The sequence below is a fragment of the Corvus moneduloides genome, chromosome 5 (assembly GCF_009650955.1).
Source record: "Corvus moneduloides isolate bCorMon1 chromosome 5, bCorMon1.pri, whole genome shotgun sequence".
Classification (NCBI taxonomy): Eukaryota; Metazoa; Chordata; class Aves; order Passeriformes; family Corvidae; genus Corvus; species Corvus moneduloides.
Window position 1 is genome coordinate 25,649,616 of NC_045480.1, and position 121,270 is coordinate 25,770,885.

The following is a 121,270-nucleotide window of genomic DNA, read 5'->3' on the forward strand; positions in this document are numbered from 1 at the left end:
AACCAACCACAAAAAATCTAAACAACTTTTGAGCTTTTTCAGCATACTGAGTGCATAACTGTCATGACACTAATAATGTGGTGCTTAGGAACATGGTTTAGTGGGGGATCTGGCAGCGTGGGGTTACGGTTGGACTCAATGATCTTAGAGGTCTTTATCAAACTTAGCTATTTTATGATTCCATGATTGGACACTTTATTTTCCTTGACAATTTCTGGCAAAGAGTAAGACTTGTAAAAGAAGGAAATGCAAAAGGAGGAATTTAAAGATAGTGAGATACCAAGACACCTGTCAAGAATCTAAAGGTTGCTGTATTTCTCCTGCTACAGAAAAGTGAGGTGGTAAAGTGCTGATAAGGTACTCACCACAGGTCTAAGAAGGCTTGATAGGTTAGATCAACCATAAAAATGAAAGAATGCAATGTGAAATTTCTCATTTAATTTCTCCCTGAGACTGAAGCAAATAATTTTAAAAAATGGTGTGTACCAATCTCTAATGGTTTTAAATACTTGTTCAAATTTTTGCATACATGATCTTCACTGAGTTCCAAAATATTTCTGGAGGAACAAAGTAATTCATAATTTTGCTATTAATTCATTCAGTAATTCAGCACTAATTCTTAATATTTGAAAATTTTAAAGTTAAAAGGAAACAAAGGTGAATATAATTGCAGAGCAGTATCTATTACACACTAATTTAACAGCTCAGGAACTTAAATAACCTAGCAATCAATCTGAACTAGCATTTTCCCAGGGATTACTGAAAACAAGAACTGTAATAGTATCTTTCCCAGACATCTGAGAAGACCTTTATTTTTAAAATGAGATTTTTAATCAAGAATCCTTTAATTTTCCTGGCACAGATTTTCCTTTTCACAAAAGTTGGAATCTGAAAGCTCATACAAGAGTCTTTTAAATGATGTGAAAAGCCTTCAATGATACTTAAAAGGTCAACAAAAGACAAAAAGAACGTAAAGAAAAAAAACCACATTTTTTTAGATACATTAAAATGTAGTTTTATAATTTTTTCCAGGTCCTGGTAATAGAATTAAAGAAAGATAGTGCCACTCCACAGAAAAGAGCATTCATACACTCCTTGAACCTCTGTCTGTCACTAAATAAATGTAAACCTGCTACAGTGGGAAAAACTTACAGCTAACATACGTGTATCTTACGTGAATCATAGACTCATAGAATATCCTGAGTTAGAAGGAACCCAAAAAGATCATCACAATTCAAATCCTGGCCCTTCAAAGGACGATCCCAAGAGTCATACCATGTGCCTGAGAACACTGTCCAAACACTTCTTAAGTCTGGCAGGCTTGGGGCTTTGACCACTTCCCTGAGGAGCCTGCTCCAGTGCTCAACTGAAAAAACTTCACCCTTTGGGTGAAGAACCTTTTTCTTCATATCCAACCTAAATGTCCCCTGACTCAACTTCATGTTGTTCCCTCAGGTTCTGAGGGATCCTGGTCACCAGACAGAAGAAATCAGTGCCTACCCCTTTGCTTCCCCTAATGAGGAAGCTGTAGAGTGTGATGAGGTAAACCTTCAGTGTCCTCTTCTCCAGACTGAAAAATCCAAGTCACCTCAGCCGCTCCTCATACAGCTTCCCCTTCAGACTCTTCACCATCTTTGTTGCTCTCCTATGGATACTCCCTAATAACATTTTGACTATTTCATATTGTGGTGCCCAAAACTGCCCCCAGCACTTGAGGTGAGGCTGCCCCAGTGCAGAGCAGAGCGGGACAATCCCCTCCCTTCCCTGGCCGATGATGCTGTGCCTGATGCCCCCAGGACATGGCTGGCCCTCCTGGCTGCCAGGGCATTGCTGATTCACATTCACTTTGCCATCAACCAGGACCCCCAGGTCCCCTCCTGCAGCACTGCCCTCCAGCCTCTCATTCCCCAGTCTATAGGCACATCCAGGGTTGCCCCATGCCAGGTGCAGAATCCAGCACTTGCCCTTGGTAAACTTCACACACAGGTGAATTCCCAGCCTTCTAATTTGTCAAGATCTCTCTGCAGGGCCTCTCTGCTATCAAGGGAGTTAACAACTCCTCCCTCTTTACCATTGTTGGCAAATTTACTTCATATAGCTTTGGGTCCTGCATCCAATTAATCTGTGAAGAGGTTGAGGAGCACTGGTAATAAAACGGAGGCTTGAAGAACCAAACTAGTGACGAGTTACAAGGCTGATATAACCCCATGAGTTCTTTGTGGAAGACTGTAAGCCCTTGGCACAAGAGCCCTCTGCACTCCCTTGGAGGAGAGAGGCTTGAGGGCAAAAAGACTTTGCCCAGAGATAAGCAACCTTCCTCTGGGTCATGGTGACAAAGTGAACCACCCCCAGCACGCCTTGTTTCTATATGGTAATAGCCTGTACCCAGTTGGCTCATTGGTTTCTACCCCACCCCCTGCCTTTCCCATAAAAGCCCCCTGTTTCTGCCCCTCAGGAGGGAGCCTTTGTCCCAGGCCTCCCCTTCACAGGGACTGCTGGACAATAAAAGCTGCCTCTGTGGAATTGCTATACGAGGCTCCTGTCTCTCTGCCCAGAGTTCACCTTGTGTGATTTCACAAAGAACTGAATCACAGGAGCTGGAATCACTTGTATCAGAGAAGTTGCTACACTTGCTGAAATCCCCTGCTGCCCAGGCAGGCCGGCCACCGCCCCTGGAAGAGTTGTTCTTTGCAGGACGCTCTCTCTAGGAAGGTTGCAGCACACCAGTGCTGACCAGCATCGGACTCCCCACGATAGTTCTTCATTAATTTTTAAGAGCAATGTACATTATCAGACAAAATATTTAGGATGAAAAACTGATGAAAGAATTCTTCAAAAAGGAAACATACGTCTTTAATAAAAAATACATGTTCAAGTTTATCTGCAAGCCATGTTGTATTTATTATATTAGAACTAGGAACTGCCCAAGCACATGTTAAATGTACAGGGAGTTCAGGGGTTCCATCAGCAGAAAAGCTTCCAGCTGATATTTCTGAATTCCCATATACAATGTTGCTTACATAGTGTAAACTCTACTGCATTGAATGTGTACCAGACTGGCAGTCCTTGGACATATTTTTGTGCATCAGGAGCAACTCCTTTATTGTCTGGAACTTCTTTCTCTTTTAACTCCAGACCATGTATGTGTAGCCTTGGATTCTGAAGAAGAAATGACTCAAAAGATGATTAACAACTAAAATCCCAGCCAGGAAGAAGACAAAACTGATGGAGCCTCACCTAGCAGCAGACTCCCTGCAGTGAAAGGCTACCTCCTCATCATGAACATTTGAGTTAGTGGGAGGCACTCTTGCATTACCAAAAGCAGTCTTAAATTTACACAAATAGTAAATTGTAATTTCACAAGTTATATGCTACTCCTGAAATTCACATGCTATTTCTAAATTGGAGTTGGTTGAATGGTAAAACTGCTACATCAAAAGAACACTGCTCTGACCCCCACTGTAAAACCTTATCTTTTTTTCATAAGATTCAAAGAGAGAAAATGGATTTTTGGGGATGCAAAGTCTTACTTGAAAGAGACAATGAAGTGTAAATTATTCAAGCTTGTGAACAAAAATTTCAGTTGCATGTATAGTAGGGAAATATTGATTCCTCCGCAAAAATCTAGGTGAAAGCAAGCTTCTAATGTAGACATAAATTTCCCGTTATTGGTTTCTAGTTCACACAAACACCTTTAGTAGGTTTCTCTAATCCCATTTAATTCTCCACACAACTAGGGTGAAAAATGCAACAGAAGTCCCAATTTATGAGTTAAAAAATAAAATTTGCACTTACTCATTTGACCAGACATTTAGAATTTCAAATTAACACTCGGTTACTTAACAGGGCATTCAAATGGCAATTTCATATAGGTAAGTTGAAAAGTAAGACCATGAGAATTTTGGTATTTCTTCTTCGACTTTCCTTCATGCCTTTGTCTGTTTGTGCTTATCAATGCATTGTAACACAGCTTCAGACAATAAGGACAAGTGCCTCTTCACTAAAGTTAGTGCACTGTGTCCATTTTCCACCTGCTACAAATCTGGCCCGTAGTTCACTGATTTGCTGAAATATTCCAAACAACAAAGTGAGTAAATAAAATTTATGCACTTAGTCTTAAAACTAGGCTTTGCACAATGAGCAGGATCAGAACTCATGATAAGCCATATGCAAATCACAGGAATGCTGTTCAGTCCCTGCACTTTTCCAAAACACAATCTGGACTATCTACCATTTTGTCTCTTAAGATTGTGGTGGTGCTTCCCCCGCACCATGAGGCCTGCTCTGCAATCTCAGGATCTCCTGACAAGCTTTGACTTGAGCTCTCCTGGACTGCAGTGAGCTGCACCAGCAACTCCCTCTGAATTGGACACCTCTCAGAGCTCATGAACCTTCAAGTTTGCCATACTCGAAAGATTGTCACTGACGATGAGGCCTAGTCTGACGGAATACACAGACACACCTGAGGTGCAACCCATACCTGTTGAAAAATGCTGAGAGACCTGATGTCTTTCACTGAACACTAGGAGAATTTTTGGTAGGTACCTTTACACACATAAATGTAGATGTATACTTCTTCTTGCCTGTGTATGCATGTCTATTTATTATGGTATGAAGGTTATCATGAGTCTATAATTAATTCACTGTTATAATTGTAGCAAATTCTACTGACTCACCTCATAAATGTTAAATTAGTCAATGATTAAGTGCTGCTAAACCCTTTAGTACCCTATTTTTTATCCATATCCTTTGTACCCTTACTCTCTTGCATCACCAGTCTCTGTGAAAATTTTTCTAATATGATTTTATTATGTATACTTCTTCTATGTAGTAAGTTATAGAGTGAACCTTGCCACAAAACTGTATTGAAATTCACCTTTAATGGTGATTCTTTAAGTGGCCTAACCACTTAATGGCAACAAACCTTCTCCATAGCTAATATGTAACACACAAAAAAATTAAGTTTTCCCTCAGACACAGCAGTAGTGTATCCAAGTAGATACTAACAGGTGCATGTCATCTTAATGTTAGAACAGCAAGCATAGGCTTAAAAATAATGTCAGCTATTTTACTAGGACACCTGTTCTTGATTTTCTCCATTTTGACAGGTGCCAGTGGGAATGTTTGTCCAAGCATCAGTTAATAGAAGGATGGTGGGGTCTCTCCCCCTGCCATGGAGCCCTGGGAGAGGGGCCCTGGCAGGGAGACACGGGGTTTCCCTGCCCCTGGTCAGCCTCATTCCCGATTGGTTGGTTTGTGTTCCCCTGTGTGGGAAGGACCCCAGGGTCCCGTGACTGGAGGAGTTCCTGAGCTGAGCCCCGGCCATGCGGCTGGAGAAATAAACATCTCTGAAACATCTACCACGAATCTGTCCATATATATTTCCTTTCCACGGGACACCTGGTTTGATATATGCGTGTTACAGTAATCCCCGCTGTAACAGAAGGAGACTTAGATTTGTTAACACTCAGAGAAAATCCTTTTTTTTTATCAGTATTTCTAGTTCTCAAAAGGAAAAGTGAAAGTAAAAAGCATTTGCTTCCCCTTAGCTTCCTCTGTGCTGTAGGTAAAACAACGAATTTTGTTGTCAATTATACCAACAATGTGAGTGTATCACATTTAAACATAAAAAGCTATAAATAAACCCAAACATCTAGTATGAGTGTTAAATGCAGTGAGTTTTTAATGAAGTAGTGAGAAACACACCCACAAGCTCAGTTCTTAGGTGACAAAGGAGAAGATTCTTTTCACTGAATGTTGTAGAAGAGCAAGTTGCCAAGCTGAAAACAAGCTGGTTCTCTCTTTTTAACTTCACTTTTGCTGCCTTCTTGGCTTGGCTTTTGCTGCCTACTTGGACTTTCTGTTTTTACTGATGGTGGTGGATCTCACATTGCCTGTGTTCTGGGTAGTGCCAGAAATGATCCCCAGGAAGATCCATAAAGTGTTCTGCAAGTACTTGAAAGTCAAAACATAACTTTGCTCATCTGAACTTCTGTCTTCCTGGGTGTCAGTTGTCACTTGTACTTGCCATACATTCCTGCCAGGCACAAACTGCTCCTTTGGAAAGATCTCCAAGCACTTTGTAAGTGAAAACAAATGAACTTAAGTTAATTAAATCTAAGGTCTTAATAAAAAACAGGTTCATTTCAGTATTCTGACAGTAATGACTCAGAAGAAGAGCATATACCTGTCTTGCTGAAATTCAATATTGATTCTCAAAACACAGTCCTATTTACAGTTCTAATCAAAAGGAAATAATAGCATTCATGTCTATAAGGGTGGACAAATGCCTGGTAAGTACTGGTAACAGCAGTTATATTCCCCACCTCAATTATTTTATCTAAACTACGTTAGATTGATCACTAGCTCAAGGTTATTCTACCTACTTTAATTAATACTGTGCTAGCATCTAAAACTCCAACCCACAACTGGATTTCTGTCATGTCTGGTTCTGCACATACAAAAAAACCATAAAGACCAGAAAAAGCTCTTGCAGCTCTGCAGTTCTCAGGAAAATATTTAGGTAGTGTGTACCAGGAAACAAGCTATTCCTACATCCATTATGCCAACTTATTTTCCCTTTCTTTTATCTACAGAGTTCTGCACCATAGAAACACAGAAAAGTTGGGTTATTTTGCAAAGTTACCATCTACTGTTGCTGATTAATTTTCTCTTATTCATTTTCATAATGTACTCAGCAGTTTTAAATGGGCCGGAAACAGTATTTCTATTGTTTGTCTAAAGGACTTATATTACCACAAATGGTTCTAAAAGTGAAAGGATTTAATTTCATCATTATCTTTTACAGTGCATCATTATAGAAAACATCAGTACCTACAAATGATAGCTATTCAAAGCTTAGACACTGTAAGACCATTGAGGTAAGACAGCTTTATTATGTGCATGGAGAGCAACAACAGTCTCTGGAACGCAGTAAGAAACAGCAGCTTCTGTGCAGTAAGTAATGCCTTCTGCCTCATCTGCTTGACTTCCAACATTTGGGAATTGCCTGCTCCTGTGCCCGCAGAAGGTGATGTTTAAAAATTGGCCAGCACTGCTAGACCCCAGCACCTACTATACATATAATATCTGTGCATATATGCATTTGTATATATATGAATATATTTACAAATTTGCATTCTTTCCCTTATACGGAACTCTGAGCAAGAAGGAACCAGATCAACAGATGATACAACCTATGATGCCAGATGGATGACGTCCAAGTGAATTTATACTAAAAGGAACCGCAGATATTTAAATTTTCAATAAACATAAACAGTACCTTTATTTCTTTTTTAAGAGACATACTGTTGACTATGCAAATTTGGGCTAAATATTGAGAATAAAAAAATCACCATATTTTTTTTTCCAGCCATAAACTAGTAACATACAGAGAACAACTAGAATAAAAGGATGAAAAATACAGCAGGCTTATGGAAGGATGCTTAGAAGGAGCAGATAAACCCGTTTTCTCAAGAACTAAAAAACCATTAAATTCTATATCCAAAAATGCCATGTTCTGATACATATATACACACATACGTGATATACATTTGTAACTATATATATATATATATATATATATACGCATAGAAATACAAGAGACTAGCACTGGGTATTTTCATCTGCTATAAATATATTACCTTTAAATACACAAACAGACTTGTCAGGCTTGCCTTCATATTCAGAGACATACAAATACCATTTTTTAATTCAAACTTCACTATCCAAATTATTTTTGGTAATGCATAGGCAAGCCCTAAACTTCTCATTATTGGTACAGGACTAAGTTACAGCTCACAGACAAAGCAATATTGATTTTTTCAAAATTATTTCCTTTCTGAATATTACCAAAGGAAGAAATACTGATGGGAAAATCACCCATTTCTATGAAGGTATGCATAGTTTTCAAGTTAGTACCATCTCAAATGTAGTAGAACACCTCAGATCTCCCATTTGCAGAGTAATAATATTTTAAAAAGTATTTTACATCACTAATATAGAAGAGAACAAAAAGAGCATAACAACAAAAAGAATTTAAAAGGACTTTCAAGTGAAAGTAATTCATGTTGCCCTTATGTCTATTTTTTCACCATCCTTTGACACTTTCAAGTTCAAAAAATCATAAAACATCTATTACATAACTTAGAATTGACTAATGTCTTCCAAGATGTATGTCTGAAATCTTCCAGCTCCCTTTCTTCTCAAAGCTGATGAACTATTTGCAAAGGCTTAATCTATAATCAATTTATTACATCTTTAAGTACTTCTTGAAATCAGCTCATTTTACTAAACAACTTATATTAATATTCTTAATTTCCTCTACTTTCTGTAGAGGTATCCCTTTGTTTGCCCTACATATCAAGATGAATTAAAAACAGAGTTAAATTCCACTTTAAGTGGAGCGTGAAACAACAACAAAAACCAAATGAAAGTTGATAATTATGATGGTGAAGATGAAATAGTAATAATAATAGTAATAATAAAAATCCTGCCACGCACCACATTGGAATCAGGGCTGATGTCCTTCTCCACCTTGACTAGGAAATCATCTGTATCAAATTCAATGTCTTCTTTGGGAGCATTTGGGTTGGCAATTACATTATGGATATCATATTTAATCTTTCCTGGTTCCCTGAACTTCTTGACAGTCTTTGTTTGTCCATGAGCAGGTGTGGTGTCGAAAAGCACAATGCAGAACAAAGCAATCAAGCCACAAATGACTATTATTCCGGGCAACAAGGCAAACAGAGAATGTAGGCAATTGCTCATGATTGTAAGTGTCCTGATGTAGTAACAGCAAAGCGAATCCCTTCAGAGAGTGCTGCATATCCATGCCAGCATTCTGGTGACCTCTTCTTAAGCCGAAGGCAGCAGTTTCGGCTTGAGCGTGTACCAAGTTCTACTATGTCATAATTGGTGACATAGGGGCAGCAAAAAATCCTTGCATGTTGACTGTGTCCTCCAGTAGTTCCAGCTCTTACACATCACAGAGCCATAGAACCAGAGAATAATAGACAGTCTTGAGCTGGAAGGTACCTTAAAGATGTTCGAGTTCCAACCACCCTATCATGGCTGAACAGTCCCAGCTCTCTCAGCCTCTCCTCACAGGAGGGATGTTCCAGTCCCTAATGAAATCAGACGTACTCCAAAGTTATGACAAACCTTTCAATTTCCACATTACACAAAGCAAATCAGCCTGCTTAGCCAGCCTGCTGGCATTTAACATAAATTGGAAATACACCAAATACAGCTTTCTTTTGAAGAAACACCTAGTTCATCAAAACCACATTACGCATTATTTTTAGTATATCTAGTAGTCTTGTTTCTAATAGAGTCAGTAGAAAACAATAGAAAAAGTATTTACTAATATTGCCACTATAATTGTAACATTGCACCAAGAATCTATATAAATATTTATGAAGCTTTTATTTGTTATTTGTTGAGTATGTTTTGTTAAGTTTTCAACAAGAAAACCGTATCAGTTTTGTAGATACAACACCATATACCTTTGGTTTTGTGCTTGAAAACAATTCTTTAACATACCTTTTACTGAGTCTACTTGCCAAGACAGCCTCTGTGAAAAAATGAAGTCTAAAACATAAGTTATATATAACAGTTTCCATACTCTGAGTATGAAATGTGTGGTCTTGGTTTAGGCAGTTTTGTTTGCTTGCTTTTAATTGCCAGCTGATCTTTCTGGGTATAGACAAGGCCTCTGGAGGCATCATAGTAAAAGGGACTGGCACTGACTCAAGCATGCTGAGCCCAAGGTTTGTATTTAATTTGGAAAGATGTAGCTTTTTCCAAGAAATCAGAAGACTTTCATTTTGAGAACTCTTTTAGTCAGAATCCCACATCTAAAACTCAACTTTAGGCATTTGCCCGTGGCTTTAAAAGGCACTCTACTTTGCCTAGAGTGATGTAGAAAATTCAAGACACAGACTATTGGGAGCTTTCTAGTAGTAGGAAAAAGGAGAAAGGAGCAAAAATCAGCCTTAGAAACATGTATGTCTTATCTGTAGAAGACCTTTAACAGTTTTACGACATCCTAAGGGTCCAGATGATTAAGCATACTGTCGTGCTTAGAGTAAAGAAATTTGGCAAAAAAGAAACCCTCTTGCTTTCCAGCTAGTCCTCAGAGATCAGAGGGGCTGGGTGCAGCTAGGCTTAATTTCCGATTAGAAAAATTCAGCGCTGTAAATTCTGGTCTCATTCAACAAGATCTCAGATGCACAAATGGTGTGGGTTACACTGTAAGTCTGGTCTCATTCGCGAACAGCACAGTTCACTGTTTCAACACTTAAAGTATGACTTCAATAGGAATTTTCATAAACACAGATTCACAAATAGTGTAGTTTACTGGAGCAACAGACTATAGATTCTCTTTGATTACTAGTGATAAGATCATTAAATCTGCAAAATATAAGGATAGATTTCAAAGCACTTTATTTTATATCTTTGGCAATTACACAATAAATTAACTTTTCATAGAGAAAAACTGAACATTTAATTTTATTGGGTTTTCTTTGCCTTCTCATAAAATTATGAAAGGATTAGCAGATTTTTTTCTGGTAAATTAACACCCACATGTTCCAGTTTTATCATTAACAAGATCTAGTCAGCACACAGTAAAAGCTGAAACAAAATGCATCTATATTAGCATTTTATTGAATTTGAGAACGGCACTTTGGAATTGAACCTTGTGCTTACTAACACCTGCTTCACTTTGATAAGCATTGTGGAGAGGCATGAAAGTGGCTTCAATGTGCTTGCCTTGTATAAAACTAAACTGGAAAATAGAGCCCAGGAGTATATGAGACAAGAGCTATTTTGTATCACACCTCAGATGATTAGAATATGGCTGACAGGTCCTCAGGATCAATTGTTTCTCAGACCACTTCTCTCAACTTAAACTGCTTGTTAATGGAGACATAGCCTTACAAAACCTATCTTTTCCCCTATATGCATTATTTTATCTCCAGGTGAGATCTTTCGACCCCAAAATTTCCTTGAATTGATCAGGCACCTGCTCTGCCTGTTACTAAGAATTGCAGCTGCTATTAAAGCCAAGTATAAATGTTTCTGGTACTATGGTAGCTTGTAAAAATCTGTAGACAAAACTATCACTGCAATGGATGCCTGGCTATCTGAGTTTTGCAACCATTTGTATGTTTTAGTAATTACAAATTTAGGCAAAGATGCATTGAGAATTTTTACAAGCTCAATTCCAATCTTCTGCTGTTAGGTACAAACCTACTCTCTTCCGCTGCAGCGTTTCGTTTCACTTTTTCAACTTAAAGGGATAAATCACGTATATCAACCTTCAGCATGGAAGGTGTTTTCACAGAGCAAAAATAAAATAGAAAAAACATCTTAAAGGGAAATATACTAATGCATTTTGTTTCTACTCATGAGGGAAAATAACTTTATAATTTTCTTTCTTGTATGACTTCTTGATATCAATATGTATATAGACACATTTATTTTAAAAAATCCCATTCTCTGCACATTTAATTTTTAGAGTGTTCTAGACAATACATAATGCATAGTCTAATGAAATTCAAATACTGCATCTATCATGATGAAATTAATTATTGCAATCAGCTTGGGTGATTTAACTTTCTAAGGACAGCCATTTTCTAGCAAAGCAGGTAAGTAATATTATCATTGGTTTCCCCTTCCTAATGAGTAAAAAAAGACAGTACATGTTTTTACCCAGAGTAACTCCTGTCATGATTGCTTGTGAGAAAAATATTGTTTGAGAAAAATCAGCATTTCTAGAGTGGGGTAAGTGGAAACTATTAAGTGACTGCAGTATTTCTTTTTTTCGAAGGGAATATATAGCTTCTACCTCAGAAGTAAAAAGTAAACTACAGCTCTGTGAAGATTAGCTCTAACATGAAGTATCTGAATTAAACATTTTTATCTTAGGTTTCAAATCCCCATTACAGAGGTTCATAAAAGAAATAAATAAAGAAATAAAAGAAATTCAGAATGTCCCTACAGAAAGACAAAAAGAAGTGCAATTCATTATTGTAAAGGTTCCCCTCCTTTATAAGTCTCAAGCAGTTGGAAACAATTCCTCCATGGCCCATTTTTGTGCTGCATAAAAAATGAATCCTGGTTCTGTTTCCCTTTTAAAAATTAACATGCTGCAAACAATTACCACAGTGGTCACAAGTCGAGTAGGTCTAACCACAACTGTAAATTTGATATTCTGGAATACTGATGCCCGTTCCTTGGAAGTTCAAATCTGTTTGTTCCCAACTTCAGATTTCTACAGATTTTCAATGACTGGGTGTCATGGTTCAGTAATGGTATTCTCCAATTTAGTACTCGCAGTAAAACCACTGCTCACTTCCCTTTCCCCCTCCAACTGGAAGCACAAAAGGTAAAGATCATGGGTTCACATAAGAACAATTTATTTGAAACAGAAATGAGATAAAAAATGAACAGTAACAGCAAAAATATTAATAACAAAATGTATCAGACAAAGAAATGATTTATACAAAAACCCCCCAAAATAATAAAATACCTTCAGGTCTCTCCCACCACGTTTTCTCCACGTGAAGGAACACCCTTCTCCCCTGAAGTGAGAGTCCCTTTCCCCCACCCCAGCAATGATGTGAGGTCCAATAACATCAGGAGCCTGGCCACGCCCCCTCACATCTATTGCAAAAAATTAACCCTGGCTGAAACCAGGACGTGTCTTCATGCTTATTCTCTGCTTTTTCCGGTATTTATAAGGTATTAATGAAAAGATGAAGAAGTTGCCCGTAACATTTGTACAAGATGAAGACAGGTGTGATGTTTTGTCAGGGTGGTCATGAAATGTAAAGAAAAGCCAAGTTTCACTCTTTAAATTCTCAGTAAGAAGCATAGGAAATGTTAGAACATCTTCTCCATACCTGCAGCCTCCCAGAAAAGACCATAATCTACTCATTGCAGCATATTTTAGTTATCTTAATGAGATGCCACTTTAATCCTGAAAAGGCCATGAAAAAGGATGTTGAAATGCCATCCCTCATAAGTTCCAGGCAGTGAAACTGAAATGGAGTATGAGCTTTAGGAAAGCCACTTTTGCTGACTATTGTTAGATCTATCTCCATTTAAATGACTTGTGAGTTGGAAAATTGTTATTTCTACACTAAATGTGTCATGTTCTTTCCACAAACCACGTAATATATTTCAATATAATAAAATAGTTTAAATCTACGGAGTTTAATTGTCCCTGCTTGTATTACATAATTGTTGGTGTGTAATCAATGGGATATGCTCACTTAACAAAGGCAAATTATTTCACTTGATGTTCTTGTGGCTTTATCAGGATGAACTACACCTCTAGCTATATAAGGTATATTTAAAGGTGTAATATTTAAGTCTAAAACAATAATAATTTTTTTTAAATAGCTCTTTATTCCTTATAAAATACAGAAAAATAAAATTTTTTCTCAATTTTTCACTTACTGCTACCTTAATGGCATGTATCTGAACTAGCCCACTTTATGTTGTCTACTTTTAGAGTGCACAACAACAAAGAATCTGTTTCACTTGTTCAGGGTCACTCCTGACCTTTTCATAGGTATGACACCAACCATATTTATGCTTATATTGATCATAATTGTAATGTAATTGAATGCAAATTGCCAAAGGCTTTTCTATCATCCAAGTCACAATATTAACAACAATAAAACCTGAAATTCCTAAATTACAGGTACACCTGGGAGAACTAGCAACAAAATGTAAGAAAGCAAAAGATTATGCTGTGCTACTGAAATTTGAAATTTTATTTTCTACATATGAATGATTTTAGGCTGTGGAAGTACTCACAGCTTTTTACCGGCTATGCTCGTAGTTCAATGCCTTAGAAAGCCTTGGGCAGCCTAGAGAGGCAGCACGGGCAATCCAGCATTTCAGTAGCTCTAAAAGCGGCAAATGATAGCTGCAAAGCTGATACAACCAGCAGAAGCAAAGAGGGAGAAATATAGTCTTCAGCTTGCCTAATTCCTACAATTAGAAGCTTTCAAACAGAAACAGAAACACACAGATGTTCCCAGAAAGGGTGCAAGCCAAAGACAGCAGGCCCCCTCTCGGGCCTCTCTTTTATTCGGAGAAGGGGAAAGGGGAGGACTGGGGGCGGACCCAGGGTGGCCGGCCAATCAGACACTGCTAAAGAGTTTGAGTTACATTTGGGTTTGCCCCTGCTTGGAACAAAGGAGTTCAGAGCACATGGCAGAGGCAAGTGTCTTGGGGAGGGGGAAGAGAAGCTCGGAACAGGCAGCAATATTAGGCCTACCTTTTCTCTTTGAATTTGTGGCTTACAGAGAGGCTTAATATAAACTGAGTCAGACACAAATAAATGTCTGTTGCAGACACCTCCTGGGACTTACACAGGTCTTGGCATGCCCCTGACTATGTGTCTGCTAGCAAGTTGACTTCAATCAGGCTAATATTAATACAGGAAACTTTAATTAAGCATTTCATGCAATGGGCAGCGTGTAATGGGCATGAATATACCTTCTACAGAGCAGTCTGATTAGTCATAAGTAAGCATTGCAGTACTGCTGAGGGGAATAGATGAATACTCTGTTTTACTGGTACCAAAGCTTATTGACTCAGATCATGATGAAAACATTGTTTTAATGAACTGGAGCTGCCAAGGCAAAGTAGAGGACAGTTTACATCATAAAGTTATAGCCTCAACTTTTTATATAACTAGTACAGACTAATTTAAGATGATATAAAATACCGTGATTGCAACGGTCCATTTGCAGTTGGACAAACAGAAATCCATATACAGTTGTGTAGGTGTAGTCAGTGTTTGACAGTTTAACTTTTTCCACAATAATTACAATTATGCAGGCAGATACGACTTGCTACAATGAAATTACAGTTATTGTCTAAATGGCTATATGTTTATAATGTCATCTGAGAGAAACTGAATGTCAAATAATTCTCTCACTCCATAGGAATGAGAAGCTCCATATGAAGCTTTTCCTTCATATGAAGAAGTACATAGAATCATAGAATTTGTGTTTAATACAGCAATTTTTTCTTAAATCATTAAAGACACAGATTTCTCTTTGTTTCATAATTATATATACATACATACGGAACAGGTGTTTATGAAGCTTTCTCTATATAATTATTTGTAATTATGTAATTAGAGATGTGAGTGTACCACATATTCCTATACTCTTAAATGCAGAGGGAGTTAACTGCTGAGAGCTTGTGAATCTTGGGATATGAACTTTATATAATAAATGCAGCAGTTACATTCTTTAAAAACTCAGTAGGATTACAACTGAAATCCTCTCACTATGACACAATGGTTGTTCTAACAAAGGCAACAAGAGTGAAAAATGTGGAATTCTAGATTAAAAAATGCTACATATTATAGGTACTATGAAAATTATAATGAAAATGACACCCAAATAATCAACAGGTGTGTATGGGGTCCAACAGCAAGCAAGTCTGGGCATGTCTATCAATTATAGACACTTTAATATGGTTGGCTGTTAGCAAATCATCACTATGAACAATAAATATATTTAAAATCTTTATTACATGTACAACAAGGTGTCAAGAATGGTGCCAGACTGGTTTTAGTGGTGTCCATCAAAAAGACAAGGAGTAATTAAAACACAAGAAGTTCCACTTCAATTTGAGGAAGACCTCCTTTCCATTGAGGGTGGCAGAGCACTGGAACAGGCTGCCCAGGGAGGTCATTGAGTCTCCCTTTCTGGAGACATTCCAAAGCCACCTGGACGAGTTCCTGTGTCACCTGCTCCAGGTGACCCTGCCCTGGCAGGGGGGGCTGCACCAGATTACCTCCAGAGGGCCCTTCCAACCCTAATGATTCTGTCATTCTGTCATTCTGTGAAGTTAGTTGTTTATGGAATGATGACAGTATATTTTGCCATTTTCCTGAAGATGAAAAAGACAAAAATACCCAAGAAGGGAGAGACAAGAACAGAAGAGATTAAAAAAAAAAAAATACAGTGCATTTTTTTTTTTGGTGTACAGACTCATTAACAGCAACTATGCTGGATAATGAGATATAAGATATTTTGTATGTTCTTATGCCTTTCAAAACACTTCACAAGAAACATTATTTTTATTAATCTTTAACTGCAGACAAGAATTTCTTACTGTTTTTAATTCTAGCTTATGACAAAGTAGTTTCTATCATTTGTTTTTCCTGGCTTGCTCATTTTTCTGAACTTCAAATAGATATTTCATCTGATTTTACAAAATTCCATGTTTCTTTTCAGTGACTTTTCAGAAAATAATCCATTTGTAAACATTATTCACAGCAAAATGCGGATTTTTAATCAATCTTAACAGAACTACAAACTAACTGAAATTTGCCTAATTGCAACTTTGTTTCAATCACACTACTTAGCCTGGATCCAAAATTATGTGTGGTCTCTGCAATGGTCTATTCCTTCCCATCCCCAGGGAGACTTCCTTTGCCACTTCCTTTCTATTCCATCACTTCTGGGAATACTCCATCCTCTGTAAGCAGACTAGATTTGATATTGACCTTCATGCCTGAGAAATTGTTTTGTCAATAGATGTGAAATACAGGAAGTATTGTAAAAAATTAGTCTAAGTCTTTTGTTTCTGAGAAAATTCTTTTCAATGCTCATCACTAGAATTTTGTAAGCACACGGGACTTCAGATGCAGCTTATGGTTGCAGTCCAACCAGCAGCAGTTGCATGTATAAACAGATGAGGATTGCTTTCCTCATAAGAATGGGGAGAACTGAGCACTACTCTGGTATCTATGGGGGAAACCTTAGTACTGATGAAGAATCCAAGCAGCAAACAAAACTAGGGCACGAATTCAAAACAAATCCAAACTCATCTGGGTTCAGCTTTAGCCGGCTGTCATTCGTCCATGAGTTGACCTTTTATGTGCTCTGGGCCATTTCGCTAGCAAGTATGGAGTTACTCATGATCTAGGATAAGATGTGCCACCCAGCATGCACGATCTGCCCATCTCAGCTAATGGCTGTGTATAAATCCTGAAAAGGAACAAAGAAAACCAGCACTGACTTCACATCTGGGAGGCTACACACTGGAAGTACAGAACCTAGTCACTGCTCTTCACATAAAGAACTTAAATAATATACCTTTTGGCCCTCCGCCCCAAGACACAGCACTTTCTTCAAGTAATACATCAGTAATTTCATGGTCAATAGTACACTGAAATCAAAGATTAAAATTTAGTTTAAAAAATGCTGTTAGTGGCATCTAAGGAGAGCTTTCAGTTTCACTGTTCTTTCAGTAATATAGCTAGAGCTTTAAAGGCATCCTACCTAGGACTATTTCTGAAGAATGTGGTTTTATTCTGCTGCTAACTCAGCTGCTCAATAACCACTACTTGCGGAACAAGAATAGAATGACAGGCACAAATCTGTGCTACTCTGTTTCTCCTGACCATCTTTCTAAGCATCCAAATTTCAAGATTCTGCAGGAGAATAAGAGCTGATTCAAAGTGTAAGTACCATAGCATTATACTCACTACATACTAAATACATTTTACTCATTCTGAACAGCACTGAAAGGTTTTTCTTTTTTTTTACTAGATTTCTTAGTGCCAAGGTGTTAAAGAATTTAATTTCAACCATGATGAATTATTAGAGCTTTTTACTGAGTCTACCGCTTGCTCTTTGCAAATGTCACGGAGCCAAGAAATTAAGGTACTGAATTTAGAAACTTAAAAAATTTTGTCTCTTTTGCAGACAAAACATTTGCCTTTCTAAAAAGAAAAGGCTCTGTTCTTGTTTTAAAGTAAATTTAGAAGACACATTTTTATACCAAATAGTAGATAGTAAAAAAACCAAATTCTTCTTACTGTTTTATTTCTTTATTCTACAGCTACCCATGAAGCTTACACAATTTTACAGGACTGCTTATTCTTTCTTTCCTTCACATGCCTTGTGACTTTGTTACACATATATGAACTACAGAGGACAAGTTCTAAATAGGTACCAATATAAAAGTACATACAAAGAAGAACTCAAAGCTATAGTGTAAAAGTCCATACTTATCTGATGAAGACATTTCAAATAAAAGTGCTGATAGTCACAGGAAGGAATGACAAATCACATTGTTCACTACAGGATGGAGTCAGCTGGCCAAATCTCCAATCAGTTTTGAACAATCTGGTCCCCCATCATCAGATTCAGTGAAGACATGATATTTACTCTATACTGAATTTAACACCATCAATGGTCAAGGTGGTGAGCATCTTACCAGAGGGCTGAAATACCAATTCTATGGGTGAAAAAATGCTTTCACATATGAAAAAATTTGCACAAAGCTTGAGTTTCTTTGCAGGAAACATTGATCTAGTAAAAAGAAAACAAAACAAAACAAATGCCACCAAACAAAACCACAGTCCCCTCCACCCCCCAGAGCACACAATAATAATTTTCCTTTAATCTGAAATTTAGTACAAGATTTAACACTTTTCTCTACTGCTTTTCCAAATTTTCTAATTAATAGGGTGTTTTACTAGTTTTCCTTGGTGCTTTACGATTAACTATTCCTACCACGAACTGCTCACAATAATTTGCCAGAAAATTTGAAATCAAGGTCCGAGTTTTAACTTTAGTCTCTCCTTTAATGAGAATTAACTATTATCTACGGTTTTATTTTCTAAATAAATATATTTTTTCCTCTTTCAGTCAGGTTTTGGTTTGAGCTAACAATGTCTAAGAAGGTTTGTTTTTTTTTTTTTTTTTTTACTTGTATCACATTGTTAAACATTCTTCTTTTCCATTTTTTTCATGGTACCTAATTGACATGAAAAGAAATTTACTGGTGTAAGACCACTGGAAGTATTAATACCATTGTCATTCCAGCAGTTATCATCTTCTGATTATTATTTTTAGTAATGGAAAACAAGCAATCACACAGAAATATGCATTTAAATAACATACCTTTTTTTTTCTATCAGTTGTCTTTATCTGTATGCTGGTATGTAGACACTTAAAAATGAATATCTGAACCAATTAGTCTTTGCAGCTCAGTTGCACCCAGGATGTTTCTGCGTAATCAGAGAGAGCAGTTTTTCCCTCCTGAACTTGTGACAGGCAAAGGGGATTCACAGCTGAGGGGAGCTAAATACAGCCTTTCTTATCTCAGTCAGAAACACTCTCTTCCAAAAAGTCTGACTGAACTTTGCCATGCCAACAAATTTCAGGTAACTATATTCCAAAATGAAAGATCAGTTATTGCAGCTGCAGTTTCAAGATTTGCTTTGCAGTCCCAAGTCCACAGCAGAGTTGTGGGCACTATGGGAGTGGCAGAGATAACTGAAAAGGAAAAGTTAAAACAGACTAGCTCTCAAACCCAGTATGCTGACCTGGCTCATAGCACCTAAAATGGGCTGAAGAGAACACTTTCATCACTATTTTTCAGAGTCTTTACTCTATTCCTGTTACCTTTAATCTCTAGGACTCTCAAATCAACATAAATTAAACCACCTGAAAACGAAGTACAGTTTTAGGACTCTCCAGTATCATCAAGTCTCCCCTGTCACTCCTTTCCTAAATAGAAGTAGCCAGTATTATCTGATGTCATTTCATTTACAGGTCAGAGGTGAAAACCAGAAGAAGTACTTTTCTGCTGTGCTGAAATACTGTGGTCCTCTGACATCCTGTTTTTTGAAAATATATCTGGGAACAAACCTGTGGAGCTGCACACATATATCATCAGTCTAAGAACAGATTTTGTACTGACAGAAATTAAGTCTTAGGGATTTCAGACAGCTTCACGATTAAGGAGATACAATTTGAGATCACAATTTTGGATTTCATCACTAAATGTCTGCATGAATCCTGCTTTAGGAATTTTAATCCTTTGTAATGTCTGGTCCCTGATCCTGTAAGCCTTGCCAAGAACTGGCAAACTTGTGCCAGTGAAAGATAGTTCTTTTTGCCACCTTTCTAATCAGAAGAGTAAAGCATTTTTGTTAAAGTAATTCAGTCTGCCAGGCAAAGAGTCAGCAGAACGCAAATAAATAAATAAATAAATTATATTTATAAATAAAATAAATGTGTCTGGAAAAGGAAAAGGAGACACAAGAGAGGAAGGAATCCCTATTTCACATTCAAATCTTCCTGTGGGAAGTTCAGCTGTAGAAATAGCTCTCTGACTTATTTTGGTCAGGTCATCTTCAGAATGGTTGACAAAGATCTACTGGTCATGATGATTAGAGATGGGGAGAGTAGTAGCTAGAAAGGTAAAACTCACTGCCTTCAGCTCACCCATCTCTGCAGCATGGTCAGCAGCTGAAGATCTACAAGAGGTAGAAAGCCTGTTACATGTTCCTCAGTTTCTCACATGAGTTTCAATATGTGTATGTGTATGTGTAGTTCTTGCTTATCTGACATAATCCTAAATACAAAGCTCTGAATGAGCAGATTTAGCCCATGCTTAAATTGTTACTGAAGATTAACTTTTGTCTATTGAGCTGAGTTGGATCTTTTTTCCTATGACAACTCACTAAGCTTACACATATTTCTGAGCATCTAAGCACATTTCTACCATTGAGAAACAATAGCTGGTACACAGCTAATACTTTGGAGTCCCTCCAGCTCATGCTAGAGCTTCTTAAGTACCTTTCCAAGGGTAAACACAGGGGCAAATAATTAAAACAAGACCTACTCAGTATAAAGCCAGCTGGAAGATGGCAAGCTTCCATAGAAAGAAAGGAACAAGGCATTGAAGGAAAAAAATGATTTTCACCTTCTATTAGATTGTTGAGACTAATGCAAAGCAGAATATGGAAGTGTGGTTAGAGGTCAGCTGGGAGTTCAGGAGGTAGTATTTTTGGGTTTGACCTGGTTTACGGCTGAAAGAAGGTACACTGAGCTACAAAAAAGAAAAAGGTGCTGGTTCATTTGAGACCATTTTTATAACTGCACTAGCAGGAAGTTCAGGAAATAACCAATTCACACGCATGTAAAAAACTCTCAGGCAGATTTAATCAACTTGAGCACCTCAGGAAGTAGCTCTGGGCTCTAGTAGACTTGATGAGACCACTTATCTTTCTGAAATGGTGTCTTCCAGCCTTTATAGACTAAATTCCATTCACCCTTTCTCCAACAGCTGTGCTAAACCTTAAGGGACTTTTCTTAGCCATGTCTTTCATTTGGAGCTGCTGTTTTAAATTGTGTACTCTACCTACACCGCTTAGAACTTCTGCAGACCATAATGCTGCTTAATGTAATGCAATGCGATGCAAATGTCAGCTTGAATCACTGCTAAAAACAAATGACACTTTTTTGGGGCAATTATGAATTAGAAATGGTAAATAAATATTCTGCTGTCAGCATGTATCTGCATCAGGCTGCTCAACAGTCTGGCCTTTCCCTGCTGGTGTACTCTGAACAGCAGCAATTTTGCATTTACATTTTAATAATACTAGCAAATATTATCAAGGGGCAAAGGACTTCAAAACAGTAAATATTCAGTCTCATGAAAGAAGTTATTCTTGGATAAAACAGGATAAGTATCATGCATCTACACAAAGAAATCAAAGCAATGTGGTCTGAAGAACTATTTCAGTGATATTAATTGTATTCTTCTTGCCAAAGGAAAATTCAGTTAGTTACCAGATTTCATTGCAATATTTTGCTAGCAGTAGATCCGTATTTTTTTTAACATTGGCCATTTTTAACATTGTTCAAGCAGTCAGAATGATCTAATAGTATGAAAACCACATATAAATTGGCCACAGGGTTGCAGCTTACTGACTGTCAGAATTTACCTCTAAATTCTGAGTTACGTTTGTAGAATTTGTAATTCAACACTGATTTAAATAAATGTTTTAAATCACTGAGACTCAATGAAAATGATCTATATTGTGATTTAAAACTACATTTTCAGACTGGAACTGTTATTCATTAAAATAAATGACTGAATTTTAACCTCCTATGATGAGGAATGTATGGTTTCTACAACCATCCTTGGGTCCCAGAGGACTTCAAGAGAGAGAATGGTCTCAGTACAGTCATGACTGTTTGACAATACAAAATAAAATATTTCAAAATACCTTCACAAAGTTTACTTCTCAAAGTAATTTTCAGGCATAGCTAAAATTTGTGAAAGATTGCCCACTGGGAAGAGAAGAGGGTTCAACAGACCCACCACAGGACACAGCTGAGCCCACAAGAGAAGCTGGTGGCATTTCTCTGAAAACGTATTTTTAAAAGGGCAGAAAACACCACACAGGCAGTGGCGGAGGGTAGATAAGAGTGAAACACAGCAGTGGGAATACCAAGATCAGAAGGAAAGGAGAAGGTGCTCCGTGGTGAAGTAGATACTCCTGAAGAACTCCCTTGGAGAGACAAAGCGAGAGCAGAGGAAAAATGGGAGGGGGAAGGAGCAACAGGGAGGAACCATGGTCTCCGGATGTAACCACCCACTCCTGCACCACCTGGTGGGAGAGTAAAGGACTCTGGAGTGATGGAGTGAGTGGGAGCCTGGAAAAGGGGGAAGGAAGGTATTAGTTTAATATTTGTTGTTTCATTTCCTCCTACCCAAATCAATAATTTGATATCTATTTTAATTTGCAATAAGTTAATTTTCCCCAGATCTATTCAGTTTTGTTTGTGATGGCAACTGCAAGGGATCTTGGCCCCAGAGGTTTCTCACCCCTTTCCTTCCTGTTTTTTCTCTTCTCTGCTGGCTGAGGAGGAGAGAGTGAAAAAGCAGCTGGGTAGAAGTTTAGCTGCTGGCCAAGGCTAGCCCACCATGGACATAATCATTTTTTCCAGAAGCACTAGAAACAGAGAGGGTCATTTTACCTGTCATCTGAGAATAACCAGATAGTTTAGCACAACAAAAGAAAAACATTTCAAAGAGGCTTACTAGCATTTCCACTATACAAGTAACAGAAAGAACATGTCAGGAAGGCTGTTCTGCAGATCAATAACAAAGGTTGGCCATGCTGCAATGACAAGAGCCATCATTTTCCAAAACTATATCCTCACAGCTTGATTCACTTGTGTGAATGTCCCAGTGCCTAAATTTCTGTGTTTTGTTTTGTTTCCAGCTTCAGTCTCATAAAAACTCCTAACAGAAATATGGGAACAATCTTCTAAAGTCAGATGTCTCCATAATGAGATTGTAGCAATTCTCTTAAGTTCCTGTTTCTAGATGTACAGCATGTTCTTTCTACGTCAGAAAGAGCAAGATTGTTATTCTAGCACAGCCAAAGAAAAGCTGGTACGCATACCAAATTCCCTCTGGATGGCACTCTGGCTTAGAAACATCTTTTGCTGGCCAGAGGGTAATTCAGTAAAAGTATGACTCAGCCATCCTGTCTACTACATAGAGGCAGTTCCAAGCAGCTGTAACCTACTTGACAAACAGGTAATCTACTAGTGGAATTAAAAATTTAATTCTTAAGACTTTTTTAGTAGAATTTCATATACTATCTTGCCAAAGAGAAACCTCACCTGCAGTTGAGATTCTTTTCATTCAGGTCTCTGTTTAACGAACTTCTTTACATTTCCAAAGGTTGGAACAACCTATAATATGATCAAGACTCAATGTAAACCAGCTTGGTAATCTTCAGCAGGACTGTACAGAAGATTATCCAAACATCATGGTTTCAATTGTAAAGGAACTCTTCCTTAATAATTATATTCTATTTCCATACTTTTATTTGTCTGTTTGTGAACCACAGAATTAAAAAAAAAAAATCATCTAGAATGTAAAAAGACTGAAATTCAATTTAAGTTCAAAGTAAAGTCTGTAAGGTTCAAAACTATTCTTCCTGACTCCATTATTTCTTATCTTCTGTTCAAGCCATAGACTTAACCCAGCTGATGGCTTCATTCGGGTCATACAGAATGGATCGCACTTTCTAATTAGTTCTACAGATGTTCTTGCACCAGGCTTAGGCTAAATGAGTGTCTGGAAGCACAGCTCCAAACCAAAACTGGTAATTTTGGGTAGTTTAGTTCTCCACAGAGGCACAAGGCATTTCATCCAGCTGAGGTCAACCCACTACATTCACCATTAAACCATGTCCTCAAGTGCCACTTTCTACACGTTTTTAAATACTTTCAGGAATGGCAACTCGACCTCTTCACTGAGCAGTCTGTTCCAAAGCTTGACAAACATCTCTATGAAAAGGTTTTTCCTAACATCCAATCTAAACCTCCCCTGGTGCAACCTGAGACCATTTAGTCTCGTCCTCTTACTTGTTATATAGGAGAACTGACTTCCCCCCACCTGTCCACAATCTCCTTTCAGGCAGTTGTAGAGAGTGGTAAGTGCTGGGGTCCCTCCCCCTGCCATGGAGCCCTGAGAGAGGGGCCCTGGAGGGGAGGCACGGGGCTTCCCTGCCCCTGGTCAGCCTCATTCCCAATTGGTTGGTTTGTGTTCCCCGGTGTGGCCAAGGACCCGCGGGTCCCGTGACTGCAGAGTTCCTGAGAGAGCCCCGGCCATGCGGCTGGAGAAATAAACATCTCTGAAACATCTACCACGAATCTGTCCATATATACTTCATTTCCACAGGACTCCTGGTTTGATATATGCTTGTTGCAGTAATCCCCGCTGCAACAGATAAGGTTCCCGTCGAGCCTCCCTTTATCCACGCCAAACACCCCCAGCTCCCTCAGCCATCCTCACAAGACTTGTGTTCCAATACCTTCACCAGCCTTGTTGCCTTTCTTTGGACATACTCCAGCACCTCAATGTCTTTTTTGTACAGACAGACTCAGAATTGGACACAGGATTTGAGGTGTGGCCTCACCAGTGCTGAATACAGAATCACTGCCCTGGTCCTGCTGGCCACACTATTGCTGATACAGGCCAGGATGCCATTGGCCTTCTTGGCCACCTGGGCACACACTGGCTCATGTTCATCCAGCTGTTGACCAGCACCCCCCGGTCCTTTTCCACTGGGCAGCTTTCCAGCCACTCTTCCCACAGCCTGTAGCACTGCTTGAGGTTGTAAACCAAGTGTAGGACCTGGCACCTGGCCTTCTTGAACCGCATACCATTGGCCTTGACCCATCAATCCAGCCTGTCCAGATCCCTCTGTAGAGCCCTGGAGAACACCACTGGTGACCCACTGCCAACTGGATTTAACTTTTTTCACCATCACTCTGGGTGGTAGATCATCTGAGGATGCACTGGAAGGTATAGTCTTCCTCTGACATTTAAAGTTTTGTTTCTCTCCTCTGGTGCTTGGATCTCGATCTTTCTGCTTTCTATTAGTTCCCTTTTCTAGGGAAATGCCCCTGTAGAAGGAAACGGTGAAAAAACTATTCTTGGAAAGGTTTGTCTGGGTAGAAAAAAAGGAGCAAGGAGGGACACCCAGTGATGGTGTCTTCAGGTAAAACATGGCCTTCATACAGCTTTTCCCCAAGGGGATAATGGCTGTTAGAATGCAGTTTTGGATTACCTCACTGGCAACTATGATTTCCCTGCTGGATTATGAATCATGAACTAGTGGTTTATTTACAGGCTAAATTATCAGCTAATTATTATTTCTGAGGCAAGCAATAATCCATTTCATGAGGGAAAGCCTCCAAAGGGAATATTTTTAATTGAGAACACAAAAAGTTTAGAAATACAAAGCAAATAAAGGTTAATCTCAGTTTGGTGCAAGCTTTCTGCCTTCTCTATGCAGTCCAGAGCCTCAAGGGGTGGGAGTGGCCTCAAATAGAGAGATTTTCATTTACTCTTCTGCTGTAATCCATTAAAAATGTACAGTTGTGAACCTGTCTGATTGGTATTTTAAGAGCAGCAGCCTGAAAGTGAAATGGTGGCAGGCAAGATAAAACACTAAGAGAAGAAATAGCAGTGCTGGTAAAACTGAGGCAAACTCATAATTAAAAACACAACTTGCCTGGGAGAAAGGTAAAATACATGATTTCTGTTCTCTGAGAGCACTGGCCAGGAGATATTCTGCCAAATTAACTCTACAAATTTTTCACCAAGCAAGAAGAATATAGATATTCTCTCAGATACTCATTTCTGGTTTTATTTTGAAGTACTGCACCAACTAGCCCTGAAAAAAAGCCAGTATGGACTGTGTGGTTCGTGTGGGGAAAGAAAGATAATACTCACCTTCCTGCCTCTGAGCCATTAGTCACTAAGCAGACGGCACCACTGCCTTTCTCACAGGAGATAGGAGACTGGAGCAATGATGGGAAGTCTGCCTGTTGGGTTTTAAAGCTTCCTCCTTCTCTGCTGCATTAAGAAGAGATGTTGGAAACACTCACACTAAGGAGAGCTGAGGCTGTGTATGCAAGATGGGGCAGATAGGCCTGCAGCATACCACCAGCCTTAGTCTGGGCCTCTGGGACCAGGTTGATAGTCCACCTGGGCCTCCTGCCCACAGAAATCACCAGATAAACAGAAGAGTTTATTTGGGTCCTGTCCCAGTCTCCCTTCCCTGTCTGACCACAGAACTGAGTCAGGATGCAACTACACCCAGCTCTGGGAAAGAAGTATTAGCATATCTTTACCAAGGATCATGACACTCAGGAAAGCACATCTCAACAGACCACGACACAGCACTCTTAATAATGGCAATGAGTCCTGAGGAACTCACATCAGTTCCTCGAACCACTCCAAATTTTACTTTGAACTCATCTATTTTGTCCCTCACTGTCATGCTTTGAGAAGCAAGGATCAAATGAGATTGTGCAGGTGCCTTTTTGTTTGTAACAAAACAAGAATTCTAAGATTTAAATTTGATTTTAGTGGTATGCCATAATTTCTTGGTCCAGTCCTGCCTGTTCATCTATCTTTGAACTTTATTTGTGTGTCTGAAGTGTTAAGCTCTTTATATACCTGGCTGATAGCTCAAAATGCAATGCAAGCATCACTGTATATGTTGATAGAGTTTTTTGAGTATTAGTTCAGCTGCTGCATCTGAGTTTCCCAAAGGGAAAAGTGGTGGTAGGGAGAGGAAGAGGAGACAAGAAAGAACAAAATCATGAAAATCTCTAATGAGAGTGAGATGTGGGAAGCAATGGTATCACCAGATGCTAGACCCTGCTGGAATAATGGACCGAAGGTAAGAAAAATATTTACAATGTCAAAATAGAAACCAATGGAGGAAAAAATCTATGAAAAATAATGTAAACATTACTAAACTTTTATTAAATTTTAACTAAGTGTCATAAATTGAATTGTAGCAGCTGCCCCTAATCCCTTAAATGGTGCATTTTAGCCATGTAGGTCATTCTACAATAGTGGACTGTCAATCACTTGCATCTCTTTTAAAGTCATTAATTATTTTATGACTTCTACTTGTTTAACTAAATAGTTGTTAACATCAGTAGTTGTTTAGAAAAAGGGAACTGTATCAGTGAATAAAGAATTTGTGCTAGTTAAACACAGTGGTACAAATATTCTCTAAACAGTGCTTGTAACAGAATAAACATGTCTCTAGTACACAGTTCATGGGCAAATATGCATTCAGCATTAGCAAACCTATCTTCTAATCTGAAGGCGTTAGCTAAGGATATTTCTGTTGTGTGTTCCCTCCAATACAATTAAATCCTGGAATCACAGAACAGTTAGGATTGGAAAGGACCTTAAAGATCATCTAGTTTCAACCTTCTGACGTAGTCAGGGACTCCTTTAACTAGACCAGGCTGCTCAGGGTCCCATCCAGCCTGGTTTTGAACACTTCCACAGTGGGGTATTCAAAACCTCTCCGAGCAGCCTGTTCTAGTACCTCACTACCCTCTGAGCAAAGAATTTCATCCTAACTTCCAATCTAAATCTGCCCTCTTCCAATTTAAAACCATCAGCCCTTATCCTGTCACTATTTACCCATGCAAGAAATTGTTCTTCCTCTTTTTATTAAGCCCCCTTTAAGTACTGGGATGTTGCAAAAAGTGGATATTACACCGATGTTCTTCATCAAGTTCTGAGAATAATGTCTGGCAAAGTGGCTCCTGCGCTGTTTCCTAAGGCAGCAATAGGACAGTACTGGCTCTGTGCTAAACAGAGATATTAAGAGGTTTGCTCCTGGAGAGGAGCAAACTGAAATGCTTCAGGACATAAAGGTTGCAGGGTTGTCACTAAAGTACATAAAAACAACCTCACAGAGAGAAAAAAGTCAAATGTGCAGTTAAAGCCAATGCCCAAAACTAACAAACACGGAGGGGGTCACCAACAGAGACACTGCAATGTAATTTAACAGGTCAGAGGTTCAGTGTACCTATCAGGAATACTGTTATCACGTGGACAAGAACAACAACCCAAAGCATGCGCAGGTGCGTGCACACACACACAGAGAGGCCAGGATTCCCAGAAGATCTGACTGCCTCACCCAAAGGGCCAAAGGATCACTCAGGGATATTCAGTAGAGAACAGTGACCTGCTCAGGAGAGTCGGGCAGGGGAAGCCTCTGTGGGTGCCCAGGGTCACCTTCTGCTCAAAGGGGTCCTTCTCTAAGGGACACAACAGCACATTGTCTTGAGGTGGGACCCATGACCGTATGTGGCAATGGTCCAGAAACACAACTTCTAATATCTTCACAAGTTCCAAGTTTTAGCCAGTTCCTGACTGCTGCCTTTGTTACAGGGCACTGCTTCTGACAGCAAGGGCACCAGTCATGGCTGCCAGCACGCTTCTGGCCCTGCTGCCCAGTTATTGACCACTAATCTCTGGCAGTGTGTAGGACACGTCAGCTTTGATGTATCACTTCCCTTAATGTGTTTTTTGGAATGCTGTGGCAATAACACACTCACATTTATCTTCATTGCTGCTGCTGGGAAATGTGAAGGTTGTCTCTAACAAGATTTTCCCATTTAGTTAAATAATTATGTTAGAATTTTAAAGCATTCTGGGTTATCAGAAGGCAGCAACAAATTTCTAGCCCAACAAATGCTGCATGGTGAAAATATTTTAGCAAATTATATTTCAAAGCACTTCTGCATGTTGCTGTAGAAATTCCAAATATAGGGAACCGAACTCATTTCTCAGCAGAGATAACTCTGTTGTTAAGCCAGAAATGTATGTACTCAGTGCAACTGACTGAATGGAATAAGTAGCAGCTCCTGATGAGAACAGTGCTGGATGCTCATTGACAGTCTTAATTATGACCATGTGATCTCACTGTGACTTTACTATTTGCTGAGAAGGCTGTAATTCCAAACCCAATACTTTGATGCTGCTGATACACTGCTGATGCTTCTCAGTCACATCAGAACATACAGGTATTAGTTATAAAATAATTTCGGTCCTACAGCTGCAGCTGTAAATCAGTTCTATTGATTTCAGAGGAGCAATGCTGCCTTACACTGAGACTCTGGTCCTGTCAACTTTTAAATAAAATTAGATCAGCAGTCTCACTACAGCAACTAAACTTTGCTATAAACTTTATTTATTGGCTGACAGATTTTTTTTTCACACTCATTCAAACCTCGGGCAGTGATGAGCTGTACTTGTGACTACACCTTAATTTACTGCAACTATGAAGGTCTTAGAGTCTTCCAATACTGCCTGTAGGACAAACTACAAATAAGCCCATTATTAAGATAACATGCTTTGTTATCGGCAACAGACCCAAAACAGGCAACAGATAAGCAGGATAAAATTGCTCTTGTGTATTATCATTCATAACAACAGAAAGATATCAGAGTTCTTAGTTTCACACCTCTTTCCAGAGAGTTTTCAGATTCAGAATTTACTAGCCAGATAGCTCTGCTACTCGTTACTTCCTGAGGGGAACCCTAATTGTTAAATTCTGATGATTTGCCTTCATTAATTACTGATTTATCTACCTTAGGAAAGTTCCAGGCACAGAAATATCACCCATCTGCTTAATCAATACACTTCTGACTAAAGAGATGCATGTATTTCCTTCTCAGAACTGAAGTTCAAAAATATCATTTGTTCTAGTTTTCTGACAAGTCCTTTACAAGAAAAGCTGAGTACTTTGCATTCATTAATTTGGTGTTAATTTTAACAGCTTTATGGGTAGTATTACTGACATCTTATAGATAGAAACTGGGACACACAGAATTATTTATCTCAAAACAGAAAATATTTGAGTCTTGCAGATTCAGTGTCAGTATAGGAAAAGGACAACTTTAAATTCCAAGTCTTAAGGTTTATATCTAACCTTTGATTCATGCTCTGAGCAGAGCCCCCAGTGCTTCTTGTAGGGGTCTCTATGGAAAATAATAGGAGCAGGGAAATAAGATTAGTGCTGATGTGTTGGTGCCCCCTTTCTTTTAGGTACTGCTGGCAGGAAGCTTAGGAAAGTATCTGAACTTCTGCCAGGTTATCTATCCACTCATGTCGTAAGGAATCCCCAGCATTCTGGAACCCAGCCACTTCTGGAGGCTCTGCTGCTGAGAGCCCACTGACCTCAACACCAGGACCATGTAACAAACAATGCAAACAAAAATCATTCTCAAGGATGTTTGGTCTTTTTTGTTTTATGACATCCTTAAGAGAGTGTTAAGAAAGATCTACTGCTTATTTCCCACTTCTTATCAGGTGACTTACACCAGACAAAAGTCTCTGAGGTGCTCTTCACACAGCAGGAGGATGATATACTGCATTGTCTGACTGCTGGTGGTGTGTGAGGAAATGTCTCCTTTCTTATGCCAGCATCACTTTCACAGTGATCATCTCTCACTCTCCACCATTCTCACTGTGAATGTGTGAATTAACCCAGCAATAACAGAAAATGAGAAAACAAAGGTGCAGAAATGGGTAAAATGATGGACAGGACAGTGAAAGTTTAGGAAACATCAGTGATTTATAATGCAAGGAAAAGAACTGAGAACGAGATTTCCTGAGGAAAGTTATGAGAAGATGGTAGCCAATGCTCAAAATAAGAAGGGATGAAGAAACCTGAAGTGTTTCTCATGGCACAGAACACATGAGAAAACAGAAGAGTAGCACCTGACCTGACACAATCCATCAGGGACTGGCCACTTATCATGAAAATGTTCAGTTGCCAGTATGTACCCAATATTAGCTGGTCAGGTCTGAAAACTGTTACCATATGCAGGCTGCTCACTGGCCTGTGTGGAACGACTTCAGTGCCCACAGTCTCCTTCCCAAAAGAGAAGTGAGAGCACCACCAATGTCACCCTTACCAAGAGAAGCTCTGTTGGCAGTCTCAGGGCATGTGGGCTGGGTTACTCCCCCACAAAAATCCACTGTGCAAGACCTTAGGGCATGAGAGGGAATGCAGAGAGCTCTAGTTACTACTTTGAAAAGTAGCAGTCGCTTCTTTTGACTAGCATTTTTAAATATCCACAGATTTCATTTACACACTTTGAGTTCCTAATACACACTTTAGAAGACCTCTTCAATTTCTAGTGCAGATATTATTAGCAAATAATAAAATTGGATATTACCAAGAAATATTTATTTATTATGATATTTGTTTACTTGTTCTTACAAAGTAAAAGGTAAATTTAGATAATAATAAGATGAAGTAGTTGGGAACCCTTAAAAATTTACTTCCTTGTTCTGGCTCTGCACTGATATTCAGTAATTTCAGTCAGCAAGGCTTGTGTCACTTCAAGTCATAGTAGTCTCCATTTGGTAGAAAATAATAAACTTTGGCTTGTCCATGAGAAATTAAGTCATTTTTAGCTCCTTACAGGCATGTATAGCTGAAATTCACCCTATTGACAATAATAATGTAAAATGTTTATCTTAAAAATACAGATGACAGATTTTACTTTGAAGTCTGTACAAAAAGGCTTTGCCCAATTCCTTCAGTCATCAACAGTACTGTGGAAGCTAGAGGTTTGACTCTTTTGACCTAAAAAGCCATTGAAAACCTTTTATACTCAGAGGTTTGGTGTTATGAAATACCACAGTTCTATTTACTGTATGTACCATAGACAGGGCATCAACAATCTGAAAGAAAAAGATATCAATAAGCTAAGTAACAGCTGTCAAGACATAATATCAGAGGTAGTTACCAAGGAAAAAAGAACATACAATGTTAAAGGGAATGTAGGTAGTGCCGGGATCCCTAAATGTTATCTGAAAAGGATTTTTAAGAGGCTGCAGAAATCTGCGGCATTTTCCAGAACTACCAGAAACATCTCTGACCCCTTTCCCAGGGCTTTTACGTTGACTGAATCCCTCTTTCATCACCTTTCCACAGTCAGTTTAGAACACATTAAAAACATTTTCTGCAACCAACTACATGAGGAAGATGACACTTACAGGCAGATCCTCTGGTGGGATGGTAAGGCCAGAGAACAGAATGTATTTGAGGAAAATAATGAGTGTTTTTCCCCGGGATATGTGCTTCAGCATGAGCCCTGCTCCTTGACCTGAAGCACATCTAATAGAGCATTACAACTTTCCTTGAAACGACAGGACAAAGGAGAGGGAGCCACACATCATGGCCATGAGGGATTCTGGAAGGGGAAAGAGAGTGGTATTAGCCAAGCACCAGTGCTGTCGGAAGTTAAAGTGTTGTGGGGGAGAGGAGGACCCCTCCTCTTGACAAGCAGGACATACTTATTAGCTATAAAAGTGGTCCCAAAAAAAAGTCTGGTAAAAGTGGAATTTTAGCTTCAGAGATTTATTCCTATGGCGCGACTGGTGTTGTTTTTACATTATTATCCAAGGAAGGAAAGAGGAGGGAAAAGGAAGGAGGGGAAGGAAAAAATTTAAAGCAAAAAAAGGACTGCTGTATATCAGAGCAGTGTATAAAACTATTTTCACCAGAATGACCATTATCATCATTGTCTTAAAGAGAAAAAAATGTATTGCATACAGAAAATAATTAACATAAGAAAGTAAGTAGCCAGGCACTATTTATTTTTTCACAGTGTAACTAATCAACTTCACAGCAGATACAGTAAAAACAATGCATTACAACTGCTTTACAAAATTCAGTGTTGAAACTCTCTTGATTCTTATCAATTTAAGAGACATCAGAGCACAAACATCTATCTATTCATTTTGCACAGAACACATTATTCAATGGTGGGGTATTCATTTTTTTTTAAGACTATGGCTTTCAGAGTTTTACACTTAGAAGATTACAGATTACATCTCAGTAACATCGGTATGAACCATGCACCAGGGTGCAAGCACATTTCCTTTCAATGCACAAGGACTAGTGCAACATTTATATGAAAATTCAATAGACATTAACATTCATGGTAGTGTTATGAACTGTAAAACCTATCCTTCAAACTTGTTAGTCTTCTGGCAAAAGCTTTCTGAGATTTTTTCTCTAGAGGTCCTTATAATCCAACTCTTTCTCATAACCTTACTTCAAGATTTCTGTTTCCGATGCCTTGTGCCACCAAGCCCCTTTTGATAATAAGGGCCACAAGCATCTCCCTTCTGAGCCTGTTACTAGTATTCTAGTTATCAGTTTCAGTTTCATGTGCATTTCAATAAAATCAGCTTTTAGCAGCTGATGTACTAGTCTTCATGAGCTATGCTGCTCAAAACAAAACAAAACCAAGCAACCATAGGATAAAATCCCTCTCTTTGCTTTCACATCTCCAGATATCAAGAAAATTAAAAAAAAAAAAAAGAAAAAAAATCCCCCCCAAAGGCTACAAAACTCTAGCCTTGAACCATATTTGAACTTTCTGCACCATTCTATAGCAATCTAATTTATTTAAAACACTCAGTGATGCCTAGTTACTAATTTTTGAAGTACTTGAAACTGAATGCTCAAGGGGTAATTTTTAAAAAGGGCTAAACTTCTGAAAAGCAGATTTTTTTTTCTTTCATGTCCAAAACTGCACATCAGAAAATGAGACATCCAAAAACTAAAGGTATACTATAAATTGCAAAACTCTGAGTCAATCTTTTACCATGGTACCAAGAGAGTTCTGAAAATGGAGCAGAATCCATCTACTCTGTGAATGCAGTGAAGAAATTTGCTACCTACAGATATATAGAAAATCTACTTTCCACGTAGAGGGTATTTTCATATTTACCTTTAGCAATATCATTGCCTATCTCTTCTCTCTTTATTTTTCAGTAAAAGGAGTACAATTAAAAACTAATCTGTAAGACCCATCAAACGAAACCATAATTATTTTAAACTTCTGAACCATGCCTACATTCTAAATGTGCAAATCTAAACGGGCTTTTTCAGGACCTTATTTAGAACATAAATTTTATTGGCAGGAGGAAGCTTGTTAAAATGACAATCAGGAACTGATGTGTAAGTTCTCATATCTTGCTTTCCAGGCCATAGACAGATAGATAGACAGATAGATAGATAGATAGATAGACAGACAGATAGATAATGTTGTTGCCATTGTCATTTTATTTTCTATAACACCCATAAAGTTGTAGCTGTAAATGGGATTTAGCCAAGAGCATCATCTGTTTATCATCTCTGAAGTCTTCTGCTTCAGCCATGCTAATTAATAATGTTGTCAAATATAAAAATTATTATATTAGTGTTTCATTATAACCCAGCAGACAGACTTTTTAAAATTGAGAAGCAAGTAAAACTCAATTTAATAACTTAAAATGCTTTAGTTTTGGTATTGCACACAAAGATTATGGCATTTTAAGAGAGGCTGAAGACGTCATGGCTTAATCACATTAAAAGACTGTGAGGATATCTTGACGTTTCCAGGTAATTTAATATAATAATGCATGAGTACATTCCAAGGCTATTGGAAAAGTACCAAATAACTAAGTAGAACTGTAAATATGAGCATAATAATAATAATAATAATAATAATAATAACCCAACTGAGGAGGTTTCTGGAAGGAAAACTGAAATGGAAGAATAAATTTGCTTTGATATCATGTCTTTTTTATATATACCATAGAAACAGCACAGAGAGTTACAACACTTATGTTCCATATTTCTTGCAGTAAGTTATCCATAAGGGCATTAATAAATAACTTTAAAAGGAACACTGATGCATAATATTGCAACATTGTCCATAGCATAAATATTCACATAGTTTAAAATATCAGCATTTTTTTTTAAATAATGAATGAAAAACAAGGATGCACTAGTAAAGCACAAAGTCTGAGCAACTGAAACATCATGTGAACTATAGATGCCAAAACAGAGCTTTGGATTAAGAATTTGAATACTGGACCCTCAATATAATAAATACTGAGACACACCATAAATCAACAAGTGTTATTTTTCAAAGATATTTCTGTAAATTTAGGGTTTAGACCATAAACTGCAATCGTTTATAAAACTTAAATGGAGGGGAATATAAATTATAGCAGTGTTATTTGCTTAACTGAAATGGCAAATAAGAAAATATATTATATATATTTTTAATATAGGAATCACCATGAGATTACCAGATTCTGAAGTATACTCGATAGAAATTTAAACTGTAATTAAAGGTATCATAACACAACCCTTCACGTTCAGACAAAAATACAAGTGTTCACAGTGGATAACTGTGGGGAATACAAAAGATACTGTGAAGATGAAAAAAACATTATTATTTTTTTTTCAGTGACTGAAGTGTGAACACAGATTGTATATAAATATTGGGCCTATGAATATGTAAATTTCCACATTTATCTTTCTTGGAAAATCTGAGCTATAGGGCAAGTGCTTTCATTTCTACTGCTCTTAGGCCATCATTGGGCAGATGGACTAACGTGACTTTACTGTTTAAAATGATCAGCACCTGTTTTCTGAATATTTCACAAGACTCCTCTATACAGTCTTCCTAAGAAGAAAAACAATTCAAGAGGAAATATATATCTGTAGTAAAATGATGACTCATCCTCATTTCCCACCAACAGTAACAGTTTTGGATTTTGTTTTTAAATATCAAATTGGCAAAAGTAATATATCCTCTGTGGAGGCAGTACTGGTCACTGCTTGTAACAGCCTTCAACCTTCTCAGGTCTAAGTGACATAGGAATCCTAATGCCACCCTAGAGAGCCAGTCTGTCTCCTCACCAGGATCAACTGAAAATCACTTTTCCAATGTTTGGCAGGAAGACATCTCCTACCTGCAATGTCTGGACAGGGAAACTTCAAGAGGAAAACTTTCCTTTAGAATTCAGCAAGGCTCAAAACCTGAGGACAAAGACATTGTGTGAAGCCAGCAAACACACAAAAGAATTACTTCCAACCTGAAAAATATTTTGAGTCTCAGGTAGGCCTGCAGTGTTGTATGGAAAAGTAGCTACTACAAAGAATTACAAAAGAGAAGCCTTATTATTGTTGAAACATAGATTTTAAAGAAACAAAGATTTTAGTTATAGGCTAGCTGTGTTGAAATTAGTTAGAATAGGAAGGAATTTGGGCCCAGCTAGAGTTAATTAAAATAGTTAAGAGAGCTGGACCTGAAATGGTTTTCAAGATGTTAGTAATTGATTACTAAACAATTGATGATCTGTCATTTGTATGTTTGCTTAGCTGCGCTTAGAATGAAGAACAGAAACATTGATAAGTTGGTCTAGGGAACGAGGACAATTACCAATTTCCTCCCTCTGTGGGAACCTATTCAAAAGTCACACAAGAGGAAATTTAGAGGTCACTAAAGTAACTAGGATTGTTAAAGTTCAGAAAGGCGAAAAAGGTCAAAATGAGGGAGATGTGCTTACTTCATCTATCTGGGACCACTGACCCAATTCGAGACCACCGACTCAATTCAGAACACACACTACACATGCTTAATGACACTTAAGCTCATTTCCATATGAAGCGGAGAATGAGAGGTGTTAATGTTATGAACATACATTTGGATTTTGGATATTCATAATTTTTGTAAATAAAAAGCTTTGTGTTTTCTTGAATCGGGGCCCTGCGTCTTAGGGAGCTATCCCACGTGGTGCCTGGCGCCAAATAAAACATGCACTTTCTAACTCTAAACTGTTAGAGAGCTTTTGTCCGTCTCAGTTGGATATCGATATTAGATCGATATTCATATCTTGGTAAATCACTCTGAGCAGTCTCATCCCTCTTGATCCTATCAGTGGGACTCAGGCCCTGTTGTCAGTAGCAAAATTGTCGTCATTTACGCATGCCATACAGCTACTCTTCCGAACCTCCTTTCTTGACTAAGAGAAGGAACTGAGAAAGAACAAGGTAGAACAGTTACAGGTCTTCTGTCTTATGTCCCCCATGCCTCTCCTCCCACAGCTTAAGTCAGGTTGATGTACCGTAAGCAAAATCTGCAGGCAAAGCAAGATTTGTCACTGAGAAGGGGAATAAAGAGTTTTACAGATTTTTTTCCCCCTTAAAATACCATGAGGCTTTTACACTTTTTTCAGAATCAATATATTACTAGTGAACAGGACCCATCTATGGTAAAAAGGCTATATCCTTTGGTCTGCTTCAGTTTTAGCCAATCTCCTGTCTCCAAGGACCATCTGAGATTTCCTCTGAAGTCCTCATTAACTCTTCGGCGTTCTCAGTTAACTTTACTAGTAAGTAAAATCAAAATTTTATTATTTACTGACTTTTCACTAGCATCATAACATCCAAAAGACAACTCAGGAACCACAATACTGATCCCTGTGACAAGATTTAAACATCTTACCCAGGACTGCCACCAAAACTCTTCTATACCACACAGGGAATACCTTGGTGCCTCATAGCAGGACAGTCAATTCAGTGAAACTGCTCTTGTGTAAAGATAAACATGCAGGGATGAAAGATAAAAATGCAGGGATGTTTTTCCATCATTGCGGATGTCACAGCACAGATCCCTCTTCTGAAGAGAAGCGTATTTCAAATTACAGTCTCAGGCAGAAATCACCCTTGCTTTTAACCAGAAACCAACCTCCTTGGAGTACCCCAGCTATCCTAGTTCATGTCTGGCATGATCACAATTCATCTTTCTCACTTCCTGATGGAAGTAGGGGATGATAACTGAATACAGTCTGAGTCAGGTTTCTATTCCCAAATGTGTTATCCCTTGAGGGGACTAACAGCAGTGTAGGCACCTGGGTACTAGGCCTTTCCCAGTGTCTATTGCGCTAATTAATACACAGTAATTTTAAAAATGGTTTTATCATTAATAATAAATGGAGATTTTAAAAAAAGAAACTTTTTCTGATTTAACCTGATCTCTGTTTTTCTGTCTGACATTTCACCAGAATTTTCACTCAAGGTAGCTTTCTATCGCTCATTCAGTCTGTAGTTCATGTATAGGAAATACACAATATTTTCCTTTTTATTTAAAGCATCAAAAATATTTAATTATGTTGCAGGGAAATCAAGATCATTATCACAAATACCAGTGAGAAACCTATGAACTAAATATAAGTCACTCAGATCCATGAAACATGATTCTGGGATCACTGCCACCATCAATCTTTCCCTCATACCATTGTTTCCCTTTCCTCCCACCAGTTTTCAGTGCAGATTCTCAACTGAATGAAAAATGCCCATCACAAGAAGCAATCCTTCGGCCTCCAGCTGCAAACTCCCACCACCTATCTTGGAGCAAAACTTGGTCATAGTCTTGTGTGTTCAGTCAGATGATCCCACCCATCCGGTTGAAATATTAACTAAGATTAAAATGAAGATAACTTTTCAGGTTTTGTTTCATCTGGCAACAGAGCATTAGAACTGCTGTTGCTGATAGAAATGAAACAGAAACAAGAGATCACTGAAAAAGGAAGGACAGATATATTCCTTTCCTCCATTTGAACCACTTGTGTAGCAAATCCATGGCAGGAACCAATACAGCCTGGAGACTATTCTGCCTCTCCCTGTGAGTCAGTCTCCCCCTCCCCAGCACATTCATCAGGGCATGTGGACACTCACTGAGCTTTTTCAAGAACAGAAGTACAGTAATTCTTTCTGATTCCTGGCTTTGTATTTTTCAGCTGTGGAATCCTACATTAGTTTCTATCGTCTCTATCTATTGTAATGACTAGAAAATACAATATTATTTCGCAAATATGAAAGATCACATTTAAGGTATAACTGAGAGAAACTACAATGAATTCTAAAAAAATAATTATACTAACAAAAAATATATTTGCACTAGTTCTCAGCTATTTGGAAACAGTAGACAGAAATGTTGACTGATACAACTAAATGAAACATATCTTACTTTAAGCAGATAGATATTTAAATCCAGACTCCTCCTGTTCACTTTCATTTGTAAGGCATTCACAAATTACAAAGCACAGTTCATATATCAATTTTAAACAAATGTTTTACTACCATACCAAATAAACAACAGAAAGTTATAAAAATACTGTTGGAGGTGATTCTCCTTCAAAGTCTTACACAATCCTATATCTCTGAATGCCAGAAAACTGGATAAGGTTAAAGTCTTTGAAGCACATCAACATGTGAATATAAAATACGTTACCCAGAGATCATGCTTTGGTTGCACTGCCACTACATAAAACAGATGCATTCAGACACGGAAGACATGCACTGAAGATAGGTGAGGTACAATCATAGACAGAACCTTACCGAAAAATAACACACTGACCTGTACTCGCCACAAAAACAGACAAGTAGTAAACACCAATACAGAAATATCAAGGAAAAGTCTCTTTTTTGAAAAATACATTTCAAGAGATGACAAAGATAGGTGCAGTATAAAACAGTTTTCCCAGAATTTTTTCACTCTCTGCCTTTATGGCAATTTTTCCTCTTATGTCCCTCTCTTTAGATGAGGAAAATCTCTTATTGAAAAGGCTCTGGCTCACACCCTTAATGTTCAATTATTTGAGCTACTGAACACTCATTATTGAAATTAGTGCAAATTAAGCATATGTTAATGGCATCAATTCATGATAGCATCACTCTTTACGACAGTACATAAGCACTTGCTTTTCTGAATTTTGGTCTAATAACAGTACTAATTAGGAGTAAGTTTAAGTGTGTGCTTATGCAATGATGATCAGAATAATATGACTCCCAAAAAATGTGATCCCAGCTAAGAGGAAACCAACTTTTAGCCTGGTAAGTTTGAAAAATGATTGCAGCTTCTAACCAATTATTTATACTGTCTGTTTCTTGCCGTTTTTTTAAAGTATCACTTAGATTTCTTGAATTCAAGTGTTTACATGCAGATTAGAAAGAAAATACATAGGACTAAAATAACACATTTATTACATGCCATGTTACAGGTCACTGCATTCTCATTCCTATTTGCATTCACAGTACTATGAGAAACTAAAATTATTTCATCAGAAACAAATGAAGTACACAGAAAAGTTTGTCAACAGAGAGAAGCATGTATCCATAAGCCAAACAGCCATAACATTCAATAGGTTTAATACTCCATTACATTGTTCCATAGACATTAGAGATTAAAGACTTCTTATCCATCCCTTGCCAATTCTGAATGTTTTCTGTTCTCCCATTCAGTCACTGGAGGCTGATTGGCAACTGACAACCACATGAATAGAAAAAGCTAACTAGATGAGCCAGAGGAGAGCAGGCTGTGAAATTTGTATTTCCTCTTGTAAAGTACCAAGTTCTTTTAAGGTTTTTTTTCTGTTTAAAGGTGAATTAATGAAACTCAGGGACTCACTAAATCTGGGCCTTGCATTGTACAGCAAGCTGACTGCTTTCCAAGCACATATCCAACATACTGTTTGCTGAAGCCACCTTCATCCCTCCTACAGAGGAATGCGTTCAGCATGCTGTCAAAAAGCACCAACCTACATTATGGAATTTAAACTGACATGTTTCTGTTGGACTGAACATTTTCTGAAAATAAGACTCTAAAAAACCAATAAATTATAGCAGTCAGTGTTGTTAATGATACCACACTTCTACGCTCAGTCTAACCGTCAGAAGAGCTTGGTAGTCAGAAAGGTCATACCACAAATAAGGTCAGTCATCCTCATCATCTGAGCTTTCAGATTCTCTCAACCACTCCTATATTTCATCAGCAAAATATTGAAATAAAGTTTTCATTAAAACTGGATCTTCTTCCTTCTGGTCCAACTGCACATAATCTCACATTCTCTATTAAACTTTGGGACTGAACACTGGAGTAACATTTCCTCTGAAATGTGTATTGCATATCATATCTTACTATGCCTGCTACCAACTAGACTATAAATACAGTAATCCTTTCTGAGAAATTTAGAGAAGGGAGCGTATTCAACAGAAATATTGGGGGGAAGGGCCTTCATGTAACATTTTCTATTCTTAGCTATTAATCATGTCTTTATCTTTAGTACTGAACATCCTTACCTACAGCCAAATGCTAATCCCATTAATCCTCTTTAAAGATCTGTAAGGTCTTCTGTGTAATGCTGACTTTTACTTAATGCATATCTTCATTTTACAGTGATTTTTGCAAGCTCACTTGAGACCAGTTTCTTTTCAAGAAAGGAGGAAAGACTGCACTTTTCCATAATGAAGACAATGGATTTAGAAATAGAAATGAGACACCAAATGCTGCCAGCCAGCCATAGTCAACACCAAGAAGTCAGTCCAGAAAGGCAACTACTGAAGGATTTCTACCAAAGCTCTCACCACAGAAAGGATGGAGAACTGGTCCTATGATTTTGGGGGGATGTATCCCATTTTGGAGAAGGTTCTGCAATGTATAAGGATTATTTTAACTCCCCCTCCATAACATGTCTTTTCCATTAGAAACAGACAAATATCAAGAAGGTAATTACCCAGCAATCCATACCACACATTCAGTCCATTGATACCACTTGGCTCTGGCTCAGTGAGCAACATGTGCAGTAACAAAGCGAATCTACAAAACCATACTGTATGCAAAGTGGACAAGATCACACACTGCACTCTCATGACTGGATATTTAACACAGTGACTGAGTACAATGACTGTTACAGGCACTATTACAGGCCTTCCAAATTCTGTTAATACAAATTCTTCCAAATGTAGGGTTATGACTTTTTCTCCAACACTGAGTATGTGAAGATCATTATTCTTAATGGCCAGAATCTCAGCCAACACCAGTCAGTTTTCCATGAAATTAGCAAGCAACGGCAGCTGGATAAGAATTTCTGAAAGTTGTAGACCTCTTGGACAGCTTCGGAGAACTCACAACAATGAAGTAACAGGAAATGGAGCACAGATATAAAAGTAATCTAAGATTGAATGCCAAAAGTCTGTATCCATGGTCAGGATAAGACAAGCTCAGAATTATCCTTGGGTGTTTCGATATATCCATTCCTTGCTGCTCTAATATCTGCATACTGTATAAATCTGAATTGATTAATTATGACCTAATCACACTTTTTAACATACTGCAGAGAACAAATGGCTAATTGAAAAGAGAAATGTAACATTTCAACTTTTTAAAATTAGGGATTAATAAAATCATCACCTTATGGACGAAATGGATGATGAGAGTAACTAATCCCATTTTATTAAGGCTTTCTTTGTAAAGGTGTAAGAGATGCTACAAAATCCTTCTGCATTATCATTTAGGATTAAAATCAAAAGCTTATGCAGGACGGTCCAGTTGAATAACATAGCCTCTTGACTCTGCATTTTCTTAGAGCTGGAAAAAAGTGTATGTATCTGTGATAAATCTTAAGGATCTTTATTTTAAAATTTTCTCTTCAAAATACCAGTATCAGTTCTACAGTTGATCACAAGAGGGAGACTACCTCATCATATTTCCTCTCATTGTTTCAAATTTTTAAAGCATACAAACAATTTGAGTCATTTTGGACCAGCTCTAACCTTTGCTCAGTTAAAAGTATTAATGACTATTCAACTAGTACTTTTTTTCTGAGTTTGTCAAACCTCTGAATTTACAGATAAAGATAGCCAATCCAGTAAACAAGATTGAACAGTGCAAAGGCAGTTGGAAAGAAGATTCGAGAATAGGAGTCAATTTTTGCTATACGGATGTGTATTCTTCCTTCTCGCCAAGATCCTGTGCGGCAGTCTTCAAAACAACAAAAGAAACTAGCACAGTCTTTTCCTTCTAGGCACTCATATCCATAATCATCATCACGTTCAGGGAGATGATTAATGTTATTAATTGGAATTAGTGTTGATCCAGGTCGAACAGCAATTGCAGGTGGTTTCTTAAGGAAAAAAAAAAGGGAAATAGAGTTTTGTGTGTTTTTATCCTCGCATTAAATAATTCCATAGGCTTTCCCTGGCAATATAATCACCCTCAGTACAATATACAGAAATTCTAATATTAAAGAAAACAGTTTCTGGAGCTTAGCAAATTATGAACTGCTGTGTATAATTAGTGCATGCAGGCAAAGATCATGAATGACTTTCACCTGCCACAGTGAAAACTGGGTTGTACTGGGATTTGGGAATAGTAGATAATTAGTTACACAGACAGGGTTAGCTGATCCCATCTACACAACACAGACAAACATTTTGAAGTCAGTCACTCCTTGACAAATGGGTCACAACCAAGTCCACAAGCACGCTATAATCATCACTAACAAAGGAATGATGGTCCTCCTATCATTTGGAGTCTTTAGAATGAGACTGGATGAGTTTCTGGAAGCTACATTTTCACAAAAATAAAAAAGCTAATGGGATTAGCACAGCATCACTGGTGAGACTCACAAGGGCCAGCTACGCCATCCCCTCAGATGTTAAATCCCTAAGCAATATAGACCCTTTTTAGAATTCAAGACATGAGTCCTTAGGAGAATGCCACTCAAGTCACTGATTAATTCAGCTCTTAATTCTTACTTTCACTTTCTGTGGGCATAACAACCCTCTTGTATCTGATAAAAACTCAGTGTAATATATGTTAAAATTCTCATTGAAAAAATCTAGGTGGCTTATTGCCAGTTACTATGTATAGTGTTTGCTATTCTCTTACTTGTGACTTTTGCCTTTTCATCTTCCTTTTACTTACACTAACACAAACCACCTTTCCCCCCTTTTATTTCTTTGTTTCTCCACAGTTTTATATGCATCACCCTTGTTTCCTGAATGTTTCAAAAGACATTCTCTTTCTTCATCTGTCCTTTTTCTTCTCTTTCTAAATCTCGCGGTCATTTTAAATTACTCCGTAATCCTCTTCCAACTTCCATCACCCCACCCTACCTTTGGCATCTCTTCCAAAGTCTTCAGACCAAAGAGAAGGGTTACATTAACACTACTCTAACATTGTGTTCTCTCTTTCCTACATTCTTCATATTCTGCCACGTAAGGAATTAAAACATCAGGAAAGGAAGCAGTGAGAAAATTTAACTAGATATTTAAGTGTAAAGAATAAGTTCTCTTAACATGTAGGCATGAAAACACATGAAAAAAAAATGAAAACTGGGAAGCCATCATTTAGCTTCTTGTTATGCTTTAGAGTCCTGTTGTCCCACTTCCTGGGAATTACTTTGGCCAGTACACAGATCTCTATACATTGCTAAGGTGACATTCTTTCGCTGCAGGGGCATTTTACCCACTATCCCAAGGGATGGTGTTAATGCACTGCAGTATCCACCATGTTTTCAAATAGCTTTATTTAATAAGTGTCTTTATCAGAGAAAGTTTCACACAAACTGCTGTTTCAAAACTTATTATACGTGATGACCTGGGGAGCTAATTATCATCCTAAAGGACCTCATTATTCTTTTCAGCTATGATAAAATACTGACAATACTAAGAAACAGGAGTTACACACTTCTATCCTAATATGAGGCATGTCAAGGAGGGCTTATTTTTATAAAACATGAAAAGTAAGTTCAATTTTTTTTTAACTTAAAAAAAGTCTTTATTCTGTTGAAGATAACTAGGGAAAGATGCTTATTCCTGATTCACACCTGCTCTGGCTTTACAAAAATTTTCTCACTGTTGGTTTTGCCCATGTAAGATTCAAGGCATGAGTTGTTTCTGCTAGTGGGGTAAAACAGAAACCCCCAACATGGAAACACCATGGGAGGAGGAAAAATTTACAGTACTGCTTTCCACGGCTCACATCACCAGCACAGACTGGAGGTGGCTACTGAATTTTAAGTTTAAAGAGGTGGCTTGCAAGAGGCAGACACAGTCATCCTATAGGCTTAACTACCTACAGGAAATACATAAAATGTTTGTAAGAGGAAGTGTGAGGGACAAGAGGAAAAAAAGACCAACACCTCACAAGAAAACGCCTTTATATAAATTGGCAGAAACTTGAAAAAAACCGAAACCAAATCAACAAAACACCCACAACATGTAGATATAGAAGTACATGCTGATTTTTTATGGACATGCATAGGGACATTGTAGATAAAACTCCATGTATTGTGAGAAGCATTTATAATACACTCTGATAGGATCAAACCCCAATTATTCTGCAGTAACACTAATACAAGCACAAAAGAAAGCCATTGTCTATGGAGATCATGGCACAGGTGATACATTCATTTCAGGTGAAATGATGATCAGAACAAGGGCCTCAACTAATTAAGTTTAATCTTTCCTGCCCAAACTCATTATCCATTCTAATGTGGATTTACATAAGCCAATTCATACTATCTTTCTTGAATGATGCCAGCACATATTTTCTAAGATAAAACTGCTGTAATCATCTGAAAAATCTCACAATTTTTTCTACAAGATCATTTACTGTGCCTTTTTGGCATCAGTTCCTGGAGTAGCAACCATTATTGCATTTTGCAGTAGAAATAGAAGATCTATGTAAGGCAAGTTTCCCAAGGAAAAAATCACTTGTAAATGAGAAGTTTTCAGAAGGAATTAAACTGACTTTTAAAATTAAATTGGTGTTTTGAGTTACATATCTGTAACTACAAGGCAAAAAGAATAGAAGACTTTGACAAAAATAAAGGGGGAAAAAGAAAAGGAAATAAAAAAGAAAAAAGGGTTTCTAATGGTATGACTTCCCATTAACTAATTAGATGCCTTCTTTATTTATTTGGAGCAAGAAAAGTCATGGCTTTCTATAAAGATCACCAGAATAACTCCTATTTATCAAATTAGAATCTTTGCATCTAAGTATATTAAATTTAATTCTCCCTTTTTTTAGTGTAATCTCTTTATCTTGTATGGTCTTAAAGCCATAACATGTTTAAAGAATTCTGTGCAAAAAGATTCCTTTTTTCAACGTCTTAGAAATAAAAAGCATTGTTTAAGAACCCAGTAAAACACAACTGAACAGTGTTTTTAGTATTATATTGCTAATTTTAATCTTAATGCAAATTCCAGCTATTTATTTGGTAAGTTTCATAGTTTCTATCTCATTATTATTCTACATTTTAAATTTTCACATGCACTGAAAATTTCAAAGCACTTGGCAGATTATTGCACACATGGCTGATGCGTGAACAGACTCTGGAAACTGTCATTATTTCATTCAATAGAGCATACTTGCAAAGTACTTCAGTGTCTTTTGATTTGTCAGCAGCTGATCTTTAATATCTCCCTGGTTTGAATAAAGCAGTACTTCCTGCTATCTTCATCCTCTCTGCGTTGTGCATGCCAACAGCAGACCTACTCAGCTCCCTGCTCACTGTCATTGAGACCTCTTTGCAGCAGCAACCTGAAATTGAATCTGCTGTGCTGACACTGGGACACCCCCACATTCTGCAGCCTCTGTTACCTTTCACCCTCGTAACTCAGCTGTGGCCCTTGCCAAACCCTGCATTCTGCCCCTTCTCTTATGCCCACATTTGTTTCTACCACTAGAAGGAAGCAGATTTAAGGTTTCCATTTTCCTGTTTTTCTGGCTGTGCTGGATTCCCTGAGGATCAGAGTGATGTCTGACCAGCACAGTGAAGTATTAACCCTTCACCACTAGCCTTGTCCTAAAAACACAGCTGGTCCACTTGGAACAGCTCACCAAGTGAATCATAAAGGCTCTCATTTCCCTGCCATCAAGCACCAGCAGACTTGCAGTGCCCCTATAAGACACACTCCCAGAGAAGTGCTGCTCAGAATGGGTGCCCCAGCTCTTGCTGACATGAGTTGCAAAACGGTATGGTTCATAACAGGATTTCTGCACTTCCACATCTGCAACTACTTCTGTAATTTCGTATCAATTTCTGTTTCACCCCATACAGAGCTGGTATTCAGCCTTCATCCAGAAAAGGCAACTGGTATTATGGTTCAGGTATGCTCCTGCATCCTTTGATGAAATGATTTGGAAAGGGGCTTTATAACATTGTCCTTCCTCTTATTCTGTCCAGTGTTTTCTTACTTTAAAGACGACCTTTAAATATTTGTACTGACTTCCAACAATAAATTCTTTGGAAATTAGATTATTCTTACTACACAAACAGAAAGCTTCTTAAAATTGAATAATACCAGATCCTGAGATATCTGAAAATTTACCATAAAAGCATCAACTTGTAAAAGCAGAAGGTTCATTTAACCACAAAACAACATGGAAGTCAATTTAGGTAGAATTTCTGTAGTGGAGGGGATTCAGAATACTGGCCAATAATAAGCATTTTTTCCTTTGCAAAGCTTTGTAAGACTCAAACTAGGTTATGCAGATCCAAAGGAATCCTCATACCTACATTATCTTTACTGCTACCGTCTGGGCTGTGGTTCTCTGCCAGGTGCTGTTTTCAGAAACACTGTGCCCAGACAGAACCATCTCCGTGGGCACACAATTCATGGGCAGTTCTAGAAGCACTAAGGGCATGGAATATTACATCAAACCACTCTCCACCTTAGGTTCATGTGTTCCCATTCACATAAGTGAAATCATCTAAACCCTTTACTCATTAGTCATATTTACACAAAATTAGTACAAGCCTCCAACTGTAAAAAAATGACAAAATAAATATTAGTGTTAATTATCTTTGAACATTAGCTTTTCTACTTAAGAAGCAGTCTCTCAAAATGAATGCTACAATAAAAATCCCTCTGTATTGCTTTTTTTTCTTGTTTGACTAAACTTACTGATGGCTTAGATTTTGCCTTCTTTTCTTTTCCTTTGTCCCCTTTTCTGTTGCTGGTAAAGTAATGCAAGGTGCCATATTCCATCAAGGCAGCAAACACAAAAATAAAGCAAACTGAAACAAAAAGGTCCATTGCTGTCACATAGGAAACCTTTGGGAGTGACTTCCTAGCAATTGTACTCAGTGTTGTCATGGTCAGCACCGTGGTGATCCCTGTTTGAGAAAGAAAGAAAAAAAGACAGAAAGAGGGAAATGTATAGGTAATCCAATCACATTGTCACCAAAAAGAGTCATCATATTAGCTCTTAATTCATCGATGAGTCGTGTAAGAACTGAGCCACAGCAGGGTTCACCACTGACTACATCCACACACATTGGTGCTATTGCAAGAAGCCTCATACCTATGGATACAGCAGCATCCATGGGATCACAGAAAAAGCAGCACATTTCATCTTCCCTTTAAATCCCTCCTATTTTCAACGCACTGAATAAACTAAGTTTGATTAATTTTATAAATCTGACATTAAATGTACACATAAATACAGTAGACAAACAGGTACAAATAAGCACACTAATTTTATAAACACAAGGAAATCCTTTAGCTCTTTAAAGAACAAAATACTTAAAAGGATGCATTCAGAAATAAAAGGTGTGCTATTAATCAATGATTTCAAGCTTTTGATAAACATGGGAAAAGTGAATAATGTTTCCAGTTGTCTGCTTCTGACACATAGAAAATCAAATTACATGACATTCATGGCTTTCTGGTCTCATTCTCTAACTTACCAGATATGCTTTCAACACTGTCTTAAATAACAGAAAATGTTTCCCTTGATTCACTTACATACAAGTTAATTAAAAGAACAAACTGGCCTTAATAGCTATGTGTTCAAAATCTCAACTATACAGCTCTTCATTGGTTTAGCATTTATAAGGTATTAACAGTTTCTTCTTACATTGGATGCTTCAGGGAGATGCAAAGCCTTTTACACAGTAGTCCAAAATTAAGGTGTGACCTTTCCTTTGGAGATAATACTTGAACACATAAATAATTTGTTATTTATATGCACAGGACTATTAAAAAAAAAAAAAGGGGTTACACCAGTCTAAAGGTGTCTATGGCTTATAAATCAAAATGTGGAATCAGCGGTTGCTATGGGCTGTTCCTGCAGCAGGAAGGCAGCAGTGATTTTCCAAGAGATTTCCCAATGAAATTACAGGCCTAATAGGGGAAACAGATAACGACAGAGTTCTTCAAAAGTTCTTCACTCCCCCTAGATACTTTTGAAAATCAATTAGGCATTTCTCTGTATAGCCAAATATTTAAATACCTTTAATCACCTCAAATCTTTTGCTCTGGGAAACCACAGTCTGCCAGGATCTCCCAATATATACGAGAGAAAAAGCTTTCCAGTGTACCAGACCCCAGCACAGCCTCTGGGTGGGAAGTGCCACCCACCATTCCCTGTACCAACTTCCATTCAGAGAGGACAAAAAGAGACACGAATTTTTCCAGCCCTCTCTACTGTGTGAAGGGCATATGGGTGCTGTCACAGGGAGCAAACCTCCAACAACAAAACATGCCATGATAGACCTTGCTTAGTTTTGGCTTTCTTGTTTAAACTTCTTTTTCCATAAAATAGTGTCTATTTGACAGGTACTCTCCTTCTCCAGAACATTTGCATGTGAGAAAAGTCATCCTACAATCTGTCAAATGATGAGTTTTGCATGTTCATAAGAAAGGAGTTCAGTTACCTGCAGGGAGCTGTAAATAAGATATTACAAATGTTTGTATTTCATCTCAAGTAGATGAAGGCTACTACTGCTGAAGTGGGAGCTTGAAAACTTCACCTTAACCATGACATCAAAGGTGGATTTCTAGGTTCATTGCATATAAAAAGTACTTTGTAAAAAGATAAAACTGGATACAGAACCAGCAGGATACTAGTAGAACAGTTTTTCCTGTTATAACTATTGTATTATAACTAGTCAGAACCCATAAGGATGTCATCCAATGATCAGTCAGTCAAAGAAATCTGATGAGATTTATGCATCATGGTCTAAAACTATCAAAAGTAATTTTCACTTATTTATTCAAGACTTTAGCCTCCCTTCACTAAACTTTGCAGTACTTTTAAATAACAGAAAGTTAAGATCCAAGACTTGGATTCTCTTCCCTTGCTTTTTCATCAGGCTACTGAGCCATGGCTCATTTTTGCTTACTTTCTCTCTTGACTCATTAATCTGGCAGGCTTGCAGGTGGTCCAGTTTCTGTGGGAAAGGCAGGGAGTTAAGTGTGGACCCATGTTTCTGGTAGTAAATGGCCTTGTAGGGTGGGAATGGTGTGCTCACAACACTATAACTGATGAGGAAAATTAACTCACATCTCTCACTTCCTAAGATACAACCCTTCAGGTCTTGACCTTTCCCCCAGAATAGGTCAGACTACTGTCACTAGTTCTACTATAAGCATCTGTCACTGCTAAGCTCAAAGCTGTCCTGTGCACTCCACCTACGTGTTTATCAGGCTTTATGTGGGGACTACAACTTTTCTCCAAGGCAGCACATGAATCCTAAACAGTCAAACTTAGGAGACTGACACCATGCTAAACAGGTCAGCCAAGATGACACTAACACGGAGTTATATTTGCAGTGGAACTTGCAACACACTTCAGTACTGTCTGTAGTAAAAACAGGAGGTTTTGTGACTTAAAGGCTCAACTGCTTGAAGTGCAGCTTTGGTTGCAAATTTTCTGTCCTATCCTGGATCTAAAAGAATAATTGAATTGTTCTATTAAAAACAAACAAACAACACCGCCCCCCCAACACAAACAAACAAACACAAACCAACCAAAAAAACAATACCAACAATACAAAAACCCCAACAAAAAAAAACGAAACCTGATTTTCACAATTTTTGCTCATTTGTTCCATGATGCTAAGTGTCAGACTAATGATTGCCACATGGCAGTCCCCAGAGATGATAAGAAAAGCATAAAGGAGAAAAAATGTGTTTATGTGAACAACAGCAGACCCACAAGGCCTGGATGAGGATTTCCATGCTCAGCATTGCCTCCTTAAGCTCTGCTGTGCAACTACAGCAGTATTCTCCTACTCCCAATCTTGCAGTTCAAGAGAAAGAATGACCAATGGTCACAATCTGAAGGGGAGTAAGCCGTGCTTTATTCACTCCCTGCTGCACATTTGTATTCTTTGGGAGTACCAGATCCTTCAAGGATGAAAAAAGACATTCTTACCCAGAGAAGTCCTTGCAGGAACTGCATCCTTATTGATCCAAAATGACACCCATGAAAGAACAACTGTGAGTATACAAGGAATGTATGTCTGAATAGTAAAATATCCCATGCGTCTGCTGAGATCAAAGAATATTGTCATAATAATATAATCACCTGAAAATTTGAAAAAAAGAATAAAAAGCATTTACATGACATCTAATATGGTTTTAGGTTGTATCTTCTTCTGTTAGTCTTGCTCTACATAGATATTGCACAAAATAAAACTCAACACTTTGCCTTACCAGACAACGTATGAGAAATCTCAGTTGTATTTCGTAGCCCTACAAATGCAAACTGATACAATCTCCAGTATTTTGGATCTGCCACTTCAACAGAGGTTTTCTTCCATTTGTATTCAATTTCATTTCTGGGATATCCATCTAGAATAAAACAAATCAAACATTCAGCCATAGAATGTACCAAAGCATGTTTTCTGATCTCTGAAGTGACTTACAAACTAAACCAGGCCTATACATAAAGTGGATCTCAGACTGCCTATAGTCCTCCTGATACATTTAAATTTAACTACAAAATATAGGGCCTCAATTTTAAGCCTAGGTAAACGTATGATCAATCAAAAACTGTATTAGTACAAATGTTTAGAAAATATCTACATGATATTCTCAAACTCCAGTAATAAAAACTGGTTCCGAATCATCACAATGAATTAATACATAAATGTAATTACATTATTGTTAAATGACCAGGAAGAGCTTAAAAGGACAGACACTTATTAGTAAGTGGCCTCTTACTCCCAGGCAGCCAGCAACAGGATGAGAGGACACAGACTCAACCTGCATCAGGGGAGGCTCAGGTTGGATATCAGGAAGAATTTCTTCACTGAAAGGCTGTGAAGCATTGGAATGGTTTGCCATCCAATTGCCCAGGGAGGTAGTGGAGTCACCATCCCTGGAGGCTGTCAAGAAGCAACAGGATGCGGCACTTTGTGATATGGTTCAGTCGAGAAGTTGGTGTTCTCAGCCTATGACTGTAGGTTGGACTTGATGATCCTGGCAGTTTTCTCCAACCTTAATGATTCTATGATTACAATAGCACAATTCCCCTAGGATTTTTTTTTTTTAAACATAAGTTTGCTTCAAAAAAAAACAGAGCCTGAAGGTTGTGGTTTCACTCATATAAAATAAGTCCCACTGAAATGAAAAGGACTTCTTATACTGATCCAACATTTACAAGAGCAGGTTGAAGACGACATATCTTATTTTTCCTTTTATGTATACCACATGGAACTAATTCAAAGCTGTCAAGTCTTGCAGGCATAAGAAAACAAAGTTTTTCCAGGGTAGTGCATTTCCATTAACTGGAATAGGCATCGTATTAGACTCCTAAGCAACAAGACTATTTTTAAAGTTGCAAAAAATGCATGTGATTCAACTCATTTTTTAATGCATTAAATAATGCAGTAAATCTACTCAAAACATGAACAGTCAGTTCTTTCTTATGCTGTAAGGCTTTAAGAAGTAAACATTTGCTCTCCTGCTGCCAGATTTTAAGGAAATTTAAAGCCTAAACGTAAAGAAGAAAAAAAGTGTTTTACCACCTACAGCTTGAAAACTCCAGAGGACAGGAGTGTTCATCCATAGGAAAATTATGAAGCTGAAGATAACATTCAGCATTAATTGTCAACCTAATTAGAAAAGGAAGGGGGAAAAAAAAAAAGAAAAAAGGTTATATTCAAGAATGCAGACATTTCAGACTACATAGTAAAGAACATACCCAGAAATAAATTTTTCCCATTCATGGTTATTATGAATAGCCTCCTGTGTATCAGCAAAACTACATCCTGCATCAGCACCAAAGAACAAAACAAGAACTATTACTGCATGCAACTTGAGTCTCTGTTGTTTCAAATGGTATTTCAAGCCATTTCAAAAATTTCAGTTGATTTGGGGGCACCTCTCAGCTCTATAAGAAATGGGATAAAAAGGAGGGTCTGAAGACGGGAAGGAGAGGAGCTTATTATAGCAAATAAAGGCACATATATCAAGTCAAATTGCATTTGGCATTGCTGTACCTGGTAGCTTTAAACAAGAGAAAATGTGTGGGGGACATTGGACTTGCTCTACACTCATGGAAGCAGTTCTGGTGAAGAAAGTATTTGGATAGGAAAAAGCAGAAAATGTTTTTACTCATTTAATGTCTAAGGTATTCAAATAATTCACAACTTATAAACATTTTAGAACTGGCTTAGTACTGAAAATTGTCTGAACTGAATCACATTCTGCTTTTGAAAATGCTATCACAGATTTTCACAGGACTTCCAAGTAATCAGTGCAAAACCCAGTTCTGCTACCTTTCACTAGACAAGAAGGGATGGGAAAAGACTCTGAGACATGCTGCCAGATAGTTTCATAAGTCTCTGAAAAATTTATTCTACACCAACTTCCACTATGACCTGACCAAAGGTTTATAAGGAAAAGTGTATTTCTTAGCATACGCTGTGGGAGACAAGAAGAAAGACCCTTCCCCACACTTTTGAGCCAAATTCTTGCATCACTATGGAGGCGATTTTCAAATTTGTCTACTATGATTTATGTATTTATTGCCTTTACTTTCCATTTTCAATTTTTTGATAGTTAAACACTCAAATAAAAAGAAAATAAGCCAAGCCTTCTGTTAAAAGCAACACAACTAGATCTGGAATCACTGATGGTGCAATGGACAGACCATGGGCTACCCTCAGAGGAGATTCAGTAAGGCTAATTAATTTTCACCATGTCTGCCCCCTCAATTACTGACAAGAAGAGAGTGGTGATACAGGGAAGCCCACAAACCTGGAGCACTGTCAGATCATATTACTGTTCCTTCAATAAGCAAGATATGAACCTCTCAATGTTGTTTTACCTTAGGTCAAATTCAGGCCATATCCTCACCTATACAGATGTTTGCATGTTGCAGTGCTGGGTGAGAGCCTGTTCTGCTGTTTTGTTACCAGATCACTGCACTTTATTGCTCATACTCTGACACAGTAATTCTAATCCATTGCTCTGTGAGGACTCACATGATTTTTCTGCTCATATTTATTTCCTTCTGTTATTTTGAATCTCTTTAGAGGAAATTTTACATTTAAACTGAATGGACAATGGAAGGGTAAAGTCCAAGTATGACTCTACAATTGCTAATTAGAAAAAGAAAAAAAAATTAGCATGTCAACAGAAGGGGCTCTCTAGAGGCTTTTATAAACACCAACTGGCATAATAAACCGTTTAAAAAGTGCTCTTCAGAGATGTTTGTATGCTCTCAAATGATGCATACTAAGAAAAAATTCAGTGAAGAGAATCCCTGTAAAGCATTCTAATTCTTCTTACATTCGATACAGGAGAAATTTATAAATTTTTCATACAACATAGCCTGCATATGAACATAGCATAAATGACTGAGAAGAAAGTAATTAAAAGTGCTATTTTTTGTTTTAAATATATAAGTAAATAAACAAATAAATAAACTCTTAAAAAAAAATCATATTTATGGCATCCTCTGCATGGACTTCTTGACCAGCTCCTGATCTATTGCAAGATTTTTTAGGCGTATTTAAAAAATATGACCAAGATGACCCTAAAATAGTTTCTGTAGACTACAGCCTTTCAAGAACTGTTTGATAAGTGCCTCAAAAATCAGTACATATAGCTTTAAGCTTAAAAGCAGCACAGGAGTCTCCCATTTGCCAAGTACAATTATCACCAACATGTTTGCTTATGCCTAATTTGGATGAACAGATTTGTTGATTTTAATAGCTTGCAAGGGTAAATATGTTAAGAAGTACATGCAGGACTGGGGCCTTAGCTTTAATCAAACTCCTTACAATTTTTATTATCTGAAGCATTTAATATTTTACTTACAAAATGTAATTTGGTGGAAACTAGATACTGAAGTATTTAGACCAGAAATAATTTATCTGCAATATATTAGTGACAGACCACCATGATGATAAATATTACATAACATCCTTTTTTAAATATTGCCTGTACCTAAATGAGATCAAAATTTTCTATCCCCTTCAGCTTTCCTTACCCAAATATCCTTGCATTATATTTCAGTACTATGAATTTCATCTTTTTCATGATAGAATAATCTTTATTTTCTTGTTTAATCAACTCTTTGCAAATTCCTGCAGTCCATAACAAAATAGATGCCAGGAATTTGATTCATATTAATTATTTTCATATTCCTGGTCATACCAGGGTTTTGGGGTTTTTTCTATCCAAATAATGAAAACCCACCTTAGAGTGTATAATACTCTTCCATCACTCCAGATTCGAAGCAAACGATTTGGAGTTGTAATCCAGTGAGCATCAGATTTCCTTGAGTTCCGGAAGAAAGTGTCTGGAATCCAAATTTTTCCAACCATATTGCTATTAAGCATAAGCACCTTCATTGAGCTGTTAAATTTTAGACGACTGTCATACCAAGTCTGGGCAAAAATTATATCTATAGTGTATTCCTAAAAACAGAGAAACAACCATATCTATGTTTACATTTACCAAAGTCTGCAAGCCAACTGGTTTTTGACCCCTATATAAATCTGAAGCCACCTCCTCTATTCTCTTTTGTATTACCATTTGCATAGCAGACAGCAGCCAGTAAACCCAGAATGAGAGACAAAAGATGCACACAGCCTTCTGTCCCTTCCTCTTCTCCCCTGACACACAGTGATTATTTCAGGAAGAAGATACATGATGGGAGCTTACTGTAACTTGGAGGTTCCCACACAGTGCAATCACCTCTGGGGGCCCTGGACAGAAATTTAAGGGCAACCTTAGTACTTCAGGGTTAGACTATGTTTGTTAAGACAGACATTCCACATCTTTTAAGAACCAAACAAAACAAGCTTTCTGTATTTTCCCCCAAACTTTTCAACATGCAATTAAACATCTTTCAAGAAATTTCAGATTATGAAGAATTCATGAATATGTAGAAATTAAACATGACAGTTTGCAGAACCATCTGTTAACATCTGCCTTGTATACCTACCAACATACAAAAGTATACATAATCATAATCAGGAAGGAAATTTCCCTAAAGAAATTCCACTTTACTTATTAAAGCCTCAAGGAAGTGCCTTCTGTAATAGAAAATAAAATTCCTCTGTAGACTTAATGGATTCGGTCAAAAGAAAGGTGGAAAACCAATAAATAAATAAAAGGAAACCCCTTTTTATTAAGAAATTCTTGACACAGTAAAACTTGAGAGAGATAAACAATACAGGTGCATAAAAGAATTCTGCTTTTCAAGGAATCCAGCCAGTTGTTTCTGCACTTCAGAAAAAGGGGCAAAGCAGCAGCTCTCTTTGTGTTGGCACAGCACTAGACCAGGACTCTGACTTTAATGCCAACAGCCTCACTACCTGATGGCAGAAGTGATCTTCTCTGCACAGCTGCCCCATGAGGGCTTCAATGAGCACCTCAGCAGCTCCCCTGCAGGGAAGGAGCTGGAGACCAGACTTAAACACTTGGTGTTGGTTGTTCACCTCTCAGTTACAGGCTGAATGGACAGGCGAAAGCAAGGAAGAGACAGTGTTCACACTCTTACTTTAGCAAAAGGGGTTACTACTAGTTTACTTGGTCAATAAGAATGCATAGTGCAGTCAGTCAATTCTGTTTTTAAATAAAAGCTGAAGGCTTCATTGATTGGAGTGGATTTTTTTTTTGTTCATTTTACTTTTAAACAATCACAGCAGCCAACTGTACAAGTTACAGATTCCTCAAGAATTTCAGCAACTGATACCACCCACCTCTCAGGAAAGTTTGAGAAATTCGGCACTTTATCCTTGAGAAGTGCCAAGGCAGATATTCCAGGACTATCTGAAACTCTCTTAATTTTCCCACCTCACCAGATGGGAGAAGTGGAAGCTTAGAAAACAGATATGCTAGAAGGAGGCTTCCTCTTGCTCTGTGGTGTATGGCAGATGAATTACCACCTGAACTGTGGTAACTCAGTGATTTTCAAAGGTTATGAACGACTAATGCATGAGGCAAACAGCGGAGAGACAGAACAAAAGGACTAATAAAAATGCATTTTGAAGGTGACTTTGATCTAAAACTCTGCATATTTTTTGAGAGTCACTGCCATGAAGGTCAAAACAAGTCCCTGATCATTTTTTTTATTTCTGTAAACAGAATTCCAGACACCTGTGAAAACCCTGGAACTGCTTAACTTTAAAATTCAGCTTTCTGTGCTCATGTGTAGTGGTTACAACTGAAAATGAAACTTGCCCTGCTGTGGTATAAAGGAGAGCCCAAGGCAGTGCACCAGAGAAGTGTTTTAATGGGCTTTAATGGAACAGGATGAACAAAGATTCATGCATTGCCTTTACAGTATAAATAGGAGAAGAAAAAAAAAAAGAAGTCAGTGAGCAAAATGAACAGACACGACCAAATGTACAAAAAGTGAAGACTGAGTTTGAAGGTGCTACTCTAAGCAGCCCCTTCACACTAGCAATACCCGGTTTGAGAAAAAAATTATCAAAGAGACATTATAGTCAAATCCATGAAAGCAAAAAAAACCACAGGTTGTCATAGAATATCAACCACTCTAATAAATTAGAATAAAAAAGGAAGATTATTTTGAACACAAAAAACAAGGGAATGGCCTCAGGTATTCTTTTACCTTTCAGTATTAAATGTGCAAGTTTGTATCCTGTTAAATCCAAACTGCAGCACTGTGCCAGCTACTAAGAGGAAAATTAGTTCTACCCCTGATGAAACCAGCATGCCATGTAATAGAGCAGTTGTTTAAAAAACTTTTGGAAAAGAAAACACAAAAAACCCCAACAACAATTCTTCATGGTACATTTCTAACTGTTCAAAAATAATCTAGTAGGCAATAATTTAACATCAGAATATTAGTAACTCCTTGTTTCCAAGCATCTTGCTGAATGTCAAACAAGATCCAAGTCCTAGCCTCTTGTAACACACCTGAAGAGACTTGGCCTCCATTTATAAGCTCACACTTCTGCACTCAGACATCTCCCTCTCCCTCTCTCTCTGCAATCACCCAACCACAGGCATAATGTTACCATTCATCCCACCTGAAAGACATGGGCTTGCAGCCTCATGGTGGGTGGCAGCAGCAGTTCACCCTGCTCTTCAGCAGGGACCCAGAGACAGTGCTCCGATTTTGCCCAAGAACAATTATTCCACTTCTACCATCTGCCTTGGTGACATTACTATCTACTTTTCAGCTATCTATTTGTCCTATGCCTCCCTGAGACCTCTCTGTCTTTGAGGGTCCATAATACATCCTGAGGCAGCACGTATTCTTCACACAATTCATCTTACACGGGATCACATTTTTAGCCTTTACTGTCTTTCTCTGAAGTGAATCACATATTGAATTCCCTAAATTTGCATCTCCTGAAAAATATTTCCTTTATGAAGAGGGAATCTGGGTGCATAAAATCTGTTAAAAATTAGGTAGAAAAATCACCATACTGTCTTTTCTGGGAGTACTTTCTTTCTAAAACAAGATGAATAGAAGCCCTATCTTTTTTTCAGATATTGTATAAGCAAGCACAACAGCAGCAAGATTTATATAATATTCTTTTAGTGCAGCGAATCTTTCTAGCCAACTATTTTGCTTTCCTTGTTTTCTTACAAAATTTAAAATTAACGCTCTTATCACGACTTCTACTAGACTTTCATGAAACTCACCATTTAATGCCACTGTGCAACCATAAAAATTGGTTTACTACTCTCTCTTTCAAATTAAACTAATGACAAAATAGCCATGCAGAAAAAAGTGGAATCCATCTATGGCTGTGTTAGTAACAGCCACAGCAGAATGCATGCTTATTCATATTTAGCCTCACAGGGTTCAAGAACAATGGCACACATTGGCTCATATTTGGCATTTGATTAAATCACTTTTTTTCACATCTGACATGAAGTGCCCACCTGCCTAATTATTTACAGATAACTTCAATCCTCCTCCCTCTCTTTCCTCTCTAAAAGATAATAACAGATTCCAAAGGCTGGGAACAGTGTGACTAATCAGAGATCACCATTAAAGGGCCAAGCAGGGAACAAACTGTGACTACGGACAAACAGGTTCATAGCCTGAGTGAAAGTCATTTAATAAATAAAAACAATCACTTCAAACAAAGTAGGAACAGCTATTGAAGGGGGATAAATGGAATCCTCAACGTATTTCATTGTCATGCACAGTTCAATTACAGTCAGACTTGAAAACAGGTCAGTGGATTGCTTTTTTTTTTTACTGGAAAGCTGTGAAAGAAAGGGAGGCAGATATCATCTGACACTATTGTTTCTCATTACAAACTGCATCACACAAATTCCAACATAATATCAATAAGGATAGAAAAAAGCCTAACAAAGAAGAAAAAGAAGAGTTCTTGGGTATTTTGCCTGACAGTCCAAAAACTGATTTGATATTCCACAATAAAAAAATTGTGGAGAGGGCAAGTAACAAGTAGCTAAATTGTGGGCTGGATTATGTAAAATGCAACACATTTTGTTTAAGAACAGGAAAAAGTGGCCTAGTTTCATGAGGCCAAACAGTAAATCAAGGAAGAGTTCCAAAACCAAACTCAGAACTAAAAAATTTTGCTACAAATTACAGACTTATAATGCAGCTAATGACCGGTGAATTTCAGAGAAAAATTAATAAAAACATATTCCTGTCACTTCATCTTTGCTCAGAAACCCAGCCCAGCTTTTCTTCCAGATTCAAAATTTTATGTGAAGGGCACCTCAAGGTTTCTGTAATGACACATTCTGAAATCTGTTTCATATGGAGCCCCTCAACGCAGTTCAACAAGTTGACATGACTTCACTTCATCGGTTATTTTATCATTCTATTCAGCATTCTAATTCCTTAAACTGGAATTCAATGTCAGTGAGGCAGGGAATTTAAAAAAAAAAAAAAAATTAAGAAGGGGAAACTAAAAAAAGCATTCTACCAGTCTATATGTTTCCACAACAAGAGACGTGACTTAATACCAAATACTGGTTTAGTATGCCGATAAAGAGATTTTAAAAACAAAAAACTCATAGACAAAAGCCTTCCTAAGAGGTAAGCACCAAATAAAGCATCGAGCATTAGCCAATTTATCTTCATCTTCCCAGGGTGCTGCCAACAAACACTCATAACCTTTACCTTTTCCCTCACTCAAATATCTTTGGACATAAATAAGGGGCCATAAAGTAATTTATTAAAATATTTAACCTATCTGTGATGTATAACCTCTCTTAACAAAATGTTGAAAATGTGGCTTCTCTCCCTGGTAAGTTACTTTAAAAGCCCTTTTAAGAGATTTTTTTGAGCTGCTTCAGGGCCAGCAATGGTTTCAGAACTTAATCCCCATAGCTGAGACCAAACCAAAGGTAAAATTTCTTGGTTTAGTAAACCATTTTAGTTTGCTCACTAAAGCAATCTGAACTTACCGACCTTAGGGTGAGATCTAACAGATCCACCAAACCACAGTGCTTCTGAAACATACCTGTAGTATTACATTAATGATACTGCAGCCATGGAAGGTGTGAGTGCTGCAGGAAATGCAGTGAACAGACGTGCATAGTGTCTACTTCCAGAGTCTTTTAATCACTCAGATTGCTGTAATTGTACAGATAATCACATTGGAGGATGCTATGAGAACATATGCACAGGGTAAGTGGAAATACAGCAAATCATGTCTACTGAAGGTGAGGGAGTACAGCAAGACCCACATAGTCACAATTCAGAAAAAACCTCACTCTTCACATCACAATTCGCCATCTGTGCTTATCTAGTCCTTATTTTGAACATGCAAATTGACAGATGCAAACAACAATATGAATAAAAGGCAAGATTTAGTTCAATGTTTTGTAGATTATAAACTATCATTAAAATCTTGCCAATAGTGAAAAGATAGCTAGAAAAGTAACTAAAGCACTTCAGCAAAATCCATGCTTTTATTTCATCAGCTTAGATTTTGGTCATTTGAAGAGAACAGAAGGAGAGGAAGTAGATAAGTTATATACATAATCTATATACATTCTCATGGTAAAAATTATATAAAAAGTTTTGATTTACTTTTCAACTGAAAATTGAATATTTCAGCCAGTGCCTCTCATAAACAAACTTTAAACTCTAGAAAGTACTAGAGAACTCAGAACAAAACAAAACAAAAACCCTCAACAACTGAAAAACCCCAAAAAGGTGAAACAAAAAAAAAAACCAAACAAACCACCCACCCCCCCCCCCCCAAAATAAAAACAAAACAACCACCAAACATATATAAATAAATATATATGAAAAACCCAGGAATAAATACTGGTATGGATTAAGGGCTTGCTTTAGAGATTGTCAATAGTGATTTATCAGCTCCATTGACTCTACTCTCTAAATTAAGCAGCTACATCTACTTTCCTGTAATTAGAGAGACTCTAGCCAAAATTGGACTCACAGGCAACTTTAACAACAAAGCTGTACATTACTCAAGCAGACATGATTTTGTAGTTTCCCTTCTTAAATAAACTATAAAGTTTCAAATACAATACTTCACCATTCAGTATGGTGCAAACATTTTCAAAGCAAGACTAATTGCACAGCTACTGTTTGTTCTTTAACGTACATGGTCTTCCTGCCATGGTTCAAACTCCCAGCATTGATGGCAAACAGACTTACCTAGGGCTTGGTTTCTACTCTGCAACTCCTGCAAAATACACAATCCTACATGAAATACAGCATACCTATTTGGTTTTCTGATTGATGAGGCTCCAAATATCAATTATCTGCTACACTATACAAGATATATAATACATCAGAGCATGTACAGCCACCAAGAACTTCCTAAAAGGAGCCTCTACATACATACTGGTCTCAAGAACATAATCTGTTGTGGGGACAAACCTCTACAATAGAGACACTACTGTTATTCAAAAAGGCAACATCTCAATCAACACTTACTGTAGGCTGGTGAATGACACACTTCAAGAAAAAGTGTTTTGAACATGAATTCTCCATGGTGGTCTAAATAAGCACCCAGATGTGAAAGACTTGATGAAATTTAAAATCATACAAAACCAAAATAAAATGAAAGCCAAGATCAACAGGCAGTGAAGTTGCATTGACTTATATTAGCAAAAGCATATTGCATTTTTTTAATAGCTACTTTGTCAGTGCAGTCACTCCTACTGCCAAGGAAGTAAGGCAACACTCTTTCCAGGGGTAGGTCTACTTTACTGGCAAACAGCTTGGAGATGCTGCTGCAAGAGAGGCCTTCCGGACTGCTCCCCTTCAGCAGAGTGAACTTCCCATAGCATGCGCCGCGAGGGGAAAAATCCTGCTGTAGGTGCCTGGCTTTTAAGAGTGAATGAGGTTTTGTAGTGTCAGCAGAGATCCTGACAGCAGCTCTTATAGGGGCCAATGAATTACAGCAGCTTTCCCTGGTGCACAGCAGCAGAGGCAGCCATGAAAACCTCTGTGGTAAGAGCCACTGCTGAGGTCCGCCTCTATTGCAACAAGCTGTTTACAAGCTATTGCAACAATCAAAGCACACCCTCTGCCTCTCTTCTCCAAAACCCAGCTCAAATCTAGGCCAGCTGAATTATTCCAACAACTGGAATGCAGCACGACCTGTGTCCATACAGACAGACAGGTAAGGAATTAATAACAAAGAACAGGTGTGTAATGCTCTTCAAAGTATTTATCTTATAGTTGACACAGAGGTAAGAGGTGCAGACAAAAAACTAAATGCAGCTTTTCTTAGCTGCAGACACAAGGGACACAATACAGCTGAAGAAGACAGAAAGTATTTGGAGAGGATATCAGGGCACAGGAAGTAACAATGAACTTTCCAACAGAGCAGACAAGTAGACTGTGCAGCTTTGGGGTGAAAAGGAGGAGTAAAGTGCTGTTTGGGTTAGCTTTAACACTAGTCAATACCTTTACCCTCTTAATGAAGTGCTGTGTAATACTTACATTAACATTACTCTTGATTTAGATCATGTCAGATCACAACTGAACTGTGCAGGCACTCAATACTGGTTATACAGGATACATAACCTCTGCAACGAGCTTGTGGTTTGAATTTAACATAAAAGACAGGATTTGGAAAGCCAATGGGGGCATAATTACAGATAGCAACTTTAGCACAACACGAGCTTAATTCTTTGTGATAATTTTTAACCTTCACAGAGGAAAAAAAAACCCATGACATGAACAAAAGGAAAAGTAAGTTTAAACAGAAACGTAATGAGAAACAATGAAGTGACTTTGCAGACATTTATAGAAAGCTTCTTTCAAGCATAAAGGGCAGCTTGGTAGAAATTGATATAAAAAGTTGAAAGTATGGGAGCAGAAACTAGCAAGATCTGAGACAGGAAATGGCCTCTTGAGAAAAAAAAAAAACAACTAAAAATCGCTGAGGACAGGTTTTGAAGTACCTTGAAAGTGAAAGGAAACAGTTTATGTGTGAGATCCAATGAAAGAGAAGACAAAAGAAGAACTTGAGCAAGAGATAAGTCATTAGAAAAAGTGGAAAATTCTCTCTGTAGGACCCCTCTAGATGATATGAGAGGAGCTAAGCTGCAACTGGAAAGGTTACAGAAATACATTAGCAAAAAAATGGGAATTTGGACAAGAGTTTCCATGTGATGGATTAAAAAATAAAGAAATATAAAATCTCTTTGCATTCAGAATTTGAAAGTCTAAAACTGAGACCCTATTCCTGGTTCTAAGATCCATCACATCAGAAAATTTTTAGATATCAGTCCTCAATGACATACAATAGTGATTATGTACAGCAACTGAGAGTGTGAAAGAGGTGAAAAGTTGTAAGCTTTAAAGATGTGATTCAGTCATACTGAGCTAACAAAACAACCGTGAACACATATGAGTGACACAAGATAGTATTTTAGACTGGACAAAAGGAGACACAGAAGAGCAAGCAACTGGCACAGAAAGGTGGCTGAATTTGTGCATGAAACTTCCAAGAAGGAACTGAGAGCAGGAGAAGAGAAGATGACCATGGAAGACGTACTGTGCAGAAGCACCTAAGGAAGAGCTTTAAGAAATATATTGACATCGATACTTAAATAGACCAAGTGTTAGGAACACAAGAAACTAAGAGACTTTATCACAACACACTGACAGACTGACCACAGATAAAAAGCAAGCTTTTTCAGAATTGTTGTCTAGCCTTAGTCACGTCCACAGCTCAGCACTTCTGCCATTTCTTTAACAAATTACAGAATCAAAGATCAGCCCTATGCAACAACGGAGCACTTACATCTGAAATCTTGGATACTTCAGAGGCAGTTTGGTTATTGCTCTGGCTGTGAATGCTAAGAATCTGAGATGATATAAACTGGATTTCCAATTAGGGGAGTGAAGTAAAAATAAACAGTAGTTGTAGTAGTAGTAGTAGTAGCAGTAGTAGTAGTAGTAGAAGTAGTAGTACTATATTGATAATTATCATTACTGCAACCATGCCAACTGTGGCTTAAGTGATGCAATGGTACAATATGAAACCAGTATTTCCTAAAGCATGAACTAATCTAAGATATAAGAACCAACCACAGCACAAAAAGACTGCAGCCTTACATAATAACATTGCTATTATATGGCACACAGAAATCAGGCCATATTTTACAGCAAGGAGCATAGATTTTCCTAGTGACTTGTGTGGAACCTTCAGTACCTCTCCTGGCTTCATACCTATAAGGGACAACAGGTAAACTGCAGCTAAAAACAGGAAAAATACTGAATACTGTTTAAAGTGCAGACTGAAAAGATGCCTGTTCTCTGCTTTGGCTTCGGAAGGCTACAGCAACATTTGTCAGTTGTACAGTAGCTGCATTTTCCCTCATTCCTCACCATTCCCTTCAAATTGATCACAGAAATTGGGAACAACACAGGAACTGCTATGCTGAGCCAGCATGAGCAGAATACTGCATGTATTTGGCCAATTCTCCCTGAACAAGACAAGCTTAGAGTTATCTTGCAATAGCAGTAGCCAAACTGCAAGAACCAGATTAATCAATTTAAGCTAATCTTTTTTGGGGGGGGAGGAAAAAAGAGAGAACAATCATGAAATTGTACTTGTGAAGTATCATGTAGCTTCTAGAGCTGGTAACATAAGAACCGCCAGCAGAAATATGGGGTTTGACTTCTAAGTATACTCCATAACAGAAAAAAACAATGCTCAAGCCTACTGAAGGAGTATTTACTCAGCTGCTGTAAATGAACAGTGCCCATCAATCTCAAACAGTCATCTGAGCAAGCCAATCAACCATGATCACTTGCCGTGCTGACAAGCACCACAATGATTGGAATCTATCTTCCCTAATTGAAATAACAGAGTGAGTTGGGAAAAAAAATATTATTCTAGCTTATTTCAAAGAAGATACTGTACAGTAAGAAGCAGGTAATATTCATAGGCTCGTTGTTTTATGAACAAATTGATCACAGAACACCTGCCATTTGAAAGAGAATTAAACCAATTTGCATAAAGTGCACACACTTGACTTTCCAAAAATTTTGACTGCTTGCACAATGAATGACCACAACCTAGGAAACCTCATAAATTCTCAAATATGGGCCAAACCGCATCCCTCATGATCTTCCTTTCAGAAAGTCTGTATAAAGCTCATAGAGAGAGTGGTTCTCCTCAAAACAGTCTTCTTCAAACATGAAAGCAATTCTAACCTCCAGGAAAAGCTTCAGGTGCATTTCACTAACCACAACAAGACCTATCAAACAGTGTTAACCCAGTTCTGAATTCTTACTACTATTGCAGCATTTGCATAGCCCTGATTTACTGTGTTTACATTTCTCATGTGGAACTGTGTTCATTTAGACACAGAGCTCTGTAACAGACAGTCAGACAAGGAGGAAGACAGAGAGTTCACATCTTTCCTTATGGACAATTCTTACTTTGGATTTTTTTCTCTAGCGTTTGTTAAATCCTTAAGTCAATGTGACATGTGAAGTCAATGTTCACACATGTAAACTGACTAGTTATCTGCAGGATCAGGGCCTTGCTAAATCCAGTACCATTGAGTAACACAACACTGAATACAATTCAAAACCAGAGTTTAAACTACCTTTACAGAATAATGCACAGAAAGAGTGTGTATCTTTAAGTACTGGATTTCAGGGTACCTTTAGGTAAAGTATCTTCAGGTCATGATTACTTATACTGTAGTATACTTTGTGTAAACTAAATTGCATTGTAAAGTAAGAGTACAAACCTTCAAACCCTCAATACAAATTTAGTGACCAGTAGAATAAGTGCAGTGACATACCAGGCTATAAAGTATCCTCCACATGTGCAATAGTGTTGAGCAATCTCTTTCAGGATGCTGATCCCATTGATACATGAATACTTTGAAAAAAAAAAAAATCTGCAGCTGATTACTGCAACTAGAGAAAGAAGTGGAATTTACAAGTCAAAGGATACTTAAAATTCACCACCATTCTACATAAAGTCATAAATGGTACAATATGACAAGACAAATTGTATCCTACCAACGTCCAGGCCATGCAGTCTGCCTACTAAAGTAGCATATTGTATACTCTGTGAGTATCTGATTTTCTAAGTGATTTAGCTCTCCTGTTAAAAATTAGAGTGGTAGGCTTTAAAGTATGGCTTCAACCTGCAGTCACAGTAGCCTTCAATGGATAATAAGCAAAGATCATGTGACAAAAGCTAAATTATCCACAGAAGAGAAATGTTGGAAAATAACAAGGAAACTGAACTACTCTAGTGAAGTGCAGTCCTAAAAATTTATCCTGGAATTTTCATATTGGACCTTCTAACAGCAAGTTCCAGTAATAAATACAGAAAGGGAATACAGAGCATCATCTCATCTGCAGGAAGGGAAATAAAAAATAGTAGCACTCAAACACACTAAAATGGCTATGATATCAGAATGCTACAAAGTGCTAAGTCATGACTTAGAAACACATTAAAAAGCAAAGGAATTTAAAAGCATCATTTTGTTTCGGTAAACTTACATATTTATATATGTATGCAGTTTTATACAGACAGATATAGACAGTGTGGTGGAGCACTTTCAGTTTTTAGTCTATCAGTCACAATATCTGTGCATCTCTCCAGAAACAATCTGCTTCTTTCTAACTATTTACTATATGAAACTTCAGTAAATATACACCAAATACAGGGAAAGTATAAACTCTTCTCTTTGATCTTCATTTTTGACACAATGCAATTCTGCATCTTACTTAAGGAACTGCTCCCGCATTCCTTCTCAAAAAATTTCTCTAATTTGTGGTATTAGTCTTTATTGTCATGAGAGTTTTGATCAAACAGAAATTACAAGAAAAGGTCTTCTCTTAGTTAAAGGAAGGCAAAAACGTCTTGGAGGGGTGCCATGCCTCTCCCAGCCAGCTGAATTGTCCACTTGAACCATCTTGTCAAACCACAAAAGCTGTGATTGCCAACTGTGTGCTGGCATGGTTCTCCCCTGGACATCTTGGGGCATCAGCAGCACAAAACTTTGCATATTTATGAATACACAGGGTTTGGGGGATGAATACAGGGCAGAGGACGCTAATGAGGCCAACAGGCAGCATGGACCAACATGCATTTTTGCACTGGGACCATATATCTGACTCTGCTACTTTGATCACCACCAAACAGTGGTTGCTTTTCATCTTGGCCCTAGCTTGGAAGGAGAAAGGCAGTAAAAGCCTAATACTTCTACTTATAATGTTCAATATAAAGTAAAAATAGGTTCTAAATAGCCACTGCATATCTAAACTCTGTAAAGAAAACCCTAGACTACTGCAGAGCTACTGAGGATCAAGATTTTGCTAATAAAAATGCACTTAAAATCATCAAATCATCAAGGTTGGAAGAAAGCTGTAAGATCATGAAGTCTGACCACCAATCCAGAACTGTAGCCCCTAAATCAGTAAACCACATCACCCAGCATGAGATCCAGACACCTACTAAACACCTCCAGGTGACTGCCAATGCTGACTCTACCACCTCCCCAGGCAGCCTATTCTAATGCCTGACTATCCAAACAGCGAAAAAAGTTTCTCAATATCCAATCTGAGTATCACCTGCCTCACCTTGAGGCCAGTTCCTCTTGTCCTCTCACTGTAGGCACAGTAAAAGAGAGTGGGCCCTGCTTCACTACCTCCTTTCAGGGAGTTGTACCAAAATGATGAGGTTCCTTCCCCCTGAGCCTCCTCTTCTCAAGAGTAAACAAACCCAGCTCCCTCAGCTGTTCCTCCTAAGACAGGTTTTCTAGATATTTCATAAGCCTTGCTGCACTTTACTGGACATGCTCCAGCACCTCAATGTCCTTTTTAAAGTGAGGGACCCAGAACTGAAGCCCTCAAGGTGCAGCCTCACCAGTGCCAAGCACAGGGGGACAATCCCTGCCATGGTCCTGCTGGCCACACTATTGCTGATACAGGCCAGGATGGCACCTGGGCACACACTGGCTCGTGTTCAGCTGCTGTCAATCAGCACTCCCAAGTCCCTTTCTGCTGAACAGCTCTCAAGCCACTCTTACCCCCGCCTGTAGCACTGCATGGGGTTGTTGAGACCAAAGTGCAGGACCTGGCACATTGCCTTATTAACTTCCTACAGTTGTCCTTGGCCAACTGATGAAGTTTGGCCAAGTCTCTCTGCAGAGCCTTCCTACCCTCAAGCAGATGAACCCTCCCACTCAACTTAGTGTCATCTGCAAATTTACTGAAGGCACACTTGATCCCCTCATCCAGATCATCAATAAAGACAGAACTTGCCCCAGTATATCAACCCCTGGGGAACACTGCTAGCAACTGGCTGCCAACTGAATGGAGCTCCATGTGCCACAACTCTCTGGGACCGACCAGCCAGCCAGTTTTTTACCCATTCTAGAGTTCACCCATCCAAGCTATGAGCTGCCAGTTTTTTCAGGAGGATGCTGTGGGAGATGGTGTCAAGTATTATACTGAAGTCTAGATGGACCACAGCCTTTCCGTTGTCTACTTAGCTGGTCATTTTGTCACAGAAGGAGACCAGGTTGATCAAGACAGGCCTTACTTTCACAAATCCACGTTGGCTGGGCTTGATACCCTGGTAGTCCTGCATGTGCCATGTAATGGCACTTAGCTGCATTTTTAGATGGCTTTGTACAATGCATAGCACAGGTTAGCTCTAAAAGACAGATTCAAAAATTTTTAGACTTAGTATTTTAAGCCTAAATACGCTACTGATCCAGACACTTGTTAAAGGTGTTTCCTCAGGTTGCAGGTGCCTGAAGAGGTCACAATCTCTAGCAAAATGCACCTTAATCATGGGATGACTATAGCATCCAAAATGTTGCGCCAAAATACAACAGCCTTCAAAAACAAGTCCTAATGAATGTCATGCATAGACCCCAATTACAAAAGTTTATCAAATAGCAAGGGGAAAATAGACAATTAAAAAAACAAATCTGTTTCCTCTCATAGTATGTGTTCTCTAAAGCTTTCAGACAAACATACTCCCTTGATATGCTGCTTCAGCATCACTGTCAGAAAAAATACCCTCTACATCATGTGGTATCCAAGCTTAATAGTTAAAGGACAACATTTGCCAGTGTAAATTAACGTATGTGGCAAATGGGGATTGGAAATCACAGAAAATGTATTCTCTTATTAAGTAATCAAATAAGGGACTAAGGACAGCCCTTGAAATGGAAGCAATTTTTGGATTATTAGTTAAAAATCTCAAACAGTATTGACTCCAAGGAAAGTGCCTTCCTAAGGAAACCAACAGCCCACATTAAGAGAGCTTACTGGGTAAAATTTGTTACTATTTATTTTGCTGAGAACATTGTTTCCCAGAACAAAAACTTTTTTTTTGAAACCCTAATCAAATTATTTTCAGATATATGGTTTTACTTATTTTTACAAATGTTTGATCTCTGTGCTGATGTCAGATGCTCATACAAGCCATGTTCTTGAAGTCCAAGGCCAGTGAAAGCAATTGGCCTTTCATGAAGGCCACAGTGGTTTTAGACTGTAATTTAAATTGCTAAGTAGTTTTCTGTCCATTTTTAAAAAGACTAGAATAGTTTTTAAAGTTCTATACCTTAGTAACATTTACCTTATTACCCTTTGGTGGCATGCTTCATTATCTTTTCTTTTAAGAGAAATCAGAAAGTTGGAGAGAAACATCTAGTTAATATACATTATTAAATAATAGGATCCCTCTCTCTAGTGAAGTAATATACCTTTTCAGTAGGATACCAATCCTTACCTTGGACTATAAGCCAGTATGACTGGCTTTTACTAGCAGCATGGCAAGGACATCACCACCCAGCTTGAGCACAGCTCTAGCAGATGTGGAGAGAACTCTAAATAACTGACATGAAACAGTTCCATGGCTGATACTCCCAGCTCTGGGCTGAGTAAGCAGAAGGCAGCTGTGGGCACAGGAGAGGTCACGGTTCACAGCTGAACCATAACTGGAAGACTACCCAGTGGCTGTAGAGACAAGAGGAGGGCATGGGAGATGGGGCAGGGTTATTCTGCAAAGCCAGACACGTGCTGGCTCTTTAAAACTAGAAAACTGAATCTGTAAGCATTTCTCATGTTCAGTTCCAGTGTGTGCAATACCTACTGGCCCCAGGCTGAAGAGCTTACATAGGTTACTGGAAAAAGAAGTCTCTACCACTTGCTAGATCCTCCTCACAAATCCTCACAGTTTGCTTCCACAGTTCTGTTCCTTCAGAAGATGACTGGACAGAGAGAATCAAAAGAGAAATACCACAAAAGGGAGACAGAAAGAAACAAAGACACCACTTACACCGGACATGGAAGCTGGAAAATTTTCCCCACTCCATCGCTCTTATGCTCTATCACACACTTCATTACATACAGTCCTGGCCTGAGACATGGATTTCCCTGCCACAGCCCCAGGTAAAGACAACCCTAAGTTTTTTCGATCACTATGCTAGAATGAATATCCTTTGCCACAGATCTGCCTGTTTATCCACAGTATCTATACCACTGGTTTTTCTTGCTTGGCTTCCCATTACCAAAAGTTGCTATTCCCCACCCACACATGATGATGTACATCTAAACCACAAGATCCTCAACAATAATTGAGAATTACTGCACTCTCAGAAAATGCTTAGAAGCCCCCTGCACTGGCATACTCCAGCCTCTGAACAAAACTCTTCTCTGCCATGCAAATTCAACACTGTCAGCAATTTTGTAGGGAGGTAAAAGGAGTTTACCTTTGTTAAAGGAGGTAAACTCAACCTGAGGGCAAGTCCCCATCTTGGTCCTGGGCAGAAGTCATGCCAAAAGGCCTTTATAAAGCTTCCAACACTACCATCTCATACAATGCATGACCTAAGGGAACTAAGAAAATACCACACACTCAACTTCCTCATAAGTGCTGTTACTTCAGTGTTGGTACTAAACAGATAGGTGAGAGCTCAAGAGGTCTACCAGAAACCAGGTGAGATGCATTGCTCAACTTCTAAGAAACCAGCCACGTATACACACACACAGAAAAGGACACAGAAGACTAAATGGAAAAAGGAAGACAAAAGAGTTAATTTCAAATTTTTCTTTCCATGAATTTGAAGAAAAACCAACCAAACAATGGATCACCTCACTGAAAATAATTTTGTTCACAACTGCTGTGTCAAATGTTATTTTTCTTAGGCTCTGAAGAGTAGCTCCAGGAAATCAAACCAGGCCAGAGATAAATCAGGTATATGCAAACATTGTGGAAATATTCAACACAAACTAAAACAAGAATCTGATGCAATGTATTCTGTGTGGCCCCATTTTTTTAAAAGAACAAATGTATTTTTAAAATTACAACAATTTCAAACAGAGAGACTAAATGTACCTTTGCAATAACCACAATCATATCCAACAGCATAAAAATACACAATAAGAAATAAAGAAACTTATTTAATTGAGATTAGAATTATTTCATAATATTAATCCATAGCAACATACAGATGATGTATTCTGTCAATAATCAGAACTTACCATATTGATTGGGTCAACTGGACCGATGCTGTTAACATAGACATCTGTTTCAATTACCGTAGTTCTCACTAAACAAAACAGTAACCATAATAATTACATCTTTAATTTACTCTGTGCATTGTCAGTGCAATATAATTTATTTAACTAAAACAACGGTGTTGTTCTGATATTCTTTTATTTGATTCAGAATAATTAGACTTCTGGTTTGTTCATTTTGTGAAGGATCATATATGACTTGGCTCTCTTATTTCATATGAATTTTCAGAATTATCAAATTGAATTTCTTAGTTCATAACACAATCCCCACCTGCGCTTTTTGAACAAATATAAGATAGCTAAAAAAGGTAAAGGAAGAAAAACAAATAAAATAGGAAACCCAAAAACTGTCTTCCAACATAAAAATACAATCCTAAACAGAAAAAAAGTTTGGAAAAATTTTTTTCATACAACAAACCATGAGGTTTGGGACAGATGTGTTTATCAGCTGTAAGGAATCAATATGAAGTGCCTTCTATCAATTTCTACTGAGAATGTGTAACAAATACAAAATAACTTTTCACAACAGGTTTCGTCAGTTCATGAAGCTATAGCACACCAAGGGATTACTAATGTTCCTTCACTAGCTTGATGAATACACTGGTTCAAACACCAAACTGAAAGCTCCTCAATGAAAGTCATTTAGAAGTTAAACATTACCAAACTTACTTTTCTTTAAAAACAGGGAAAGCACTCTCACTGAGCAGACAAAAGACCAAAAATTTTTAAAAATATATTCCCTTACAGAATATACTCTCTCCTTTGTGCGTTTACAGAAGGACACAAAGTCTAAGAGAGTTTCCCTGAAAGGCCCACTTCAAGTACAGGAGGCTTTGATAGTTCAGTTTTTAACTCTTAACTGGTTTATACAGAAAAAAAAATGCACAAATCAAAGAGGTGAGGATGCATTTTAATTTCATCAATTTACCAAGAATTTTCTTCTAGTTTGTACTGGAGAACCAGAATGTGGACACAAGAGGATGTTATGTCCTAGTACCCAGTGGAATGAAGTGGGATAATAATAATAGAGCTCTGCTGGTCTTTTTATGATATGGCACAATAAAATAAGCATCTCTTTCTATCTGAAGATAAAAAAGGGGGAAGGTACAAACAAAAAAGCATTTTGATTTCATACAAGATGGACCCTGGGTCATTAGATTTAATTTTTTTATACAGAAAAACTTCAGAGGTTGTCCAAGAACAAAGAGGTTGTTCAAGAACAAACCTAAAATGTTAAGAAGATTTTTCAAATTTCTTAGAACTTGAACAGATGTACAGAAAGAAAGATGGTATCACTGACATCCTTGCAAGCTACAATGACAGGAAAGATACATTTCCTAAACATCCCAAGATACGTTCTCCCTGCCAAGCTTACCTGGGAGGAAATTCTCCCTGATTCCAAATCTGGTTAATGATGTGAACCTAAGCCTGACAGAAAGAACACTAGTGAGGCTGCACAAAGGATTTTCTTTATGACCAGAGCACAGTCACTTGGTCAGCATCCCCAGCATGCTTCACAGAAAGTTTAAAAAAGATTCTGGAAACCGATTTATTTCCTTGGGGAAAAAATAAATACTTCCTGTCAGTGACACAGTTTTTAATGGGGGCTGCGTCAATTTTAAGAAATTCCAACTTGCATCACACAGTACTTCACCTGCCACAAGGGCTCTCCTGTGGTGAGCCACATAGTTCATTTTGCCTTTTCCAAGCTGCTCTTAGTAAGATTATTAGAGGTATTAAGAGCCAGAGAACAGTTCAAAATTTTGCCTCTGTTGAAATTATTTTACTTGATGTAAATGATCCAGAGAAAGAAACCCAATTCAAGAGGGCTGGAAGAAGCTATTTTGTTACCTGTATGGTACAGAGAAAAGTACTTCTGAATTAGAAGAATCAATTAATACTTCTTGAGTTCTTGAACTAGAATTGATAAGAGTTCATGAAAATGACAAATGCTGGAGGAAAATACCTTCTTGATACTAATTTGACATCCATAAAATTAGTATTGTTCATTTGCTCTTCACAAAGAGCTAATAGTGAAAGATGGTTTGAGAAGATTTTCCTACCATGAATGCTTCCTATTTCACTTTAAAATTTGGTATCAGCCCTGAAAACACTACAAGTAGGAAGAAGACTGTGAAACACATCCTGCATGAAGTGCAGAACAGAAGTGATCTAAACAAGGGGAGAAAGGGCTTGAACACTTTTAATGTTTGCACTGAAGGACAGTTATGACCCAGGCTAGAGTAAAGTAAGAAGGTGAGAGGATAACAGAGTGCATATTCAAGAGGGAGGGAAAGAGAAAGAAGAGCACAAAGGAGCAGCTGACCACAAGGGACTGTTCATCAGCTTCTAATGTAGCTGAAGCACACAGGGAACCTGTTTGGTAAGCCCAGTCTAGAGAGATATTCTCACTTTCTAATTTCCTGCTTTGACACCTTCTTTCCACTACACTAAACTTCTTCTAGTTTTAAAAATTTTGAAAAATGTTTATTCCTGATAGACATATCATAGTGATAAAAATCTACCTCAACCATTGACAAATTATTTTAGTAATTGCCCCTGCCATCCAAAGGGCCTGGTTTTTAGCCTATATTTTTGCAGGTACAACTTTCAGCTTTTGGTATTTGAAGTATCTCTTCTTGGTACACTTAAGAGCTCTTCTGATCAGCTATTCTCATTCTATAAACACCTATCTCCTGACAGAAATAATTATCATTATCGTAAAATTGCAGAACACTGCACTTTTTATTGCCTAATACTGCTCCATTTTCATTACTCCAATCCCTTACTTCAATACATTAACCAAGAGCATGGTAGTACATCTAAATTCACTAACCAGTCCCCACAGTTTACCACAATTCCCTCATTTTCTAATGAAGGTCTAAGTCACATCACCTCTGTTTTTAATTATTACTTATTATGCTCTTTAACTAAGACCACTTTTGTAATTTCATCCAGGCTAATTTTCTTTGAGCATATTTTCTATAACTCCTCATTACTTGCCTAAAGAAGCATCCCCTTTTGGTGATAAAGCAGTTATTCAACAAAGAAATTAGGTGACTACCACATTCAGAAATAACAGAGACCTTCAATTTGTAATAGCTTTTAATGGAATAATACAATTCTCACAACCAGCTATCTAAGATTATTACTTACATGGCTACTTATATTGAAAATTCAACTTCAAGTGTCTGCAGCAGGCTGCCAGGTAACCTCTGAAAAATTTTTTCAAAGTGATTTTGATGAAAGCAGAGCCCTGTTCTCCACAATTTTTGCCCTTTTATTTAAAAGAAATCCATCTTCAGCAAATAATCCTACCCACCACTTTTATTATTTCCATCATTCTCTATGCAATGCACACATCCAATACCTTTATCCTTCCCTGAATACGTGTTTCTACATCTTGCTCTTGTATTTTGATTTTCTTTAATTCTTGGAAAATATTCTTAAACTCAGAATACATCTCTCGCTACCTTTACTTGATATTTTCCTGCTTGTTTTGTTGCCTTGAATAAAACTCAAAACCTTTCCAGTGTTAAAATGATAATGTAAAAGCAAGCCTTTAATCAAAAGCTTTCGAAGTGCACAATATGGCGATATGCACATGTGATACAGTATTTCTACAATTTTTATAAGGTTATTAACTAGTATATTGAACAAATATTGTCCAGTTAGAAGAGCAGTTGGCTAGGTAACTTCCCCCAGGTTCTGGCCCACTGGACCCCCCCCCAACCTTTTGGCCCTACACTTTATTTTGTCTACAATGTAAGGGGCAAAACAAAGTGTCCTTGCTAGACTAAAGGCAAGACTGAACAGAATTTCAAGAATGTACTAGTAAGAGTTTGTTAAACTATGGGAGAGGTCAGGAAAAGTACTTGAAATTATAACTATGTATTAGCAGTCTACAAAGTTACAAATACATTAAAAATATATAAAAATATGAAAATCTTTAAACATTAGTTTGAGCTTGTTACTTTTCTGCCTATATCATACTTTCATCAATGTTACACTAAGAGCACCTGTTCAACAGAATACCTCCCTAACACCTATTATTGTCTGAGAATTAGCACTTCTATTTGAAAGTCCAGTATTTTCCATGTATCCTTTATATCTCTTAGAACATTCACATTAGTGCACTTGAGAGATGTAATTATTTATCCATGCCCTGCTTATAGGACAAGAACAACTATCTGAATTTCTCTAGGTATCCAATTTTTCTATGTCCATGAGGAATCATCCCTAAATTACGACCATTCTTAAAATTTCCATCAATGATGACTTGTCTTAAACCACTGCTTGAACACACCCACTAAAGTTGTAGATATGTGATGATTTTTTCCTATTTTTAATTGTATTTTCAGATAGATCAGTTTTGTTTCACCCATACACATATCACTGCTGGAAAAAAATGATCTGTACATTGATAGGATAATATTAATATATCACTGTCCCTAAGATGAGAGAGGTGGAACAATGAGCAGCCAGAATTCTTTCCTTTAAAAATGAAAGTTCAAAAATAATAGCTACGTTGATGCAGGACTGAACCTAAAACAGTGTGGTTATAAAATCATGCATCCAAAAGGTAATGTTACAGTGAGAATAATACTGCTTTATTAGTATATCAACACTCCAAGGTCGTATCTGTAATTAAAGGTATTTATACCGCAGACAGGAGACTTCGTCTGATAACTACTATTATTTCATACTGAGAGAAGAATGTTAGAACCCTTATGCTCCAAACACCACAAGCCTACTACATAAATTGAATTAAAGACTAGCAAGGTTAATAAACTTGGCAAAGGGTAGCAGCTAAGAAATTAATACAACTCATGGATATTTGAATGAGACAAACAGAAAATAACAGACTGGTTTTCCCCTATTAAATTTCAGTATTGCCTCCAAAACTTCAATTTTCATTTGGCTCTCCTTTACTATCTCTCTCAACTGACTTCACGTTTAACAATGAAACCCTTATCTCACTCTGAGATGGTGAAATTCTGTGTCAACACCAGGAAGAAAACACAAAATTCTGCTCTGGGATTCAAACCGAAAAAGTCCAAGTTAAAAAAAAAAAGTTGCTATTTTAAATGAGCTTTGTAATTCAATCATAAGAATGTTCTGTGGGATACTAATGGTTTGAAAGGTAAAGAGAATTCCAGTTCAATAACCTTGTTGTACAAGACCTGACTCTGAAGAAAGGGATCTGACACCAGATTTTTTTCTGCATATTTGAAGCAGATTAAGATGAATAAACTATAGTCTGATTTTGTTTTTCTGTCAGATATCTGCTGCAGTTCCCAAACAACTGGACAGAATCCAGTGCCTTCACCTGAAGTAAGAAATTTCAGCTTATGTTGTCCAAAATTTCTTCCTTGTGGCAAAATCATACTTAACATTTTCTCTCCTCAAAACCAAGTGAATACTCTCAAATTCATTTATTTCCTTTATTCATTACTCTGGCTGATAACTCATGAACTTTATATTCTAGTATAGTGGATGGAGGCAGGCCCCAGAATTGGTACAGAACTTTTGAGAAGAGAGAGAGAGACTAGAACTATGTGAGAGAGACTAGAACTAAGTGTCTTCTTTTGCGAACTGATATTTTGAATCCAAAAAGCTGTACATTGAGTTACTCACAAAAAGACAGAGTGTTTTTCCTATCAAGACTCTCTATGTAACCAGAAAAGTAAAGGTAAGAATTACATCAAAATTCTTTCATGCCCATCTAATGCATTTAACATGACAGAATGAATTCCTCCTCTGTGTTTTCTCCATTTACTTGTAAGTTTTATGAGGAGAGAAGAGAAAAAGAATTCTCTTTTGTTTCATCCTCACCTACCAGCTACTCATTAGAAGGAATCCTAGAAGAGACCATTTATTTCCTCATAATCACTTTTCTGTCTGTTGCATGAAACGGGAAAAAAACACAACAGTAATCCTATACAATTGTCACACATTGAGAATTTAAGGAAAATCATGCTGGAGGACTTTTCATGTTGTCTAAATGTTTTTAGAAATTCAATTAAATGAACATGAAGAAAAAGACTTAAACCAAACTTTATGAGATTCACATGTGACCATATTATGACAGGGAGAGAATTATTGCCTTTCAATATCTTCAGGATAACAGTCAAAAATAAAACAGAACTACGAAGTTTGGGAAAGAAAACAATTTGTCAGAAGCTTTCAAAGGAAAATGCACAGTTTGAGATCACATCTTTCTCTTCCCCTGTGTAAATGAAACAGGCCTAGATTGTTGTATTATTTATCATATAAGTAACTTTCAGATTCACATGGCATTCCTTTGATAGGGAATACCAGGTATGTAACAAATACTTATGTCCTCCACCTCTTCCTTCACATTTCAGGAAATAAACTCAGAGAAAATATATTGTTTTCCTTATTTGACCCTGCATGCAAGTGGCAGACAGGAGCTGGCAAGGTTTCATGTATTCATGTTTTCAAAACAATATTCTTCCAAATATTTACATTCAATAGTTATATGCAAATTGATGCTTTGACTATTGAAAGACAAAATTGCCTTTCTACTAGCTGCAAAGTTTGATCTATAGCAATGCAGTTTTTCTTCCTATATTTCACCAGAAAAGATGGGTCCTAAGTTATATTTTTAGACTCCTAAATTTTTTTTCAAAATCTTAGCTAAGGAAAGAAGAGAACTGAGTTGAGTTCTATTTTCTCAAAACAGACACAATGCATTTCCCACAGTAAGAATAAAACCTCTAGGAATAATTCTTTAATGAAGTCCTACAGACTCAAGATCAATTTTTGAAATGACCATGGCTAGTTTACATCTACAATTCTTTCTGTCAGAAGATCTTTGTTAAAAAAAACATAATTTCCTTTTAGTGACTTATTATAGATTGCTCACTGTCCCCCAAAACCAATACTTTTCATAAGAAAAAAAAAGATTATAAGTAGAACATGAAGTCTAATCTTGCATAGAACATTATTTTTACTAGTTCCAGAAAACCACTGCATTTTATTGCTCTTACATTTAGCTTGCTATATTGAGTTTTTAAAATTGCAATAAGCAGAGTTTTGTCATCTTTCACAAAATGCACACCATCTCTAGTTCACTTTTGCTATTACACTGAATCCTTTTATGAGCTTACCCCCAATATCTGGCCGAAGCTTATTGTCATATCCTTGAAGCAAGGAGTCCAGTATGTGAGTTACATCGCCACCATGTATCTTTGGTGCAAGGACCCATGTCTTATTCACCATTAGATCTTCATCATCCTCATCATCTGCTTTATCAGCTCTATGTGATGTGATTAAAAAAAAACAAACCACCAAGATTAGAAAAACACAAGACACAATGAAACTGAATACATATAAGTTGGAGAAGAAAGAGATAAAAAATTGAAAACTGTTTAGAGTACTTTGTGAACACCCAAATGCACTTTTCTGGTGCCAAAAGAAAGAAGCAGGCCCTTATTTACAATATATATATATATACCAACATTTTATTTTATGGTGGTGGAGAGTGTAAGCTAATAAATGTGTTAATAGAGGCATTTACACATCACCCATACAGAAAAACTCAAGCCATGAGTCAAACCCATAAAAGCAGCAGCAGGCATCATCTTACTGTCAGCCTTTTCCTGTTGTAAAACAGAAGTGTAACTCCAAAGCTTTTCCCTACACACATTTCTTTTTCAAATACTATTTCTAAGAGATGCTTAATCTTCACAATAGCATACCTATTGTATGCCACTTGAAAGAGTATCAACAGAACCCCCCTCCTAGTAGCCTCTGTTCTAACTATAAAAAAATAAGACTTGTACACTTACTAAACTCCATTCACATTTTAAGCCAGCAAACAAACATTACATCCATGTGCTACAACTAAACATTAGCAGAAGCAGTAAGCTGCAGATATACGTCAATTATGTATCTGTATGTATACATGGTATAGTTAACTGAAAGGAATGGTACACCATTTTAAGACCATTTGTTAACTATCTAATATTTTTTCAAGAAAAAAATGCACAACAAAATTAATTACACATTCATTTATTACCTATCTTTTAATTAGATAAGCAGCAATAGATAGTGAATCACTAGATCATTAAAAAAAATTGCAATACCTTGGTTGCATCTGCAAATTCACTCAGATATCACCAAAAGGTCAAAGAATGCCTGGAAGTAGTGTTCTTTCCATTTCAATCAAATGAGTATGGACTTCAGTATTCCTCCAGTGCTAAAAACTGCAATCTGTATTACTCATTCCGTTTATTTCAAGGAAGTTCTATGGGCTTGAGGTCAAGCAAAGTGCATCAGACTGATAGCAGTAACTAAGTCACACAACCTATATCCACAAATGGGCACTGGCTAGCAATTGCAGAAAATATGCAGCCCCTATAAATCAGATCCAATGCTAACACAAGTACAATATTCCAGTAAAAGAAAGGAATTAAATTACCATCCTTGTGCCAATTCGCATTGTATACCAAAACTAAAAATGTTACTGCTTTATTATTAAAAAAAGGATTTAAGGGCTTCTAGGTTACACAGACATATGCTGCCCTCAAAACTAAGGGTGGAATTTTCCGGCAAGTTTACGACAGGAAAGAAGACTACCAGTATGTTCCGTATGAAGAAAGGACAGAAAAAGTCAGGAAAGGACAGAGTAAGAGAAAGCATGCCTGGCTCTTATTGCAGTCCTTTGTGGGAAAGCCTCAAACCAGTCTGTAATAGCAAGGCCTTGCATCACCTCTTGGATAACACTAGCAAGCCTCACTGAAAATCAAAACTGTCATGGCTGTGGAAACTCCTCTGTGGTTTTGGCATGCCTGCTTAATTTGGGAAGCGCAACAGAAACCTTGCCACAGCTCAATAGGTTCCCAGAGGCTGAACAAAAGCACTGTTAGGATATCAGGGCTTTCATACCTAGCTTGCTGCAAACAAGTTGAAAGAGTCTATTATAGCTGAAAGTAATATGCAGTCTAAATACAAGGCTCACTGACAGCTTCCCCATAACAGCCTGAAAAGCTCTTTCATTCTTTTAAATTGAAATGCATCATAAAATCCTTAATCTTTACTGCACTACATAGACATTAGAGAAATGTCAGATATTAAATATTTAACATTTCCCATTAGCAGGATCCCACTAATGGGAGCACTAAAACTAGGAAGCTAAGTTTTGTAAATGTACACTCTTTTTCCCTTAAAGCTACCTATTGCCATCTCTTTCATGTTTTGTTGCCACACAGCGATTTTTCTCATATATCTATTTATGGTCTGCTTGCACTTTTTGGCATTTAATTACTTTATAAATTAGCTCACAGTTGCTCAGAGCACAGAGGCGATCCCAGCCTTTTCCCAGAGGCATTAAGATGATGAGGAGTTAAAAGTTAATTTATAAATAGCTCTCTAAGGAAAGAGACATAACCACCACAAAACTGACCTTCTTCTTTGTGTCTTCCATCCCATAAACAGCAGACAGTACAGTGAAATTAAGAGACCTCCTTGCAGATACAGGGCACCTGACTCTCTGGATCAGCCCAGTTATTTGCAGAGAATTTGAAGTGATTGTGACACTATTATGTTCTGCTTTAATGTTTTTTCCACAACTCTTTTACGAAGAGCAAAGATTTAGCCAAAATGGAAAGTACAAGAGGTCATGCCATCATCACCTAAACCCAACAGGAGTTACAGCCACAACACCTCAACTCACAGTCACTTGAATATCTTGACATTTCAAAGAGTCCTTAATTTTATTTATAGATTCACAGGACAAATCACGTGGGAAAGAGATCATGAGAGGTCTCTCTAGTCCAGCCTCCTGCTCAAATCAGGGCTTGCTCTGAGGTCACAGCAGGTTACTCATGGCTTGGTCAAGTTGGGTTTTGCAGACATCCAAAAATGGAAGCTGCACAACTTCTCTGAACTCCACTTGCCTCTTTTCTGTGATTTACTATATTTAAAAAACTTGAAATTAACAAGAAAAAAATGCAAATACAAACACATTTCAAATTTTCAATTTTCATTTTTTTTTACTTTGGGTCTTATTTAACTGGAGCACCTCTGGTCCTCCTCCAATTTTAAAACTCTGAACTACAAATAGGTATACAATGACAGCTTACAGAAAGCTATTAATGCAATTCCAGGGGGAGAGGGAAAAATTCCATCCCAACATCTGAGTGATTTTCCAGACACTAGTAAATAAATCCATTTAGGAAGATACTTTCATTAGAGGCAACATTTCTTTACTTAGTGTCTGACAAGTCTTGGTTTAAAATGCACATTTCTGATGATTTACATGGAACTCTTTGATTTTATCTAGGAAATATTGTACACTGAAAAAAGTGCCAACCACTAGAAAAGAAATACAATTGACTTCTCTACTAGTACACAAGGCTTACAAGAGCTTGTGACTCACTAACCCATTTGCTTAACCAGCAGAGAAACCAACATGAATCAGATAATAATATAACCAAATGTGGAAGACCTGAATTATTGCTGTTCTACATGGTGAAAACAGCTATTCTTACTCTCGCTATTCCTATCTTGCCAGCCTTTTCAGAGGTGACTGACTGAGATTAACCCATCTCACTACCAGAATACCATCTTTTTAATTCTTCTTTAAAATGTGCCCAACATCACCATGTGTAATAACGGGTTTCTGAAATGCTGACGGCACCCAGTTGTACAGTTCTGATTCCTAAACTACAGCCACTGATGTACAGCAACCAGACTGTGGTAAGAAGGAATTATGCTGGATGGAAGAAGGAAGTGACCAGAATATATAGGAAATCTTTTGAATGCCCTCCAGTGAAGCAGAGCACACCACCTGCCAACTTGAATTTTCAATCCAGTTGTTTTTGGAGGAGCTGCAAAAAGCTCCCTCAAAAGAGCAGCTAGCCATGTGAAGGCAACAGGACAGGCACAGTGTACATATTCACTTCTAGGAATATGAACTACCAGTATTTTTCATGCTAAACAGATTTTAATTAGTCTGTTTTAAAGATAGAAATTCTTTCAGATGTACACAGCCATCAGGATCAGTTGAGATGGTGTTACCAGGATTTAACCGAGCTTGCTAGACCACGTTCTATAAAGAAACACTCACTTTAGAAAACAAGATGGGTCAAAACTGTTTATCTTTTACCAACTTCCTGTGTATCTCCAGCATTTTCTCCAGGGTTTGGAATGGGATAGAGGGAAAGACAGAAGGCAGAAAACTTCATTCCAAACGAGAAAACAGAATGTTAAATTCAGGTATGCCATTCAATTATTTAACAACAGTTAACTTGGGCTGAGGACTTTTTTACTTCTTTGCCATTAAAATAAATCTAAGAAACCTATGAAGATTAATGTCAATTAACTCCACTTCCACTTTAATGGTAGCACTTTCCCATCTCTTTCACAACCCCAGGAAGAAAGGCAAACTTAATTAAAGAGGAATTCCTTTCCCTTCCAAGTTCATCTAAAGGTTATTTTACTATACACAGAACATAACACTTGATCCTCTCTCCATTTACTGTAAAATATATTTGTTCCAGCAAGGTTCACATTTTTCACAATGTCTGGAGAGACTATGATTTAGAACAAAAATACATCATCAAGCATTAGAAGATTTCTGTTCCATGGCACAGTGCTACTTTATATCTATTACTGCAGGTGCTAATTCTGATTTTAATGATTTTAAAAATAAGAAAGAGACCTCACTTCTTAAGACGCTTGCTGTTGTAACACTTCAGCTAGCCTCATAAACTCAACAGTAAGCTGCATGTACACAGCTAACAGCAATTAGGCAAAAAGTGCCCCCATTATGCTCTCTGTCCTTCAACTAATTGGAGACATTACCATGACTAATAAATTCCTGGGCACAAGTGACTAAGGACTAAATAAGTCTTTTCAACATCAGGCAACATGCTCATCTTCAGACATTAATATCATAGGGTTTTGTTCTCCTTTAAATATGAGAAAAATTGGTCAGGTGAGATTTGAGTGGCAATTAGCATCTGTCAAGTTATGTAATGGACTGGAAAAAAAATTAATATAGTGAAAGTGTTCTGACTGCTATTTACATCATGCATGTCAAAGTACTACACATAGAAGTACATGTATAGCATAAGTGGGAGTATTTAAACAAGGCTAAGTATCAATTTAGCTGTCCATTCCTAGGTTCCTATTCCCATCCAACACACAAAAGAATATCCAGTCTTCCAAGCTGGGTTGATTTATGGGGAACCCGTAAACCGCTGGAAAAGTAGAGACTTGGCAGGGAACCTGAGTTATCTCTGCTGATGCTTCAAGTCTGTGCAGAAGCAACTCAATCAAGCCCTTGGTATCTGTAAGGTTTAGACAATCTGCACTGTCTATTTGGAGATAGTGATCCTTCCGTACAAGGAATACTCTGATGATTGTTTAATAAACAAATAAGGAGGAAAGTCAGTGTTTCAGATCATTTCTAGGCTGAAAGAGCTAAAACGAATACACTTTTTTCCTTGTTGCCTTACATATGTGAATGAAAACAGTAAGACTAGTTGTGTTACTTCATTTAGCTGAGAATCTTCAGTTTCTTCAGGAGTTTTACCAATACAGGGGTAGGGCAGTGACACAGTGACGCTTACCTAAATGATGAAACATGCAGCAAGACAGTTGTTATTCACTGGCTTTGCTCCAGCGTCCTTTGTCTAAAAATAATACAATTTAGCCTTTATTTTCCATTACTGAAAAAAAAAGAAAAAAAAAAATACCAAACCAAACTATTTCTCTCAACTTTCAGAAAAAGTGGTAATGTTCCTTGAAGTGTAAACGTGACAGATTACTTTGTTAGCAGCAATACAGCTTCACAGGTTTGTCAAGATAGTGCATTTAACCAGACTAGCCTTCATAAAAAATCAGTCAAAACAGATAAGGTTCCCAGGGAAGTTTTCCAACAGATCATCTAACCAGACACTAGCTTGCTCTAGAACACCAAGCATTATATGCTTGTGTGTGGTAAAGAAGTATATTTCACGGCCCCATCTATGAGACGTCAGAGCTCATCTGACCTAGCCAAATTCCACACATGAAAAAAGACCTAAAGCACTACCGAAAACCTAAACACGGTCACCGACACCCCAGTGTCCAGAGTCGACATTTGTACAGAGGTTGGTGATAATTCTAGTTCAGAAGATAAAATGTAAGTACTTAGACATGTGTCATGTGAATGACCAAGGCATAGGACCAGGTATAGACAAAAATCTCAACTCTAGCAGGACGGTAAATTTAAGAAATGCCTGAAACAGAGCAAAATTCCTTAAATAGGGATAAAAATGCAACTTCAACATGGAAGGAATGAGTAATCACTCCCATGTCAGCAATTTAAATTACATATTTGCATATTTTCTTGAATCTTCTTGTCGCGGGTTCGGTTTGTAACCGGGCAGAAACACCAATTTAGTGTAGTGGTTTGGTCCAAAATACTCATTACTGTTTATCTGCTGTGAGATAAGAATTAGGAGAAATGCAAAGCAGGCACCGAACTTGAAAGAATATAAAGAAGTTTATTAACAGACCTAAAAGAGGAAAAAAATTATACCACCTTCAGAACTCTCCTCCTCCCCCCACCTTCCTCCCTTCTCCCACTGACAATGTTCAAAGACAACCCTTAAGATGTTCAGTCTGTTTACCACTTCCATAATAACCTTGTTCAGTCCATTTAGAAAGAGAAGTCTCTTCTTGCTCATGCTATGAAAACATTATCACAATGAGACAGCCGCCCACTTCCAAATATTGTTCAGTCCATTTAGGAAGAGGAGTCTCTCTGCCTGCGTGTGAGTCCTTTCCCCCGACTTGCAGCTTTTCCCGCAACTGCTTTCGAGGGTCCACTCTTGAAGTTTTTTGGGGTACAATTTTAAGGTTGAGCCGTTCAGAAACAAAAACAGAGGCCCTTCTCCTTCCCTGGGAGCAAAGGGTATTCATCATCTTCATCTTTAGGACTATCTCTGGGAGCATCTCTAGGAACTGAGGTTTTCTCCTTTCCCATTTGGAGCAAAAGTCCTCATCTGGTTCATCTCTACGGACTGAGGTTTTCTCCTTTCCCGTTTGGAGCAAAAGTCCTCATCTGGTTCATCTCTCCCTGTCCAAACTTCTCATGAAATTACAGTTGCGCCAGCATCTGCCTATCTCAGCGCAGGTGCTTTTGCTCACGAGTTGAACACTCCACCCCCCATATCTTCATGAAATTACAACAGGATACTCTGATATATCATAGCTTCACAACAGACCTTCAGCTTTAAGCATCTCCTCTCTCTCTTCCCTCAGGTTTTCAGCTCTTCACAGCAATAAAAGGGTTAGTCTCACCTCGGCCTTGCAGCTTTGCAGCTGGAATGTTGAATGTTTCTTATCGCAGTGGAGAGAGGGAAGAGCCGAGCCGCTCCGGCTGCCCACGGCAAGGCAGTGGGGGGAGTTCCATGGCTGGAACAGGTCCATGGCTTCAGGATGGCCGTGGCTCGGCCCGGCCTGGCCCAAGCAGGGCCTGGCCGGGCTCGCTGGCCCCCACACGGGGCCCGCAGCCACCTGTCCCAGCGCCGGAAACGAGAGAGAGCTTGGAGGGGGAGTTTGCCTATTCTTAAATGTGGATCACAGAGGTGATCACAACTTTAAGTGGCTTAGAGACTTGTCCATATTCAAACTGGCCAGCTGATAGGTTCTATCAGTTCCCAGAGGAAACTGTAAGCACCCCTTAGCAAGGACGTCCCTTCCGGGACTATGCTTGCTAACCTATGACACTTCTTAAGATAAAACATGGACCTCAGACAGACTTGCAATATCCTTAGAAGCTGAGAAATTATTGGGACTCCTGCATGTATGCAAATACTACTTTCTAGTAGCAAAAATAAGCAGGACCACATAGTCATGATTGCTAAAATAGAAGTCAATTCCATTTTTCTACATAAGACTTTCCTGAAAGCTCACTATCACTGCTAGCTTTCAGTAGTGAATGGTTCAAACATCTCTCAAGATTTGTCTTTCAGATTTGATAGTTGACTTCATACTCATCAGTTCTATTACATTTCCGTGGAAGTGAACTCTCTTTCCCATTTCCTCATCACCATCTTCACTGATATGTTTTATGTGTCGCAGATAATTTCTTGAAAAATAAATGTAACTGCAGGCAAAAAAATACAGCTACTGAAAATATGTCTCCAAAAAGCATTACTTACTCCTCTTAATCCTGTGGGATATAGAGTCACTGCTGTTGTATTCCTTCTTCTTTATCTTTCCTAAACTGGTTTAGACATTCTCTTGACAAGAATCTCTTTCCCCCCCCTTTCCATTCCATGTCTGATGTTTTCATCAATTTCCCACCCCCTCTGCCTTGCCAGACTTGGGTATATTCTTTTGTGTGTCAAAATGTATTTCTCTCTCCCACTGAAGTATGTTTTACTTATTCCCTGTATCTTTTTTCCAGTACACCTACCACATACTGTTAGGTTGATTCTTCTGCATACACATATTGCCTTGTGCTCTTTGTCTTTTTCATATTTGTCTGGCTATATATAATAGAATAGTTATATAAATGTGGATTTTTAACATTAAAAACAACAGGTATTATTAAAGCTATCTTCCAGAAGAACAATTTTGTTCTGAGATCCACACAAATTGCTCTTCTCCAAGTCAATTTTCACATAATGCTGCATACTGTTTGAAATTACACTGGTCAAATGTTATTAATTCAAATGGATTCTACAGATCTCACAAAAATATCATAAAGACTCAAAGCATTGCAGATACTCTTTATCCATCAGTCTTCTCACATAATACAAAGTTTATCTTCTCTCCTTGAAAGCTCATCCAAACACTGATATGGTCAGACCAGTATAACTGCTGCCTCTACTCCTATCAAGCTGCAGTCCAGAAATCAATTGACAATTTTTCTCATATGTGTCTAACCAAGTACAGGTAATTCTCTGCACCACTTCAGAGCTGCTGGATTCTCAAACATATTCAGCTTGATTAGTATAGCAGTCTTACTTTGACCATCTCTTTACCTCCATATGTCACGACAAAAATATTCTTCCCTGTTTTGTAGACCTGATGGAGACAACTACCTGTTTCTACAATCCCCTTTTTTGTACTACAATAGAGAGCAAGGACTTTGCACAAGTAACGAAACAAAACAAAAAATACAAGTTGATTTCTGCAATTTTCCAGAGAAATTATCAGTTTCCACATAAAACTTAGAAGTGATCTTGGGAAGATTACTTCTAGTCAAAGAAGGGCTGATACCAAGTTCAGACCAGGGTGCTTGCCTAATCCAGCTGGATTAAAAATTCCATGGACAGACATCCCAAAACCTCACTGGACATCTTGTTACGCTGTTTAATTATCTTCCTAGTGATTTTTTTCTTTATATCTAGTTGAGATTTCCCTGTGGAAATTCATCACCGTTGTTTCTCATTCTCTTACCATCCACCACTAGGACGTGCCTACCTCTGTTTTCTTGATCACCTCCCTGTAAGTGCTGGGACTGATGCTGGATCCCCCAAAAGTCATTTTTTCTCCAGTCAGATCAGCCCTTGCCTCCTAGGGCAGGTGGTCCTCCTTGACCAGCTTGGTAGCCATCTACTGAGTTCCCTCCGGTTTAAACCCCAAACTGGATGCAGTATCTACATGCAGTTTCACAAGTGTTGAGCAGAGGGAGACAATCGCTTTCCTCAACTTCCTGAATCTGTACCTGATTGCACAGCCCAGGACGCTGCTGGCCCTCACTGCTGCCAAGGTGCCATGCTCTCCAGGTCCTTTTGGAAGAGCTGCTCCCCAGCCACTAGCTCCAGTCCTGCTGAGGGGGACTTGCCACTCAGGTGCAGGACTTCAGCACTTATCCTTGATGAATTCTATAATGATCCTGTCAACCCATTACTGCAACCTCTCCTGCTCTGTCTGAACAGCAGACATATGAATCTTGGTAAAAAACAGTATTTCAAGATGGAAAAAAAACTGTCTTCAAGAAAAATTATGCTAATATCGTTATTCCTGATGCTTTGAGCAGTTCTTGTTGCACCCCAGACAAAGGAGGAAATAGGATACACTTCTCACTTCTCTTTCCTTGCAGCAATTATTTCACTTCCTCATTACAAACTTGCAGAACATGTTGTATAATCTCTTTTTGTAGAATCACAGACTCATTTACTTTGGAAAAGACGTCTGAGATCATCGAGTCCAACCTTTGATCACCACCTTGTCAACCAGACCACGTCACCAAGTGTCACAGAGCTGTTTCTTGAACACCTCCAGGGATGGTGACTCCACCACCTCCCTGCGCAGCCCCTTCCAATGCTTCACAACCCTTTCTGGGAACAAATTCATCCTGATGTCTAACCTGAACCTCCCCTGCCACAGTCTGAGGCCACAAGTCCTCTTGTCCTGTCTAGCTTCCCGAGAGAACAGGTCAACCCCCACCTTTACAATCCCCTTTCAGGCAGTTGTAGAGAGTGATAAGGTCACCCCTGAGCCACCTTTTCTCTAGGCTAAACATCCCGAGCTCACTCAGCTGCTCCTCATAGGACTTAACCTCTAGACCCTTCACCAGCTTTGTTTGTCCTTCTTTGAACACACTCCAGCACCTTAATGTTTTTCTCGTAATGAGGGGCCCAGAACTGAACACAGGACTTGAGGTGCAATCTTATTTTCTCTTGTTGGTAAGTTGTAACTTCTTTGTGGGTTTTGGCCATACCATGTGATCAAATAATTAAAATGTAAAAAGCCATAGTCCACTGTTCATCCAGACCAAACAGCAGGAAACAAATGAAGACTTGAACAGAAGGTAAGGGGATAACCAAAGCAAATTACAGAACCTCAGTAAATATAACTGAAGAGGGACAAATGGTATTAAATAAACTGCTAAGGAAGGACACAGTGCTGATAACCTCTCCAGATACGTGAAACATGTACTAACCATGGCAGCACCAGATCTCCTGGAAGTTTCAGACCGATCATCACACAAAGACAGCCACACATAAATCCATGTGCACATCAGTACACCACTGTCTACACTTGACTGATGAAAGGTTAATTGACATCAAGTTCAAAATGAACAGATATACTGTTGATGGACTAAGTGCCTTGATCCAAGATACACTTTCCATAGTGAAACTAGACTTAAAACAAATCTATGATAAATGAATGCTGAGAACCATAACCTCAGTAAAAAGCAGTAAACTTAATGGAATGCCATCCCACACTAACTATAAAATTCACCAAATTGCAAAGTCAACTTTCTACCTTAAAATATCACCAGCATCTCAACGGATATATCAAATGAGTACTCCTTTATAAGGCATTTTCAGTCATTTAAGCCAATGGTATTTCAACATATCCATATGAACATTTGTTCTAACACAATTCATCACGTATTTCCTGCAAAATCTTCAGGTGACAAGAAATCTACTACAACCCTTCACAAAAACAAGCTTGTTTGAAATAGTTCCAAATTCTGCTACACATGTGAGTAGGTACCATCATCCTCCTACAGGAGCCAAAGAAATATGTATGGAAGCAGCAACAGAACCAGAGACTTGCAGTGAATTGCATACTGTGATTGTGGCATATAGGTAAATCTGGCCTGAAATCACAGAAAAAGCCATACAACTGCAATAACTCAGCAATGACAACATGTCCCCAAAAGAAATACAGTGACAATAGGTTCTACTGAAATTTTAGTGTAATTAGGCAATTATGGACTAATCCAAAGGTCAATTAAGTTAGCGAATGATTGCATAAAAAAGTGAATATACTGTGTAAGAACTAATGGAAATATCTAAACCATGTAATCAAAAGCTTGATGTCTCTCTCTATGAGCAAAATTATGTTTTTCCTGAGGTAATTTGTTGTGTATTATATGTAACACATATCTTTAAAGCGGGAGAGTAACACCTCTTGTTAGATGATAACTAAACTTTATGGCAGTCAGAGTTGACCCCTGCTGGACACAACCCATAGGCCATCAGCTGCATGGCCCTCCCTGGCAGTGCAAGAACCTAAGGTAGATGTCCACAGCTCACCTGCAGTAGGTTTGACACAACCCAATACATATCCAGTGGCTGTATGGTGATGAGATTAAAAACGGTTCTCCTCCAGAGAAAACACTAAGGACACTTTATTTCTAAAAACATCTACATAATTTATTCTGTCATGAAAATTTAACACTGGACAATTAAATAAAGAAATTGTTATGACTTACATTGACAGTTAACCACCTAAATGAACACTTGATGCTATAATTTTTTACTAATATAAATTCTATCCAGTTAAACTTTATTCAGAAAGAAAAATTGGGCAATAATACTACATTACTAATAATAATAATACTTAATCCCTCATGGTACACTGCCTTAAACAAGAAGAAAACTGTATTAAAGGAAAGGACTAACAATCTATTTGAGACATCAAATAATTTAATCCAAAGGGGATGTATCTTATTCTACCTCAGATTTTTCCTATCCAGTATGTCTGTCTGCCTTCCTGAAAACAAAGAAAAATTGCTGCATATAAATTTAGAAACACAGAATTAGCCATTCATACCTCGCCAGAGATGAATGCAGTGACACAGAAAAGGATCTGAAGACCAATGCAGAAAGAAAAAAAACCCCATGAGTTATACCTGAACAGTATTGAAGCTAATCCTGTGAGAGAGTCTCTGAGCAGTATGAAGTACTAGTGAAGCAATATTCCGTGTGTATCTCTTCTTCAGAGAAAAAAATGGAAAGGGTTTAAAAGTGGTTAAGCAAATAATTAAATATTTCCTGAAGAAACGTAAGTTTCTCAGTTTTCTTATCTGAGAGGAAAATGTAAGCGGCTATCAAGTTGTCTCTTAAACTACATATACCAGGGATATGCTTCGAAGAATAGTTCGTATGACTGTAGCATGGGTAAATCCAATTCAGTGGAAATTTCCACTCTAGAGTGTCTCCAATTGTGACACGTTTGTATAGAACTTTCATTTTGGACTAGATAATTCATTCTGTAACAATTGCTTGGAATTTAACCACACTGGAGCTTCCTGTCACTCAGAGGTCAGGAGGTTTCTACAACATATTATGAAAGACTAGGCTGGAAGAGAAAGGCATCAGGATGTTTTCTGACCAAAATGCTGATTCTTTTAAGAATTTTCAGGATTCGCTTGAGATGCTCTGAGTTCTTGTCAGGTTAAAACTTGGCAGAGGCAGTCAGAACAAGGAAGAGTTTGATGACTGGTTTCCTTGCTGAAGAGCAGATGCATGTAGACCACACTTTGTTCTTGAAGATCAGCTCCAGCCATTTGTCTATACCTTGAGGCTACCGTGCACAACCAGAAGTATCAATCAAGACCTGGATTTCCCCACAGAGAGATGAACATGGGATCCAGTGGCTGAGCCAGTTGTAGCAGGTTACGCTGGGAAAAAAACCAGGCTTTTTCTGCTAGCAGAAGAAAATGGGAGACCCACTGGCTGGAAGCCAGAGAAACCTCAGACTAAAAATACTGTATAATACTTCAACGCATTCCTCCTCATCAAGTCTATATGCAGGGACTTAGTTAAACTGAAGGAGCAAACCTGATAAAGAAGCCAGGGTAAATTCTCCAGTTTTGTTTAGCCTCTTACATATTCTTATATAAGTCTGGATTATCTCAACGGTTCCTACTGATTGGAATATCCCAAAATAAAGCGTATTTTAGGAACAATTTCTTTCCATCACATCCGTATCACTGAAACTGCCCTCTTCTTTGAAGTAAGTTCTGTTCTGATGAACTCCTGATGACTTTCCGAGTCTCTCCAGTTACCTCTGTTATTTCAGTGTTGCTCCACAATTTACCATTTAAGTTTATACATAGAATCAAGTTTTTACACAGGCCTGTAAGGCCACTGAACTCACCACACTACTTTCAGTCTTAAAAAATGTTTGCATGTGTAAAAATGCAAAATCAGGACTTCTGTGTCATCTTCAGATTAATTCAATTGCATCTGAATTACTCTGTACAAATTATTACCATTCAGAGAAATTGTTAAGAAATAAAAGTCAGTGTCATTGTCATCCACCAGCCTTCGAAAGGTTCCTGTCAGTGTGTTACAGTCATTTATAATTAGTACTTTTCTCTGCTGCTCTTTACCAAATAAGTTATGATATTGTTATTTCACTCAAGCACATGATCAGTTTAGGATGCAGTGCAAGAAAGAGTTATGCAGGTAATTCAAAAAGTGCTGTTACTCTTCTATCATAAATGGTACTACAAAAATGGGGTTTGAGCTGCTCACTTCTAGCTTTCTGTAAATTCAACACACATGACTCTTTTAGTTTATATATATGATAGCCCAAACCAAAGCAACTCACTTTCAAACAGTGCCTATACCTAGTCCATTTAAGTGGTCCTACCTACTAGCTGTTCTATTTGACTCAGATTAATACAATTCCTCTAGAACTTCAAAGAAAAAAACACCTATTCCTCCAATCCCCTTGTTATCTACTCTGTAGACAGACTTATGCATTCAGAAAAAGAAGTTGAACAAGGTCGACAAGAGCCCACCTGTAACCTTTTCTGTCCAGCTCAAAAAGGCTTGAATTTGTAGTGAAGGTGCTTTTTTAGCATTAGGCATATTTAACAAACAGAAAGTTGAAAGTAAATGAAAATTTGGTTCAATTTGCTGAGAGCCTTTTTTTTTAACAGATTGGCATAGTTTGAAGGTTTCCTTGAAACCACTGTAAGAAAATTATGTGCAAAGAATATAAGTATTTCTCAATACTTATATCTCTTTAAACTTTATACTAACAAAAGAAAATACTAAAAAACTTTTAAGAAAATAAACTGTATTTTAAACCACTGGGACTGCTGAATAACAAGTTCTTCGCTGTCACATCATGAACAAAGCACATAAGAGTGAGGATAATAATGAATAAACATCACAGATGTTCAAATGTAACAGTAAATCACTATTATCAAGCACTAAGAAACCAACGTTGTTATGACAGGCTTAACTCTGATCCAGGAATTTATACGAGAAGAAAACATAGGCCATATTATGTATTTTCCTAACAGATACTTTGAAATGGAAAAGAAAATATTAGTTGACATTTGCACCTGCTGACAGCTGCATTTCAACAGAGCATTTATAACTGCATTTAAAACATCAGATTACAAAACTACAGGGAAGATATGGCCAAAATTAAGTTAAGCTTACAGTACAGTTTCAGGCATGCTGACCAGCACATACCATCTAAAGATGTATAAATTAGAAGAAATGTTACAGTTATGGTACACCTGTATGGCTGGAACTAAGGAAATAACATTAATTATATTGTCAGTTCTTATGCTCTGCCTATCAATTATCTGTTTATTTGGATTCAACATAAATAATGGGCTCGCTGAACATTTAGGTCTGCAGTGACAGCTCGGTAAGTACTCTTTTCCTGCACACACTTTGTAGAAAGGCTCACAGCCCAATTTCTCCTACAGAAGAGATATCTGCTATTGACAAAAGTAGTCCTTCAAAATACTGACCCATGAAATTATATCAAGTGCATTGGCCATTCTGATCTGTTAGTGCTGAAGGTGAAGAACTGGAGGTAAAACACTGTTTTACGGGACAGAGTTCCCACATTTTGTTGTATGAAGTTTGGTGTAATGTCATGCAACAGCTTTTGGGGCAGTACCTTAAAAGAATAAACTCTTGGTTGGGCTAAACTTCGAGTGCCCTTGCTTAGGCTTTAGCTCCATTTGTTACAGCTGAAGCAACTTTACTCATACTCAGCACGAAGTACTTTGTGTATAAATGCACACTAAAAGTGATGCAACTTGCATCCTTTTAAAAGTATCTGTTGAAAAGGCAGATTGGCTCCAGCAAGTTTTAGAAAAATAGGCAGAATTGGTGCAGCCTGGTCTATTCTTGAGAAAAGCGTTACTCCTTTGTTTTAGTTCGAACTTCAAGGAAAATCTTGGGCTGAAACTATAGAGAGGCATCCAAAGAAGCAGAAAAATAGTATTTCCATCCTACTTTGTGGCAGACTGTTGAAGAGCACCAGAGGTCCTGAGCTCTCTGCAAACACCCATGAATTGCAATGCAGTACATACCAGAGAATCATGTTCTGCGAAACAGGTCCATTTGAGGTCACTTAAAAAAAAAAAAAAAAAAGGAGGAGGGAAAAATCTTTCAGACACCATTTTTCTATGTAATCTCTGAAAAAGAGGCAAGGCTGAAAATAGTTGATTCAGATACATGGATATTTATACCAAATATTCACTTTTATCTGAGATGTCCTGGAACACAGAACAAAACAAGGCATATAAGTTACCTCTTTTTCTCACTGAAGACTTCTTATCGACTTATTTACAAATGGTAATGTTAATAATATGCATACATAATAAGCTACACCTAGTCTTATAATCCCAACCACAGTTTGACAAGCAAAGCAAAATAAATTATTTTTTTAGCTAGTCCTCCTTCTTTGTAACTAAGTCTTTGAACTGGTACATTAGCATGCATATTCTTTTCTCTCAAACCACTTGATAATTTCTTTCACACCTGAGGTACACTATGATCATTAAGAAACATTCTGAAGATGCACAGCTGCACTGGTATCATTTTCGTCAATGCCTTTGAAAAATACTTCCATAATTTATCAGGGTTTTAAAAGACACAGGTTAAGAAAAGTATAATCAGTGGTGTTTCTGACTAGGATAACACAGCAGCCTTCTGAAGACGAGAAATGTGATGAGATCAACATACCTCACACAGACTGATAAATCATCATTCAGTGTGAAGAAGGGGTCTAGAGTATGACAGACTTTAAAAAAATGTTTAATAAATTTTTCCCCTTTTTTTTTTTTTGCCAGTCTTTACACTACATATTTTTATATCCCCTAGAATGATAATTTGGTCTTTCACTAAAAAGACAGACACACTGAGCAACAAATACCCTTTCAGTGCTGCTTTGTGATTTTTATGAGTGTAACCTGTGGAATGGTTCACATTAGCTCTGCATTATTAATGGAGTTGGATTACCACATTGCTTTTCGTTGTTATGGGTACTAATAACGTAAGTACACCGCTGTACCACACTGTTGTCTCTTCAGAGCCCTTCAGATCAGTTTTCTAACTCTCCTTTAAAATGCACGTTTCCAGCTTCTGGGACTTGAGCAGCTGCCCTGCTCCATCCCACGCGTGAGCGCGACCCCCCTCCCGAGCGCTGCAGCGGCAGGAGCCGGTGCCGTGCGGGAGGCCCCGCGCAGCGCACAGGTCCCGCCGCCGCGATGGGTGCCCCGCACCGCCAGCCGCGGTCCTGCCCCCTCTCCCCGCAGCCGCCGGCGGGGACGGGCGGAACCGCGCCGGGGAGCTCGATGCGCCGGGCCGCCTCCAGCATGGGAGGACTCGCTTTTCCCAGTACCGAGCCGAGCCTGGACTCACCAAGCCGCCCAGCGAACAAGTGGGATGCGGCTGAAGTTTTACTTTGCCGGTGCCGGCTCCCGCCGCAGCCGCCCGCGGGAGCCACAGCGGCAGCACCGACACGTTTTGTGGTTGAAGTTTGGCGGCGCGACACGCCGCCTCCCCTGCCCCTGCCCCCGCCCCCAGCCCGCCCGGAGCCCCCCAGCTCAGCCTGGGGCGCGATTCGCGGGTAGCCGGATCCCGGCGGGAGCAGGTGCGGGGTCCCCGCCGTACTCACCCGCTCCCCAGCCGCACGGTCAGCAGCAGCAGCAGCAGCCGGGCCCCGCGGCGGCGGATCCAGCGGGGCGCGGGGCCCCCCCATGCATCCATGAGCGTGAAGGCGCTCTCCCTTGCCCGAGTTTTCTCCGGAGAGGCTGGCGGATAGCGACCCTACCAATCCCACCACCCCCCGGCACACGGCAGGCAGAGGGAGCGGAGGGGAAGGGGAAAGGGAAAAAAAAAATAAAACACCCAAACAGGTAGAAACCCACTCTGCAAGGACCGAACAACTCGTCCAATAGGCTCATCAGGTTGCTTCATAAATTATCCTAAAAACTGCTGGGCGAATCAATCCCTAGCAGAGGTGGAGCCTCCTTTACTAGAAGGGAAACATGCTTGGGAGAAAGGGTGGCATTGATTTGGTATTTTTCTCCAAAGAGGGAAATGAAATAGACCATGTATATGTATATACATACATATACATACAAATATAAATAGGCAGAATATATAAAACGTTAAATGTATGTTTAAAGCTACACATAGGTATTTAAATATTTCTATTTTTGAAGCTACTCAGAGGGCGGCTCTCCGAGAGGCAGCCGGTCCGCCCTGCCAAGCGGAGACCCGCAGCCAGGAGCAGAAGCGCCGGGGGATGTGCACGGACACCCACGGGGACTGCGCGTCTCTAGGTCCGGCACGATCGAGATTTTGGGGAGGGCGGCCGCAGCCGCAGGGAAGGGGGCATCCGCCAGCCCCTCATTCGTCCCCAGGAGAGGGAGCACACCCCTCCAGCCGCAGTCCCTGAAGCCGTGCTGGAGGCAGGCGGCATGCTGGACCGCAAGGGCAGCCGCGGGAATTCCGCGCCCCCGAGACGCGAGCGGCGCAGGCTCGGCGGCTGCAGGCGGCTCTGCGCGGCCGCGGAGCGCCCCGGGGGGGACGGGCGGGAAGCGGACGATGCGCGGTACTGCGCTGTGAAATGCGCCAGGGCATGCAAAACGCAAGGGTATGGGGGTTTTTTCTTCTTTTTTTTTTCCTTCTTGTCTCCTCTCGGCTGCTTCCTCCTCCTGTCTCTCTCAGGACACGTAGGCGGGAAAGTAGCCAGACATCCCCCCCCCCTCAGCAACCTTGCACACACACCCCGAACCTGAGGCAGGAGAAGCACCGCGGCGGAGGAGGACACCAGCGGTTCCGTGCTCGCAGCTTTTGACTGGTCGTGGGGACGGGCGGGCACGTCCCGGCGGGACCAGCGCTTAGATAAACGCGTATTTCTTCTCTCGGCTTCAGGCTGTCACCAACCCAAATCCCTGGCCCCGGAGATGCCCTCGCTCGCAGCTCTCCATAGGGCACTTATGGAGTAACCTGTGCACCGAGTTCTCGGTGTAAGGAGCAAACCGTTTTACAGTCATCATCATCATCATCTTCCTTTGAGTCAAGTTGTCACTGCACAGAAATGTAAATAATCCCCCATCCAGTGGTTATTCCGATGAAAGGCAGTGTTTTGTCTTCTTTACACATCATCATCTGGTTATTATTTTATATACGCAGCTTACAGCTGCTTTAATGGTTAAAGAAGCTCACCATGCTTCAGAGAGCTGCAGTACATTAAGTGGAAATTCAACGACTTGAAAATTAATAGCCAGTCCTGGGGGTACTGGCAGACGGTAAAGGCACATATTATTGCATGACCTGAGGTCTCTTTACTGGTGGATTAACACAGCAGGCAGCATCCTACCATGATGGCAAAGGCATGAGCTCAGAGGAGAGCATATGCATGTATTAAAGAATAAGTGCAGAAGCAGCTCCTCTGCTGCAGCTGGTGGCACTAGCTCCAAGAAGCAGGATTGCTGTCCCCCTCAGCAAGGCAATAAGCACAGCCCACTCCCAAGTCCCTTACTCTCTGGGAAGTCCTTCTGCCCTGAAAATGGCCATTATCCTTAGGTTTATTATAAATCGATCTGTCAAATTGGCTGCATTTTGCAAAATATGCAATGAATGCTTATGTCTTTGCATTCTGATGTTTATGGAATCATTAAAGCTCTTTACCAGTCTATAAAATTCCAGCCTGTCACTAAAAGATATGCGGTTAAAGCGACTGCTGCGAAAATTTGACATAAGAAGTTTAAACATACTTACAGGATTCCAAGACATCTTCTTTCTACATGAACAGTTTGGAGCATCTATTTAAAACCTTAATTTCACCCCTGTGTAGATCCAGCAGCTTGCTAGCTGTGAAAGAGATGGAAGATTACAGCTGAAATAACATGTAGCATGAACAGTGAGAAAATGGAATTTTTCACTTGTTTTCAGGGTTTAAAACACTAAGGCGCATAAAAGTACTATTAAAAAAAATTATAATAAAAGCAGCGCCAATGATATTTCTCAAATGACACAAAACTAAGGATGACATCCTGCCAAGCTGGTTTCAGATAGACCCAAATCTGATTTTTTCTTGTACTTTACTGTAAACAATAGAAATCCATCCCTCTAATAAGTAGAGAAGAAAATTTTCCACGAATAAGTAAAATTCTAGATGAGAAATAGCTCTAAAAGTTTTGAAAAGCAAACAGGAAACAGAAAATAACAAAAAGTCTTTCACCATCTGGAGAAAACATGAAGAAAAAGAAATCAACTCAGATTTCCTGTATTCCTAAGGAAAATAAAAGAAGTGATAAATTCACACTAGTTGAGTGTCAAAAGAAGGACATGATACAGGATAATACACTAAAAGACAGTGAGTTAGTTACTAAAGCCTGTAGATATTTCTCATCTACTTGGTACTGGCACAGCTAGCCTAATAACTGTATTTAAATTCTCAGTTAAAAACACCTTCTGATGCTGGAAGTAAGAGGGCAATCTTTAAAAAAAACAGCACAGAGGTGAAGAAAGGAGTCAATTGTGTCACTTCAAACCTGCTAGGCATCATTTCAGAAACAGCAAATTGACCAAAGTTAAGCAAAACTGTAGGATTCACATCACTATTAATACTAAGAAGGAACAAACCAGAATGGCTTTTGCAAAAGAAAACCACTGTCTCTATCTTCTTCAGTCATATTTAATGAGTCTATCAATAGAAGAACAGAGCTTCCTAAGTCACTGTCCTTCAAAACCATTTTCAGTCTGGCAGTTATTTGCTAAAGAAGCTACATAATTCTGGGGTCAGTAGGAAAGTAAGACCATCTTTCAGAAACTGCTTGAGACTACCGTTGGCAATTAACTTTCCATGTTAAAAAGTTGAGTACTTACACATCTGCTCTTGAGACCATTTTATTTAACGGATTACTCACTGAACTAATGGTTTCAAAGAAATACAAAAATTTACAGATGAAAGTTTCAGATTGGTTAAGCCTATAGAACAAAAAAAAAGTGAATATATTGTTAAATCATCACAGTGTAGAATATCAATTGTAAAATGGGAAGTGATGACATGCTGACAAATGAAAAAAAAGAAAAATAATTCATGGGTTGAATTTGGTAAAGATTTTAAGTACCTAAATGTAAAATCACATCTCAGCTGTAACATCACATCTGCTGCTGCCTAGTAGTGGAAAATCCAAAGACATATATTCAGACTTAACTGAAATTTCTCCAGGACTTTAGAGGAATACCCATACAAACAACAGGAGGAGCACTAATTTGAGCACCTCAGCACCTAAATGCTGCCCAAGCTCACTGAAGAACTTTCTCTACTCTTCAGATTTAAGGAGTGCAAGTAACAAGATAATCCAATGTAAAAGACCTCTAAAACACAGCCAGACCAGATCACCAGTTCCCTAATTTCTTAAAAGTGTAATTATTAATTTGGATTCCATAGTAATACACCTAACTTCATGCGCTATAAAAGGAGCAAAGGCACTTAGCACAAGCTCTTGATTTCCAGTCTGGAAGACACCTATTCAACCTCAAGGTACCTACAATATGTGATTTGTCTAAAAGGACATGAGAAAGAATTTTCATGCTTAAAGCTGAAGTCCAAACAGAAGGAGGAGGAAAAAGTCCACCACTTTAATATATAAACAGCAATATCACTATTTTTCACCTGGGAGACTTCACACTTTGTATAGAAGAGCATTTTGATTCTTCACTATTCAATTGTTGAAGACCAGAGAGGAACTTAAAAACAGTCATATGTCATTTTACATAGCTGACATCCACCTTCTGCTGTATTTCTCTTGGATATAGCTACTTCCCTGACAGGAACATGTGAGACTTGATGCCATATTTGTATGGCTGCATACCATTTTGAGTGCATAAGAGCTTTGAAAACCTAGGCTTAGTGGATGGCCCATCTTCATTCACTGTGCTTGAGGGAACTTGATGGCTCTCATATGGTTCTGTAAGGATCACTTACCCTGCTGAGAGCAAAGTTATTCAGTGTGTGGAGACAGAAGAAAAAATTATTATTGTGTTCTGTCTTCCACCAAAAAAAGCATATAGAACAGCAAGCAAGAGATCAAGGACCATTGCAGTCATGTCTTCAAAAGGATAGATTTACATAACAATATTTTGATGAAATTGCATTTGTAGACCTTAACTGTGGATTCAGAAAACAATTCCTTGTGTGCACCTCACACCTTAGATTATTAGACTCAGAGAATACTTCAGGTTGGAAGAGACCTTTGAAGATCATCTAGTCCAATCCCCCTGTCATGGTCAGGGACGTCCTCAAAAAGTACACACATGACATTTGTGTGCTTGCATTTGAGAAAGCACAAACATAAGATCACAGTCACATGCATGGTATTTAAAACCTACAACCCAAATGAAAACAGTTCCATTCTTCTTAGGGAAGTTCAGAAAAAGTGGTTTTAAATATGCATCATCATGGTTAATCCTACCTGAATATTTACTATAAATCAAAAAAATATCTTAAACAGGATAGTAGCCTAGTGTTACAATAAATGTGAAAAACATCTCAAGAATAAAGAAAACAAATGCAAACATTTTGGTACTGGCCTTTTTAAAAGAGGCCTTTAAATCTGAGGATGGTGGATATCTGCAGGAGGAGGACAGAAAGATGCAGAAATGGAACTTCAGTGCAGCTTTCATATTGTGATTTGAACCACAAAATAATTGCTTTCAGTGAAACAGTCAACATCTTAATAGGAAATTTAACTGCTCACTTACGTTACTCATTAAAATGATTACTAACAGTACATCTTCAGCTGCACTTAAAAATTAAGCAAGAGAAGTAATCTCAAGTAGAGAAAAACTGATGAAGAAAGAGGACTGCACCTATCTTTGCATCCAGGGAAAGGGGAAGTGTTACAGCATATAAGATGATATTCCTTTACATTTAGCATGTTACACTTCCTCTCCTTTTAAGTAATGATGAAATGAAAAGCAAGTTCAAGTGTAGACACATCTGTGGTAACTAGGCTGGGGTGCTTAGGTACAGAAAGATAACTTCAAATCACAAACATTCGCTTGGTATTAATATTGTCACTGCCTTTCACTATACCTTCAAGTATTTTCAACATGAGCCAGCAAACAGCAAATAAATACATTTGGATCTTTCCTGTTTTACAAGACATAAGTCCACAATCCCTAACTCTTCTTTACCCTAAGAGCGCAATATTATCTTTGCTTCTCCCTCACCTATCAGACAACTTCCCAGTAAACAGACTAGGACCCTGGATTTCTCAGGAGCCTGGATTTACCATTTGTCAAGACACACCTTCGAAGTTAACAGGTTTTGATAGGGAATATGGTGACCAGTGAGAAGAGGGGTACTTCCAAGTGCAAGGCCCATGTATGCGGTAGAAAATGCAAGGAGTCTTACAGGGGACTTGGACATCAAGATGCACTCAATTTCATTTAGGAAGTTAAATTCAGCTTGGATAACCCCAAAGACATGTGCAGGAGGTGAGCACTATTCAAACTCTTCTCCAGTCCGTGCTCTATTTTCCCAGTCAAGGAAGTGACACAGTTCAACCCAGTGAACCCCACTGGCACAAATGTACAAGGAGTACATGGTACACATTGGCACTTCAGTGCAAATGAGGTGTGTTCAATTCACAGGTGGGCCTTGAAGTACATGATGATTGCAGCGGATGTGCTTACCAGGACTGCTGGAATATGCTGTGCTCCAGCACCAGTGGGTCTTCCATCTATGGAACTAGATTGGCACTAGTCTAAAGTAAATCCCCTCCAAACCACACTTACTGTGGGTGCTGCCTTCTGAGTACCAATGGATTGTCTCTGAAGATCTGCTTCTGTTTCACCCCAGTATCTGCCAATGTAGCCAAAGCCACAGCAAATTATTAGAGGACTAGGACCCTGGCATGAATCATGGCAAATCAGCATGCCAATGTATGTTTGATGTATGTTCACCCATATTTTGAAATCCAAAGCAAAGAAATCTTTTCATTTTGCTGGTTCCTCTTATCTCCAGCTAAGATGAAAATTCCCTTCAAGTGGTTAAGGATAAGAATAATTTCACAGCTTATAGGATGCTCTCAGGAGAATACTATTTGATTATCTGTCTGGTCTTATTTTTTTAGAGGCTAACAGGGCAGCTGTTCTACCTGACTACTGTGAGCACTTACTGTTCCAGCCAGATCAGGAGGACAAAGACATGTGAAAATGAAAAATAATGGGGCAGGCAAAGACTGTGGTCTGTACTTTTTCCGGTTTCAAAAAGATTTGGTTGATACTTGGCTCAGCCTTTGTTGAAAGTTGAAAGTGGCTTTTCAGTACACCCTATCCTGAGCAATCCTCCTTAGAGTATAAGAAGTTTTTTAATCTGCAAAGCACAAGAGATAAAAAGGTCTCTTCATAAGGCTGGTCTGTCTGATAATTGGAAAACATTTTCTCCAGAATGACAATTTAAACTCTTGGTAACAGTATCCCATAGCAAATCTAAAGGAAGGGTGAAATAATTCTATCCAGAACATTAACACTCTCTCTGCAATATATTATGTCACTTGCTGCACTTCTACAATTGCCATTAATTGACCTCTAGGTCTCTCAATTGGAACAAAAGTCTCAGATATGTAGAGATTGCTTTTTGGTATATTAGACTTTATTTTGCTGCCTTTTACATTCTCTAAAATTGCACTAAATTTATCCTTTTGCATCTCCATTTTTCTTAAGGTTCCTTTTCCATCTTCCAATTATTGGTTACTATGCTACACTTTGCAAAACAAATCTTTAATAACCAAATGGAATATGTCACAATCATAAGTATCTCCTGTGTTTCCTAGAAAAATAAGCTGAGCTTCAAATTATTTTAATTGCTGTTGGATATTCACTACATAATCAAAGAGAAGTGTTCTACAATATACCTTGGTGTAAACTCAGCTGTCAGGTCAATAGATTTATTTACAGTTGTAGGATTGGGTCAAAATACTTCATGTAAACCAGCATTGCTTCCTAGTTTAATTATTGAGAAAAAAATTAGTCTATTATGACAGGTCCTCACTAGATTGTGTAAGGAAAATACTGTTGATTATCAAAAATCATTTGTGGATCATATCAAACATTTCAAAATTTAGCAGCATTGAGATAGCATGGAGGTTAAAGAATATATTCATATTCCACTGTGTCATAATGCAGAAGTCTGCCAATATTTTAAATACATATTTCATGGTATGTTTTCAAAACTACTTCATTGCATCATCAGCATGAAAGTGCTTTGATTTTTATATTTTTTAAACTTGTCCCAGAGAAGAATAATTTTCCCTCTTAAACAACAGCAGAAAATAGGACTAGAAGATCCTTAGTCTTAGGTCTGTTGCTCCTAGACAAACTCATTTTTCTCTGGTTGTCTTTAATCACAGCTTGCATATTCTATCATTTGCATATGATGAAAATTCATCATTCTAGCATGACAAAAAAAATGTTGCTGTGCAGAGATAATTCTAGTGAATAACAGGGAAATCAACTGTTTTTGAAAGTGGATGAATTATCTTATGGTTTATCATATGCTCTCAGGAAGGCCATTATCAGTTATGATTATCAATAACAATTCACCCTTTTGACTGGAGACTGATGAAACAGTTGCTTTGGTTTGCACCATTGATGACTAGTCTTAAGAATGATCCTTCTCTGGAGTAAATCAACCATTCTCTTGAAAGTATCTCCTAAAATAATACCACTGACAATATAGGTGATAACTTAAATTATCTTCTGCTTCAGCTGTGTTGCAAATGATACTCTGTATGTCAGAGTCTTTGATTTCCCTAATAGCTGTTAAAAGCATTGCATGTTTTTATGAAGCTTCACCTCAGTTATCACACTGTATTAGCCATGTAAAACAGCTTTATTTAGTCTGAAAAAAGTCATTATAATTTAATCTGATTTAATAAAATAAACTGTAATTTAATTTTCTCATCTGTTTTGTTTCATATCTCCTTTACTTTAAAATATATCTTCTAAACTACTAATCTTTTTTTTTCCATAAATGCTCATTAGCTCCCGGCAAAACATTGTCCACCTACAGACTCACCTTTCCTTTTTTAGGAAGTATTGCAAAGGCTGCAGTATGTTAACAGCTGCCAGTCTCAGTGTGCCACAGGCTCATGACAGGTGTTGAGCAGAAGCTGCCGTTTGTGCAGTTTGACAGTGTCCCATAGCTGAAGAATTTTCATAATCTATCATCCATATAACTTTATCATAGCGTGCAGTTTTGGGCACCACGATACAAAAAAGACATAAGGCTATTACAGAGCATCAAGACATGGCCATGAAGATGATGACGGGTTTGGAGGGGAAGTTGTATGAGGAGTAGCTGAGGGCACTCAGTCTGGAGAAGAGGAGACTGAGAAGAGACCTCATTGCAGTCTATAACATCTTCACAAGGGGAAGTGGAGGGGCAGACACTGATCTCTTCTTTCTGGTGACCAGTGAAAGGACCCAAGGGAATGGCATGAAGCTGAGTCAGGGGAGAATTAGGTTAGATAACAGGAAAAGGTTCTTCACCTTTTCTCTTCCAGAGAGTGGTTGGACACTGGAAGAGGCTCCCTAGGGAAGTGGTCACAGCACCAGCCTGACAGAGCTCAGGAAGTGCTTGGACAACACTCTCAGGCACCTGGTGTGACTTTTGGGGATGTACTCTGCAGGGCCAGGAGTTGGACTCGATGATCCTTGTGGGTCCCTTCCAACTCATAATATTCTATGACAAATCCTGCTTCCTTCCAGATCAATACCAGGGCCTGGATGCCTATTTACAGCAGAGTTTGCAGCTCTTCCTGCATCACACTGTTTCTGCTATGAAAAGATTCTTTTCAGAGGACTATACCCCTACTTCCATTTTTCCGACTTGAATCTTTTTCACCCCAGACATTTTTCAAAGTAGCCACTGTAGTATCAGAGACTTTGTGTAATTTCTTAAACTACCTTATTAAGTTTCTGAGCTTGTTGCACACTGTCCACTTAGTCAAAAGAGTAGGGTTTGAGTGAAAAATCTTATGAAAACACAGAAAAAGACAGGAAGATATAAAGACAGTCACTCTTTTCAGTGTCAGGACTCTGCAGAGCCTTGTGTCCATCAGGAACCTTGCTTGGCTTTGCTCATTCCACAAATTGCTTCCAGTGGATTGTTACGCTGTCATCTGATAAAGTCCTGCCTCCAGGTTTTGACATTTGTAGCCTGCTTGTGAGCATTACCTGAAGTCCAGCTGTGCTCTCAGGAGATCATGGCAAGAATGGGATCTTTTGCTCAGCTTTGTTGTAGCTCCACATGCTGGGTATATAACAAAATAAGATCTGCCCCTTGTAATAAATGTTTGTTGCTTAGGAATGGTATTCTCCAATTCAGTATTCTCACTAAATCCACATACTGCTTCCCCTCCCACTCCCCTCATGGGCTGAGAAAAGAACTGGAAACAGCAATGAGATGAGAAAGCAAACAGTAACAGTAGTAAGAATAACAATATAGGAAAAATAAATGGTTTGCATGAAAGTGCCCAACAATAAACAAATATCAGACCACTCCATCATGACACTGCTTACTCAACCAAGAGAATCCCATTCCCAGCCAACAATGAGGTGAGGTGGTGTCAAATAACATCTGGGCCCTGGCCACACCCCCTCCCGGCTACAGCAAAAAATTAACCCTGTCCTGGCCAGAACCAAGACAAATGTAGCACCAATGGAAAAGACACACTCGTTATCTCTTGGCTTTGGGTCACAGTCACATTGTGCCAAGCAGTAGCCCCAGTGTAAGCCCAGACAAAGTGAATCATAAATGTAAAAAAACCAAGGATTGCCAGAGCCTGCTGCAAATGCAAAAAAATTGAATAGCAGTGGTGTGGTCCCCAGAACACTTTTGTAATGGTGAGTAAACACTAATTGTCTTTAAGAAGGAAAGCAGCTTGCATTTTCAGGATGATGGAGACTTTTGCTAGGAGCAAGTATTCTGGCTGGAACCTCATGTGAATTTGTTAGAAAGGAGCACCTATTTTTTGTTTGGACTTAGAATAAGCTGCTTATTCACAAACATACAAGTCTTCAACACTTGTGACAACTTGTGACTTAACACACTGCATCTGTTGAGGACAGATGAGTTAATAATCCTATTCAAGCCATTGATGATTAAGAATGTATTGAAAATAAATCCAAAGATTAAATTGCATCTAAATAGAGTTTGGATAACATAAAAAGGCAGGATATGTTACTAGGTCATTCTTCAGACTGAAGGACTGCCATCTCACACCAGCAGAAATGACTCCTTGTTACCCTTACTCTGACATCAACTAAGTAGGTGACCACTGTTAAAAAGCTTGATGTTGTGTAACTACATTGCACTTCCTGATTTGCAATTATGCATTTTTCCAGTCAATATAAAAATATTTCAATTTTTTTTCTGCATTTAATCTGTAAAAACACAGATATTTATAATGTCACTGATATTTTGATAGTTAAACACTTGGGAACTAAACAGCTAGGATAGCAATTTTAGCAACTGATTAGATAAATGTGACATACAATTGATTAGACATTGTCCTGAAGTACCTCCGTTAAGAGATTTATTTCCCAGAATCCCTGTGTAGTCCATGAAGATGAAGGTACCTATCTTTTGGAAGGTTCCATTTCTCTTCTCAACTTCATAGAGAGCATACAGTTTATCTGTGTGCCTAGTGCTTCCCTCCCATTTCTTTAGATATGTTTTGCTGTAGCTGGGACTACTGGTAATTACTCTTTCTGACAAATTACTGGTGTTCACTTAATTCCTGGAAGCTCAATACGGTCCGAGTCTCCCTTCTACCTTATGCCCCACTGTACAACCTCTTGTACTCTTCTCTCTGCAGTACAGCCCTGTACGTGCCGTGTGATCGTGCTCAAGATTATCTCTTCCATAACCTTCTCTGACACCAACATTAGACTGACAGGCGTATTCTTACCCAGATCCTCCTTCTGACTCTTCCTGTAGATTGGCGTCACATGGGCAAACCTCCAGTTGTCTGGGACCTCTCGAGCTAACTAGGACTGATGAAAAATGATGGAGTGGCTTGGTGAGCTCTTCCACCAGTGCCCTTAGTACCCACAGGTGAATTCCAAGTGGCCCCATAGATTTGTGAGTGTCTGAGTAGAACAGGTCACTAACTACTTCTTCCTGGGTTGTAGGACATCCTTGTCCCTGTATACCAACTCCGAAGGCTGGTTGTCCTGAGGATAACTGGCCTTTCTGTGAAAGACTGAGGTAAAGAAGGCATTAAGTACCTCATCCTTGGCGACAAGTATGGAGTCCCTAAGTACTTTATGCCTTTTCCTCATCCGTGGTGACAATGTTTCCCCCCATATCCAATAAAAGATGGAGATTTTCCTTTTCCCTTCTTTCGTTGTTAATATACTTATAAAACCACTTTTTATTATCTTTCACAGCAGTAGCAAGATTGAGTTCTAGCTGAGTTTTCGCCTTTATAATTTTCTCTCTACATGATCTAGCAACACCCTTGTACTCTTCCTGAATTGCCTGCCCCTTCTTCCAAAGGTCATAAACCCTTTTTTTTCCCCCCCTGAGTTCTGGCCAAAGCACTCTGTTCAACCATCCCAGTCTTCTTCCATGGTGGTTTGTCTTTTAGCACATAGGGACAGCCTGCTCCTGCATCTTTAAGATTTGCCTTTTAAAGTATCTCCCACCTTCCTGGACTCCTTTGTTATTAAGGTCTGTCTCCCAAGGGTCTCTCTGAACCACTGTCCTGAACAGGCGAATGACCCACCTGTGGATGTCCAATGTAGAGGTTTTGCTGACCACTTTCCTTACTTCACCTAGATTGAGAACTCTGTCATTTCATGGTCACTGAATCCAGTACAGCCTCCAACCACCACATGTCCCACCAGCCCTTCTCTGCTTGCAAACACCAGGTCTAATGGGATCCCACCCCTGGTAGGCTTGCTCACCAGCTGTGTCAGGAAATTACCTTCCACACACTCCAGGAACTTCCTAGACTGCGTCCTCTCCTCTGTGTTGAGTTTCCAGAAGACATCCAGCACGTTAACATCTCCCACAAGAACAAGGACTAGCAATTGTGAAACATCAGCCAGCCACTTATACAATACTTCACTTGCCTCTTCACCCTGGTAGTTTATAACAGGCTCCCACCAGGACATCTGCCTTGTTAGATGTCCCCTGATTCTTTCCCATAAACACTCAACTCTATTATCACCATCATTAAAATAGTAGACAATTAAAATACTTCCTAACATACAAGGCCCCCCACCAGCTCTGCTTCCTTGCCCGTTCCTTCTGAAGAGCATGTAGCCATCCATTGCAGCACTTCAGTCATGCGAGTTTTCCATTTTAATTCTTCATCTTTGGCTACAAAAGCATTTATAACCCTCATATCTCTAAATAATGGTGACTTTCCAATAACTTCTAGTCTTGTTTTAAATTTCGCATTTCTGCTTTTGTGTGGGATCTCAAACTATTGCTCAGGCTTGCAGGCCTGGAATATTATGTTGAATGTAGACTCTTCATCCTTATCCCCATATAGCTCTACCATGCAGGATAGCATAAACACATCTGTTGTATCAATTTATGTCTTCTTGGAGGGAAACAAATGTAAGATGGTATATTAGAGCAGCTGAAATAGCTGGAGAAAGCATACGAGCTTGCAAGTACACGGTGTCTTCACCAAGTCTGAAAAAACGGAGAAAAATTCCAAGCAAAGCAGAGATTAAGTGCAGTTGCTTTGGATTCACCATGGTTGCATTTGTCAAACAGACAAGTTGAAAGCAAAGAGCACTTAGCACTTGTTCAACAAAGAAATACAGGAGATAGATGAGGTAGGTTGGTTTAATGATCAATTTGCAATGTGGTTCTCAATCAGAATTTTAGGTTTGAATAGCTCCCTATATAGCTCTTTCTTCTAATATAGCCAGTCCACAGTTTTCAGTAAAGAATTCCAAATCATATTTTAAGTATGTAACAGTCAAAATGTCTGATCTTGAATGGGAGAGGGCTTGGTAATCAACATACTGGTCTGCCCTCATTCTGTTACCAACCTGCTTAAGGTGGAGTATATACCTATGCAAAATATAAATGGATTTTAAACAACTGTTGTTTGTGACCAGAGTTAAATTATGGTTGTAATAACAACAAGGTGGAATCAATGAGTTAGAAATAGCATCCCTACCAATGAATTTTTCACATGCAATGCACTCAAACAGAATTACTCCACAGTTAATCCTACACAGCTTTTGACAATGTGCAAAGTGCACTAAGGATTTGAGTTCAACTGTTCAAATCTACCCTTAGTTCTAGAAGCTACTAACTCATACTGACAAGTTATAAACACCGAAAGTAACACACTATAAACTTTTTAAAATAGCTGCTCCATTTCTAGTGACTGAAATCCCTCCTCTGGTAAAGTAATTCCAGTAACAGTGATACTGCCATAACTAATAGTATGTAATATTATATTAATAACATGTAGTTACTGAAACTTCTCAGTATACAAATAGATGTGCCTGTAGAGCATTCATTTTTGCGGCATGAACCCTTGAGTTACCCTTGAATGAGACTGTGTGCTTGACTGGATTGCGCTAATATGCTGCTATATTCCTGGCAAAGAACCAGCTCCAGGCTTTTGAAGAAAAACAGTGGTCTCCAAAAATTCAAGCATAAGATGCAGAATGGGCCTTAAAAGTGCAAGAGCAGGATCGCATCAGAGCCCTTAGGGCCGCAGACCAGGGTAGTACTGGATATACAGGTAACAAAGACAGCAAAAGTCAAGTATCTAACACATGGGAAACGCACTATATATACTAAAACCCAATGATAACAAACAATTTGCAGACCACCGAAGAAAGAGCAAATAATTTTGTTAGTAAACCCATAAATATAACACCAAGTGAAACCAGAAATGATGAGGAGGAAGTCCTACTATAACCACCATTTTCCTGTCAGTGAAGTATCTCAGATGCTGGATCCAAACTACAACTACACTCCCCTATTATATTCTGCTTAACGGTAACTCCATCAGTCTACTGACCCAGAATAATAGAGGTGTGTGTAGAAGAGACTAGGAAATCTGTGTTCAACCATTGTAGGATAAATGAGAAATTGTTGTAATTAGATAATTTCAAGTGTATGTGCTAGCATTATTGTAGCTAGATTAGTAATAAAATTTTGATTTGATTTCTAATACTTTAATTGGACTAATAATAAACTCCCGAGTTCGCATGACGTGTGTTTCATTAGCCCCCATGCACTGCACAAAGCATTTGGTCTGCTACCTTACCCTTAATTGTAATTTGAATGCACTGCTCCTTAAAGTTATGTAGCGTATCTCATGTATTATTTATTCTTCTTTACATATTGATCCAATGTAATGATAGACAAATTGTTAGGATAGCTTTTCTTTTAACAAAAGGCTGTGCATATATGAAGGCCTGGTGAGCAGGTATGTTTCATCACTTTTGATGCCATGACAATCAGAATAGTGGCAGTTCTGCCACAGGCTGTCCTAACACTCCGACGCTCTGGAAACAAGCAGGGATAGCAAAGGCTAAAGGCACAAGCTACAGCAAGGGAGGAGCACAAGCCTTTACAGCACTAGCTAGCTGCCATCGCCAAGTGGTGCTTCCTAAGCTGCACGAGTCAGAAGGCCTGTGTCACCCACAAAGAAGTTACCTGTACCCTCAGTTCACTCATACAGACACTGTTTGACTTCCTGTCCATCTCTGAAACGCCTGCATGCTCTGGTTGCTACAAATGCAGATGAAGAGGTAATCCCATCTTGGTGCAAGTCTGGCTAGAGGGTTTGTCTTTTCCACTCACAGTTCCTCTTCCAATGTTCCTGTAAAGCACCTGAGATCAAACTCTTCCCTTTGCACAGAAAGTTCTACTTCCTCCTGTCTACAGAAGACTTCTATCTAAAATTACAACATTTCTGAGACTTTACTGGGAGGAAATCACACCAAAAAAAGTTCCTTATATCTTTGGTATTTGTTTGAGTATAATTATTATTTTTCACTAGTAGAAGCATACCACATGAAACAAGGGTTTATAAGTTAGTGATAAATGCTCATGAAATGAACTTCTGGAATCCCTTATAAAAATCATGGCCAGTCAGACCAAGACACAGTTACAGAAGAACAACAAACTACTTTGTATACCAAAGCACTTTTTAAAATAATATATAGCAGCCCCTTGAACACATAACCCTTGCAAAAGTCCTTTCCAGAGAATCCATGTCTTTTTACGTCCCTGATGTGTCTGATTCCTTTACAGAGTTCTTAAATAATCTGCATCTTAACATAAATCAATGATCTTTAAGGAGAATATCTTCAGGAAATTCCCTTTAAAAGGAATAATACAGTAGCTTGTGATTAAATATTGCAAATTATCAATGTGTTTGCTTGTTACTTTCCCCATTCTGAATTGCCTAAACATAATTTTTAATTTGTTTTCCCTGTATCTACTTTGTAGAAATTCTTTCCACTTCAAAATACTGTTTTAGTCGTAAATCATAAAAGACCTATAAAAGCTGTCTTTAAGTGGTGTCCTGACATCCCTTAGGGACCGTCCAGCATTCAGCAGATTAAAGTGGTAGTTCTTCAAGACTGAAATGACATCTAAGTGTGAAAAGTACTTTTCAGAAAAAAAAAAAAACCTCTTGGATACTATAGTAGACAAACAAGTCTTTTAAAAGACAGCTCTTGCAGAGCAAAGTCACTGCCTGAGTATTAATATATGTCTCAAGTATTTTTTCGTACCCTAAATGAAAGTGTCTGGGATAAAAAAAGCTGCCTGTGCTCCCTCATTGTTTACAGTATGCAGCACTGAGCTTAGCTAATGCTTAGTCATCTCCCAGCTCTACCTGTTGCTATGTAAAGGCCTCTCTAATGGAAAACAAACCATTCACACTTAAAACTAATTGCAAAGTTACCAGCTGGGCTTTAAACAGGGCATCTTGAAGATGCTGTGGTGACTGGATATTGTGCAGCAGCTCTAACATTCTGACAAAATAATTAACTGTTTACAGACAACGAGCTAGAAATGTTCTTTTGCCAATAAACATAAAATGCTCACACCAATGAAAACACAACTAAAATTCAAATAAGTAGTGTAGGTAGATTTACTAGCAATACAAACCTGTAACAGAACTTAGGAATTATATTTGTGACACAATACCCCAGCAATTACCCTTCCATGGCTGCAGTAAAAGCAGCAGGGCACTGCAGGCTGGGAGGTTCATAATGTTGGAGGGAAGAGCTTCTTGGTTTAACAAAAGCTTCATAAATCTCAAAATCAAACTTACGAAGAGGTATCTGAGGGAACGAGACTTTGAGGTTGACCTTTCTTTGCTGTTATTCCTAGAGAAGGAAATGATGGAACCATTTCAGTCTTCCTGCTCAGACAAGAAAGTACAGATGTGTTCTTTGTGCATGCAAAGTAAGTGGGAAGCATTCTTGTGGGGCAAGTTAAAGGGCAAACAAGATAAAATTATTTTTCATGCAATTCATAGTAACTGAACTGGGAATGGAAATACTGAAGGAAAGGAAATTGTAAAACTCTGAGCTGTATTTTATCAAGAACTACAATGTGATCTGCTTTAAGATAATTCCCTGGAGATCAGTTCAATATGCAAGAATTAATATACGCTCTCACACAGCATTTCAGTAATAATTTGAGACACCATGCAAGTTGGAAGAGGTAGAAAATATCTTAAATAAATTTGAGTTAAACATCCCTTATAAAAATGTTGTGAGTTTACTGAGCCAACAAGCTCGTTTAGGGATATTTAGCACTTGTTACAATTCTAATTTTCTCCCACATTATTCCAATACTTAAGCAATCCTAATCACTTCTCAGTGGAAAAAAAACAGCACGCTACTTTGCCAAAATACACCAGGTAAAGTGATTGCTTACATCTGATGCATCTAGAGGGAATTTTATTCCCAAAAGTGCTTCTAAGGCACCTGGCTATCTTATAAACACAACAAATGTACTCCATCATTTTCATTATAGAGTACTAATGTGGGATTTTCTGGGAGTTAATAAAGGTTTGAATTGTCTCTAGGCCCTTTCTGAGCAAATTTTTGGTTTCTGTAGAAAGAAACATCTAATGATATGGATCCTCTGCTTGACTTAAATGCGTGTTTTCTTTGATGTCTTGGTAAGTTCTCCCACTGTCTCCAGCAAACTTACTGTAATTCTCCACCATGGATTTTTGGAATAACTTTCATTGCTGCTATTTCATCTTACACAAGCCCTCTCTTCTGCTGCAGAAGGATGGGTCCTAATCTGCATCCTGTCCTGCGCAGTCTTAAGTCAGTTTGTAAGGGAAAAAGAAGACAGCAAATACCCTGGCAGCTGGCAGTTCCCTCCCTGCCCTTGCTACCCTGCAGGAGCAGGAGGCTCATTGTGCTGTTTGCACCACCTGCAGCTCCAAAAACCTCTGAGCATCCCCTCCCTGAGCCAGAGGCTGAGCCAGCCTACAGGAACAAGGCAGAATTATCTCAGATGATTCAGAAAAGCTAAGGAAAGGATTATGGCTTTACATATATTATAAATGCTTACGCCTTCATACCTTCAAACCATCTGCAAAGGGTATTATGTAGCTGAGGTTTGCCTGTTATTTTGCCTGACTTCTCTCAGACGCATGCAGAAGTTTCTATAAACAAAAATGTTTCTTCCTCAGAGTTCTGTGCCTCAGAAATAAGAGGTGCATGGAATCTAATCTTCCTTGGGTTTGAGGGGAGATAGGGGACTCAGAAATTCTCTTATAAGCTCTCATACTTTTACAGAAAGAAATATGATATTGTGTATTGAGTCCAAGGAAAAATTCATTTCACTAAGCTAAGAAGAAATTCACTGGAATGAAACAAGTCAGGAAGACAACCAACACCAAAATCTAATAGAAAACAACCCCCCCAAAACCCCAAATGAATGGAATTTAAACAAATTATCTTCAGAAAAGTTTGAAGGTGTAAAAAAATTGGAAAAGTACTGGAAAAGCCTGACCCTAATGAAAAATTCTTTTCAACTAAACTAAGGAAAAATTTAGTGGGATTAAATGTGTTAGGAAAAAACAAAAGCAAACAGAAACCCCTTAACCAAATAGAATCTAAGCAAACTGGTTTTGAAAAAAGCTTTTCCTCCTCAATTGTTCAGCAAGTTTCCCTTGAGAAAGTGCAAGTTCAATAGCTCTGTTTGTCTGACTCTCTGCTATGAGGAAAAAAGCACAAAACTGAAATATTTTTCTTTTGATAAAACCCTCCTTGCCTTGTACATGCATTACAAAGAGCTGAAACACAATAACAACTGCCTTTATCCTGTACAAGTCACCTTGAGAGGTACAATCTAACCCTGAATTTATTTATGGTGACTATGAAATATGACTATGAAAGGGATATATAGTACTGAAGAATGAATATGAAATACATTTTAGTTGAAGTGGTACATTATTACATAATCTCTCCTTTGTTACATAGCCTCTTGTAATCTGATAGAACACTGCAAGAACAAAAGGGAGGCACTTTAAGTAGAGGAAGATTTTCTAAAAGTCAACTGCAACACAAGCTCCCTGTTAAGTATGAAGTCTAATCAACTACTTCCAAAATCTCTGTGGGATGGCTTCCAGACAAAAAGCAGATCTAAGTATTAATATTTTGGGGAAAAAACAGTATAGAAGAAGAGAAACACACAAAAAATGGTTTTTCATTAATTTTAAAGAATCTGCATTTCTTCTTTTTTATGCATGCCTCTATCAGAGGAAAACATGCCCAGGTTGAAGCTGCATATCTGCACCATCATCTGCTTGCAGGAAGAAATTAAGTCAAGGGTCTGTTTATTCAGAGACTTCATCAGGATGTGAGTTGCCTCAAAATACTGCCTATTGAAAATAGCAATAACTTTTTCTAAACACGTATATACTAATTTTAAATTATTCACTAATAGTACAGGTACTGATATTCACATTCTGATGCTTTCTGTGTGAGATAACTTTGAGTTACTCCCCAATTATCCAATAACAATTACCTAGACTGAGTTTCTGATTCACAATAAGGGAAATAGTCCATGAAATGAAAATACATACTCTTACCCCAGAAAAAATTTACTGAAATCCAGGTGCCTGTCAAGTAGTTTTATGCTTTAAAGAGTATAACACAGTTGCATGAGCAGGTGAGATGGAAAGCTTATACAGGTTTTCTTGTTATTTTTCTAAATATTAATTATAATTACTTTAAAAATAATCCTTAAAGAACCAGTGATTCTCTAATGGAAGACTTTTCTCATTTATTTTTGTTATAGATGCTCGCTATGAATGAAACTTAGTTTTCATGCTTGTGTATACAATGTTCTTTGTGCAATCTACATTTTTAACCCTAATTTAAGACTGAAATGACCATACTTCTGGCTTGGCAAGAAATATGTCTGTTGTGCTTTTTGCTGAACTTCTTTTTAAAAAACATGTATCAATAAATCATGTTCCTTTATGTAGTCAGATTTTCTGAAGTGCAAAATAAAATGATAAGCATCAATTCTTTAAAGGTGTGTCAGACTACAAGCCAGTTTGGATTAGAAACAAGAACATTTTCTAAGATTTTAATTTTAAAATCCATCCAAAATATTTAAACATACAAATAATATACCAAATTGCCAAGATCTTTTTTTGTGATTTGCTATGAAAATAGTGCGAGTCATTATACTGAAGTATTCTTCTTGAATGATTTCTCTCCTTCCAATTATTTCTCAATTAAAGTAATAATTTTCTTAGATGCTTTGCATATTTCACTTTAATTCCCTATGATACTTTACCATACAACAGATGTGTTTTAGCTCTTTGCTCTTAAAATTAAACCATTTTTGGGGGGTGAAAATGGTCCGTGGGTAGAGGAATCCACTGAGATATTGGGTCAAAGGGCTGCTAAACAGATACCCGAGTTATTTTATGGCCTCAACACTTCTTTATATTTTAAAATCTTTTATGCAAAATGGCAAACTATAAAAAATAATGGTCCTTGAAGGTTAGATAATGCCTTCAGGCTTAACTGCTGGCACTGATCCTTGATTAGGTAGCTTGAAAACAATTCTTGGTACAACACCTATGGAAAGTCACTGTCTTTGCGGCAATATGACCACGCTTTGCACCACTACAATGAGAGGACAGAGCACTGGCCTCGTCCTCTCTGCATTCCATTGTGCTTCCTTTGGGACTGCAGTTAAGCTAATGAATGAGCTGGTCAGATAGCTGAGAGACAACTATGGACCTTCCACTGGTACACCCCCTCCATGAGAGGGTGATCATCAGGGCTCTTACCTTCCTCAGCCAGTTTTTGGTGGCCCGCTTACTATGTATCAAACCAAATAAACTGTCACAGGTCACCAGAACACCACAGGATGTAGGACAGAGAGTCATTAAGCTTTTCTCTCCTAGAGTGATCCCACAAGGTGCCTGTTGGTGTTGAAAGGAACCAGAGAACCTGAAGGGGAAAACCAAAGTCACGTAGAGCAGACCTGCCCTCACAGCCCACCAGGGCAGGTAAGTGTTATGGTTTTCCTCAAGGAATAGACAGGAAGCAGACTTTATCATCTCAGTAGTAATTCCTTCTAATACACATACATAATTGTGTTATGCAATGACCCACTACTCCACTGAAGAAATCTTTAGGCAGACAAAGGGGGTTTTTTTCAGATTTTAGGTATGGTCTACATTTTAGAAATTATAATCAATAAATGAACTTGCAAATTAAATGTGTATAATAGATGTATCATCTATTAATCAGGGATTCTATACTTACTCCTTCACCATGGATCAAAATAAATTCTGATGAAGGACACTTAAAAATATTCTGCAAAGTAGTATTAATCTGTGATTGCCTCACTTAGCACAAAGAAAAAAAATTAACTGTTACTGAAAAATGGGATTGGATGCAAGGATATAGTAATTGGTGCTTGAGCAGGTATAAGGGATTCAGGAATAATTACTGCTGTGAGAAATGAAATGTTGACATACATAAAAAAATAAATGTCAGAAGTAATACTTGTATGTGGAAAGGGAATAGTCACCCTTTTTAAATCACCTTTATTAAAAAAAAATCCAGTCAATAAAACCAGGTAGAAACTCTGAGTGGGAAAGAATAAGATCTGCGATGAGAGTTAGTGAGGGGAGTGAAGCTGAGACATATTTCTTGTCATAACCCAAATACACAGCTAAAATTAACAAAACTCATAGCAGATTCTCATTTAATTGTGGTTATTCCTTTAGCATTGATGATCACTATTTCATCAACACTGAAATAATTAAAACGACATTGATATGTGCATCCTGTGCAAAGGTCTTGAAAGTTTTGCCGTTATTATAACTTGCCAACAAAGCAATTACACTTCAGACATAAATATTTAAGATATAGCAACAAGTGTGATGTGTGAGTAGTGAGAAAGGCAATAATTTCAAGTAGTCATCTCTATGATATCGTGAGTAGCTCACAATAAATAGAAATCATCCTCTTGCCATTAATCGTCTACAGAAATGAATGGACAATTTTGAAAGATTCATTATGAAAATGGAGAAGGGATAACAAGCAAAACATTGATTCCGTTGCATCATCTTAGCATTAAAAGGACTATTTCATGCACTTTTAGAGTCATAAATGTAAGGTATCAAAGTATAGTAAGAGATCTAGTCATTCAATACAGAAGAAACTACTAAAGTCATGAAACACATGAAAAGCCTTCTCACACACTGTTTTCTGTGATGGGCAAAAGAATTCTCCTTACCAACACCAAAATGGGGCTGCAATTCTAGTATGTGTCCTACCATGGGAAAAAGTCCTTATTAAAGGGTAGGTGTTTGTACTGTTAACATGAGTTATAGCTTTACAACTTTAGAAGGTACTTTTAAAAATGTCCTTCCTTGCCTTGCAACCTTCAAAACTCAGTTCTTTTGGATTCATAATAGTGTAGCACTGCATAAATCTCAGTTGGCTCTTATTTTATGATTTCCTCTTTCCCATCTCCTAAGCACTTAAGTTAAAAATATGTATTTGTAGCCTAGCAGAGGAAACAAACCCTCTTCCATGCTCAAATTACTTAAATTGTCTTAATTGGAGCACCAATTAAGTGATTAACTGATTTTTTCACAACACACTAAAATGATACTTCTCAGAAGTGATCTATTGAGTCAGATTGTCTGCAGATTCAGGGAGTGCTGTATCTTTTGATCTTGAGCGTACACTTCAGAGGCTTTCTTTGTAACTGCAAGGAATAGAAACTGTTGTTTTAAGGCAAAATAAGACATCAGCACACAAGGTAAGAAAGGGGGCAATAGTGGAGGTTGCCTACTGTGTTGACTGTTGCGGGAATGCCAGAGATACAGCTAATTTTTCATAAACTCCTTAATGTAGGAAAAATATATCTGCAGAATTAGAAAAAATCCTAGCACCCCTAACAGTAATGTTATACTACATGCCGGTACTGCTAGAAAAGATGCACTCCTTGATGCCAGAATTTCACATGTAATGTCACACACGTGGAGTTCAATGGGTCTGCAGAATTTAAGATGTTTGAAAACGTCTTCCAGAACTAACTACTAAGTAAAGATGTAAAGATGTAAAGTAAAGTAAAGTAAAGTAAAGTAAAGATGACCTGGAGGTCACCAGACCCTCCTTCCTACTCTTTGAAGGTAGGAGTAATATTTGCTTTCTTCCTGTCCTCAGACTTTTGTTTTCCCATGGCTGTCTCTAAAAACTCAGAGAGTGTCTCTATATTCCTTCCAGGTCATCTGGCTGAGCTTCCACCATTTTATATTTTAGTCAAGGCCAACTAATTCATCTATACAGGCCTCCTGCCACCTTGGCTTGACTTGTTGCTTGCTGAGTTGGACTTTTATTGAGGTTGGAGAAAAACATGTTTGAAAATCAACCAGATGCTCTGGACCTTTCTGCTCTCCAGAACCATCTACCAAGGGATCCTTTCAAGCCTATCCCTCAGCTGCCTGGCACTGAGAATGGAATTAGCACTGTGCAGAGATCAGGGCCAGTCTGCTCTCTTGCAGTCCAGGGCTGGTATCCAGTTTTTTGCCTTGTCCCCTTCTCTAAGGATTCCTTAACACCACCATCTCATGGTCACCCAAGGCTTGCACATTAACATCCTGTGCATTCCTTTTGTAAGTATGAGCTGCAGCAGAGTGCCGCCCCTTCTTCACTCCTCCATCACCTCTACCAGGAAGTTGTCATCAATGCACTTCAGAAGCCTCCTATATTTCCCTGGGTTTTTTCAACTCTTTTTGTTCGGTTTTTTTTAATACTGTATCTTAGTGTGAGGTGTGAAGTTACTCTCACCACTGGTAAATGGCAGAGTTGCCAGATGGATCTAGTCTTTGATATTTTTCAGTACCACCTCATCACTGGCTCATTACTGGACACTTTTTCTGGTGTACTAATGATTTCAGAATTCTTTTTTTAAAAATAGAAACACTGACTGTTGTACAAAACCTGCAGTAAAAACAGCTGAACTCTACCTATAGTGAAACTTGAAGCATGGTTGACTCTAAACTACTACCACTGTCATTTCTGAAAACAGTAACCTGTTTAGTGTCAGGTGGCTGTGGTAGAAAGGAGTAACAGAAAGGTGTTCTGAAGGAAAATGTGTTCCATCAGAAAGGTTTAAGAGCAATATGCCAAGCCACAGCTTGAGGGCAATTTTTACTGCCAGTTCTTACTACCTCCAATATTAACAATTGATTTTGTGGGTGGGGGAGGAGTGCAGCAGTTAAATGTGTTGCTCTACACAAAACAGTATTCTTCATAAAACTGTAACATTCTTTGTATTTGCCACTCATGTCCAGCATTAGCAAAAAGTGATGCTAATCTTTGGAAAGTTGAAAAGACATCAAATTCCTTCCTCTTTAATAATTTATACCAGGGTCTCAAAAGATCTGCAAAGAACTTGAAAGCAGAGTTGCTTTTCAATATTTAAAATGCTATGAATATTCATCTTTCACTTTTACTCTCACTCCTATCCACCACAAATGCAAAGGACAACTGTTCAAAATGTTTTCCATGCTGGATGTAGTTAAATGGTTTTCTTCTCCCATATGATTTGTCAACTCTGCAAATATTAGTCAGGTCCTTGTTTGCTTCATATCTGTACATAAAGCACACTGTTGAAACTAAATCCTTATTCAT

General features: G+C 38.3%; 1 protein-coding gene across 4 annotated transcripts; it reads right to left on the reverse strand.

Annotated features, from left to right (window-relative positions):
- Nucleotides 1-32,786: 32,786 nt before the first annotated feature.
- Nucleotides 32,787-97,134, reverse strand: GABRG1 (gamma-aminobutyric acid type A receptor subunit gamma1). Of its 4 annotated transcripts, none has more exons than XM_032109568.1 (9): nt 96,711-97,133; nt 79,193-79,341; nt 72,024-72,091; nt 55,286-55,506; nt 52,610-52,692; nt 51,290-51,427; nt 51,009-51,161; nt 47,753-47,964; nt 32,787-36,034 (listed from the first exon to the last, which is right to left on the reverse strand). In XM_032109568.1, exons 1-9 carry the CDS (start codon nt 96,800-96,802, stop codon nt 36,011-36,013), a joined length of 1,140 nt encoding a protein of 379 aa, XP_031965459.1. In that variant the 5' UTR covers nt 96,803-97,133; the 3' UTR covers nt 32,787-36,010. The 4 variants fall into 4 exon arrangements, with proteins under 4 accessions (XP_031965459.1, XP_031965456.1, XP_031965458.1 ...); XM_032109565.1 differs by lacking the exon at nt 32,787-36,034 and adding an exon at nt 39,114-42,960 and having other exon boundaries at nt 96,711-97,134; XM_032109567.1 differs by lacking the exons at nt 32,787-36,034; nt 96,711-97,133 and adding exons at nt 39,114-42,960; nt 95,122-95,698.
- Nucleotides 97,135-121,270: the final 24,136 nt, after the last annotated feature.

What these genes read in the sequence shown, in the direction of transcription:
- GABRG1 (XM_032109565.1), bottom strand. Translation starts at nt 96,802, where the DNA reads ATGGATGCATGGGGGGGCCCCGCGCCCCGCTGGATCCGCCGCCGCGGG. An exon ending in ACCGTGCGGCTGGGGAGCGG is followed by an intron (nt 79,342 to 96,710) that starts GTGAGTACGGCG and finishes CACATCACATAG; the next exon opens with AGCTGATAAAGCAGATGATG. An exon ending in GCTTCGGCCAGATATTGGGG is followed by an intron (nt 72,092 to 79,192) that starts GTAAGCTCATAA and finishes TGTTTTGTTTAG; the next exon opens with TGAGAACTACGGTAATTGAA.